Source organism: Medicago truncatula, chromosome 5 (genome assembly GCF_003473485.1).
Source record: "Medicago truncatula cultivar Jemalong A17 chromosome 5, MtrunA17r5.0-ANR, whole genome shotgun sequence".
NCBI lineage: Eukaryota > Viridiplantae > Streptophyta > Magnoliopsida > Fabales > Fabaceae > Medicago > Medicago truncatula.
Window position 1 is genome coordinate 29,163,937 of NC_053046.1, and position 123,636 is coordinate 29,287,572.

Sequence of the window (123,636 nt, forward strand, 5' to 3'; positions counted from 1 at the left end):
TTTTTTTTTTTATTTTTTTTTGTCGTTCCCGCCGTTTCATCTGGCGGGACTGATTATTTTATTATTTTTTTCGTTTTTTCTTTTTTACAATTAAATAATGATAAATAATAATAATAATGATAAATATTTAATAAAAAAACTACTTTCTCCGTGAAAACCAATTACGCCAATGTAAACTATGACCACCCGTAGCACATAATTTATCTTTTTTATTCCGTACGGGTCGTTGGTGTTGCTCTTCCTCTTCCTCTTCATCTTCCTCTTCCACATCCTCGTCAAGAATTTCAGCATCATCGTTAGTTTCCATAGCGACTTCATTTTGCACTTGTGAAGCTGAGTTGGTCCAGATTTCATTAACGAAGTCATCGTCGTTAAACCCTGCTGCCAGATTTTCTATGGTATTTGTTTGTGAATTTGGCCATTGAGGTGCATAGCTTGTTTGGGGATAGTTGACAAAGTGTGGAGGGGTTGGTAGGTTGAACGAGGAGTATTGTGATTGGTCTGGATAACTGGTTTGTGTGGTGTATTGAGTTGGATTGTAGTCATCAAATGAATAGTTTGATGTTCGAGAGCTTTCTCCATGATGACTTTGTTGAGAATAGCTTGGATATGGGATTGGGGTGTTATGTAAGATTTGGTTTGTGGGTTGTGGCGGTGATTGGTAAGTTTGGTTGTAGTTGTAGTTGGTGGATGGGTTAAAGGTTTGGTCAAAGTTAGTGGGTGGAGGTGTCATGAATTGGTTATAGGATGGAGGTGTATTTGACCACATATTTTCATCTGGCACCGTATAAGTTTGTGGGACTGCAGGATAGTCACGCGGCAATCCTGGTAAAATTGATACACATGCTTGCCTTGGGTTTGACAATAATACTGTTCTAGAAAGCCACAGATAATCTCCGAAAAATTCCCAATACCATGCAAAATATTGACGATTTGGATAAACCTCATGGTTATACCGAACGCCGTGAAGTGCTAATTGATGACGTTGGTTCCAGTTTTGGACTTGACGATGATGCTTATCTCCCCACGAGCCTTTAATTCTATCTTTTGACAAATTAATTTTGTGGAAATCTTTCAAATTTTCTGGTAAGGAAGGTGGGTGTTGCGGTAAGCCAAATTGAAGCCTTACTCTGTCTGTTTGATGTCTCTCGACAATCTGAAAACAGATGAGATATGTGTTTGCAGACCATATCTGGCTTTCTTCTTCGTTGCTGTAATTGAAGTTGACATAAGGCCTCCAGGAGAACTGTTTAAAAAGAATGAATATTAGTCTTCAATTGTTGACTAAAAAGCAATGACTAAAAGAAAGTGTAATACCTGATCATATGTCATGGTGTCGATTTTTAAACGCGTACATACGAGATTATGCCGAGGATTTTCCACGAATTTATTACCATGTTCTAGCCATCTAGTTAATTTTGAAAATGTTATAATTAGTAAAGTCTGGATAAATTTTTGAAAGTGTAATACCCAAGGAATGGTTGGCAAGCAACTGGTTCAGCTCATGTGTACTGCATTCGACACATTAAGCAAAATTTCATGAGGACAATCAAGGATGGAGATCTTAAGGATGTTGTCAATAATATGGGTAAGAATATTATGTTACAGTTTTTTTTATATCGTCTTATTATTAAATAGGTTCACTATCTAACTAATTGTTTTTTCTTAACATGCAGGATATGCCCTAAACGTACCCTTGTTCAATTACTATCGTGGTGTAATCCAGGAGGCAAATCAGCGTGCATTAGATTGGGTGGACAATATTCCGAAAGAAAAGTGGACTCAAGCATATGATGAGGGTCGACGATGGGGCCACATGACAAGCAACATCGTTGAGTCGTGGAACTCTGTGTTTAAGGGAACACGCAACCTACCAGTTACACCTATAGTTCAATCAACCTACTATAGGCTGGCATGTCTCTTTGCTGATAGGGCTCAAAAAGCGTTTGCAAGGGTAGGTTCCGGAGATTTGTTCAGTGAATATTGCCAAAATGCGATTCAGGATGACATTGTTAAGTCCAACACCCATCATGTCGAACAGTTTGACCGAGAAAGGTATACCTTCTCAGTCCGTGAGACCGTCAACTACAGGGAAGGAAGGCCAATGGGAACTTTCAAGGTGGACCTACGAGCGGGGTGGTGTGATTGTGGGAAATTTCAAGCTTTACATTTGCCATGTTCTCATGTCATAGCCGCGTATTCTTCATTTCACCATGACTACACAACCCTTATTCCACCTGTGTTCAAAAACGAGAGTGTTTACTCCATCTACAACACAGCCTTCAAAGTAGTCCACGACAAGAGTTATTGGCTTCCATACGACGGTCCCGTGCTTTGCCATAATCCAAACATGCGAAGACTAAAGAAAGGTCGACCCAATAGTACCCGCATAAGGACTGAAATGGACGAGGAGGTGGTGGAGAGGACTCCGACACCGAGACGGTGTGGGTTGTGTCGGCATACCGGTCATATTAGGAGAAATTGTCCGAGTTTAAATAATCGGTAGTTAATAACGTTATGTATTATGTGTTCAAATAAATTAATATATTTTTATCTATCATTATTATTTGTTGTGTTTTATTTTAAGTAAAAAAATGCTATTTGTTAAAAAAAAAAATGTAAAACAATGCTGCCAAAAAAATAAAAAGAAAAAACGAAAAAAAGATAAATTATGTGCTACGGGAGGTCATAGTTTACATTGGCGTAATTGGTTTCCGCGGAGAAAGTAGTTTTTTTATTAAATATTTATCATTATTATTATTTATCATTATTATTAATATTTATTATTATTTATCATTATTATTATCATCATTATTTATTGTAAAAAAAAACGAAAAAATAAAATAAAATAATCAGTTCCGCCAGATCAAACGGCGGGAACGGAAAAAAAAAATTATAAAAAAAAACCACCTGCCGTCATGATGCGACGGCTGACGCGACTGCAGTCTGACCGGCGGCCAGTCCCGCCATTTCAGATGGCGGGAACGCGCTAGAAGACAAAAAAAAAAAAAAAATTCAAAAGTGGGTCATTTCGGTATTTTTTTTTCAAAGGGGGTCATATCTGGATTTTTTTTGGCAAAAAGGGTTAGAAAAAAAAAAAATTCAATGCTCATAGCATCATATTGACTTTTGTTTGGTTATCGGTCCTATGCATTTTTTGGGGGGCGTTTCTGTTCTGATTCATCTTTAGAGACACAGTTGATTATGTCGTCTAATAGAGTTAACCATCATTTTAGTTCTCAATTCTAAGGATATATAATTTCGAAGGATTATGTGCACGTTAAAATCTACCCAGATTTATCATTTCATAAATTTAGAAAATCAGACTACCAAACCATAAAATTTTAAGGACTAGACTAGAATGATTATTCACTTAAGGGTCTTGCTGACCATTGCCCTCCAGGGCAATGATTAAGGAAGTCAAAATTAGCATGTTTGTATTGATTTCAACATTTTAATTTTTAAAAAGTTAAATTTATCACTTTTCACCATTTTCCAATACTATATTTCTATTTTTATCCCCTTATCCAATGCGCAATGGTTACATTGGATTTTGACCCAAAAAAAGAAAACTAGTTCGATAAGTTACAACTTTGGGTTAAAAACAACAGCCAAATATTTTGACTATAAATGTGAAATACTCTTCCAACAATCTTATTCCAAGATGATTTGACTATAAATGTGAAATACTCTTCCAAGAAGGATTCAAACCATGACACTGTTTTGATATATTATCCCGGAGAATCCAACCTTTGCTGGCACACTTAAACCAAGTGGTTTACTACTTTTCTAAACATTTACCTCTTGTAATCTAGGCCTCTTGTTCCTCACTCTTACCCAGCTCACCAACTCATCAGCAAAACGCAAGAAATAAAAGAATGTGCTACCAAACTAGATTTTCCATAAGATTTTTGCATAGGCACTACCAGATATTCTCATTTAAAAATAAAAGCTTTATAATAGGACTGAGTTATCTGTTTACAAGAAATATGACGCAATTCATCCCATATTGTAAGACCAACTGTGTATATGTAATAAATGATGAACAAACAACAATGTCATCTACACTTATAACTTGAATGTAGTTTATAAATAAAGAATACAAGTAAATAAAACAAAAGCACGGATAATAAAGAGCAAGGGGTTTCCTAATTGCATCATATCCGAGCTACGTAGGAATTTGCCTGTGTAACATATCTAACCCACCGATATGGCTCATGCGACCCAGATTTCTTTCCTATTTGCAAATATTTTACCTGTAACAAAGAGAAATGTTGATGAAACACAAAAAAGTTGACGTCATACAAAAAAAAACTCAGCATGACTGTGTCTCAAGGAGAGAGAGTAATATAAAAACAAAAACCGTAATTTTATACAGTGCCGATGTCAACTTAACGTTTCTGTTTAGGAAATGTATTAAGCACTTGGCATGTTCAAATGGCTCCTTCATTTTAGGGGGTCAGAATCTTTAAAGGGACTTCAGTTATACAATACTCAAAATGTAGATGGCAAAGTTTTTTGGCATCCATAAATTTAACTGGCCAAAAACACCTGTCTATTTCTCCAAACTGATTGAGAAAGAGAAAAAACAAGTGGGAGGAGGGGCCAGCTCAAAAGTATGGGTGGTTCAGCTGGCAGACAATGAAATGACAAGCAGCCAAGTTTAGTATTTAATTATCATAAAAAGGAATTATGTTCCATGACTAGCGCTAACTAAAAAACATCACTAGTTTGACCAGATTTACAAGACTGTTAAGTCACAGGCTCATAGCAAATATAAACCACATGACAAAATAGAGAATAAGAAAATAACACATCTAATATAATATGATGCACCAGGTTAGTATTCAATAAACAGATTAGAGAGTTCACGGAATGGGCACCATTGAATCTATCTAGTAGGGTAGTAGACAACGATATCTTTGATAGAGGGAAGGTTTTTGGTCAAATCAAAACTATAAGGAAAAAACAGCAAGTTGACATGTTGGTTTACCTGAAGCTGTGATACATTGTGCATTGGTATAGTAAATGTCATGCTAACAGGCCCGGATTCTTTCGTTATATTACCTGTTAAGAAATAAGTTTGCACAAATTTGACATATTAATCATTCAATCAAAGAAAAAAAATCTAATGCACTAACAAGAGTAATACCATGTGATTCCTGAGAAAAGGTTAGCTTTGCACGTAAAGTATGCTCAGATCCCCCATTAATCTGTTTCACCAAACTTGTCAGTCACTGTTATCTCCATAAAAAAGTTAATGATTTGAATTAAAACACTCGAAAAAATGATAAGAAATATTACCTTCTTTAAACTCCATTCTAGCTTCTTATTTGCCTCCCTAAAATCAGTTGTCTGTCCAGTAGCACCAGGCTCCAGTTCAAAACTAACTCTGCAACAATTCCATATGACTACTCACATCAGCGACTACAAGACCCCAGCTATCATTAATACAGTTTACATGTTTGATATGCAAAAAAATGTTGTTTTCCCAGTTTTTTTTTATTATCGGAAGTTATCCATAAAACAAATGTGCATGAAGCATGATATGCTAACTCACACAAAGGAGTGTTCAAAAAAACCACTGAACCGAACCGCAGTTAAATAAACCAAACCATTTCTGTAAGTTCATGAACCTAACCAGTTTTTTCTCAAACAGGTCGATAACTGGAACCGATCCGCAGTTAACCAAACCGAACCTTTCTGATATAAATTGATGTCGAAAAAATCAAGTGTCGTAATTAGAACCGTCTGATTTCTCCGTAGAGAGGTGAGAAGTAGCAAAGTTGGTGAAAACAACAGTATCGGTGTTCGGATCATCGGTAGTACCAGCTAGGACCATGAATCAGTCTTAGGAGAGAGAAAATGTGTCTAAACATGAGAGAGAATTGGCTGTGGCCCAAAACTTGAAAATGATGGCAGGTCTGGAACAAGGAGAGGAAGGAGAGTTGGACAGAGAAACACCCGGCAAGAAAACTGCCAGCAAATAGCCACGGGCGGTTGAGACAGTGGCCGGTGGTGAGACGTTGCCCGAAAGAGAAGGGGCGCGTGGGTGTCGAAAGCCTTCAGGGATGTGCTTCCGAGGGTGGGCTGGTCTGAAGGAGTCGATCCCAGTGGTGGGGTTGGTTGCCGTTAAAGACGCCAGAAAAAGTTATGAAATTGAGTGTTGGAATGGGTCAAGACAGTAAAGAAGGGGCAAACAGGAGTGGAACACGGATTGCCGGGAAAAAAATCACTGAAGTTGGTTAACAAGGCAAGTGTGGTCTAGAGTTATCCTCTCAATAGGCTCTAGATATCAATAAATACATGGATCCTAATCTTATTTTCAACAGTATCAAAACCTTCACGAACAAGGGTCAAGAGAACGGTACTTGCTGACTCAATTCTTCAAACAGGAAACAAAATTTAGCATAAGCAAAAGTAGTAACTCATAGTATTTGTACACACATCATGATCAAAGGGTCCTTGGATGTGTAAGCATGTTATGTGTAAAACCATTCATGGGCCATTACCTAATAGCACAATCTGTTAGAGGAGTTGGTAATACCTATAGTAAGACAAAACCACGACCCAAAATTTCAAAGACTTCAATTGTTGAATGCATTAAACAAGTTCTGTCAAAGTTTCTAACTAATATCTGTGAAACGTATTTTCTTTTCATTTATTAACTGATACGTAAGTACTATGTATAATAATAATACCTGGTGGTATATTTCGGTAGTGGCATCTGCACTTTAATAGTGTTTGCTGTTATACTTGAGGCAAACTCAGCACTTAATTTAAGAAATACTTCTGCCTGTAATATAAATTCAGAAGTGTTATTGAGTATGAAAGCAACTTTAAGATTTGAAAAATGGTTTATACAAAAACATGAAACATTGGAAATAGTATCGTTTTCTTTTTGTTGCCTAGGAGATATCCGACCTAAGAACCTATTTGGGAACAGTGACCTCACAAGGGAGGGGGAAAATTTATATGCAATATCGTTGTGATTAGCACATTTTGTTCCAATTAGATACATTGTAACACATCTATAAGCTTATCGAACAAATGTACCAGAAGAATTTATAAAAAGGAATTATGACAGTAATGTCTCAGCTATTGCTATTTTTCAAGGAAACAAAAAAAAGAATATAAATATTGAAAAGTAGATATCACCTTAAGGGACCCTGCCTCTTCAATCAAAGCATTGATGCGAAAAGGAGGCTTAAATGGCTGGGTCATACGGTAATTCATGACTGGAAATTCACCGTCTGGAGGTATCTAAAAATCGACAATCCAAGACAACGGTTAAAATAATAATCAAAAGAAAGAAATCTGAAGAAATAATACTGCTTATGTACTCACCAGGGATAGAGTTCTGTTTGTTTCAAAACTATCCAGACGAACAGATTCATGGAAATTGCAGTCATCTAATACCACTGCTCCTGAGCCAGAGGAACTCCTATAACCTGCTCTAGAAACATTTCAAAAATAAGTTTTATGGGTAGACCACTGGAGACAATTGTTTTGTAAAATGATGTAAAGCTGTATAAATTTTGTGTACGTAATGAAATCACACACCTTGTATTTATAATGATTTTTCAATGAACGAATTGAGTGCTTGCTTAATAAGTAAGCACTAGCCTAGGAAGTTGTATACTCTAGGTGTAAGAACAATCAATCTAGGAAGTTCTGTGAAAAAATTTGTGTCCGTAATGAGATCACACACCTTGTATTTATAATGGTTTTACAATAAACAAATTGAATGCTTGCTTAATAAGTAAGCACTAGCCTAGGAAGTTGTATACTCTAGGAGTTATAACAACCAATCTAGGAAGTTGTACAATTAAGGGAATATCCCCGAGTCACCACCGGATTGAGCGTCGATGGGAAGGAAAAGGCACCACCAATATGAACCATATGTGGGAAAGGAGTCATCAAACTACTAAAACCACCTCGTAATATGGAAGACGGTTTCTGAGACGGACATCACTGGAAGCTGGTGGCCAGAGAAGGCTGCACGCGCTTTCATGCACGAACCTAGAGGCGACGTGTGGGGCCACGTACGGAGAAGGTAGCTGCGCGTGTGGTAGCTGGTGGCATTGATAAAAGAACCACCATACTCGCTGGAGGATTCCTAAGCAATTGGTGGTGGTGCTTGGTGTTGGGTCACACCGGAAAAGTGGCAATTGGTATTTGCACAGCTAAAGAAAGGGTGTTAACTGCGAAGCATTAGTCTGAAGGTCACTGAAAGGGATAAGCATAGTGATAAACACCTCAATGGAAGCTGGTACTTGCACAGCAGAAAAGGGTGTGAAGGTCACTGGAAGGGATGAGCACAGTGATAAACACAACAGGAACGCGTGTGAAGGTCACTTCAAGGGATGAGCACGCTGATAAACACCTACTGAAACACTTCTAATAGGTGGTGCTGCCAGCGGTGGTGAAGCACAGAGAAAAGGTCACAGAATCGGAACTTGCTCTGATACAATGTAAAATTATGTAAAGATCTGTATAAATGTATGTATGTCCAAACTGAGAACACTATTTATAATGGTTTTACAATAAATGCATTGAATGCTTAATAAGAAAGCACTAGCCTAGGAAGTTGTATATTCTAGGAGTAATAACAATCAATCTAGGAAGTTGTACAATTAAGGGAATATCTAAAGATTCATAATTTTAACAGTACCAGGCCAGATATTTAAGCATGAATCTTCAATTGTGAAAATTAAAAACTAAAAGAACTGAAAAAAGATACCGGAGATTGGTCCCTCGCTTCTTCCAATGGAAAGGTCGTCATTAAGAGCTAAGCGAATTTCAGGATTGCCAGTAAGATAGCTCTTCATTTGTATGGTGCCATCAATCTCAGAAGTCAATATATATCCCTGAGCCATTAAGAATGACAAACAAAACATACGGGACATGAATAACTTGAAATACAACTAACAACAACCAAGCTTATCACACTAGGTAGCAGCACTTCAAAATGTGCATCAACAAGAATGAAAGCTGTTTCGTACTAGGTATCTACATATATTGAACAATGTCATTTTGTCAAATACTAAGTTTTTAGAAAGGTCTTCAGATCTACATCTGTTTTAGTGGCTTCTCGTAGTTTTACTTGGCCCTCCTCCACATCTATTTATTGGCCTATCTCCATCAAATAAACTTTTCATAGTATGGTATCTATGGACAATCCATTTTAGCGAGAGAGAGTCTGTTAATTTTAATTTCTTCATATACACCCAATCATTACCCCCGTCTTTTCTTGTATGCCCACTCACTCATCAACCACAATTATTTTCATTTTGCAACATTTACCACCTAACATTCGCTACCATAAAACATCACTAGTCCACTATTGTGAATCACAAAAATGCATCCAACAATTACGCATTATGTTTCATTAAATTAGTTTAGCCATTTAAGAAGAAAACGGTAACTAAATACACTTTTAATTGAACTCAATGGTTGTTTGCTCCGAATAAATTAGTTTCAAGTACAAAAGAGTCAGGAATTAAATATGATCTCTACTATTGCCCCCCGAGATATAATTTTGTGTTATCAGTTGAAATCCTGGAAACCGTAAGCAAAGGTACTGTACCCATGAGATGAAGCAAAAATAGGCCAATAAAAAATCCAAACAGATATTAAGTGTATTTACTCACACTAGAGCTAAAAGTGATGCTGATTTTCTCAATTATATCCACAAAGATTTCCTCCCTCCTTCTACCCCCAGGCTCTGTTGCAACAACAGACTTTGTAACAGCTATTCCCGGCATTCTTTTTGTCCCCTGCTGCATGAAACAAAAATGAAGAATTACTATATCATAAATACAATTCATAATCGCAAAAGATATTAAGTGTTTGAAATAAAAGATATTAGAAATCTTACAGAAAAGATTGCAGCAGGTCCAAGAGGTGACAGACGTGCTGCATCAATTACAAGTGGCTCATTGAAAATATAGGACTTCAACAATTCTGTAGATGTTGTTTGCACATAACCGAAATCCTGGTTCAAATAATGACATCAGGTCCCTCATGGGTAAAATTGGAAACATAATTAATTAAATATAAATCTTAGGTCAAAGCAGGAGTAAAACATTAAAAATCAAATAGGCATTTGTTGTTCTTTTTAGGGTTAATAGTGTTTTTCACCCCTGTAATATATGACATTTCCAGCTTTCGCCCCTATAAAATTTTCGGTTTGATTTGCACCCTCGTAAAATTTTTATTTTCCGAAAAACACCCTTAATAGGCCATTCAAAAACCAAAATTTCTTGAAAAAAAAAACCAAAAATGGCCTATTAGGGGTGTTTCCGGATTTTTTTTTTTTTTTTACGAGGGTGCAAATCAAACCGAAAATTTTATAGGGGCGAAAACCGAAAATGGCATATATTACAGGGGTGAAAAACACTATTAACCCTTCTTTTTATAAAGAAAAACAGAAGCATCATCCATCAGAAATTTAGTGTGGTTTTCATTTCCATTGTAATTCCATAAAAATATTAAGAGCATATCTGTCAAACCTATCAGATGCTATGCTACAGATATTCACTGTCCAAAAAACCACTTCATATTGATAGCAAAGACTCAATAGTGAGTATAAAGAGTAGATTTAAATACCAATAAAAGGGAATCAATTAGGAGAAAGTGGATAATTTAATTAAAAGAAGAAACAATACAGTTGAGAAAATATAAGACCGGTTATGTAGAAGAACTCACAATAACTTCATCGAGTAACTCGTACACCAGGACAAAGTTTTTTCGTAATGAGTCTTCATTGAGAATCCCAAGGTAATCTTTAATTACACGGGCAATTCTTTGTAAAAGCTCGAAGACGAAGGAAGGTGATATATTAACCCTTGTAGTTGCAACAAACAGTAAGCCAACAACTTTCACATGAAAGTAATTTACACCATCTACATTCTGTCAACAAACAAATAAAATAGAACATAAGAAATCAGTGTATTCTAGCAGAAGAGTTGCAAATGACATAACAAGAATAGACATTTACAGCTCCAATAAAATTCATTTTCTGAGATATAAACATATATTTCAGAAAAATCTATATTTGAAATATATAACCAGTCATATATTTTCTCAACTGTAATTTCAGATACTATAAGACCGGTTATGTTTATATCTATATTTTCTGAGAAAATATGACCAGTCATGCTAATCATAAGCGATCACAATAATAGGTTAGGTATTGATAACAGGGTATGGATCTAGTCTAGCATTTCTGCACCTGTTAAATAAATTGAAGGTAGGATATAGCAATATAAATAATTAGCATGACTGGTCAATCATCTACAAACTACAAAGTATTAAGCCTTTTCACATTTGCAACATTTCTGAAATTTCAACATTTCCAATTGTATTATGCAAAGTAACAGGGTGGGACAGTGGGTGTTCTAAGGTGGCTAATGTTCCAATGAAAATAACTACGTAAGTGATACAAAGGAAACATGACGATCCAATTATCCATTGTTACATACTCATTTCAAGCCTAAATCATGTTAATATATACTCTCTTCCTGATTCAAAAAGATAATACCTACAAAGACAGGTGGTGCCTCCTGCAATTCGCCATCTTCCCAAAACTTTACTTTGCGGAAAAATATCTCTGCACTTCCCCTTGGGACCTCACCACGATCTGCAATATAGAGAATTAAGTCAATATAGCCACTGAAGGTTTGACAGTAAAAAATTCAATTTCAAGCATTAAGATAGAATAAAAATATTAGTTCTTTTGATAATGTTATTCACCCCACTCCATTTACCATTCTCAAAATATTAGTGACTATATCATGTTTTCATTCCATTCGGTGGCAAAATTAACAGGTTTCAAATTCTTAAAGAATATAGATTTATTCCGAATTCCAATGCTTTTGAGCTCGTGGAACATGATTCAAACAGTGCATAAACCTCATCAAAACTTCAGCATTCACATAATACGAATCAATTAGCAACACAAAGTTCAGATTTCAAGATTGAATTAATTAGCACACGAACAAGATGCAATTAAATTAAGATCTGGATGCGTAAATTTGAATCGATAATTGATGCAAATATTGGATCAAGGAAATAGAATCAGATCCAAGAGTAAATCGGAATGGAAAATTGAAGTTGATAGAGAGAGAGAGAGAGAGAAGCTAACAGTCACGGAAAACGATGTTATCGCCACGCTGTGAAAGGACGAAGAACTGTGAGATCATGGTTCCGGTCGATGCTGCACTGCACTTTCTTCAGCTGTTCCTTCTGTGATGGCTGTTTTGCGAGCGAGCAATGAAGACGATAATTCAATACTCTTTGTGATTAACGGTATCTATATTTTTTTCGGTCAAGTGTAATAAATACCAATATATAAGTTATTTTTTCCCTTTATCCTTTAAAAAATATGTAACAAATTAGATTTTTTTTTTTTTTTAAGGGATGTAACAAATTAGATGAATATATCTAAACTTACTTTTCATCATCTCAATTATATCTTTAAACAATTTTTTTTTCATAATAAATATTGTTGTTCGTGTCATTAAAAAAATAAGAATTTAAATTATATTTTTTGTTATATTATTGATGTCATTGAAATAGATAATCATGATTAGTTTAATTTGTTATATTTGAAATCAAAAAGAATTTATATTTATAATTTTAATCAAAATTTCATAAAAAACATCATTTATAATTTTTAAATGTTGGCGCAATAAAAACACAGAATGACGAACACATGAGTGCCCGTCTTTTCAATGGTATATATTATAAGAATAGGATGCTAGATTTCGACAATTTATTACGTTAAATATATTTTTGAGTTTATAACCACAGTTGTCATTTCATTTTTTTTTTTTAAGAAACCGTTGTCATTTCATCCATCTTAACAAACAAAAAAACAATTAAGACCTCGAAAAACAATTAAGCTATTTTTGATCAAGTTAATTTAAATCTTTAAGACCTCTGGATAAAAAATTAATCCTTAAAAATATAGTTTATTTTTATTCATAATTAATTGTTCATAACACTTTTTAAAAACTGATATAAAGTAATTGCTCAATAAACTTTTAAGAAAAAATTACTAAGTAGAATTGTCTAAACGGATTATCTGACCTAGTTAGGGCAGATCCTAACATGCTTTGAATTTTCACTTTTAAAAATAGATTTTAAAAAATTCACATGAGTTCAACCCTATACAGATTGAAAGCTAAACGAGCCGGCATATATACTTTAAAAAACAATTGAAAAACAATATATAATTTGTTTGTACTAACAATATATTCCCTTTGTTTTTTCAGTTTCATCAGTGAAGTAAATAAGTAATGTATATAGACTATATTATATTTCAGAAACATCAATTATTGAATAAATTTAAAAAACAAAATTTACATATGAATACGATCCGAGGGAGTGTCATTTTTGGATTGTAATTTAAATATAGGGAAATGTTATCGAGTGCCCCCGGAAGACCCTTTAAGGACCACAAATAGTAAGTATTTATGAAAATGCATGTAATCAATGCATTGTAAATCGAAATATTTGACTTTTGTAAAGAATAATTGATTCATTTAAAATGCTTAATGAGTACTTTTGGAGACACTCGTTAACAAGACCCTTAATTTTATTTTTAATATAATTTATTTATTATAACAAATGAAATATTAATTAGAGTCCTAGAATTAATTAGTTCCATCACACGGGTACACAACTAGTTACCTTCAAAAAAGAAAAAGTTGTACTTATAACACGGTAAACTATATATATAGATATAGTGTTAGAATTAGAAATGCAGTATATATATAGCCCATTTTGACAGCTCCTTTCTAATTAGACTAGCCGGATTAATCCATTTTAACGGCTCTAGTTACGACCCGATCTGAACAATCATTTTTTATATGTTAGATATTCTTCTATTTATAATAAATTTTCAGAAAATAGAGAGAAAAATATTGGAGATAATGTACTTGTAAAAATTATAATACGTTGAATATCATTATTTTTTATGCAATACATTTTAGATTTATTTTTTTGAGGGGAATACATTTTATTCACCGTTAATCATAGCGTATATATCAGTCTGGACTCTAAAAATAATAACCATAAGAAGATCAATACTTAAAAAATATGTACTTCCCTCGTCCCTAATTATAAGATCATTTCTTTGAGAAAAAAATTGTTCCTTTTTATAAGATCATTTTGGTATTTCCAAATGCATTAATTATTTCTTTACCAACATACTCTCATTTATTTTTCATCTTTTTCTTCAATCAACAATAAATATTATGTTGAAAACATAAATTAACTCTCTCTCTTAATGATAAAATTGTAAAAACAATGATAATTATATACAAATTTAATACTACAACCAACTTTCTTAATCTACGTAATTTTTGCAAAAGATTCATATATTTAAGGATGGATGTAGTAGCTTTTATAGTGTCAAAAATGCTCTCTACCAATGTGAACAACTTGATAGAAGGAGTATTTTGACTTACGCTTTTTTTTTTACACGTTAGAAATGCTTTCCTTAAAATAAAAATAAAAAAGATAAAATATAGTTGTTCGTGTAATGATGAATCATTAAAAAAACTCGAGTATCAAGAATCATTAAAATGTCAGTAATAACAACTATTTTATGCAGTTTACCACTTTATCTACAAACGGAAAGTTGAATCATTTGAATAGTTTTTAGTTGAACAAATATATGACCATGTTTCCTAAATGGTATGTCTGGCTATCATTTGATGCAACACTCTTATTAACGTAGTTAGGGACCACATACTTACAATGTACTGCAGTTTAGATTGCACACAATAATGATTTATTTATAATTTCACATTAACTTCTTTACATAATATTCTTTTTTTTGGACTCAAGTTTTTTTACATAAAAGAATCATGACAAATCCGAGATCACAATCAGCATAAATCATTCCCTCAGCACCAAAATTCTTTTTCTTTGACAACATAACTGCTTCTTTCTTCATTAACATTGCATTCTTTAAAATCAAGGGTCCATTTCTCAAACGAGCACTTTGAGAAATCATAGTATCCTCCATGAATAGAAAGCAAATCCTTCCTTACTCTATCTTTTATCCATGGATAACTTAGCAAGTTTAATAATGATTGGTTAATAGATTCCTGTAACAAATCCAATGAACAAACTCTTGTTAGAGATTTCCAAAATAATTACACTTCCTAGATTTAACCTCTCAAGTTTGCGTAAAAAAAACCCTCTCGACAAGGTTTTAAATCGGTCCACATCGCAATCAAATACAATTGCGGCCACATAGCTTCTTTACATGGTAGTCCCAACTCCCAAGTGTCAACCAACCCAAGCTAGGGATTTAGGCTTCAAAATTTCAGGCAAACAAAAAACGCCTAATTTTTTTTTCAATTTTATTATAGATACATAATATGACAAACTAATTGTAAATGTTCTTCGGTTTAATTGGTTTGGATGAAGGCCTTATATCTTACTAGTCTTAGACTCAATAAAATGAATTCTATATTTATTTTAAAAGGTCTCGTTATAAAATTTGATTTAGGTCTTTAAACATATTAGATCGGCTCTGCGTCTTTAAAATCTATAGTTACATAGAACTATATATATTAAAGACAATTGATTATATATATGCAGCATGAGCAATAGATTTAAGTCTGTCTAAAAGTTCAAAACTGGAACTTCACATAGTATATATGATGAAATATGACGGATACCTTCTCACAGAATCTGCATTGTTGATCAAAGCAAAGATGAGATGTGGCAGCTTTTGTTTTCGATTTGGCAACTTTCCCATTGGCAACCCAATTGTGTATGTAGTTTCTGAAGGATGAATGAATTCAAATGAGAACTAAGGCCATAGCAATCATTTTAACCGTAAAATATTTTGAGCAAGAAATACCTTGGTTCTGTATCTTCTTGCATCTTCATCAGTGCTTCAATTCCAGCACAGCTACTATGACCAATGACTAATATATTTTCAACCTAAAAATTTCAGCAACCATTTGCATTCAATTTTGCAGTGCCAATGTTTGTAACAACTTCTACAATGCATATAGCTTTTTTAACAAGTATGTACCTGAAGAGTAGTTACTGCAAATTGAAGAGCAGCATTACACTCTGATGGTCCATTCTGCCCTCAAAAAGAAGAACAAATTTGGTGATAGGGAAATGTTAGAAATGGTTTGAACTCCTTTATGTGTTTAGAACCTACAATTTATTTGAATTTTGTTTTTAGTCTCTATACCAACCCTTCGGTCCTTAGGAAAGTGCATTCTGTTAGTTCGTAGGGACTAAAAATGTGTAGTTTTGTAGTTTATGGGACTAAAAAGTAGGTATAGAGACTAAAAAATATGTAATTTTATAGAGATTGAAAACATATTTAACCACAATTATGCAAATACCTTCATCATAGGCACAAGATTGGCAATGTTACGTATCATAAAGACTTCACCAGGTTGGAATCCTAATATGTTAGAGGGGCACACCCTTGAATCTGCACAAGCAATTACCATAAACTGTACTTGGATTTATTAGTTATTAGAACAATTAAAGTCTCAGTTTAATTAAAATATGGTACAACACAGCATAAAGGAACCATAGAAATTAAATCAAAATGTGTGTTGTGGAGATTATTTGTGAAGATGATTTGATAGTATAGGGAAAAAAATTGAATAAATGGACTTCTGAAATCTATTTGTTAATCACCTTTGGATATTGAGCTTCAGCAAGAGATTCATAATGGTCCAACTCTTTCCTGTCTAAAAGAAAATAGTTTATAAGATACTTGGCTAACAAAAAGGAACAAATTTTTGCAAAGTTGAAAATTGGAAAAATGTGCAACTTAAATCTTACATGTACTTTTGGTTCTTGAAATTTAAAAACCTTTGTTTCATCAAACCAAATAAATTTAGGTAGCCATCAATTTCAGTCATATTCCCTACATCAAGACCTTTATTTTCATTACCAATATCCTCTGGCTGTTTCTCCCTACAGTTAAAGAAGACAAATCATATAATTGTGATCAAATATTAGTTATAAATAGGTTAATAGTGCTTTATCACTTGTAAAATATTTTTTTTAAATAGCAAACAAATGCATGAAACTTTTCAAGTGAAGATATAATTTGGATTGATGTCATACCATATACCAATACCATATGCAACTTGCAAAATTTACTATATTATTTACCTTAAAGCAAATAAGTCATTTACACTGTTAATTTATTTTTTTTAGGAAAATTTTGATTTGCCTCCTCTAAAGTAAATCGAGTAAAGTGAAAAAACCAAATATAAATAATGTTTCATTATACTAACGATTTGTTATGCATGTGCATATAATATCAACTACGAATCCATTTATCAATAGTTAAGAGAGAAGTGTTATGAACACCATACAGTACACACCGTTCAAAAAGTAATTGATGAATAAGACATAAAAATTATAGCAAAGGAAAAATCTAAATATTTCATCAAACTTTAGGCACAAACTGAAGTGGTAGAAACAAACTCAAACTTACTTGAATGAAGGCAATGATGCTGCAGCTGATGCATGGCAACCATCTTTTCTTACCCAATTCATCTACAAATCCAACAAAATACTATCAAAACCAAGGATTGTGAGACATACAAAGCTAAATTATACTTTTAGACTCTTATATTTTTTTTTTGTTTAGAAATAGTCCCTTTTTTGTTAAGTTATATCAATATAGCGTAAAGGATCAAAAGTATACAGTAGCTTCTTCTTTTTTTGTGAAGAAAGCAATGCTTAATAAACAGCAACTAACAACAGATTAAAGGAAAAACTATATACATAAACAATGAAGAAACTCACAAATTTTGGGCATGGCCTTGTTATGGAGGAAACCAGAGAGTCTCCATGGACGTATGAAGCCACTAAAGGTGCCTTTGATCGGAGAACTGAACTAATAATTCTGGACCCTAAAAAGCAGAATTTGATTAGCTAGTGATTAAATTCAATTATTATTTTTATGACCTTACAAAAATTAAAGGTAAAAAAATCAAACTGAAAATTAAGTATAACTTACGAATTGGCCACACCATCACTTCTTGAATGCTGATTGGAAAATTAAGTTGTACAAAATACAAACTATCTTTGAATAGCAACGCATGCCTTTTATATATATCCTTGAAACTATATAATATAAAATCCTTATCATCATTTTATTAATTAATTGCTTTATGTTTGTGGGATGAGGAGAATCTCGTGGCTATTCATTGAAACAAGACATGGAAGACACGACTCAATTATTGTATTAGCTTATCCGGTTGTCACATTACACGTACCATGTAGTTATCCAATTTTGTGGGACTTTCTTGCTGCCTAGCTAACATTGACTGTATGTCTTATCTTTTCTATTTTGAGATGATAAACTACATGCCGTATCTATCTATATAATATATTGTCATGAGTTAAGTCATTTTCAATCTTAGCTACGCTATAATAACTATATAATTCATCAGCTTTTGTGCAGGTTTGATTTCGTTTAAAAATGAGTTGAATGTAAATGTTTGGATACATTTATTTAAAAGTGAATTGAACAATAATAATAAGTGTAAGAAACATATTTATATTTAAAAACTATAAATCTTAGCTTTAAGCTAGAATCACTTCTGAAGACAACATTGATTCTACTCGAAGCAAGCAACAAAAATGTCAAAATCAAATTTACGTATTTGAGAATCAATTTTGACTCCTCAAGGGGAACCAAACAAAGGCTTAAGAGTGGCAAATGCATATATATGGACTGGACAAAATTTAGTTTGGATCGTAATGGTACATCAAAACAATCATTTTAGTCATTTATAATAAATTAAAACTGTAATTAAAAAAATAAACCGACATAGTTCAATCTCGTGAAAGGAGTTGGACAACGTGACAAATCAATATTCAAATTATTAATGATAAGTTTAAATATCCATGACCTAGAGGCAGGCAAGACTATATGATGAATACACCCTAAATTTCAATAAGTAATGGTTCGGACCAACAAATTTAGAAGACCACCCAAATGGTCACACCTGCCCCTGAAGGATAATTGTCCATATAAAGGCTTGACAGTCAAAACCCTACTTATCCACTATATGTACCCATGCTTAGGATTGGGTCGGGTATCATCCTTAGGGTGCGTTTGATTTGTTAAAAAATGAAGGACATGACAGAACAACTCCAGTTGTCCAGTGTTTGATTTGTAAAACTGTTTCAGGTACATGACAAACTGAAGGCAATGGACAGGATAAAACATAAATTTTTGTCCCTCACCAAACCATAAAACAACTTTTTGTCTCATGTACAAGTTGTCTAAAATACCAAAATAGCCTTTTGTCCTCCAAAAATCGTATAATTTTTTTTATTTAATGTCATAAAAAATGGTCTTGTGCTATTCTGTCTTATGTTGTGTTGCTCTATCTTGTATCGTTCTGTCCAGTATTTTCTGTTTTTCAAACCAAACGCACCCTTACTATCCTATTTTCAACCGCACTCTGTCTCTTGAACCCCTCATTGACTTTGGCGTTGGAGCACATGCATGTACACCAACCCCCTCCGGTGGAGAAGGACTCAAGACGGCCCGTGGCGGACTACGAAATCTCAATCCCTCTACATAGCGGTTATCAACCCAACAAGACATCTTCATCCAACAACATTCATTGTTGAATCAGGAGTAGATACATGATGTTGGCGTTATTCCATCCATAGTGCAGTGCATTAATTGATTACTAGTCTTGTGAGATGAAGAAAGATACGTAGAGCATGTAGAAGCAGATGAATCCACCTACAAGAAAGCAGGTGTTGGGACACTAAATAATGGAAGATTGGGTCGCAATTCGGCCAACAATTGGATCCTCATATGATCCACTCAAATAACCCCACAAGTAGAACAAATAACATCAGACTAGTGAAGACCCAAAAGGGATTGGATGCGGATGCTACCCCATGCTTGCTTCAAATATTCTTTTTTAGTGTAGACCATATCAAAACTTTATCTTGCATAATATACAGAAAGTCCTTTTAATTTCTTATTTACATGACTAAAAATTCACAAACACTTATTTTTTATGATGATGTCATTATGTTATCACTTATGTGTCGATGTATTTTTTGTATAATAATATAGCCCCATATCTCGGAATTTCTAGATTCATACATAAAAACATTGGCGAAACTTCTAAACTAAATGACACCATTATAAGGTGTTTACTAATATGACTGTAATTTTTTACTATGATGGGACCAATTGGCCACTTCAGAAGAAATAAAAATTTTGATTTTTTGTGATATTGAAGAATGCCTTAGAATTTTATGTGTACCTCACTAATATAATAGACATTGTGATAGAACACACGTACTCTTTGACTTGGGTTTTATTAGGGATTTGACTAAGAGATTCACCGACATAAACACTAACAAAGTAACAATATTTCATAAATATTTTTATCATAATTTATTATAGGAACTTGTTTAACAAGTTTTAGTAATACATATTTTATTTATTAATCTTTTTATGATAATAGATCATCACATGTTTAACTCATTGCTTTTTTAATTTCAGTTGCCAGTGCATCATAAGCTACTTCCCAAGCAGTGCTAAGTTCTTCACTCCATTTGTCTCCTGCTGCTTCTTTTATTGTCTTGAGCAAAGCCTCTTTAACCACCTGTACGACACCAAAAACATTAACTTTGGATTAGTGATTTAACACTTATAAAATAGGTATGTTAATACAAATGGAAAGTATTTATTGAAAACTAATTAATTTTCAAATAAAAGAACTATTAATATATTTTTAGTATTATTTTTCTATTTTTACCTCCTTATTAATTGACAGAACACAGTCAATTGTAAATTTAAATAATTTTTTTTGTCATAACAAATATATAGATTAAATTATTGATATTTGTTTCAATATGGATCATTGGCTTTTAGTCTTGAAAAAGTAACAAATGTAGTTCCCGGAAGAAGAAGGAAAAAACAACAGACTGAAACATTTTTTAGATATAAAATTTGATAGACAGTAACTATTTATAATTTAAAATAAAAGTAATTATAAAACAGAGTAAATAATACTGAACAAAAACAACTAAATCACAAAAATCCACAATTCTTTTTAGAATTTTAGTAAATCCATTGAGTTTATATTATTATTTGAAGAAGCTAAATTAGCCCATCCAAATTAACACCAGAGAGAATCGAACCGGAGATCTCGAGGAGGAGCACACTTCCAGATAATAAAAAGTGGCATGAAATATTTACTTCCATATCATAATATAAAAAGTGGCATGAAATATGCTTATTTATCTTTGTATTATTGAATTAGGGGATGCAAAAAAATAAAATTAAAATACATCTACAAAAATATTTGACATGTTGTCATACCACAAAATGAGGATCAACAACTCCCTTCTGAATGTGGATAGCACCCAACGCAGCATCTCCCAAAACTACTCCCCCTGTTGCTCGAAGTTGAGAAGCTGAATCACGCACCTATAATTTAAAAGTTAAAAATATTTTTAGGTTGATAACTATGTTAATCAAGGAAAGTTGTTAAAAAATATACTAATCGAATTTAACATTATTCTTATTACTAGAACGGAAGTATCCTTAAAAAAAAACACAAGAAATAAAGTATTGGTTCTATTTATAATTTGAACTGAACAATTTTCCAACTAGTAAAAATATTTAACGAATATTAATCAAGTCTCTTCTTCCAATTGTGGAATTTTTGTCTTCTATATCTCAATTATGTTAATTGGGTCTCCTAGATATCACAAATTGCAACAATTAATATTGTGGCACTCCATCCATTAATCATCTAATATTTTAAGACAAGAGCAAACATGACTCTAAGTTGATGTTGATTTAAGCTACATATTAAAAGTATAACATAGACCAAATAAATATCTTAGCAACTTGATGAAAGTATTTGTGGGCATCTGCTATATAAATTATTAGGAATGAAAGACCTTATTTGACCACATTAACTTTTGAAGTTGGTGTTGATTTTTTTTTTTGCGGTGTTCGAGGTTCAAACTCTAAATCTTCCATATGTGCATTGTTCTTACGAGTTAAACTCATGGGATAGTTGATGCCAACTTTGATTGGTGATGTAGGCTCCTAGAGTTAAAAACGGTTGTAAAGAGTTTGATGTGGCGATTGAGATAGATGGAAGTTAAAAATGTTTGTTAAGAATTTGATGTAGGCATGTAGCGACTGAGATACTTGGAAGATTTAATTTGCAACAATAAAACATGAGGATCCAAAATTTTATGGAACTTTTTTTTTACACCTATTATATATACGTATTAAATAAATAATGATACACAAGTACTGCCATACGCATATAAGAAGTAACATTACCTAAAATAAATCTTAAACTAACTTGCAAATTCTCTTAATATAATTATATGGATCATGTTAATCAACTTAAAATTTTAAAGTAAGAAAATAAAAGTAAGTTTTCATAATTATGTAACCAAAAGAAAAAAAGATTTCATAATTATTAATGTCAAGAAAATCATTGACATTACTGAAGAATAAAAGGAAAAAAAATTAATTGATGTAAGATTATACTTACCAGTCCAAAAACTTTTTCAGCGTGAGCTTGGAGTTGAGGACTATCTTGTACTCCAGCTGAGTCCTTAAGAAAAGAGAACAAGCCTTTTGCCGCAGGTGCTTTCTCTAATATGCTATTTTAATAAAATAAAATAAAACATATTTTTGCTAATTAATTTACATTTACATTGTATCTTTCTTAAAAAGACAATAAACATAAAGGACAAAAACAAATAAAAAATCTCACGAGAGATAAAACTTACACAGTGTAGAAAAAAACACTATAACCAGAAAGGTTTTGTTTGAATGCCTCATATGAGCTATTGACTAAAGCCTCCTGTTTATCAGTGAAACTCATATTTCTCTCTTTTCTTGTTTTTGTTTTATTATTTGTATTTTGAATGCAATAAAGTTACATGCATCCTTTGTTTATATAGAAAGTTTGAGGTGCAAAGAGGTGTATTATTTTATTGTAATTCTATTTTTAAAGAATATAATGGCTTGTGGAGGTGACCATTGTAGTTATTAAGAGACAAAAAACTTTTCAAAAACTTAAGCAAATAAATTACAATTAAATAAAATAATACCCTTTTTCGGCTACAATAGAGGGGAGCTCGAAGATAGTAACTTTAAAATTTGGCAAAATTACATAATTAGTCCCTTAACTTAATTTTAGGTAACATTTTCGTCCTTTATCTTTTTTTTGTAACGATTTAGTCTTTTATGTTATAAAATGACAATATTTTATCATTTTTTATGAGATTTTTCCAATGAAATTTGATTTTCTAGGTTTGTATGATGAAGAGTTTGTATAGGAGGATGTGGCGAGGTGGAATCATCTTCCCACTTATTTTTACATTGTAATTTATTTGGCTCTGTTTGGAACTATATATATCGGTGGGTAGGTGTATCTGCGGTCATGCCCGCTAATGTGTTAGATCATTTTATTCAATTTAGTCATATTGGTGGTGTTACAAAAACGAAGCAGTCGATATTACAAGTTATCTAGTTTGCAACAACGTGGAAATTATGGAAAGAAAGAAACAACAGAATCTTTAATTCTATGGAAAGTCCTATTACACAAGTGGTGGACGAGATCAAGTCAGTAACCTTTAGGTGGTTGAAGGTGAAACTTGTTTCTCTTCTCTTCAATTATCATGGCTGGTAACTTAGTCCATTTACCATCCTTGATATAGGCCACTGACACTACTGTTTCTGTTTCTCTTGATGTTTCCTCCTAAGTACACCTTGTACTAGGAGGGCCAATTGTGTGGTATATAATTCATTTTAGCTTCTTAAAAAAAATAATAAAGTCCAACATTCATAGCTTTGAACTATGATATTTCACCATAAATAATATATATAAATATTACACTTGAAGAAGAACCATTTCAAGAAATATTGTAATTTTCCATATATTTATCGTAAAATTTGACGACAATTATTTTTAAGAAAGGGGGAGTTGTTACACCTATATTTTCCATATATTATAATTTTCACACAATAATTTTCTTATAAGTCAATAGATATTTTCTTTGGTGGAATACAAGTTAGTGACTCAATACATGTTATATTCCTCTCGTGAGAGATTCGCGTGGATTCAATCCCGATAAGTAGCATTTCCGATATAATAAGAAATAAGCGAGTACTACTAATACTATGCTTTAGCAGTAGTCCTTGTCTCTTTGTCACATTCTTTTCTTTGATTTGAAAAACTAACTGCTACATATTTGATATTTCTAGTTCTAGCACTTAGAAAAACACAAACCTAATTACGTGTTAGCAAAAGTCCTCATTCCTCAACAACAAGGAACATTCAACCTCACGAGCCCGTTTTCGGCCCAACAAAATCGGGCCCATCCCAGAATCCACAAAAGCCCGATTCTCTATAACAGCTTTCAAACCCCTTTCCAAAGCTTCAACCACCTTCTCCTCTCTTACATCATCACCACCTTCACCATTAGGCCACTCCACCACCACAACAGTCTTTGTCCTACCTCCAACCGTCATCATCTCAGCTCGAACCGGTTTCGCTAAAACAGACCGGATTGCTTGTGTTAGATCATGGTTCAGACCCGGACGCTCCTCACAACACACTGTCACTTTCATCCTCCGTGGTTCTCCTTCCTCTTTGCCGCAATAACTCACTGTCGCCTCATCTGATTCTCCTGGAAACGGCCATGTCTCAACTACCTCTGTAGAATTAACTGAACCAGGTTCTCCGCTGCACGAAGAAGAAGACTCTCCATCATTGTGACGATTCGCCATTTCATCAGCTTCCTTCTTCAACCGTTTCACGTGCTGCACCACTTCCGCCAGCAACGACGCCTTATCGGACTGCACATAAAATAACATGTTAATACCATTTGTTTCTTATAAAAAGGACCGAAATGAGTAGTATTTTTGCAAAAGAATGTGATGACCTTAGTGGTGTTAGGGAGGAGAGAGCGAAGAGTGTTGAGATGAGCGTTGATTCTTTGTCTGCGTCTCCTTTCAGCTTCTCTATGACTCTTGCATGCTTCTTTTGATTTTCTCTCCGATTTTGATTTGTCACAGTTGATTTCCTCTAACTCTTTATTATCCATCCAACTCTCAAACCCGTAGAATCTTCTTAAAGGAGGAAGCATCTTTCTTCTTCTTCTTCTTCTTCTTCTTGGTTTTATGAAAATGTGTTTAAAATTTCAATGTAGTAAAAGAACAAATATATTAGTGTCTTTCGTTGATGTACGGTAGGATCAATGATGATATGGTGGTACTTTGGGTGATAAAAATGAATAAAATAGGAAGAAGGAACAAAAGAGTTGTACTAGGTAGAAAAAGGAAGAGAAATACAGGTAGGAAATAGGGAGGTTAAATGCTTATGAGAGCTATATAGCTAGGGTCGGGAATAAGTTAGTACCTGTTATATTTGTACATATGTCTACCAAGAGGGACAAAAGAGACAGTTACTTATACACACTTTTGTTTTGCAGACAAAATAAGCATCAAAACTTTTGCTTGTTTTTTTTTGGAATCAAGGGATATAGCTTTATTTTAACCTTTGTTAACTAGCCATTTGCAAATACTTACTTGACTGTAATTACAGGGTGGTGGTTTTTTTTTTTTTGGATCAAGAGATGTTTCTTTTAACTAATATAAATTAAACTAACCATTTGAAAATAATTTGACTGTCATTTTATAAGGATGAATTATACTAGCATTGAGTAACAAAGTATATATCATATATGGCTGGAAGATCCATCCTAACAACATTTTTATTACAAACGACGGATAATAGATCAGACTTAAACATATATATTTTGAAATTGACCTTATGCTAACAACATTTTCATTACACATGCTATTTATGTGTAGCCTAATTCAGTGAGATTCATTTCTATTTTAACCGATTAAAGACCATGTAAAAAAAAAATCTATTAAATAAGTATATTCATATCAATTGACACGATATTGTTAGACTAAAATCTTACCCAAATTTAAACTTTATATTTCATAGTTTTATTTTAGAGAGAATGATAGTTTTATGTGTAAGTTTTTTGTTGTATTATGACACTTTGTCCAAGGAGAGAAAAAAAAGTGTATTCACGGTGGTTTGAATGATATGGAGTTTGTAACAAAAAAAAAATGATATGGAGTTTGGTGCCTGTATGTATATAGAAAAATGATATCTGTACAACTACTTCGTGACAACTTTGTTGTTCAAATTTCATTTCTCATATATATATAATATAAAAAATAAAACATTTACGATCCCACTCCTATAGAGGACCCCATATCCACCTTTTCATCTCAACAACAAAAATAACCTTGAAAAACAATCTTTAAAGCTTTATCTCCCAAGCCATCGATCCCTAACAAGATTTATTTACTTTTTAGTAAGTTCCTATTATTATGATGATGATAAAAATATCATGTTTTAATGTGTTATCCAACTATGAGTGCATATTGGTACAAAATCAACTAGATCTTGAATTTCTAATACAAACATACATATATGATATGAAAACAAAACTGAAAAGTAAGTATGATGTGGATGGTGTATTGAAATGAGATAGTCCCATTATAGTGTTAGTGGTGGTGTTTGGTGCAAAAAGGAAAGAAGGGGTCCGGGAAGCAATCACTATCAAAAACTGTTACTTAATAGTCTCATTCTTTCCTTTCTGGCCGGCGCCGACAGCTTTGGTTGAAGGAATCAAAACGATACAGATGGCCATGACCATGATATGCTGTGCTGCTCACCCGACAACCTCTTTTGCTTCTTGGATCACTTGCTCTGCCTGCACTATCGTCTTGTCTTGCTTTCATACAAAACAAACTCCATCTCTTTTTTCTCCTAATAATCCATTTCCATCTTCCAAAAAAACCATCACAATCACTATATTTTGTAGAGAATCTCGCTAACGAATGTTTTAAAGATTATGTCCTAAAATGTAACATCCAAACTAAATTTATCTAGAATATTTAGCGTAAGCATTAACTTAATTTTGAATACATTAAACTTACAATAATAATAATAATCAGATCCGTCGGAATAAATTATCAAAAAATATTAATCTCATATATCCATTAAATATGTGCAATTCAGTCAATGTGTACAAACTACATTCTTGTCTGAACATTTTTTTTCCATCTAATTAGTACACAAATACGCAACGACAACGTTAAACTGATATGAGATATAACTGCGTAACTCATCCAGCTTCTTCTGCTTGTCCTAATCATGAGCATCCTGCTTGTCTGAAAGAAAGAAATTTTTTTAAAGGATTAGGATAAAACATAATGTCTCAATGAATTCCACATATCTTAGGTTGTATGCAATATCGAAAAAACTTATGATTGACATCTATCTATACATAAACCTACTTAGGATTTATTGTTCTGTTCAGCATAACTTAACGATCAGAAAAAAAAAAAAAAGTAAAACAAAGGTAAAATAGTTTAAAACTTTATCTATATAGATCGTAAGTGTAATTTTTTTTTTTTACAGCAGTAATCAACTATAATCGTCATATCATAAAATAATTGTTTTTATTGTGACGAAAATGAATGATTGTGATTTATCAATAGTGTACAAAAATTAAACTCAACAATTTATATTTATATTTTTGTTCGATTAATTTTGTATATTTTGTACAATAATTAATTTTGTTTATTACTCACGTAAAAGTGAATTAAATAATAGATTGAAGATTAAACAATTCTATTCGAGAGCACCTAAATATGGTAATATCGATTAAATTTGTGTTTGATTTTATTGTGATAAAAATTGAATTTGACTTAATTGGTTTTGTAAAATTAGTTTTGTTAAAATTGATTTTAAATTAAAATCAATTATGGTTGGATAATTATATGGTACATTAAAAAAATTTACATTGTTTGAGAATCGAGCAATAAAGATAAAAAAAAATAAAAAATTAACATTGTTCAAATCATCGAGACATGTTTTTTTCAAAGGAAAAAATTGTGAGAGCTCATGCAAGATCTAAAACAATCAATATCTTGAAAATATGATGTTATGAACTTGAGGTTGGAACATATACTATCATGTAAAGTAATTAGAGTTTTTTGTCATAAAAAATGTAAAGTAATTAGAGTTAAAAGCTACAAATTTTATTTTAAATTAAAATCAATTCTAATCAACTTCGGTAACCAAAAAAATTCTAATAAACTTCAAATTAAAATCAATTATATAAACAAAATTCTCAAAATCACTTTTAACTTTACCAAAAATGGAGTGAATCACTTTTGATCTTATTAGGTTAATACATACCTCTAAATTCACTTCTGTCACTCTCAAATTAAATCCAAAGATGCATACACTTAACACTCTACTGATCAGCATGCAGCAAAGCTCTGCCCAAGAAAACCGTCTCTGTTAATTTGCTTGTTATTTACTTTTCATTGTTGATTGTTGATCCTTGAGAAGTAAAAGTAAGTAAATTACCAATTAAAGCAATACATCGCCGATCTGTATTTCTTCTGCATGCATGTCTTTCCATTCTAGTCATTCCGAGATGCTTAACTTTTTCTTTGGTTTTTTACTTGCCATCAACTAAATGTGTATATGCCATCTTCATTTTTTTTAATCCATAGTTTAGACTTTAGATTACATTGATTGATTCTATATATGTCGCCGTACCATGGTTTGTTTATTTACTTATTTATAATTTTCAAATATTTTACTTTTTATTATAGTGAATGTGATGGGGGGTATACATACTCTAACCAAAATATAAATTGCTAAGGGTGAGATAAATGTTTTATATTGATAGAACCCAAAAAAAAAAGTGATAAAGAATGCAATGGTTTACTTCACTCCATTATTGGCTGACACATTCTTTCTTCCCCCACCCATTGGTGGGTTTACCACACATTCTTTCTCAAATAAAATTAAAAATCTGAAAAATGTGCATGTGAAGATGTTGGGTGGACCCCATAATGGTAGGAAGGAAAAATCAACATCCCATGTCAGTGCTAGCTGCTGCTCGAGCAGCAAGAGCAGAAGACTTCAGATGGTATCACTCAATCCGCAGGAGGCAGAAGGCAGATACAGCCTGAAACATTACCAATCTATTTCAACTGCATCTTCTAATTAAACTCAAAATTAATTCTAGAGTAATGCTAAAAATCAATTCATAGTCATACCATACTCCAAAAGAATTGATAAATTAAGTTAATAATCATACCATTTGTTTCAAAAAAAGTTAATAATAATATCAGCCTAATATCAAATAATTTAGTTTCTTTATCATCTAATAGAATAAAAATATATTTAATTAATACTTTGTTTAAAGCATACCCAATTTAAGCATATCCATGCTTATTTTTATTCCATGCATACTATTCATTCGGTGCAACATACTTATGTTTCCACTTATCACTATGGAACCCTAAACCCTAAACATGGTTGAGGATTGAACTTTTCAATTATGTCACTTTAGGGAGGGTAATATGTATGCTGAATTTCTAGCGAAACTTACAACAAGGTCTACCGATGATCTATTGATTGTGCTTGATCCTTTAGTTGACCATCCTTAATTTGTTGTTTACGACAGACAATATGGATGTTGCTTATCATCGCGGCGAGTAACGTCTTTTTTTTTAACAAAACCAAATTAACTCATTTCATTCAATATCATACTCAATACAAGTTGACATATGATCATGATAATGTAGACTATGACGCCCTTGCTAACAACTATGCCCCATATTGTTTGCTTGTTGGATGTTGTCAACAACTTGCATACATCCAAGTTCTATGGACACCGTCATTAAGCCTCGATTGCCAAGCCAAATTATCGTCTCTTTTAGACTTCATGCTTTCGCTTCTTGCGGTAGCGGAATGCCTTGAAACCAAGCTTTTTTTACTGCTATATACTCACCATTAGCAATTTAGCATCCCTCAGACACATTCATATATCGTAGCACCTTTAATCCTTTAAAAATTATCATATCCATGTTGCACTTAACCTCACCCAAGACTGATTTTCTCCACCTGGTCTCGTTTTTACAATTTTGTGTTGTCCTAGTTTTGGCGTCCGAACCTAAAATGTTTGTCATACGTTGCTGGTTCGACCGCACTCGTTGCCATTGATGCAAATATTCATTCTCTTTCTCTCTTAATATTTAAACTAATTTTGGGTGTCAAGAAATCATTTATCTAAGGCTAAAATATGGTTTTAGTCCCTGTAAAAAAAATTTGTTTTTGGTCTCTGCAAAATTTTTTGTTTTTGAATTTAGTCCCTGGGGGAACTATTTTCAAAAACAAAATTTTGCAGGGACCTTTTTTAAAAACAAAATATTTTGCAGGGACCAAAAACTACAAAATTGGTTCAGTTATAATGTGCCACGTATGCAAACCATCACAAAAGTGGGGTCAGGGACTATTTTCAAAAATAAAAAATTTGCAGGGACCAAAAACAAAATTTTTTTTATAGGGACTAAAACCAAAACGAGACATATTTGCAGAGACTAAAATCATATTTTAGTCTTTATCTAAAAGAAACGAAATCGTATAAAACTATTTTGTTGGACATATTTTGATCTTCAAATAACATTTGTTTAATTTTTATCTTATCATTGTGGTAATGGTTGTAGTTTGGAATTTGGATTCTATATATATGATTTTGACATGTCCATAATACAATAAGCATGTCCCCCAGGGTCACTATTGGACCCTATCCCAAAATGCCTCATTGATATTAATTTGACCCCACCTTTGTACTATTGTTCAGTTTTCAGGTGAGCCCCCACAACCATTGTTCCATGCATTTTCGTCATGATAGACAAAAAGGAAAGGCTTAAATGCTCTTTTGGTCCCTTAACTATTTAATTGGTATCTCTTTGGTCCCTTAACTAAAAAAAAGATTGTTTAAGGATTTTAAGTTTTTTTTTAGTCTCGTTTTGGTCCCTTCCGTTAGGGTTTTAAAAAAAAGTTAACTCCTGGACACGTGTCACCTTGTCATTGGCTCTGAGTTTTTTTTTTTTTTTTTTTTTACAAAAAAATTATTATTTTTTAAAAAAAAAAGTCTTAGACCCAATGACAAGGTGACACGTGTCCACACTTAACGTTTTTTTATTAAAACTAACGAAAACCTAACAGAAGGACCAACACGAGACTAAAAAAGAACTTAAAATCCTCAAACAATCTTTTTTTTAGTTAAGGGACCAAAGCGATACCAATTAAATAGTTAAGGGACCAAAAGAGCATTTAAGCCAAAAGGAAAAGAGAGAAGCCTAATAGAAGTTGGGGGAGCTTATATTATATGGCCCTTAAGGGCGTGCCAATGTAGATGCTTTGTGGTTTGGGGACAAAATTTCTTCCTCATTATTCATGACTTCTCTGTTCTTTGATTGGATGGACATGATAAATGATGGTAATTTATTTTATCAGAGCTCATTTGTACAGCCTTTTCTCCAATTTTGATAGTGTTTCAATTTATTTTTTGAGATATGATATAGTGTTTCAATCAATTATTCTAGTCTTTTGAGCAATGTTTTATCGTCATCTTTATCTTCCTAAATTTATGATATTCTTTTGAATAGAAACAAATATCAGCATTAATAAATATCCAAAAAAGAATTTGGGTTAATCAAATCATGCTGGGCCATGTACGGACCGCCTCATTACTTTTTCTAATTATCTGCTTAAAAGAATTAAACGTTATCCAAAAGCATTTCTATGTATTTTTTTAATCATTCGATTTTTAGGGGAAAAAATCTTGGAAATCTGGAATTAGATCAAGAGACAAGTAATATCAAATCAAATTTTTGTTCGATGAAGCTCGTTAAACACTTGAGTTCAATTACGTCATTCATTATCTATGTTCTTATATTATTAAAATAAACAAATTTTTTTTTATTTTTTTATCTGTTGCACTTTAATATTTTACACAGATTAACAAAAACTAATAATTGATGATTTAACTCAATTATCCATATTTCCTTCAAAAAAAAAAAAAACTCAATTATCCATATTAAAATTGAAATATATCTATTATCATAAATGCATAATCGAAAATAATAATTTATGGGTGATGCATATAACATTTATTAGATCTTATAATTAAAAAATTAATAATAAGTCTTTTGGATGTTTAGTCTCTATGAAATTTGTCTTCGCCTCTTAGTCTCAACAATATTTTCTGTGAATAGTTTCAATCTCTGATATTAAAGTTAACTCATGTGCATTTGTAAAAAAAAAAAAAGGTCAACTCATGTGTATCTTTAGAATTTTTGAATGATTTTTTACAAACATATCTAAAACATTATAAATATATCCCCCACAAAAATTTATATCTTTTAACAATAAATGAATGTAAATTGTTATGTTAAGGGTGTTAGAAACCAAAAGAACATTGCTAAAAAAAAATAAAATCAAAAGAACAAAAAATCTGGATCTATAAATTTAATTTTCAACTCATTTTTTCTTGTTAAAAAAAAAATCAGCTCATTATTTTAACAAACAATTCTATAATGGATAGAGCATTGCACTATTTATTAGTAATGGACCTTCATAAAAAAATAGAATTCTGCTCTTTCGTGCTACAACACGGGTAGCGCAGCTTCGCCGTGCTGTATGGCCGCGGCTCCGCCGCGTGTTGCGTCTCGGCTACGTTTGGCATAGTGATTTTTTTTTTGTCCATAGTGAAAATATGTAAAGTATTTAAAGCATAATAATGTATATATTGATCGGTAGTAATGAAAAATTATAAAATAATTAATTATTTTTTTGGTCAAGTAGCTTAGTGGGTAGAGCTCACATAATTTAATTGTCGAGAAGTGGAGTGTCCGGGGTTCGAACCCCGGCCCTATATAAAATGTGATATCCCTACCAACTGAGCTAAACTCACGGGGATAAAATAATTAAATTTTAATATGAACAAATACATATTAAATTTTAGTATTGACGATATTAAAAAAGCTAATAAATAGTAACCAAAAAAAGCTAATAAATGAAAATAATCATAGTTTTTATTTACTAATATGTTTTAGTGTGAAAAATACTAATAAGCATTCCGTGAAAAATCATAATTAATGTATTATATAATATTGTTATCGTAAAATATATTTAATAAATAAGCATATGCTAACATATTCCCGTAAAAAAAATACAGTGAGATATATTTTTGTTAATATATAGTCCATACACTCATATATATTCTATCAATATAAAGAAGAATACACTAATATATTCCCGTAAAACAAACATATACTCATGTATATTTTTATTAATATATAGTCCATACACCAACGTATACTTTATTAATATATTAATAAAACTTAGACAGTCGCGATGTTTAAATAGAGATATTAAAAAATACTAATTTTTTTTTGAAAGATTAAAAAATATTAATTAAAACCGATCACTCGTTATAGTTACTAAAATGGGTCCCGTGTTACAATTGTACACTCCAACAGGTTTTTTATTGATATATTTAAAAAAACGGAAAAAATTGAAGTATGATTAATCATAGTATATTATAATTTTTTTTTTTGTTTTAGTATTGACGATATTAAAAAAAGTGAAAATACATTTCACAAATAAACATATACTAACATATTCCCGTATAAAAACATATAGTTAGATATATTTTTATTAATATATTGTCCATACAATATATATTTATCAATATATAGTTTCCATTAGATTTCAGAAATAAGAATATACTAATATATTCCCGTAAAACAAACATATACTCACATATATATTTTAATTAATATATAGTTCATACACCCGCATATATTTTTTGAATATATTAATAAAACTTAGGCAGTCGCGGTGTTTAAATAGAGATATTAAAAAAATACTAATTAAAACTGATAACTCGTTGTAGTTACTAAAATAGGTCTCGTATTACAATTGGACACTCCAATGGTTTTTTTAGTGATACGTTTAAAAAAAAACAACGGAAAAAATTGAAGTATGATTAATCATAATATATTATAATATTGTTCTTGTTTTAGTATTGACGATATTAAAAAAGCTAATAAATGAAAATACATTTCATAAATAAATATATACTAACATATTACCGTAAAAAAACATATAGTGAGATATATTTTTGTTAAAACATATAACATTTACTCATTTGTATTTTATCAATATATAGTTCCCATTAAACTTCAGAAATAAGAATATATTAATATATTCCCATAAAACAAACATATACTCATATATATTTTTATTAATATATAGTCCATACACTCACATATATTTTATTAATATATTAATAAAACTTAGGCAATCACGGTGTTTAATTAGAGATATTAAAAAAAATACTAAAAATTGATCACTCGTTGTAGTTACTAAAATGGGTCTCGTGTTTGAGTGTGAAAAATATTAATATGTGTCCCGTGAAAAAACATAATTAATGTATTATATAACAGTGTTATCTTAAAATACAAAATCATATTCTGCTATAACAACAACACTTGTTAGTTTCCTCTATAAAAAAAACTTGTTAGTAAAACCAAATTGAAAATTAGTAGAGAAAATGGATAAGAGATAAGAGAGGAGAGTGAGATTGAGAGAGAAAAATTTATTATTAAATAAATAAAGAAGAGAGAGAAAAATTTATTATTATAAATAAAGAAAGATGAGTGAGAAAAATTTATTTTTAAATAAAGAAAGGTGAGAAAGTGGGTTTTAGTAAAGTGGGTTTTGATAATGTATTTGACAAAGATAACCCTAAAGTTGTAAATGAAAAAGTTTGGAAGAAAATTAGGTTTGGATAGTTAAGTAATTTTGATAGTATCTTGTTTTCATATATTGTAAGTGATATGTGTTACCTTGACATTGCTCTCTTATTTGCAGGCTTCGTGTAATATGTGTTACTTTGACATCTGTCATATTTCGATCTTTTAATCATTCATTTGACTGAAACAAAACCTTGAATATTAGATAAACAAACAATGCTTTACTCATGTAAATTAAGAGCTCCAGACAAACTATCTCATGTAATAAATATGACCACTTTTGAGTTTTTAAGCAAGCGTGACTTAAGTCACGTGAAAATTTTTGGAAATTTATACTAGCGTGAGTTAACATGTGTAGGGATATTTCGATCATTTACTTTAAAATTTAGCGGAATTATTTGGGTAATAAGCATAATTCAAAAAATATAGCCCAATATATCCATCTGCCATAATGAACGTAGCCCAACCTCACATGGTCACGTGAGATGAGAGACATGTGACAACTTAAATTAAGACTAACAATTCTCAAAAGAGATATCGTCATTCATAAATGGAGGACTCCTCCATGAGAGGTCTCACCTTATTACAAGTGAGATCATCCATCATGGACTCGCTCACATACTCACCCACATTGGGTAAGAATGACATGCAACCACTGAGATGATTGCAAAATCCTTGACCAAGCGGATAGGAACGACGTAATGACCGCCCCTACTATCACTCCATGATCATATAACTCCTCCTTCATTTACTACCTCAAAAAGTAGAATAACTTGCCCACTACATTCATATAGGGAACTTTATAAATAGGAAGTAGCAAACATTCATAAACGGATCCCCACTTCACTAATTTAAGAGAGAACTATAACTATGTAGCTCTTATTCCCTAATCTACTTAAGGATAGGTAGGAGCAGGGATCCTCATTGTCAAGAATAAAATACCTCAATCGTTGGCTCAACACCGATGATGTCTCCATCAACCCAAAGAGTATCTCACTGTCGTTGCCATGGCATAGAGGGATCCAGGTGTTAATATTCGATTATGGACATTTGGCGTTCATCGAAGGATCACAATAAAACTTTTCCTCGGCCACACCTCCTCTCACGCAGAATCGCAGCCAATCCACCCATTCCTCATATTGTCATTCTTCTTCGCGGACGCCGCCAAAATCTTCTGAGTCATTCCTTGGACGATATTATCGCTCGTCAATGTGTTCTCCACCACCTAGCACCACATCGCCGATTAGATATTAGAATCAGACAGCTAATGTGTTAGGTTCAAGGTAAAGGGTGTTGTGATGTCATGCCAGGTTACATCTTTATGTCCGATAATCCTTAAGGTTTTAGATGGAGATGTGGTGTCTCCCTGTCTTAAGGTTCTGAATAGTTTGATTTCAGTCTTTCTCCGGTGACCCTGACTCCTTAACAAGTGGTATCAGAGCCTGATTCTGCTTGGTGAGTGAGAGTGGATCATGTGTTAGATCTTGTTATAGGATGTGGAGACTCACACTTATGGGGGAATATGGGGATATAAGTGTGAATGGTTAAATATGTGAGTGATTATGTCCCACGTTGCGTATGAATGGGTAAAATGTTGGATATATAAGAGAGGTGGCTCATATACCTAATGCCTTAAAGTTTTGGGTGGAGATCACTCTCTATTTTTTATAAAATATTTTAAAAATGCATATTTTTTAATTTTTTTCATAGCAACAAAAAACAATAATTATATTAATAATTAAAGATCTAATAAACTTTTTTCAAATGAGAAAAATAATTATAGTAAATATGTTTCTAAAGAGTAATAATATATTAAAATAGGTTGGTGCTTATGGAAATAAGATTATAAAATTTAATAAAGTAAATTTCAAAAAGCAGGTCCAGGGCGGGGTAAGCATCCCCCGACCGTGTACTAAAAATTCAGATTTCCCCCACAGTTGCATTCGCACCTAGTTAAATTATCTTTTCCCCGTTAAATTCAGGGCGGGGACGTGCGGGTCTGACGGGAGGGTTTTGTTGCCATATCTAGTTGAAAGCTAAACATAATAACTTAATTTTTTATTTTCATTATTGGTGGTTAAATCTTATTTGGTGCTCAGCCTAGTATCTTATCTCACATTTTGTTAATACCCTATATTTAGTTCTCTTGGTTTTTATTGGTGACTGATTTCCTTGTCAATACTTTTGACTCTCAGCCTGGCACGAGACTTGTGCAAATCGGAATCTCCTTGTAGTTTAATATATTTCATTTTGGTTTATTAATAAAAATCTTAACAACATGTAGGTTAACACAGGAAAAAAATTAACATGTTTACATCCGTAAAAAATAAATAATAATAATGATATTTATGGAACATCCATTTAGCGATTATAACTTATGAGTAGTAGTACTCTATTTTTTCATGATTTTTTCATGGCTGTGCAATGATGCAAACAATTGCAGCATAGGAGGTGAAAAAGGTGAGACAAAAGTGAGACTCAACTAGTAAAATGAGGTAACTGTTATAGGCAAGGAATTTGCCACAGAAACAAACCCTACGGATGGTCTCATTGTTGTCCCAATAAAGCTGCATCTGTATGTACACTCCCCCCTAATTCTTTGTCACTACATTAACCTAATAAGAATGTACTTCCCTCTATCATGTGATCATTTTCACTTTCACTAGTGAAATAGGAAATACACGTCCTTGTATCAATTTAATCTAATATATTATTGAAATTATAAAAATTTAATCATACTTGGTTGGTGTTTGCGGAGGCTATATGACATTAAATTAGTAATGTTAGAGACACATTTGAAACTGATCTATCCAATAAGAACGGGTGGTGGCAACGGTGATGGTACGGTGCTTTGGTGCGGTGACGATGCAATCTCATGGCGGGACGAAATGTGTATGCAGGTGACACACCTTAGTCTGGTGGATGTGTCAATGCGGGATTGACCTTATGACAAGTCCGGAAAAGAAACTAATAGCGTAGTATAAAAATACATTTGATAATAGATATGGAATGACAAACATAAGTAACACATGCTCATTTTAAAATATTGATATATGGAAGACTAGATTGATACAATTACATTAACCTAATCAGTATGCCATATCGTTTGTCAAGAACAAATCCATTAAACCAAAACTATATTTTTCTTTAAGGACATTACAGAGCATAGCAGGAGTAAAAAATAATTATTACGTAACACTTGTCCTTGATTCCTTGAATACCTAGATTCATGAATAATGTAGCTATATTTAATTATTATTGTTTTGTTCGGTTTTATAGATTATCTTGGGAAAGATAGATAATCTCATATTGATGATAGATTGATGAAGATGATGTTCCGCTGTCGAAGATCACCGAAATTCATGAAAGATACCATATTTTCGATGTGACGGAGGGGGGTTGCACATACACATGCGCTTCGACGCCCAAGTCACATAGAAAAGAAGGAAGATGAGAGGTTTGAGAAAAAGAATAAATTTATTAGCTCAAAGTTTCTTTGACTTGCCATGAACAATTTTTTAACGTCTCAAACAACTCTGATTAAACTTATTAGCTCAAACCACATCAATCAATAATCGTTTATCGTAAAAAGAAAAGACAAGACAATAATTTAAAAACCAAATGTTTCCCTTAAACCTGAAGTTCAAAGAGCAATTTATAGACCAAAGAAGAAATGCTTTGCACTTGACCGCTTTATCCACTTTATTGGATCATGAAATGACTCGTTATTCTTGCATGCATCAAGTGCTAACTAGGTTGTGTGCTCCTAATATAGGATAAGAGAGGGTTTGACCCAAAAATAAAAGGTTTAAATGTGTCATTGGTCCCTGCACTTTCATCAGATTTTGGCATTGGTCCCTGCACTTTTTTTTGTTAGGCATTGGTCCCTGCACTTTGTAAAAATATTGGTATTGGTCTCTCTATTAACTTTCTGTTAAAAAAAAAAACACAAAACCAATGGTGTGCCACGTGGCCCAATCATTTCACGCCACGTGGCACCAATATCAATATTTTTACAAAATGCAGGGACCAATACCAATATTTTTACAAAGTGCAGGGACCAATGCCAAACAAAAAAAGTGCAGGGACCAATACCAAAATCTGATGAAAATGCAGGGACCAATGACACATTTAAACCAAAATAAAAAGAGCTAGTGCAAAATGAGTGAATTTTTCAATATGAAATTTCATTAGTAATGTTTGACATGACTTCTGAAGTGTTTAACTTTTAAGGTGTCTCCCTCAAAAAAAAACTTTTAAGGTGTCTAATAACTACTGTGAATAGCTAATGTTGAACAATATTATATTATCAATGTAGTAGTGGTTCTAGCTAATGTAGTAATGTTGAACCATACTAGAGATCGAATTTGGTTTCGAAAAAGTATGACTAAAGAACATCTCAGGATCTCATTCAAACACAAGATTACGGTCTAAGTTGAAAAAACTATTGTCATCTCATTTAAGAATTTTTAGATTGTACATCATCGATCAATGTTAACAACCATATGCATATACAAAAAGAGAATTTTAAGAATAGTGGGTCATGCTAACATGTTTTTAAGACATATGTTAAATATTCAACAAATTGCATGGATTTATTGAGAAAAACTAATTTTCAAAATTTTGAGAGATAAATCAACACAACTTTCAATACATAATTTTTATCTTTGGTGTATTAACATGTGTGATGTGTCATTAGCATTTTCCTATATCTATACATAAAATAAACACATTAAATGCATTATCTAATTTTTTTTTTCATGTAAATGAAATCTTCAACGGTGATTACAAAAAGGAAAAAAAAAAAACCTAGTAACTATTTAAATGTTGATTAACCTACCCAGATTTTGAAATCATTGTGTCAGCAATCTTTTGCTGTTCATACAACTCGAGAAATTTAACTAGAGGACGCTGTTATTGTTTTTCTTGAAAAAATGTTTAGAATGAAATCGCCATTTTCTTGAACAATATTTATTTTTCTCTCTCCATTTAGAAGGGTGTGGAAGTTGTGTAACAAAAAAAAGGAGGGCGAGGAAGCATTGCAAACTTGAAGTGTTAATGTTGTCGTTCAATGGAGATGATAAACTTCATGTGAGAGACTCGTATAGAAACAAAGCCAGACGAAGGAGATCTTCGTTAGAGAAGGCATGAGGACAATTGGGTGATCAGCGATAGTCCGTTAGGGTATTTGAGGCTGTGCTAACATCACGGTTTGTTTACATGTTGTGGGTGGTGGTGATCTCTTGTAGGGTCTTGGTGGTGACACACACGGGAGACATGGTGGTTATAGATCTCACATAGTTGTGAAATGTTTTGCAGGTGAGGGAAGAGAGGAAAAGGTTGAAATTGATAGTTACCATTTATCATCAATAAATTTCAACAAACAGGAATAAATGGTAATCAAGTAATGAGTTGAGAAAATGGACGATGTTGCCAACCCTTGAGATTGTGTTAGAGATAAATTAAATCTACCAAAGAGCACCCACTTAAAGCCAAACAAACCCTCCATCCCATATTCAAGGTATGCTCACTCACTCTCACCTATGTTCTGAGTATTTTTCCTTATTACTTACGCATCAAAGAGGAACTGGAGAATTTATTCTCACTTCGAGCAGAGTCCAATCAAAAATCAACATGAGCCTTCTCGACCATTCAAGCTTGGTACATGGGGGTCAAAGTAACAGAGATATAGAGAATGAAAAAGAAACTGAAGTGAACCAAACTAATTCGCATTGCAGATGAATCGCACTGCAAACGTATTTACAGATGAATGGATCAGTAAATTCTCTCCTTATTCACACCGAGGTAGCAAATATCATTAAACACAAAGATTTGGGAAGAATATAATGGCAGAGGAACACTCGCTGTTATTATAGTTTTAGGTGCATAAAGGCCTAATTACGTCAGTAGTTCAAAAAGTGTGTACCTTTATATATCCATAACTATAGAAATTGCTCTCCTGATTTTTTTTTTTTTTTTTTTTTTTTTTTTTTGTAGAAATGGAGACGATTCCTAATTCCTATACACATAATGGCGGCCTGTGATCGATAACACTAGCAATACCAGTTCACAACAAGAAAGCCACGTACATGCGATTACTCATAAGCTTGCATTTGCGGCTTAAGAAAAGCCACGGCCACAACACAATGAGACACAAGAAACATCAAAGAAACAAATCCAAACAGCTTAACAGTCAGAAACAGAAAAAATGCTTTTAAAACCACTTGAAATGAGGATATTAGCCGTCAAGGCTCTGTGCATTCAATTTCAACCAGAATAAAAACAAGTGAGACATTGTTCTCCTTCTTACTAACTAGCAGAGGTGAATCAACCCTAATAGCATATGCTAAAGTAAATATACCAACCATAAGACAATTAAGTTGACTATATCTACAAAACTAAAATTATTAAACAACACAGCATCAACAGTACCTAGAGGCTAGATGGTGAATCAGCTGGTAACTAATATATTGTCAAAAAAACTAGTATGTAGTAAATAGCTCATAATTACCTTAACTACTAGCTAACTAACTGTCCGAAAACGAAACTCACTCATTGTCTTATAGAGGGACTTTGTATCTCCAAGGGTTATCACACTTATAACCCCAACTGCGTTATGCCAAGATCGCATCGGCAAGATCCTGGTAACTACCACTATGAAGGTAGATAATCACATGACTAATAATGCAATGACCAAAATCGAGCATATCCGATCAGTTTCAGGAGTGTAGGCCTATCAATTATGTGGCACTCATGATTCCCTCCACAACATTAATGACTCCCTGCCATTATAAGGGTGGATCCAAGACCGAAGAAGGGAATAAACCAAGACTCAAGTCAGTTTTTTGCTAGAATGAACACTTACAACCCAGGGTAACAAATATCATACACAAAGATTTTGGCAGAATTAAATGACAGAGTAGAGATGTTCACGATTGTAGTTTTAGGCGAATAAAGGCCTAATTATTTGACTAATTTTAAAAATGAGTGCCTACACAATTCAGCGCTCTATTTCTCTTTTGAGAAATGGAGACAATTCCTACATACATATAATGGTGTCTTGTGATCAATAACACTAGAAAATACCACAACAAGAAAGCCACTAACATGTGATTACTCAAAAGTTTGCATTTGCAACTTTAGAAAAGCCACAGCACAATAAGACGCAGGAAACATTAAGGAAACGCATATTGCAACAGCCTAACATTCAAGGTTGACACATTGTTCTCATTCTTACCAACTAGCAGAAATGGTGAATCGACCCTAATGGCAAATACTAAAGAGTAAAATATACCAACTTAAGTTAACTATATCTACAAAAACAAATTTATTAAACAATACAACATGAACAGTACCTACAAACTATCCAACCAAACCAGCTTCAGCCCTTAACTAAAACTATCAAATCGCTTACACATTCCAGCTCCGGAAAAAAACCGAACACAGCCGCAGTTTCTAACATTATTGTTTCTGGTCCACTACGATCTCAAGGAATTCCAAACACATTAATAATACTTCCTCGGCCTTCCACGCTTCTTCGGACCAGAAGCAACACCATTTGAAACACCACCAGTAACAGCACCTGACCTCGTAGTCACCCTCACCGGTGTAGTAACAGTAGCCGTCACCGACACTACATTATTCCCACCATTCTCCACCGGCACAGGCGCTGGCATCCAATTCGGAAGCGAAGACCCAGACACACCTTGAACCGATATTGGCACAGGAGCAGGTTCTTCCGGCTCCACCACAATCTCCGGCGCCAGCTCCGGCTCAGCCCGTTTCTCCTCAGCACCATCATTTCCAACCACAAACCCCATAGGAAAAAAACCCCAACAACAATAATAAGCCTCTTGCCCCGGAACTAACGGCGGCAAAGACGGAACATTAACACCATGAAATGATTTATCACAACTAGAATTAGGACATCTCAAACAAAACCCCTCATAAGCCTTTGGAAACTCATACAAACGGTAACAATAAGGACACGTCGTCCAAAAAGTCGCATTTCTCCGAACATCCGCAGCTACCTCCTCTCTAGCAGACGCCGCACTGTTCCGTGGACCGGGCCCATTAACAGGCCCAGGCCCGGTTCTACGAACCGGTAACTTATCTTGCTGAACCCAACCAGGAACCGATAAATCAACCCGAGCGAAAAAAGATAGATCTTTATCATAATGAGATTTCTTTACCGGATCGGAGAGAACAGCCCAAGCATCAGCAACGAGCTTGAAAGCATGATCGGCGAAATGAAAGCGGCTTTTGTCGGGATGAAGGAGAAGAGCGAGACGGCGGTATTGTTTCTTGATAAGGTCGAGGTCGTCGGATCGGCGATCGATTTGGAGGATGGAGTACCAATCAGGGTTGTTGTTGACGCGCTTTTCGGAAGCGATGAGAACGTCGATGATTGCTAAGATCTGATCGGAACCTTCAAGAAGGGGTTCGGTTTCTTGTGCTAGGATTGCGAATTCTTTGGAACCCATTAGATCTCGGTTTTGGAGAAGCTTTTCGGAGATTCCTAGTAACCGTTCAGCTTCTGCTCGAGTTGCGTTCATCATTTTTGTTGTTTGAGGAAGTGAAATGAAATGAAATGAAGTTGCAGAAATTGTTGCTCCCCAAATAATTATGTTTATCGGTTGTGAATTGATGGGGTTTGATGGAGGATGGGTTCACTTATTTTGATGCATGTACTGTAGTAGTAACAGTACTTTGGACTCAATTATGAATAAAATGCATAATTGTTCTTACTTCATTCATTCTAAAATACTCTCTCTCTCTCTCTCTCTCTCTCTCTCTCTCTCTCTCTCTCTCTCTCTCTCTCTCTCTCTCTCTTGTTACCACGAAACACAAGTCTCCCGAGGAATTTGAAATCCGGTTGCAGTTAACTGCCGAGGAAAACTGATTATGCAGATAGTGGGTTCTGCATAATTCTAAACATTTTCAAGCCATTTTTTCGGCCAGTTTTTACCTGTAATTAAACCAGAACATTTCCAAAGGCAAAATAATTCACACAAGATTGAAACTCGGACATAATCAAGATAAGTACAATATCTTTTACAATTGTTCATAATTAAATTAAACCGACATTTGGTTAAAATTAAACAAACGTTTGAAATTCATCAAAACATTACAAAGTGTCCATAATTAAACAACTCATTACACATCATTAAATTAAATCCCTACTTACATTCAACGCAATTGCAAATGGAACGAACATACATATATAATATATTATCTTCCACCATATTCCAAAACATAAATCCGACGTCGCTGTCGTCGCGAATAAGCAAAGGCATATAGCTTGCCGTTTTTCATGCGTATTCATCTCTATCTTCTCCTAGGTCTATGCATGGCATTTGACCAAACAAGTGACGTGTATATTGATTTTCACCAAGATGCTCAAAATAAGTGTTAAGTTGTGCCTTCAAATTGTCAAGAGAGTCCGTCGGCGTTATCATAACCTTAACCGTCTTTTTAAACGCAGAGTACCTAACACGCCCTTCAATTTGTGCAACCTCAGACATGTCTCACTTGAAAAAAGGTTTAAGAAAAGAATCATATATTAGAACAAAATTAAATGGAATGTAATAACGAATAAATCAAATGCGTAAACATTAATAAGCTATAAATAAGTATTGCATTAGTTTCACCACATAAAAGTCATATTATCATATATATATCAATATAAATTACATAATGTTAGTTATATATTGGCCACAAAAAATTGGCGTTACAATTTCGACCCCAAAATATACGTCGATGTAATTTCTACCAAAAAAAAAGAACTAACACCGACAAAAAAATCACTCATTAAAGACCAAGTGATTGGAGAAGATCAAGTGACATAGAATCTTCCTCATCTTCCGCAATAACCTCAAATTGTTGCTTTGGTTTTTCGGGAGTGTCCAACAAAATAGGCGCCGCTTTGTTTGACTCCTTTTGTGGTTTGGACGGTTTGTTTCCACTTTCAATAGCCATGAGCTTTCGGAACAACTCATGTTGATCCAAATACTCATCTTCCCAAGTCACCGCATCTTCTTTCTTGTGATTGTGCCACTCCGTAGATGATGGAGGTAGTGGACAACCATTCTTCAAGGAAATAAGCACGAAATGATTTGGAATTGCCCCAAGGCACAAGATGGGAGTTTTTTGATTACTCAGCGGTGGTGGTCCTCTTAGTGGGAAAAACGATTCCGAGTTTCCAACTTCAAGATTTGTCAACACGACCACACACATTTTGTAATAATTAGCAACAATGTGTCCCATGTCCGGAAAAGTCAACCACTTATCAACAAGATGTGCACAAGTTTTTGTATTTGCGGGAGGATGTAAGCCGTTTAAAATGTAGTTATAACGATCCTCACCCGCAAATACTTCAACATAATCATCTCTATGATCTATCAACTCTTGAATAAGATGTGTACGGATCATGAGATGATTTTTTCGGTCAAGCCCATGAACTCGGCTATAGCCCGGAATCCGCAATGTCCATCGCCGATAACATCCACCACTTTTTCAATAAATAGAAGCATGAAGTGTGGCATATAATCAATAGGACGCATAACCGGGATAGCCTTAGGCTTTGGATACCGAGTAGGTGGTGGAAGTGGGGAAAGTGATGTTTTACTAACACGAGCACCTTTTTTCCTTTTATACGATGATGTTGTTGGTGATGGTGACGGTTGACTATCCGGATTTTGGGAATCAACAACCTCCCAAGAAGAAGGGATCTGACTAGTCGATGTAATTTTTCCTTTAGACCTCGCAATGTCGACTTTTTTCTTTGCTCCCTTGGTTGGTACTTTTCGTGGTGGTGGAGACATCAAGGTGGTTTCAGGAAATGCCAACTGCCGCAAACCCTCTTTGACCTCAAGCTTCATTTGGAAAGGGAGTTTCTTTAGACATTCTACAATAGCCTTCAACTCAACCTCGACACAAAAAGCAACTTCGTTACTTTCTTTGCCCATAGATAACCTTAGCCAATGGTGGTATATCTCATCCAATAAAATTGGCTTCTCTTGAAGGAGCTTAGTAGCAATTTCACATGCACATGGTAGCCCGTAAGATGTCCTTTGAACACAACCACAAATGTCATTGTCCATGCACAATGTTTCCCTACAACGTGTCTCTTCCAAAGCAATGTTGTCCAAAGAATATCTAGACACATGACCACCTAACCCCGAGTACAAAGTGACATCTTTGAATCTATGTTCCAACACGCAAACGCTTTGACCAAAGGATGTTTGTATAGCAGTGAACTGAAGCAACAACATGTCATGTATTTTCTCCCAACAAGTACCCAAATCACCCACACTATTGTCCAAGTATTTCTTCAATAAAGCATGAGCCGATTTGACCCTGTTTGTGGTCCTGCAACTAAGATGCAACACATGGTCTGTCCATGCCCTCACAATTTTGTCCTTCACTTCATTCAAGGTGGTCATGGCATAATCTACAAAAATTGGGAAATCACTACATGAATCTTTGAACTCCACTAATGCATTTGCATATAACTGTTGAGTGGGCGATTCAACCATAGCTTTCCATGCCTTCATTATCTTCTTGACCACATCACGATTGCTCACCTCTTTCCCATCCTTTTTAAAACCCAAAGGATATTTACAATCTAAGACACACCTTTGTTTAACATTTGCTTGCACATGAAAGTAACAATTCATTGCATAACTTTCGGGAAAAACATGTGCAATCGCTTTCATCAAAGACATATCCCTATCGGTAACAATCACCTTAGGCATATTCATCTTTGACGAAAGAAGTTTACGCAACATTTTTAAAACCCAAACAAAGTTTTCCTCTTTCTCATGTGTCATAAATCCAAACCCAACCGAATATGTCAAATCGGTTGAAGTGACCCCAACCACCTCAAACATTGGCCTCCTATACATGTTGGTTTTGTAGGTGGAGTCCATAACCAAAACCGTTGGAAAATTGTTAAACAACTTAATGGATGTTGGATGAGCCCAAAAGATATCTTCAATTGTATTACTTTCACGTTGTGTTCTTGAGTAATAAGTATAGTTGTGCTCCTCCAACTTCGAGATTAGAAATTGCAAAGGTTTCTTGTCACCTCTATTTTCCTTCCATATTTGTTGACGTTCATTGTACACTTGCTTCACATTTGTCATGCAATGTGGTCTTTGGTTCTTCAAATGTATCAAAATATTTCTTGGAAGCATCTTGCTCTTGGTCAAGTCACGTACAATCTTCTTGTCGTCCTCCTTTAATCTACCGGCAAGAATGTGTCCTTCTAAAGCCGGCTCCATGGGATGGTTGTGAACTCCATTAAGAATGTTCAATCCTCATTCCTTTGTTTGCTTACTTTGATATCCACTAATCATGAACAAGCACCCACATTTTCTTGAGCCCGTTCTCGCATGCTTCGGTATTTTTTTTCGGCACTTTGTGAGTTCCACTCCTTTCACACACTAGCCGGAACATTGGATTGATCAAGCTTGATATTTGTGTTACAATTGTAAATCCCGTCATATTTGCTTGACGACGCACCCACTCAAGCAATTCATCTCCATCTTTCGTCTTAACGTCGTCTGAAAAAAACTTAGCCGTGTCGACCTCGTGGGGTTGAAGTGGGAGGACACCGGAGCCGCCAACATACTTTGAAGCTTCAACATGGACGGAAGCTCCATCAATGTTTGGTTTCGCTTCAACCTTAGGCGGTTTGACATCTCCGGAATTTTCGACAAAATTTTGTTTTGTCTCTCCCGGAACATCTTTCGCATTCTCTACCATTACTATAATTAAACAACACATAAATATGAATTAACAACTACGTAATGTATAAACATCAATGCCATAATGAATTAAAATAAAAAAAAACAAAAGAAAAAAAATTGAAAATCTGGCAGTAGCTGCCATTTTTTCGTTGTGAAAATTTTTCACCAAGAGTTCCTCGGCACCTTACTACCGAGGTTTTCCTCGGCACTACACTACCGAAGTTTCCCTCGGCAGTTAACTGCCGAGGATTCCCATGATAGGGTTCTACGTAACTGACGTAGATACCCATAAAACACCCAAAAAATCAATCGAATAAAATGCTCAATACCTGTTTTTTTACGTCAATAGTGTGTTGATACCTCCTATGCTTGATGCTTGAATGATTTTGGATCAAGAATTGATTAAAAAAAAATGGATTTTGGGATTGAATGGAGGTGGAAATGAAGGTGATGAAGAAAATAGTGTGTAGGGGGAGCAGGTGGTTGTTTCATCGGATGAAACATTTTCCTCGGCAGTAAACTGCAGCCGGAATTCAAATTCCTCGGCAGTTAACTGCCGAGGGGGTAAAATCGTATTTTACTAGTGTGGCACAGCCTTATCACATGTGGGAACAACAATTCTCATGCAATAAATAAGAGTATATTGGTAGAAAAAGGTAAAAAAATGATTTATTAGTACTATTACAAAAAACCACAAAATATTAAGGCTCCGTTTGAATTAGTAGTTTAAGATTGAATGGAATGGAATGGGATGGAATGAATTGATATTCCATTGTTTGGATTTTTTAAAAATGGATGGAATGGGATGGAATATGATCGGATCAATACCATTTCATTCCATCCTCTCCTCTTATGGCTCTGTTTGGTAAAAATAGCGGATAGCTGATTGTAACGCCCCAATTTTATTTAATCATTATTGGTTGATTTAAAGTCTTTTTATATATGATTTTTATATAATTATGTTGATTATGTGGTGTGTTATATTTTATTAAATGAGTTATTTTACTATTTAATAGAATAAGTGAGAATTAGTAATTATTAGAGTTGTGGGGTTAATTAATAATTAATAGAATTAATTGGGGAGTTAAATTGAAATAAGTGGGGAGTTAAGAAAAAGGGAGAAGTCAGAAAGAAACAGTTTTCACTTTTCACTTACATCAGTTTTGGGAGAAAGCAAGAGAAAACCAAGAGGAGAGCCAAGTGAAGAGAACCGGATTTTCTGTAGAGTTCTGTCCTTCATCTAAGGTAAGGGTGAGACTAACATTCAGTAATCATAGTGTATAAATTCTGAATTTGTGATTTAACATGTTGTTCTTAGGTTGGATAATTGGGATTAGGTTTTGATTATTGATTTTTGAATTGAAAAGTGTAGAAACCATCGAAATTGTGTTAAGAATTGATGTTCAGGTTGTAGAATAATCATAGGTTAAGTTTCCTATCAAATTTGGGGTTTGGGTGGATGAAAAATTGGGTTTTTGGCTGGAAACTGGTCTGTTCCCGTAGAGTTGTCTGTCGCAACTCGCCACAGCGAGTAAACTTACTCGCCTCGCGAGCTGCACAGTGACAGCATCACCTGTTTCACGTTCTTGCGTCTTTTTCACATGTTTCTGTTTTGAATTGGCATTTGGTGTGAACATGAAAGTTGTAGATAATTCTGTTAGCTTTCCAATGGCTTTGGTTTGACTCGAAAATGATATTTGGTTTTTGAGATATGATGAAAATACTCCAAGGAGGTCTTAGTGAAATCTTATGAAAATTCAGCACAAACATTTCTAAGTTAATCCAAAACTTATGGGATAATTCCAAGGCTCAAAACTAGAAGTACCATGAGTTCAATTAAGGTGTTTGAGAGTATTTAACCTATGTTGTGGGTAATGTTGGTTAATGTTGTGGGTAATGTTGGTTAATGTTGGGTGATGTTGGTTAATGTTGGTTAATGTGAAATATATGCATTATGTGGATTATATAACATGATTTAAGTTGATGAATCAAAAGTGGAAATAATTATATATCATGAAAGATGTTGATATGAGTTACACTTGTTGTATATGATGAATATGAATTACTGTTGACTTGCTGCTTATTGTTGTATGATGCTGCCTTGCTGGTGATGTATTAATGTCATTAAGATCCTAAGTTGGTCAAAGTTGTTAAATCGTTCGAGTCGATCAAGTCGTAAGGTGTTGATCCAAGTTATTGGAGTCATAAAGAGATGTCTAAGTCGTTAAGATGTTGAGGTGTAAGACATATTTAAATATGCACTGTTTGAGTAGTAGTTGTCGTTGTTCACGTTGTTGATGTTGTAGTTAAGTTGTATGTTGATATACACCAAGTCGAGTCTATTGTATACTCATAAACTGTTGAGGGCTTATGCCCTGGAATGCTTGTCATTCAACTGTTGAGGGCTCATGCCCTGGAATGCTTTATCATTCAACTGTTGAGGGCTCATGCCCTGGAATGTTATCATTCTAATTGTTGAGAGCTCATGCCCTGGAATGCCTTGTCATTCAAACTGTTGAGGACTCATGCCCTGAAATGTTATCATTCAAATTGTTGGGGGCTTATGCCCCGGAATGCTTAGTCATTCAACACGATGGAAATGGTGGTACCTTGATGTTGTTGTTGTCGTTGTTGTTGATGGAGAATTTGTCGTAGTTGATGTCGTTGTCGATTGATTGTGTTGTTGTAGATGGAGTTGTTGTAATTGTGGTTGTCGTTGAGTGAGTTATTGTTGTTGTTGTTGTCGTCGTTGGTTGATTTAGTAAGTGTTTTTAAAGATGAAGAAGTATGAATATTATTGTTGAATATATGATGCTAATTATGTTATTTAATTAAGTTGATGATTTATATATCTACTATTATTGTTTGTGAATCTCACCCCTTCTGCTTGGAATTGTTGCCCTTCGTATGGGTAACTTGCAGGTATTGAAGAATGTTAGAAGTGGTGGCTCAAGTGTCTTAGGGCTCTGATACGTAACGGGATGGGATATTGTTGTCATGTTTTCATTCCTTATGTATCATTATGAACTTGTTGAATGTGGATTTTTATCTTTAAAGATATTTTGTTGAGGCCATGTGCCAAGGGTTATTGGAAGTTGTTTTAACATTGAAAAATACTTTCCGCTGCAATGAACTGATATTTTATCAAAGTTGAATTTAATAAATAGTACTTTATTCTATTTATGGATTTTTGAAAAGCAGTGTAACATGCCCGTTAGGTGTTAAACTCTGATTTACTTTTATATTTATGTTGTTGGGAAAACGGGGTGGTACAGCTGATAAGCTAGCTTATAGCTTATAGCTGATGACTGATAGTTTATAGCTTATAGCTGATAGCTTATAGTTGATGACTGATAGCTTATAAGGTAACTGAAGTGTTTGGTAAAACTAGCTGATAAATGTATAATGACATAAAGGGCATTCTTAATTTATAATAAAATCATATCAAATAATATTTAAGTATTTGTAATTTCGTAATCTAAATTTTCTTTAAAAATACTTTAAAATAATTAAAGGTATAATTTCATTAAAATGTAACACAATTGATGGTATATTTTTTAAAGAATAATCAAAGAATAAAGAACATGTCCGTGAGCTTAAAAAAATAATAAAGAACATAATACTAAGGTATATTTTCATAGAAAATATAAATAAATAAAAACTGAAGGTATATTGTTGCGTTGCGTCAATTTTTTGTAAGGTATATTGTATAAAAAAAATAACAACGAAAGCCATAGAGTAAAAAAAATAACACTAATAGTATATTGTTCCTTCAAAAAAACTATTAGTATATTATTCTGTAAAAAAAAATGGTATATTGTACTATTCAATGGAACAAGTAATTTGTTCCATTCCATCGTATAATACCCAAACAATGGAATAAAATATTAATTCCATCACTATTATCAATAAAAATATTTTTTAGATTTATCGAATAATTTATGTATGTGGTCTATAATACTGAATAAATAAATTTCTTAAAAAAAATATTAAATAAATAAATTAAGTACTCAATGAATCTAATAAATGTTTTTTCTTATAACTATGATTGGGTGGAGTCCTAATTAAGAAAAATGTATAAATATAAAAAGAAAGAAAGAATAATATTTTAACTAAAACATCTTTACTATGAATTTGTATATTTATAGGTATCATAAGTAAAGTTGAAGATATTGAATTGTAAGAAATACAAATATTATTTATTAGAGGGTACACTCAAAAGAAGAAGAAAAAGTGATTAATGTTGTGTTGAAAGTTGAAAAGGTCAATTATTGTGGGATAAGGAGGGTATTGTAATGAGATGTATTCATTTAGAATTCTAAGACTTTTTCATGACATTCAAAGACTTTTGTTTAATTTAAGCTAAATTGATCGCTCATTCCCTTAACTTATATTTTTTTTGAAATAAGTTCTATAACTTGATATGTTGTCTTTATTTTCGCCAATCAATTTGATTATACTCTGTTAATTTTAACCTCAAATGTTTATGTTGAACTAACAATGAAGGTGATCTATCGTAGAACTTCTTATTATTTTATTTATTTATTTTAACTCTTTGATCTTTTCAAAAAAAAAAAAAAAAAAAGGTATGTTGGATATGCAAATATATTGTGTCTTACGGTGATCTACCAAGACTAATTTGTTTCTTTTTCTTCATCTTCTTCCCTCCTTTTCTTCACAATCATCCTCATCAACCTTAAACCTAGAAAAAACTTATAAATTCATTAACAACCATCATCATCATCATCACTACACCTCCTCCGCCATCCACAACAACACCTAATCTAATCACCATAAATACATCAACTCAAAAATAAAAAAAAAACTCTAAAAAAAATTCAAATTTCACTCTTAAAACGATTATCTAATATCAATTCACCTTTCACTCTTAAAATTCAAACACTTAATTGACTGTTTGGTCCCTTAACTTTTTTTTTTCTTCAGAATGGTCCAATAACTAAAAAAACCGTCTCAAAATGTTCCTTTATGAACTCTACTATTATCAAATTTGAGACGAAATGGACCAAAATAGATAACGACAAGATACATAAGGAACCAATTTTAGACGTTTTTTTAGTTATCGGACCATTCTGAAGAAGAAAAAAAATTAAGTTAAGGGATCATATGATCAATTAAGTCAATTTCTTAACTCTCCTAAAAAAAAATCATTCCTCTTCAATGGAAAATTCATCCATATTTTTAAAACTCGGCTCAGTCATCGACTCGGCAGGGGTACTTGGTTATTGATCAAACAACTGAGTCGTTGGTTGAACTGCATAAAAGAATCAGATGACTTGGTTATTTCACTCGGTCTCCACAATTTTTTTTATCTTTATATTAAATAAGATGACTCGAGTAAAAAAAAAAAGTTAACACTAATAAATGTTTTAAAAAATCACCAGATAAATTAAGATGATTTCTCAAATAGGTTCTTTAAATTCAAGGCCATCAACTTTAATATTATTATATGATCAAAACATAAATTAATTCTTTTATATATATATATATATATATATATATATATATATATATATATATATATATACACATATATGTGTGTGTGTGCATATATTAAATTCGAAACACTTTGAAAAAATAGAAAAGTATACTTGTACAATATATTATGATGATAAAATAAAAAATAAAAAGAGAATACATGTTTTTTTTTCTTCTAAGAAAGACAAAATACAAGTTATGAAAAAAAAGAGACAAAATACAAGTTAAAATGTGAATTGAAATGGTGTATTTTATTACTTCCACTGTCCCTAATTATAGGGTCATTTTGAAAAAATAACGGGAATTAAAATAGTGGATATTTGTATTAAATATGTTTGTAATTACTATTGTTTTTACAATTTTATCCTTTAAGAGAGAGGGTTGATTTATGTTTTCAACATGTTATTTATTGCTGATTGAAGAAAAAGATGTATAATAAATAAGGGCATGCATGTAAAGAAATAATTAATGTAGTTGGAAATAGGAAAAGGGTCTTATAAAAAGGGACAAAAAAAATTCTCAAAAGGGTCTTATAATTAGGGACGGAGATAGTATATGGTATTTTGAAATAATATATAGTTAATATGAATGAAACATTTATCACTATGAGTAGCAGTGGTGCAGTGGTGATGGTGCCTTTCATAAGTTTGAGTCTGCTTGTATGTCTGTTAAAAAAAATTGCAACCCGATTTGCTCATTAAATCGCCGATTCGCTGATTTTAACCGAGTTTTCCCGGTTCATGTTGGTTCGTCTGGATGGATTCATCTTATTCTCTTGCAACTCTACAACCCAACTCAGTCCCAAAACTAATTCAAAATCAACTTGATATAGTTGTTCAATAAAAAAAAAAATTGTAATCTGCTCATTAAACCGCCGGTTCGTCGATTTTAACCGAGTTTTCCTGGTTCATGTCGGTTCGTCCGGATGAATTCATCTTATTCTCTTGCAAACTCTACAACCCAACCCAGTCCCAAAACTAATTCAAAACCAACTAGATCCGCTTCTGCAACCCAATCCATGATCTCCTTTAAATATATCATCATCGCTTTGCACCGCCTTTAAAGGAAGATAAAGAAAATGAGTAATAAAACAAAAATTGGAGATGATGAAGAGAAAAATAAATTAGGAGAAGAAAGAGATGAGGAAAAAAGATTTTGTTGCATTTGAGAAAAATAATACGTGGGGTATTTTCTTATGCTCCCAATATACAACCCGAAAATTGAAATATTTTAAAAATCCCAATCGGTAATTATTATTCATTTTTATATCAATTTCTTTGTTGTTATCACATTCAATTTTCTATTTTGATTAAGTGATCCATGAATTTTGAAAACAATTACTATAATGCTTTAATGAATTTTTTATTACCGGTTAACAACAACCATCATATTGATCGGTGGAGGGAAAGAAAAATATCAGTGGAAACTGCAACAAAGATGAGAGAGAGAGAGAGAGAGAGAGAGAGAGAGAGCTTACACCCCCCTTTATTACCGGTTAACTTCTCACTCCCCTTTCTCACCATATTCTAACCTAAAATCACATCTTCATTATCACAACCACAACCCAGTCAACTTAAGGAGCTTACACCTATACCTGCATCATGTTAATATTCATAGCACTTATTAACTTATTTTGCAAGTAATCTAAGTAAAAATCCCCAAAATTAGTGCAAATACTTAAAATGTATTTTTATGCCAGTTCATCCACTATATGATCAATTTTCCATCCATTTTATAAGTTGTTGATATGAAATATCAATGAATAAAGAATTTGAATACAAGCCACTTAGTTAAGCGAGGTGAACATGAGCCAAGTCAAAAAGATCAAGTGTTTTTGGGTAAGGAGCTTCGTTGGGCGAGCAGAAAACGTTGAGTTCGAAGGGGAAAAGCTAGAGCAGTTCATTGGACGAGCAAACACTTCATCATCCAACAAAGTAAGGCGATGTTAATGACTTCCAAAGAATAGCTAATTTTTCCCTTCACTTGAAGCAACCTTGACTTGTTGGTGATTGTAACTTTTCCCAAAAAAATAGTAACTCTTTGTATAAATGAGATTCTACAAAGGGATATCACATACCAAGCCTTAAACCAGAGAAAAAGACATGAAGAAACAAGCTTGCACCATTTGAAGCCTTTTATATCTTGATTTCAAGCAATATGCGTGCTTTCTTTTTTATTCTTCTTTCTAGTAGGTATTCCACTCATGGATAACTAAATTTCTCTTTCTGTTGGGATTAGATTTAGATAACTAGGATTTTAATGTATTACTCTTGATCTAAATGGTTGTATACAATCTATTATTCAATATAATCTTTGATTTAGTTTCGTTCTTAATATTTTTTCCGACGTGCAATTGATCAATAGACTATATTGCTTAGCATTACAAGTTGATTAATGCTATAGATTTCGCCGTAGTTAGCCAAACATGGCAACATAATAGATGGAGTTATATTTTAATCTTATAAAGTATATAATCGATCAATAGGAACTATTGAATGAATAGATAGTGATGTTTAATCACAAGACAATCTTGTTGTTAATATTTTCACAAACAATTTCTCAAACAAATCTACTTTCGAACTTTGATTTAGAATAATGTAAAATAAGAAAGGTCAAAACAAAATGCAGTCTTTATGGATTCAATATTTTAACCTTTTTTAATTAAAATTGACATACTTACTACTATGCGAGCATATTAAAATCCTCTTTATCAAAATGACGATGTTGTCGTTGATTTCGTCCACATATTTTAGTCATTAAGCTTGCATTTAACCCATCTTAACTAGTCAAAGAAAATATTTATGTTAGTCATGTCCATTGCGAATTCTCTAGAGCAGATAAAACCATGTTTGACATTGGTTATAACAGCTTTTATACTTACCATGAATATCAAGCATATCACTAGTACCCTCAACATCCTCTTGAGGATCAAAGATTATAAAAAATAAAGGATGATTTGAACCTGTTCATGCATCAGTCCATGATCAATATGCAGAGAAATACGGAAAGAATTTATAATTTAGCATGTCTTATCGAACATATGAGTTCACAATTCATTTATACCAAAAAACACATGAAAATTTAATCAGACACTTAAACCTTTCTAGATGAACACGATGATATGATAAGTGATGAAGAGAAAAATGGGAAAAGTAATGATGATACGGAAGAAGACGAGGAACATGCAGTTGAGAATCATGGCATAGTCAGATTAATAGAAGAAATGAAGGTGCCATACACAATAGAACTTCTTCATGAATGGCCAATAAGAATGACAATGAACCGAACCAACTTGAACAAAGTTCGAGGTTTGACTCAACAATTGATTCATTGAACTTCGTTCATGAACCAATTCGTTAATTTAAAAAGTTGAACTTGAATTAAGATCTAATTATTGTAATTGTTAATGATAGAAAACAATTCTTTTTCTTCGAAAAAATAACTCGTTTCAATATGAATTTGATGATTTGGTGTACCGGTACTTTGAGTGTACCATAGAATTTGCCTATATATATATATATATATATATATATATATATATATATATATATATAATGATCTTTAATATATAAATTTATGAAGTAAATTTTTGAGGTGTACCGTAGAAGTTCTATATATATATATATATATATATATATATATATATATATATATATATATATATATATAATACTTTAAAAATATAAAATGATTAATTTTCATAATAAAATGATTTTGTTTGCAATCAATTAATTTGTTGATGATCTCAATCAAACAAATGAATTGAATTATTGTGATTTTCAGTATCTCAAGCTTGTCTATTTTGCAATTATTCTCATCGCTGTTTAATTTGTCATAATAAGTATATTCAATATGATAAACATATATAGATGACTTTCTGCAAAAGCGACTTTAACCTCAAATTTTTATTAGGGATATTTATTTACTCCAATTCAAGATACATACTCAACTAATAATATGATCTAACATAGAAGAAATGAAAACCAGCCATAGGGAATAGACTTGCAACTTAGGAAGAGCCCCAAAAAAAATGATTTGTCTAGCTAACATCATGATGGTGAAGAAATCTTGCCCCAAAGATCTACTCACCACCTAACATAGATGTTCTGGTAGTTGCCACATCGAGTTGCCACATCATGATGGTGAATCAATATGATGGTCTATTCTTGGATCGAATATTATGAATTTGAAAAACCTTATATTTCTTCTTTTTCGTAGCCCTAAACACCACCTTAATGAAGGGCTCTTCCGTGGCAGCATAACAGTTCTTCAAATATCTAATTGTGACATCTCTCTTAGATTAACTATTTGGTAATACCAAATAGTTAACTAGTTAATCTAACTCTATATTTTTATTTTTCATATTCTTGTAAATATATTTGTCTATATGACGATGTTGTGTACAAATTATATAGACATAATGTATAAAATTTAAAGTTATACCAATTGTGTAGTTGTTGAGTGACCATAAATAGCAAATATATTATTTACTACATTCATTATTTTCATAGTATTTTATTATGTAACCTCTCGCTTATTGCTCAAATTTTAAAGTTAACCAAACTCAATGTTTAAAAACATACATAAAAACAATTGCTCTATATTTTCACTGATACCTTCTAGTTATTTATATAAAATTTACATCACATTTTATACTTATGATAAATTTGAAAGTAGAATACATGATAATTTTCTATAAACATATAACACAAAAAAATAATAATAATTATACTTATTCTATATAGTCATACAACATTTTAAGAAATTGGAGATGACACCAAAATAAACAATCAACTAACACTTACATAATTATTCGCAATGGCTAACTATATTTTTTGGTGATGATCCAGTTTTTCATATATTTTAAAAGCAAACAAAAAATTTAATGTTATTAACAATTTAAAGTTAAATAAGTATAAATTGAAGCGTAAGAAAAATCACAAGTATAACAATATTATGACAAAAATAATTATATGTTTTGAAGTAACATAAAATGTATTTTTTTAGCTAAATTTTTAAAGATATTTTAGGGAAGGTGATGTTGAAAAGAAAATGTGATATGTCTTAATTGCAAATAATGTGTTGATACCTCCAAAAAGAAGAAGACAATCCAAATAATATTCTTTGTTGTCATATTCCATTTCATTACCATCAATATTAGAGTACAAAACCATAACTAGAATGTTTTATAGATTTGGAAAGTAAATATAAAACAGTTATTAGATGCGATCACAATAATTAGATAACAACTCTTCAATATTCTAGCAAAATATATTTTGTTTGGACATGTGAAAAAATTCTTTTTCCCCTCATGGCATTTGTGTATTCCCGTAGGTATGCTCCACTTATATTAGATAGTGTACACGTTCACAATTACATTCGTTCATACTACACCTCACAATAAAAGGAAATTTACACATAGCTATTTCACAATGTCTGTGTTCAGTACATCCAAAACTTTCTGTAAAGAAAAAAAAAAGTATAAGAATATGATTATTGATTGTGTACAAATTAAACACGAACTCTTAAAAATGACTGACCACCAATTTCCATTGCTACAAGAAATAGCGAAGCAAATAGGATCATAGCATAAAATAACTTGAGAATTTCAGTCATATTTTTTTCTCTTTGTATGTAACGAACATTATGATCTATTTATATTAGTTAAATATATGTAGCAAAGATCATGCTTTCTCCATCAATTATGTTTAAATGTCTCTTCACTACATCAATGTCTTGAATTTGTCTTTTTTAACACACTTAGGGTGTGTTTGGTTTGGAAGAGAAATTGTGAAGAGAGAAAGAGGTGAGAGAGAGTATGGGAAGAGAGAAATATGAGAGAAATAGAGTAGACTTGATGTATTGTTTGATATAAGAGAGATAGAAGAGAGATTGAAAAGAGAGAAGTTGGATGATTTTATGAGTTGACAAAAATGTCCCTATCTAAAAAATCATTTTGTACCCATTTTTTTAAAACAAAGTCAAAAAGTTGTTTGTTAATTGATTTTAAATTTTCTATTAAAATTAAAATAATTACTTAAATTACCATCTAATTATGTTACGTGTTTGTGACAATGTTTTTTAAAAGGATATTTTGAGGGAAAGATATTTGGCATGTTTTTCTTAGCAGTTTATTCATCATCACATAAATACTACAATATACTATTATTTTCATCAAAAATTGTACTTGTTCGTAAAAAAAAATTACCATTATTGTGTTAGTCTTGTTTAAACTTTTTGTTGCAATTCATACTTTTATTTTTTTCTTTCTCAGAGACGATTTTCATATACCAGTGGCTTAATTATGTTGTTAATTTACAAAAAGTGGACAAAGGGTATACATGGAAATACAGCAAAATAGCAGCCATCCATCCCATTTCTTCCCACAAGAGAGAAGATTGCAAAAAGCTGTGGGACCCGCAATATTTGGATCTCTCTCATATTTCTTTGCACACCAAACAAGAGAAGTACAACATCTCTCTTCAACTTCTCTCTTTGCTAACTCTCTCTTCACAATTTCTTTCCAACCAAACAAAGTGTTAGTAACAGGGTCACGTAAAATATTCTAATCATAAGAATTCAACCGCTTTTTACCAACTTTTTATAATTCTGGGTTAATAGCTCAAATTGTCTCTATCATTTCGGCGGTGTCATAAAATAGCCTTATAAGAAAAAGAAAAAAGGAAAAAAAAACAGATTCCACCTCTGTAATTTTTTTTCGAGAGGACATTTGTAATTGTAGATTTTTCATATTTTATCATCGTCTTGTTGAAAGAGTTATTAGTGGAAGTTTGAAAATAATGCCCAGAGTTAAAATATGAAGAATTCAAAATTACAGTAGTGAAATCTGTGGGTTTATTTTTTTTATAGGGGTTATTTTCAGAACTTGTCCAAATTACGGAAACTATTTGAGGCATTAACCCTATTATTTTTTAACCTTTCGTGATATAAAAAGGAAAAAAATCACAAAAGAGAAATAATATCATTGGACTAAATGGGATGTATTGGATTTGGATTTCAATAAACTAGTACAGTGACCCGTGCCAGCACGGGGAAATAAAAAACTTTTTTGATCAAATGTATAGATTTTAAATTCGATATGAAAAAAATATCATCTTAATTTTGTATATATTTTGAAATATCTAAAAATTCCATATAACGATAAAAATATTTTGGATTATTATACTTGTACTAATTATTTGTAGTATAAGATGCACTCATTGTTAAACTTAGCATATGTAACTTTCTTGCAAAAATACGCCGACGTACTGTGTAATAATATTTGTTGATAAAATATATTTTATTAATCATAAAAACTAAAAAATATGTATTTTTTTTTATATAATAGTCATTGTCACATGCATACACGTAGTCGGTAAATGCAAACGTTTAATTTTTTACGGGTGTGTATAAATATAGTTTGGGCTACAGAAACACCGATTGTTATTTGTTTTTAATTTTTACAAAACAAATGGTCTAATGTAAATATTGTATTTTAGGGTATCAACGATGTAAAAAAAAAGGTTTCGCGGATTGTTAAACATGAAAAGTGCATGAATTAATAGTCAATGGCAGGAGGATCTGCTTATATAGAAATTGCATGTCTATAATGACCAGTACGCCTTACAAAGAAATTAAAAATAAAACGACTTCCAAATAATAGGCAACTTTAGTTTTATAAATTATAGCAACAACAATTCTAAAACATAAGCAATGATCATACTTTTTGAAAAACTTCACGATACACAACATTTGTGGTCTCCTTACAAACATTATTATCTTCATCCAGGATGAGCAGCTTCAGACCTTTTCTTGAAGTTACTCGAGAGACAGCGACATAAGTTGTCCATGCGTAAACACAGGCTTAGGAAGATAAAACCCCACTCGAGATAAAGATTGACGCTGACTTTTATTTATTGTCATTGCAAAACAAAGCGTCAATGGAAATTGCATGCGCCTAAATTTGAAGGGTAGTCCTGGATCACTCGGAATAAGATTCATCCTGGGAATGAATACCCTAGTATCTGCCCTTTTTCCTGTAATTACGGTAGCAACTATCGTGCTCTTCCCTAGATGTGTAACTGTCAGCCTAGTACCATTACACAGTCCATTAGCCTGATCGATGTTTCTCATCAGCATAACTGGACATCCCACCTTTAGTTTCAACCTGTGATTTGGAATTCCAGAGCTCTTAATACCATTAAGAAATTCCAGTGTGAACCACTCGCTTTGGACATCATAATTTTCACCCGATCTACAAATAGAATCAGAGCTTAAATACTCTTTCTCTTCACTTGGAATCAGCGACATCATAAATTCGTTAACATGCTCAGCTGAATCAAGCGTTGGTGCGAGTATTCCCCTTTCTTGGAAAAATAGTTGGTCACCAAGGTTATCATTCAGATCGGGATACACAAAGTCTATAAGTGACATCAACGGATTTGTTGGGTCCGATATCAGCAAATCTTCAGGAGTTTCTACCTTTATTTCACCATTGTCATCCGAAGCATCGTTGCCGTCTCCAATTGAGAGTATCCACTTGCCAAAATTAGCAATTTCTACCTGCTCTGCATGTACCGAAGATGCACCCAATCTCATATTAACGGTAAGCCTCAACACATTACAATAAGCCCATATCTTTGATGAATTGACCGAGGCATCAACAATATCCGGCCTTGTTCCTCCTCGGACAACATGCAATATCTGCCTAAAATCACCACCTAAAACTACTGTCATTCCACCAAAAGGTTTAAGCGCGTTTAGGGGATCATTCTTGGACATGATATCACGCAATGATCGGTCAACTGCCTCAAAACACCATCGGTGCATCATTGGAGCCTCATCCCAAATTATCAACTTTGCAGCACGCATCAGGTTTGCCCTAGGACTATCCTTTTCCATCGTAAGCGATGACGCCTCATTAATCTCAATAGGGACTGTCGGCGTGGAGTGCGCGGTTCTTCCACCTGGTAATAGAAAAGCCGCTATACCATCGGATACAACATTCAATACAATTAACCCCTTCGATCTAACAGCAGCCGACAATCTTTTCCATATAAAGGTTTTTCCAGTACCACCGTAACCATATAAGAAAAAGAAACCACTGTCATCAGAACCAACAGACTCCATGATCTTGTCATGCACACATCTTTGTTCATCAGTCAGCATCAGTAACATATCAGCGTGTGTCTTTTCCAGTTCAACTTTGTTGTAATTTAGCTCATCAATGATAAGCTTGTTTGTTAAAGTTGGCATGTCTGCTGCGTTTGGCCTGAGCATAGATTTGAAGTCAGTAAGCGACGTCCGTTTTCCTGAAGCAGCATTTCAATTTCAATCAAACACATGTTCCTCAAGTCATCGCCACTGATACGCATATCTACATATTAAATGTAAAGTCACGAAATTAATATGAACACCTAAAGAAAAACGATAGTAAGAGAATATATGCAATGCAACAGAAAAAATGATATTAAAGTCACGACTCAATTCTTAATCGAAAAAGCTTTTTTCAGCTTAACTCAAACTAAAAAAATAAGCTTATTTGTAAAGGATTTCCCAAGCCATTATTTATTTAAAGCGAAAATAAATAGATATAGGAACTGCTACAAAATGATGTCATGAATGCTCACTAATCTAGATAACGTGAAAAGGTAATCAATTAAAAAACAAAAAATGTGAACAAATTAATCAAGATATACATAGTGGAAAGCTATATATGACAGTTTTGTGGCGTTGACAGTAGATAAATATATTTATTTAATAGTGTATAATCAAATTAACAGTGTATTTGTTTATTATTATTTTTGAAAGAATATTGTATTTGTTTATTATCACTACTTAAATAGATAAATATATTTATTGAGATAGGCATACAATACTTTGAACGGGACTATGTTAACCAATTTTCTAAAATGTGCCTTTTTAGACAGAGAAAAAAAATGCAAAAATTAGATCGTAAACAAAACAAAAAATGGTGCATAGATTTCGTAATAAGTACAATAAACATTACCTAGAATATTCAGACGCTTCCTACGTTCAAATAAGATATCATCGGACAGTAACTGCCATGCCGCATCCCATACTATATCAGGGCTCGTCATTGTCCTAGTGGTTAAGAGATGCACAAACAACCAACGCAATTGATGGCCCGAACCTAACTCACCATTTTCCGTGATACCATCTATAAACTCTCTGTCGCCATCAAGTAATCCTAAAGCAGAGCGTGCTTCCTGGAACGTGTCATAGGTATGTCCATTAATCGTTTTTATGCATCTATATCTCATGCAGCCCTTCTTAACGGTCAATAGTATCCTCATGTAGTACAACTCAACAGTCAATAGTATCCTCATGTACTACAACTCACATATACCAGGCGGCGTGTAATGAAGCCTTCCAATTTGATATCCTAGTTTACGTGGCTGCCACTGTTTGTCCTTCTTCTCATAAGTAAATCTTGTTGGAAATTCAGCATACATTAGATCGCGACCGCCTGCATACTGACGATTTGCTTCAAACCACGCGAGAAACATGGTATATGCTTCCTTGTTATACATCACCACGTCCTCGATGTCATGATCACCATCATATAGTACTGATTGTTCATTATGCGAGTGAAACGTTAGTTTGAGAACATGAGGCCATTTATGGTGTATATCAAAAGCAAATATCCTTCAAACAGCCTCGCAAGGTGAAACATAACGACAATCGTAATACTGCTTTATTTCATCAACCGGCTTGGACTTATCACGATTGTCACCGTCAACAGACAACTGCATCAATGCCTTATCAGGAACTTTGTTCACGTATTTGAAAAGGTACTTGACGGAGTTGGATTTGTTACAACATTCCACATTTACACAACCTCCGTATCTAATGAGAAGATGTGGATTGTATGGGACGACATAGCGATTATCCAATAGGACCCTCTGCTTGTCAACATGTATCCCAAAATCGTGACGTATGTACCTCGGGTAGCCCTCGTCTATCGCCGTAGTTCCTTTATAATCCTTCGGATAATATTTCGTACGTCTGCCCCTGTCCATGCAAGGAAAGAAGGGACGGGCACCACCACATGGCACGTGGCGCTGACGTGGCATGCCACATAATTTATTTTTTTTATTTTTTTTCAAAATTCTAAAAATTAATTTTTTAAATTGAAAAATCGGAAAATAAATATAAAAAATAAAAAAATCGGAAAAAGAAACTGAAAATTAAAATTTTCGATTTTTAATTAATTTTTTTTCTTCAAAATTCTGAAAATTAATTTTTTTTTAAATTAAAAAAATCAGAAAATTAAATTTTCGATTTTTAATTAAAAATATATATTTTTCAAAATTCTGAAAATTCATTTTTTTAAAATTTAAAAAACTGAAAATTAAATTTTCGAAAATTCATTTTTTTTAATTCTGAAAATTAAATGATATTTTCAAAAGTTATAAATTTTGAGATTATATAATTTTCAATTTTATTTTTCTTAAATTTATTTCTAAATTTTAAAAACACTAATTTTCAATTTTTTTCGTCATATTTCAAAATGAAAATTGGAATTTTTTATTATTTAATTTATTTTCAAATTTAACAAAAAAGAATAATGACATGGACTGCCACTCAGGGCCACGTGGCAAAAGTCGCATAGTCAACAACTGCCACGTGATCAAAGTCATCCCATGTCAGCAAAAAAGTGGGGCCAGGGACCTTTTTAAAACAATTTTTTTTAGAGGGATGTTTTTAATTTTTTTTATAAGGACGAAAATCAAAACGCGTCTAAATTACTGGGACGGATTGCATATTTAAGCCTAAAATACTACTAATATTACAGTGCATACCTGCATCAACTTTGCCAAACATTCTTTTTTCTTAAAATCATCCATCAATTTATCCAACTTCATTTTGAACACTCGACAAACAATATCAGGTCTATCAAATGCCTTTAAGTTTCGTTCTTTAAGAAAATCTTGAATTTCTCGCCAGTTTGTATTGCACGCGATTGTTACGAACAGATCGGGATATCCATATTTCTTACAAATTGACATTGCATCCTGACAATTATTAAACATGTAATGTTTGCCACCCACAAAGGACGGCTGTAACACTATCTTTCGTTCAACATTAGACGCATCAGTTTCACCCATATCCATTGCCTCGTGCAAACCATTCAGAATGTCGCACCTTATGGTCTTTTGATTTTTTCTAATGTACCTCAACCGTTGTGATTCAATCATAGTATAGCAATCAATAGATCTCCTCGACTTAACAACATTGCCATAATCAACGACCCTGTCTTGCATTCTATATGCAATCTATTCGTGTATGATGCAATCCATTTCCGCATGTCTTAAGTGTTTTCAATGAAGATGTTGGGTTTCTCTAACCCAAATATGATGATCCAACAAATTGTAGACTCCCTCAGAACTCCAAACGTTATGATGAAATATTTTGTTATTTTTAGGTGTTATTTTCTTACTTTTTTTTATATTAAATATAAAAAAAATTAAATTTTTTGTATTATTTTAAATTCCTTCACTTTTGATCTTTGGTGAAAACTAAGCATAGAAAAACATGAATGTGTTATGCTCAGTTGACAAAATGTATGTCTATTAAAATTTTTTATGATTGATGATTTAGGAGAATATTGTGATACGTGATAAGTGAGTCATATATGTATGAAGAAAAAAAAGCACAAACTTTGGTCTGCAATAGATGAAATATGTGAGAATGCAAATAAAGGAACTAATAGTTAAGGTTTCAGATTAGAAAGGCAAGAAAGTTTGCATCCTTATTTATTTTTCAATACATGTTGACATAGGGGTGTTCAAAACCGAACCAACCCAATAGAAAAACCGCAAACCGAAACCGCAAAAAACCGCACTTGGTTCGGATGAGTTCGGATGACTTTTAGACTGAACCGCGCGGTTCGGTTCGGTTTGCGGTTTGCATCTCAGCAACCGAACCAAACCAAACCAAACCGCAAAAATACTCAATGTTATTAAACTAAGTAAGTACTGTACTAGCCCAATACCAAAGTGAACCCAAGCCCAAGCCCAACACTATCCAGCAGAAACTACACAATATTCATTTTTTACTGCCATTCATTTTGGAGTTTAGAATTTTCTACATACAGTTGTTTATTATATGAATGATTGTTATTCATTTCTTAGTCTAGAATTTTCTATAGATTCGTGATCATCCTTGCAAGAAAAATTTTACATTTATGCAAAGAGGCAATATTTATATTGATAGTTTGCCGAATTTAGAATCATGATTTTTATTCACTAAATCATGATTTATATTGAGGCAATGTTTATGATTTTTGTTTTTTAACTTTAGATATGAGTATCAAGTTGTTATTATTTTGGAGTCATGATAATGTGTTACTTTGGAACTTCAAGTTGTTCTTTTTTGGTTCTTAAATATTATTTTGGTAATGTAATGTTATTTTAGATAAATAATTTTTATTGGTATTGTAATGCTATTTTGGAACTTCAAGTTCTTTTTTTGAATAATTAAAATTGCTTGGTACTGGTTGGCAATATTAGAGTTAATGTAATTTTTTTATTTATCTCGCGATTAACCGCATCAACTGAACCAATCCAAACCGCATTGGTTTGGTTTGGATGACTTTTTAAAAATCAACCGAACCAAACCAAACCGCATGCTTTTTTCTCTCGCGGTTTGGATGATTATTATGCTTGAAACCGAACCAAACCGCACCGCGAACACCCCTATGTTGACATATGTATATCTCTATATTGAAATTATTTGATTGTCATTGTTTTTGCTATAAATACAATAATGGATGGTTAATTGGTAATATAATTTCTATTAAAAATATTATACTGTAAAATTTACATTTATGGGTTAATGTAGTGATTGAGGGTAAATTTGAATTTTAAGTCAAGACAAATTTTAGATTCGTATAAAAACTAAGACCCAATTAGTGCTAAGAAAAAAAAACCTTTATGTTCAAAAAAATTAATTTGAAAATTTAATCTCTATCTCAATGTCCTCTTTTTTACTTATTATTTTTAATGAAGTAATTATACATTTTTTTATTATTATCAAGACATAATTGTATCTTTAATTATTGTGAATGATCAAAGTTTGGTTGTACAATCCATTAACAACACTAAGGCGAGGTAAGGGAAAACAGAAAATTTGCTTTATATTCTCAAATGATTTAAAGAACTCTGTGAGTTTCTTCTTTAAGATAGCCCTGATTGGAGCATTTCAAAATTTCAACAAATCATTTATAATTAGGACAATTAAAGTATGTGTTTAATTTTTGAAAGAACAAAATAGTATTTTTTTTATGCTTATTTAAAGGTAATTAATTGCTAACAATTTTTTATATCGTATTCACGCGGAAGTCACGATCCTTTACTATAAGCATACCCAAGTCTTTGGAATCAAATGTCGTGAAACAAAGAAAAAAATAGATAGCCTATTTAGAACGTTTATTTCAAATATTACAATATGATCACTTATTTAAAAAGTTTGTATCAAATTAATGACATCTAAAATATTGTTGATCCTTAGAGATATTTGTCTTAATTAAAAAATAATAATGTCTAGAATTTTCATGATTTATAAACATGAAAATATAAACTCCTTAATTATTTGGTCAAAGGTTTATTTCATGGCATTCTTAAATTTTTCTCGAAAAAAAGAGTTCTATCTACTCTTTTGTGAAAATGACTAAATAAGTTGTAACTATATTACTCAATTAATATATTTTTTTTATTAATTACCATTTACATTACAACATATATGGTGTTGTGATGGATAAATTAAATATGTTAATCAAGATTATTACTTCCCTCAACAACAAAAAAAATATTGCTATTGATTACCGTCCAATAAACAACTGGTCATAGCTTTCTTTGTCAACTACATAATGAAAAATAATTTTTTAAAGAAATTATTGAAATAAAATCATAACAAATTATAAACGAATATACAAATTATTAAAAGAGGACATGAGATTGCTGGTGAAACTTGAGTGTTGCCATTTGATAGTGTGTGCATGATGTTTATTTTTGATTTCGACTAAACTGACTTTAAATATGATAAACTCCATTATGAACTAATAGTAAAAAGCAGTAAAATGATAAGTAATTTATTAACTAATTTCATCAATATAATACTCCTTTGTTCCATTTTTCAGTCCGATTACATATAAATCATACCGAAAAATTACACAATCCTTCTTTGTATAAGAGACATAAAAGAGTGACTCATCATAGAAATTTTTTTATCTAGATTCTTTTCTAAAAACGACTAATTTCTTTGGAATCTCAAAGTTTGTCATAATGTCATCTTTTTTTTTCCCCTAGGCCCTCGTGTGAAGAATATGTTGTCTTGAACTCAACCATCATATAATCGGTTTCATCTATAAAATAATATCTCCATATTCTTATTTTTTGTGCTTGTTCGTGATTTCTTGATTCAATAACCTGTATGCATAGGAACCACAAAAGTAAAAAAAAAAAAAAAAAACTATAGTATTCATTTATAAACCATCCATAAATTTAAATAGAATAATAACGAAAACAAAAAAGCATAACAATGTCATAAAAGCATAAGGAAGAATAAAATAAGTCACATGAAAAAAAAATAAAGGAGAGATGAATAATTTTTTTATAGGAGAGACGAAGAAACTACTTTTTATGTGAACATTTGATTCATCAAAATCGCAGTATGAAGGAAATATTACTCATGGAACATTGACATCAATGAAAATAAATATGAAGAAAAAAGAATAAAAAAACTAAACAATCTTTGTCTGAACATTTGATTCATCAAAGTCACAACATAAAGGACATATAAATCTTGGAGCATTGATATCAAAGTTAAAAAAATAAGAAGAAGAACAAAGAATAAACGGGGGATAAGAGTTGTGAATTGTGACGTGAAATTATGCCAATCCATATTTCTAATTTATAGACTTGTTTCACACCGTAATTTGGTATAATAACCATTATTTTTTTAACATTCCTAAAAAATAATTGTTCTATGTAGGGTATTCATTTACAAAATTATTTGGTCATGAATCAATTTTAATGTCCATAAATTGTTTTAATAGCCATTAAAAGCGTATCATAAAAAAGTCTCATATTCTAAATTTTTTTTTTTTTTTAGGAAATCTCCTATGCTAACTTAGAGGTGATTTTGACATATATATGTAACATAATCATTTAAAATAGTGGTCATTTTTTTTTCTTCGGATTATGTGTTTTTTTATTATTATAATATATGTAATGATCCAAGCATAAACAATTAAAATTTTGGTCAGTGATAATAGTGAATATTTTCTCACTAAATATTTCATTAAAAAAATAATTTTTATTAATAGTTTGTTTTAATTATTGTTTTTAGATTATAGTGATATTTAAGTTTGACCCAATTTTTTAATAATATTACAACATATGAACTTCTTTATTTTTTTAACGAAAATACAACATATGCTATTTTTTAAGAACGAAAATACAAAATACAATGAAGTGTATCATTTGGTTTTGTTACTTTTAATTTCAAACACAAAATAATTTGGATATAAATAGATTCGTGTGTATATGTGTGTGAAAAGAAAAAATTCAATTAAAATAATTGTTAAGATATATTATATATTTAATATTCCATGAATAGCAACACATCAAATTAGAATAATTTTATAAAACTCAAATACAAATAAAATTAATAGCATTAAATGTCAAATTCATGAGAATGCTTGGTTTACTTCATAGTTCCACGTGTCATGAGCAAGCTTGAAAGATTTATAATGCCTTAGCATTATTTGGTGTGTTTTTTTTTTGAATAAACACTATTATGCGTTATTATTAATAAAAAACAAATTTGAATAATTCAATCAATTGTTTTATTTTAATCTTTGAATTCAAATATTTTAATTCAAACTATCTTTTTTGAAAGAATTTTAATTTAAACTATTTGATTATTAAAAAAAAATTATTTGATTCAAATTTGTACTTTTTGAATTCGAAATGTTTGATTTCTAATATAAATTCAAGTAATAGAATTTGATATTGTAAACAAAAATAAAAAGTAAGAAATGTCTAACATTATTTGATGTTTTTTTTTTGAATAAACACTATTATACGTTTTGGTGATTACACTATTATACGTTATTATTAATAAAAAACAAATTTGAATAATTCAATCAATTGTTTTATTTTAATCTTTGAATTCAAATATTTTAATTCAAACTATCTTTTTTGAAATAATTTTAATTTAAACTATTTGATTATTAAAAAAAAAATTATTTGATTTAAATTTATACTTTTTGAATTCGAAATGTTTGATTTCTAATATAAATTCAAGTAATAGAATTTGATATTGTAAAACTTCCTTTTATACATGAACATTAAATACAAATATGTGAGGATGATTGTGGTGAGAGCATTTTGTTAGGATCAATATGGTGAGAGCATTTGTAAAAAAGAAAGGGATATGTGGCAACACCAAAACAATAGCAATTCATTTCCATAAAAGTCTATGAAATGGGTCCTAAATTTATATTATATAGATTTTGAAAGACTTTTTTATGCCAAAAAAAGTGTGCTATTCTATCAATAATTTTAAAAAATATAAATTTGTGGTTTTTGATTAATTAAGACAAACAAGATTATTTTTTTAGGACAACAAAATTTGGTGGTAATTAATTGAGATTTTTCATAGCTTGTAAAATATCTTATGATATTCAAATATATGGGAAAGTACTAGAAGGAATCAAATTAAGATACCACAATAGATGAGATTTTTAACTATGTCTAATACCCGAGTAACATTTCCACCTGAAAAACATACATTGTTTTTGTAACATCTTCAATAAAGTTGGTCTTATTTAAAAAAAAAAACTCATCTTCTTTTGTCAGATGCATGATCCTATAGTGTGTTCCATGGATTTCGGAGAAATATATTCTTTTAAATCATGATTTTATCCATATTCACAACTTTCAAGTGTTTTCTGAAGAATCTCTCTATCCTGAGAATTTTTTAAACAATTTCACAAAGAGTTTGAGTTCTACGAATCCAAACAAGAAAATAATTCAAAACTTAGAAAATTAAGATAAATTAATTTTTTTTGTCTAATCGGGATTAAAAAATTAATAAATATAAAAATTAGGTCTTGGTCATGGCATCAAAAACTTGATAAATCCAAAAATGCACAATTTTATCGTGTAATAAAAAGTATCAATCCCACATAGACTAGTGTTGAGTACCAGCTCATTTCTCCAAGTTGACTAGCTTAAAGGATTGGATATTTGTAAGCTTTGGTATTTTGATTTTTTTTTAGAAAATATTCGATAAAAGAAATGTCCTATTCACCACAATAATAAAAAAACCCAATCTCGATCATTCTTATTGTTGTGGAAATAAAAGTCTAAGGTAATTTTTTTTTTGAAGAAACTAAATGAAATATAATAAAAACAATCAGTCCTTCAAGCATAAGGAGTGTCGAAGGGAGTTGAGAAGAGTTAATTACAACACATTAAGGCTAAAAACAGCCATAAATCAAAAATAAAACAGACATTACATGACAGTCCGTAAACAAAGTAATGGATTTTGTCTTCAAAAGGGATAGTCAAAAGCGAACGTGATGAAGTTTGCTTTCAACCACCAATAAGTTTGAAGTTTAACCCTTTCAAAAAGAGCTTTGAGATGTTCAATTTGGTTCTGAAAAATCCTCCTGTTGCGATCTTTCCAAATAACAAATAAGACCTAAATCCATATAATAGTAAAAGATGTCCTAGACTTCTTTGAGAACCCTCCAAGAGCACAAAACTGATTAGCATGTGAAAATATATTGCCATGAAACACCGTAACAATACCAAACCAATTCGATATCAAGAGCCATAATCGACCATAATGATCACATTGAAAAAACAAATGGTCCCTTTCCTCCTCCTTACCACACAAGGCCGCGCAAGACACATTGGAAACCTGAAGGACGTTCCTCTTGCGCAGGTTGTCCTTTGTTGCAAGTCTATTCAGAAAGAGATGCCAGACAAAAATATTAACCTTTAATGGAACCGCTTTAAGCCATAAAAATTGATTAAACTCTGCAGTGATGTTGAAATCCATTGTCGTTAAGTAAGAATAAGCTGAATGCACCGTGTAGATTTGAGTCGAGTGAAGTCTCCACACCCACCTATCAGTCATGTCTTCCTGCCAAACAAAGTTAGTCAATCTCTCGACACACTCCCCCACCAACTTTTCCTCCCACGCAAATAATCGCCGCCTCCACCTCCACCTCCACGCTCCCCCATCAACCCCCCGCCCTAACAAAAACATCTCCCTCACCGTGACCTCTTTAAATTCCGACAACGCAAAAAGTCTAGAAAAAGACACAGCTAACGGAACATCAAGCAGCCAAGGATCCTCCCAAAACATGGTGGTGCACCCATCTCCGACCTTCCTAACTATGTTATGAATCAACCACGTAGCATCTGCCAACCCCACACCTGATCTAATATGGTTTAAATGACGCCACCAAATCGACCCAACTCCCTCACAAAACCGCACCCTCCCTCCAACCTCTCCGTACTTCGCGCGCAACACCACATTCCACAAACTCTCCCTATCCTCCAACACCCTCCATACCCATTTCCCCAATAAAGAAATATTGAATTCCCGCAACCTTTTCACCCCCAAACCTCCATTCTCCTTTTTCAAACAAATATTGTCCCATTTGATCCAAGAAAGTCTAAGGTAAATTAACACAACTAATGTCCTCTTTCGAGGTTTCAAAAGCATGAAATTGGAAGATTTCCCTTTTTTTATCTTTGTGTTTGACAAGTTTCTTTTTGTTCTTTGTCTTGTTGTTCCATCTAGCTGTTATCTCGATTTTATAGTCGGAAAGAAGTTGATCATCTAGATTCTTACTTCGCATAAACAAAGAAAAGCAATAAACTATATCAATTCGTTAATAGATGATAACTAACCAAATAGTTGGTTATCACGTTGCACTTAACTCTAATAATGGACAAGAAATTGATTGATCGCATTGCCTAAGATATCTAATAAGTGTCTATTTAGTATTTTATAGATTTAAGTTGTTTTTAGTGTTATTAATCATTTTGAACTAGTAATGCTTGTTGTGTATGTTTGATGATGTAAGATAAGGAATGGCTATGAAGATACATGAAGTTGTAGCGTGGATGACGATTGCTTTGCTAAAGATTTGAAATGATGCAGCTCTCTAGATTGCTAGTCGGGTTGTACAACTAGTACGAACCTAGAGGACCACGTCTGACCATTGCTTAATGAGGAAGAATAATGAGCTGGCGCCAATGATTGGACTCCTAGAAATAAAAGAAGAATATGCTAGGAGTAGGTAGGATATGATAAGGACAACTCATGTGTAAAATGACCAAAGGGTACAAATTGCAGTGGTTGGCCTTGTATTATAAAAGGACAACCATGTGTTGGTACCAAGAGTCTGGAAATTTGTAATAGAATTGGAGAGGCCAAGTTCCATCTAGGGTTAGCAGCTTTAGAGTTCTCATTTCTTCTCATCTTCTACATAGTCTGCAACAAAACCCCAATATATATTTTGGGATCGGAGAACTTTCACCGGCGGCCACCGTGCCGAAACCGTTGCAACCGCGCCGGTGACCACCACTTAATTTTTGCAAAAACTCAACAATTTATGAACCAGAAGTGTACAATTACTCCATTCTTCCCTTCTTCTATTCTTCACACATGACAGACCGTGAACAGCAGAACTTGATCATAGAGAAAGAAAGTTGTTATTTTTGGGTCATTCACACATGACATATATGAGAAGAAGATGAAGATGGAGTTTTGTATTTTATTATTTCTGGGTTTTTTTATTTTTTAGATTAATGAATTGGAAGTGTGAAGAGACATTGATGAAAATTTTGATGTTAAGTTTGTTGTTGTTATTGTTGCTGCTGTTTTTAGAATTTATTGTTGTGGAAATTGAGTTTGAGATGTTTGTGGTTGTTGTTTTTGATGGTAATGAAGAAATTGTTGTTGTTTCTGTCAATGGAAATAGATTCATGGAGAAAGAAATTGTTGATGGTAATGAAGAATTTGTTGTTATCATATGTTGTGAGTCTATGGTATCTCATGTATGCTTTTTAAATCCAATCGTTGATCAAGAATCTTAACTGATACGTGGAATTGAGTTAACAAATTTTGCAAAATACTAACAGAAAAAAACCAAAATAGTAAACGACGGAAAATTTATGAGACCAAATTGAAACACTTTATAGTTAGGGGACCAAAGTGAAAACAAAAAATAAGTTAAGCGACCAAACGATGTATTAAGTCATTTTTAATCGATGTGAGACATAATCACTAACACTTGATTTCCAACGTTAACAAATACTACAAAAAAAAATCATAAAACTATTTTTAAGTAGAGTTAACTTTTGTCAAAAAAAAAAGTACGAGTTAACTTTCTCGTGATTTTATAAAAAACTACACTTTTTTTCTTTGATCGAAAAAACATATATATAAATATAGGTGGTTATTCCCACCGTTTCCAACCTGTCTCTCCTCTATCCCTAGGCCAAACTCCAACCAATTTGAATCTCAGTCCATCTCTGGGATTTTAGCCATCTTAAAGATCCATATCAGATTTAATCTTATCGTTGTGCTCTCAGAGTTCCAATATTACTTGAGGTTCTGATACTTGAAGACTATTTGGGTGAGTGATCCTTGATTCATTGTTGGTTTTGAATATTATTCCTTGATCCTTGATTCATTTTAGTGCAAACAATTTTATCACCACAGAGTTATGGCTGAATTTTTATTTACTTTGAAGCATGGTATAATTTATCCGTGCCTTCTCTAAATTACCTTCCCTCCATTGCACACATCTTTCCACCACATGGTGCTCTGCCAAGAGAACACTAGTCAAACTCAACAGACACTCCACACCCATATTAATTTTTTTTTTTGAACGGCCAATATAATAAACCAATGTCCTCTCAAGAAGAGAAAGACATGGCTGAAGCAGTACAAGGAGCCCTACCGAATCACCAACAAGGATGCAAGATAAACCACCTAAACAAGTAAGAAAAGCTAACAACCACCTACTCCTTAAACCAAAAAGGCAAGGCAAAATAAAACATAGGCCAACACACATACAATACAATGCCTATTATAACACGTCAAATCCCACCTTCGACACCCTACAAAAAAACTACCTACACAGACGCTCTCTCGGGTTTCAGCACCATTCGTAAAATAAGCATGATAGAACTTTTAGCCTATTCAAACTCCAATTCTACAAGAGAACCTTAATTTCATCAACATCCTTAACCTTGTTGTTAAAGATCCCGTCATTTCTCGATTTTCAAATAACCCAAATTACCGAATGCCAAATTAACCAAACCCCTTTCTTCAATTTCCTTAAACGCATCACCCCTGACCAACAACTGATGTGAATGAATAAATCCAGCGGAGTGATAACGTGGAATTGCAGCCACCGCATCACATCCAACCAAACTCTAGATATCACTCGACAATGTAAAAAGATATGCAATGTTTTTTTTTGAACAATCAAAAATGGAATTATATTAACCACCAAAAGCAACTCTTTTGGCACAAGGTGTGCCAAAAGATATGCAATGTTGTTTCATCTTCAAGTCCGCAAAACAAACACCTCTTAGAGTCTTTATCCGCCAAATGTCGTCTTCTCGTAAGATTAACCTTGGTTGAAATACGATCAAGAAGCTACACCATTGATGATGAAGCTCTTCCAAAGATTTCGAAACACCACCTCCTCCTATCCACTCAAACCCCCCTCTACTAGCCACAAATCTTGTAAGATTTTGTAGCAAGATTTCACGGAAAAAAGACCCCCCTCCTCCTGCTTCCACCACCAACAATCATCCACTCCACCCCTTCCAACCTTAAAAAAAGGCTTTGTAAAAGCTCATTTTCCAAAGCAAACAACTCTCTATATCATAATTAACTTCAAGAAACTTATTCCAAAGAGCAGTGTTACTTAAAGAATAAAAAATTGAGTTTTTTTTGATCTACTAACCTCCACCCCACTTTGTCAAAAGAGTGCTCTCTTCGGTCACTATTATAAACAAAAGTTCATTTTTTAGATTCATTTAATAAATGATGTATGTAGTCTATATATAGGTCACATACATCATTTATTAAATGAACCTAAAAAGTTAATTTTTGTTTGTAATAGTAACTGGAGGAGTAGAATTTAAGTATCTAACACCTAAACCACCTTCCCCATTCAGCCCCCACTCACCACCACACCTACTTTCATTGACATATTAAAGAAAGAAATGTAGAAGATAGAGAAATCATAAAGAATATAATTCACGATCATTTGTCTTTCAATGGTTAATCAGATAGAGGATATTGTTTCGTTAAAAGATAAATATGTATTTTATTAGGATTGTATATTTTCAACATCTTCTAAATATAAATTTGAAGAAAATTATAGCACATATATTTATATATATATAAACCATTATGTTTTCTGCTGATCAGTTATTTAGAACATAGTCCTTCAAAAAAAATTATTTAGAACAGTGTCTTTCAATCATCAATTAGTTTTTATTTTATTTTTACAAATGCCATAAATTAGTTAAAATATGGATATTCATTATATTAGCATTGTGGTATCTACGTAAAAAATTAAATAAATATATATCGTACATTAATTATAATTTACTGCATAAATCATACACGTAATAAATATTTTTTAGGGAAAATTTCCTGAATATGTGTTGACGGTGTTGCCGTTGCAGGAAGTGGTGGCCGAGGAAGTGGTGGCCGAGGAAGTGAGGTTGTGGTTTGTGTTTTGGTAAATAGAGATGAACTTGCAAACTGATTTAAATTTATCTGGGAAGAGGATGAGGGATAGAAAGAGGAAAACTAAAAGAGTTGCCAGATAAGAAGAATGAGAGAACCGGTTCTATACCATTATGTGACAATGGTACCTGATTTCCCATCGATTACATTTTCACTCCATTTTTAAGTTTTTTTTTTCACTCTTTTATATGTATTTTTTATATATTAGTTTTACACAACTATCTTTTTGCTAAATATCATTGGATGGACATAGAAGTGTAAATAATTTTTACATTAACATTGAATATTTATAAAACTCTAGATCATTTCCGATTTTCCCCCTATAAAATATATTTTTTGATTTACTCCCTGTAATTTTATTTTTTTTGGAATACCCCCTAACAGGTAATAATAAAACAATTGTTTTTTTTTTGCAGAAATTTTATGTTTTTTTTATGACAATAAATCAAGTATACACATAATATGTATTTAATGAAATAAAGTGTTTAGCAAAAGTTAGAGAAATAAATTGATCAAATTTTCAATACATAATTCTCATCTTTGATATTTTTACATGTACATTTCCGTAAAATTTAAAGCATATTATAATACACTAATTACAATTTAATGGATAAACTATACACAACACAAATATTTTTTACGAATCAATAAGTTTTTTTGTTGACAAGATGAATTAATGAGTTAGAAGATGTTTTTCACTAATCATATCCAACAATAATTTTTTTTTTGAAGAAGCTAAAATAGAATATATTTAAGATAAAAAAACCTACTCTTATATCAAACAATGAATCACTTCAAAATGAATTAGTTAAAAGGAAAGATCAAATTTATTGTTATTGTAGTACAAAAAAAAAAAAAAAAAGGAAAAAGAACGTGTGATAGTGTGACCTTGTTTAGATTTTTTGACTTATTGACTGGTGCTAGACTTTTTAGGTAAATGTCGTACAAAATTCTGAAGATATTTATTTAGTAACAAAGAAGGAAAGTCAGATTCTTTATTAGCTATATTTGGGAAGAAAGCTCCCCTTTCCTTTCTTGAAAATTCAGCCACACACACCATTCATTCTATTCTAATCAGGTTTGTTTTCTCTCTCTTTCTCCTTTCTCTCTCTCTCTTTCCGTACCTTCCTCTCATGTTTTCTTTCTATTATTGGCAACATCTTTCTTTAAAATCCACACTCACTCACTACTCAACAAAATCATAACCCTCCAAAACCCATAAAGCTAATTCCTTTTAGTTTAATTAATATTGTTTATGTTTTCTCCTACAAAATCTTCTATATTATTGGCCAGATCTGAAGCTAGGGTTTTGTTGACTTTAGGTTGATTAGTACCAAAAATTCAATTGAAACCCATTCTTTGTTATATAACGTATAAATCACATTTTCTTAGTACTATACTACATGATTTATGTGTATACTTTCATTTAATTATGTAGAGAAAGATTAATGGCGAGGCAGAAGATAAAGATAAAGAAAATAGACAATGCAACAGCAAGACAAGTAACGTTTTCGAAGAGAAGAAGAGGGATCTTCAAGAAAGCTGAGGAGCTTTCGATTTTGTGTGATGCTGAGGTTGGTCTTGTTATTTTCTCAACAACTGGGAAACTATATGAATATGCCAGTTCCAAGTACGTACGGCTTTAATAATTTAATTTTCACTATTTTTTAATCATGTTTGAACTTTGCTAAATATGTGCTTCTTGTCAGTGATATTTTTATGCTTCTTCATTTCTGGGTTGGAGGAAAATTTAAGATAATAAAGACAAAGATGTACCAGATATTAGGAACAATAACCCATTACCCCTGCCTTAAAAAAACACATTTCCTCAACAAAAATAAGGGAATTACAACTCACGTTTTTTTACTTCATTTATAGTTCATTGAAGCTTTTTTATTTTTGGAGCCTTAGAGGTGTAAGGGTGGTTATGATATGACATGCGGGAAAATAGGGCTAGCTAGCTGCGAAGATACACAGTTTTTACTATAGAAGATAGAATATTTACTATGTAGAAGATGGATTGGCTATATAGGAGGAGGTAGGTCTCTAGATTAATAACAAAATTTGATTGTAAAAAAATAATTTTTTTTTTTGAATTGATTCTAACTCAATAGTTAATAAATTTGAATGGTAATGAGTACCGACGATTTATAAATTCATTTTCAAATCATCATTCAAAAGTGATTCCTCATAATAATTCGTAATTAGCTATGAACTGGTCATTTTTTCTTCTAACACCTTGGAGGTTGAAGAGACTGTTGGCGGTGGTTTCTAGCTAGGAACAAAAAGGGGTCTTGTATGTATTGTGAATGACTTCGAAACCACTCTATGTATTTTAAAATGTTGTGATTTAGTTTGGACTTTTTTTTGGGTCGAGTACCCCTTGTACTGACTTATTAGTTAAATACTCTTTGTATTGTTCTTCCTTATCTTATAAAAATTTTCGCCGTAAAAAAAAGCTCTAGGAATTGAATATGATCTTCTTCTTGATACCTAACAAATATACCATTGAATTTGGGTTCGTTTGTTTAGTATTTTTTAAGAATTTTTTTATTAAAAAGACATCATTTTTGTCATTTTGGAATGTTTGTTTATGACATTTTTAAAAAACCATCTCATAAAAAAACCATTTTTTACTCTAAAATGAAAAGTTATTAGAATAGCTTTTCTCAAAATATATTTTATTAAAAGACAAGGAGCTAACATGAACTAGTTAATTTTTATTTATTTTACTAAGTGATATTTTTTTTTGAAGGATACTAAGTGATATTTATGGATAGTAAACAAACATAATTAACATTAATTTTTTTTAATAAATCCATAGAAAAAATCTTTAGATTTTTTTCAATAAAAAGTCTATTTTTAAAAAAAAAAATCTAAAACAAACGTGCGCTTTGTTGGACATTTTTTTTTAGTTTCATAACTTGAGACAACTACATTCTTTTAAACATTTTTTTATTTTTTTTATTTAAAATTAAATATCAAATTTAACACGAATTAAGAAAATCAACGTTTTCTTCTTTAAGACCTATTGCACATCTATGAAATCTTTGATACTAATTATTTTAGATCTAGCTTTGAAAGTTATTACAGATCTCGAAAATTGATAATCGAAGCACCAATTTTTTTTTTCTTTTTTCAGTATATAAAGGACAAATATCATATGAAATTTGGATCAAATGATAGACTGGTACGCCTAGTAAAAAATAAGCTATTGCATGTAAAAGTGATTGTTTGCTAGTACTGTAAATGTTAGTTCAAAACTGCTAGTGCAGGCAAGGGACCCTGGCCCCTACCTCTTCAATTATCAAGCAGCATCATACTATATATGAGTACATAAATATGAATGCTTAAAATAAAAGTATATAAATATGGAAAGGAGAGTCGTGCACGAAATATTTGTTTTAACTGAAGTCACGCACCATTTTGTTTATATTTAATATACAAAATAAATGGCAGTACATTTATCAGAGTAATAAAATAATGTTTGGTCTAATGAATAAATATATTTTTTTACCAAAAAAGAATAAATGTTAATAAAGGTTGATTTTTTTATTTATTTTAGGGAGGTTGATTTGTTTTTTGTCTATATTTAAAGGTTGATTTGTTTATTTTTGTTTATATTCAAGTCTTTTGAGTGCCGCTCATATAGTAGTTGTAAACTCATTTTTAGGCATGCAACAAAACCCATACCAGCGGGTACATGCCCGAACCAAATCCGTTATAATTGGGTTTGGATATAGGTTTGAGTTTTTCCCGATTTCAAAACATGGGTATGGGACGGGTAATGTGGATATAGGTACCCATCTCGAACCCATACCCAAATCCGCCCCGAATGTATAAAATCAATTTATTTCCTCTTTTATATAAATAGAAACTGAAACCCTAAATCATTTCAGTCACACATTCAGAATCAGTCTTTCAGATGACACTCACTTAATATAGTTCTCTCTTATCTCCTTACATATCTCATACTCTCGCCTCTTTCTTCTCCATCACCATAGTCATCGATCGTCATAATCTCTTTCTTGGATGATTCATTACAAACATTGCGCTCGGGGCTGAAAAATACTTAATTTTTATTAAAAAAAGTTATCGACCGCGGAGTATGGGTATGGGGCGGGTATACCCGAACCCGTCGGGGACGGGGATGGGATACGATTTCTCATCCCCGTTGGGTATGGGCAGGGGAATAGGTAAGTATGTGGAAGTAGGGTATGGGGACGGAAAATGTAAAATCCGTCCCCACCCCGCCCCATTGCCATGCCTACTCATTTCAGTATAATCGATAGTGTTGGTTTAAATCTTAAAGTATGTTTTTCTAATGATTTCATATTCGATTTTCAACGATGTCAATTTTGGTGGACACTTAAACAAAGTTTTGATTTGACTTTAAATAAGACGCTTGTAAGTAAACGGTGAAATTGAACCATTCAAACTAGTCGATCCAATATAGAATATCAAGTTTAAAAAAAAAATAGTTGCAAGAACATTTGATTTATTCAAACACAGTTCAAACATGTTATTATCCATTTCATAACATTTATTTTTTGAGGGAACACTTCACAACATTTAATGTGTGTTAGTTTCGTTGTTAGATTTTTTAGAAGTAAAAGAAAATGTTTTAAATTCCGATTTTGATCTTGTTACTATTTTATTTTATAAATACTCATTTGGATTTTAGAGTTTGTAAAAGAATATATAATGATAGACAGGGTATCCTTCATCAATTTAAATTCTCAAGTTCTATATGGTTTTGATAATTATTTAACACACAAAAAATAAATTATAAATTTTGGGCGTATGTCTTTGGAATTTATGCATCGGTCCCTTACTATTATGAGAAATGTTATTTAAACAATTTTTTTTGATAATTTATGTGACAACAAAAAATATATAAGATAAAGTGGTTTTCTAATTGTTTTTTAATTGCTTTGATTTTTTATTTTTGTGTCAATATTTCACCATTTCTTGATTGCTTTCCGGGATATGAGGAAAGTTTCTTTTTTCTTTTTTATTGTAAATACATTTAGGGAAGTTTACAAAATTTATTCTTAAGAACAACATTCTTTAGAATATAAAGATATGAATTTTATTCCCATATATCTAAAAAAGTGATGTTTAATTATCATTATAATATTCTCGAAAACCTTACTAATAAGGAGGTATGTAGCTTTTTTTTAGGGAAGGAGGTATGTAGTTACACATGAGTTTATTTACATCTCTATAAAAATTTTATTTTCATCTATTTATTTACATCGATATGCATATTTCTATCATTTTATTTTCTAAAACCTACCAATAAACTTAAAACAAAGCTTCAAACTCACCTATTTCATCAGCTACCACAGTCTCAATATTTTACAATGAAATAAAAGTTCCTTGAAGATTGATTATGTTGAGAAAATCAATTTGGATCAAGTTTGCTCTTTCATGTGCATATACTACAAGTAGCCTTGATTTTCTACGTGCACACGGTCAAGAGGACATGAAGTTATAGCAGCACTTAGGAGAGGAAAAACCGAGTAAAAAGGTGCAAAGATGAAGAAAATGGAACCAATATACTATATATTAACATGAACATGTGCTATTAAGTGGACTTTCTTTAGTCCTTTTGGGGAAACAATTTAAACAATTGCCTAACGTTAAATTGTATTATGAAAAACAAATACTTTTTTAATATTAAATGTTAGTATGTTAATTTTCTTTTTATTTGAATTTTAACTATAAACTTTTAACTCTTCAATTCTTTAAATTTACGGTTCAAATTAGTTGTGTTACCAAACTTTCTATAAAAAAAATATAATAAAAGACAAATGTACTTATCACTTATATGGTAATTGGTATTGTCTTATAATATGGATCCATCCTAAATATGTACTTTATCATTTATTGTAAATTTTAATAAAATATTGAATTCTTTTTTGAGGGAATAATAAAATATTGATTTTGTTATCCTTTTAAAATCATTTTTTTATCTTCTTCATTTCTTCATTTTTCTTAATATGTGTGAAATGAGTAAATTACTCACTTAATCCGAGACGGAGTGAATATTTTTACCTAAAAATAATAAAGGTTCATCTTTAAATATATTTTTAAGATCCATATATAATTTCCTTCAAAAATAATTAATAAAAACTCACGTGTTTTTAGTGTTTGAAGTGTAAGGGTAGTGATTGACATGCGGAAAGATAGGGCGCTAGCTGGTTCCGAAGATGCACAGTTTTTACTATGTAGATGGATTTGCCTTTCTAGGAGGTCTCTATACGCTATGATTTGTTTATTTTATAGAAAAATGTTAGGGATTGTAAGATGATGATTACATACATCTTATAAACTTATTTTCATATCATGTTCAATTATAGCGCTTAATTTTTGCTAAAGTTAAAAGAGTCTCATATATGATAATAAAAGACATGATAATGTATTTATAAGTGGGGTAATCGTTCTCGTGAGTTTAGTTCAGTTGGTATGAACAATGCATAATATATGCAAGGTTCGGGGTTCAAACTCCGACCACCATAAAAAGAATAAGTGGGGGTAATCATCACCTCATAAGTCAGGTTTGTATTGATGAGTTAGATCCAATATCTAAATCTAACATGGTACTTGAGCCTGATTTAAGATCCGCTTGGTCACCTGCTATCAAATTTACGCTATCGGATCACCCAATGTTTTCATCCATGCACCAAGCCCAATAGTGTTGGATGTGGGAGGGTGTGTTAAAGAGTCTCACATCCGATAAAATATGACATGAACATGTGTTTATAAGTGGGAACACTCAACATTTCACAAATCGATTTTATGTGTTTATAAGCGAGGACACTCAACATTTCACAAATCGGTTTTATGGGGTTGTTAAGACTCAATCACGATTTCTAAAAGTTAACAGAAATCTTATGGTGGGTGTTTCACCTATTTAGCACTACATTAAATAGGCACCCCATTGTGGAGTATAATACATGGGTGACTATGGAAATGGTGGATATGGAAGCATCATCTCTCTCTTCATTTTTCATGGGTCACATTTAATAAATATTAAAAAAATAATTAAATTTTGTTAAAATGTAATGATATAAAATTATTTGTGGGACCTATTTAATAACTTCTTTTTAGATGTTGGGTTTGAGAAAATTGGTGCTATGAATGAATGATGTGGACATATGAATTAAATTTAAGCATCCAATTTCGAATGCTATGTTGTGGATGGTCTTACATTAAGATGAGAGATAATTTGTTAGTTGTGAAAATCATAGATCCCCTTGATACCACTGAGTTTGTTAGGCTATTTTTAGAAAGAGGCCTCAAAACTCATATGCATAATTTATGAGAATCAAAGAGGCCTCAAAACTCAATTAAGAGTCGAGATGGTACAAAAGGTGGAAGATCCCACCATAGGGGCGGATATCCAATTGATAAGTCACAAAGACACCACAATTGGTTATGAAAGTTTCGGACGATAAGTTAGATATACTATTCTAAGAGTCAAAGATGGCGCCAAAATCACAGATATTGATAAGCTAAAAAGAATAACCACAATGGTAAGAATGTCATTAATAAGATTCAATAAATATGTTCGAACGGTCACAAACCATGTTAAATAACACACATTCTTAATCTACATGTCTTTGAAAATTAATCCAAACTACAGAAAATGATGCACACATTTTGTAGAAGAAACAGAAACCACACCCAACCAGTTGTACACCTTGTACAAAATTAGACCGATATATTTCAATGATGCATTAAATGATACAAGAGCTATTGAGTTTAAGTGGAATTTTTGGGCTGGATTTTTCCTCTATTTTTAATACATGTAATAAATAGATAAGAATAAATTTAAAGTTTAATAGCAATTTTCGCGCGATTTTGGTCCCCTAAGAAAAAAAATTATAAAACCGCCTCATAAGTTTTGCAACTGTAACAGTTTAGGCCCCCAAGGCAAAAAAAATAAAAATAAATAACACGTGGCACCTCACTTAGGGTGCCACGTCAGCGTAGACCGAGTCAAAATTGGTCTTGGGGGACAAAACTGCCACAAGTGCAAAACTTAGGGGGCGGTTTTGTAGTTTTTTTTCTTACGGGGCCAAAATCGCAACTTTGAAAAAGTTAGAGGGCTAAAACTGCTATTAAGCCTAAATATAAATATTAAAAAAATATAAAAAGTACGATATGATCATATATATATATATATATATATATATATATATATATATATATATATATATATATATATGTCTGATTTTTTTTTCTTTTTTCATTTAAAAAGTGTAACAAATTAGATGAGTATATTTGTATATATATTTTCATTATTCCAATTACACACTTAAACAACTTTTTATATAATAAAGATTATTGTTGGTATCGCTAAAAACAAGTATCCAATTTTTTTTTCTGTTATATTTTTCATGTCATTGAAATAGATAATCATGATTAGTTTGGTTTGTTATAACTTGAAAACAACAAACATTTATATTTTTAGTTTTAATCAAAATTAAAATTTCATAAAAAAACACCGCTCATAATTTTCAAACTTTAGCGCAAACCGTCTTTTCGCTAGTACAAATAAAAGTAATTAAATATATTACTATTTACACTATTATTTACAACACTCTCCCTCAAGCTCGTGAATAGATATCTATCATTCTTAATTTTCAAGTAAGTTGATTGTAAGTCTTTTGTTAATACATGTGTCAGTTGATGCCTAGAATTAATGTAGGTTGTAGTTATCAATCCACTATCCAACTTCTCTTTGTTGAAACGTCAAGCAACCTCAATGTGTTTTGCCATATATGCTGAACATGATTATATGCAGTTAGGGCTGGAAATGAGTCGAGTCGAACCGAACTTATCTGAGCTCGGCTCGACTTGATAAGAATTGGTTCGGCACGAAACTCGGCTCGAGTTCGACACGAACTATTTTTTCAGCCCGAATTCGGCTCGTTTAAAGTTCACGAACAGTTCGGTTCGGCTCGTTAGGTTCAGTTCGGTTGTTCAACTCATCCAAAAAAAAATTATAAAAAAAAATAATTTATAGATCTTTGATATTTTATATATATATATATATATATATATATATATATATATATATATATATAAATTAAATATTGAATTAAAATAAAAGTTCCCACAAACATGCATATAATAGACATAAATTATATAAAGTTAAAGATTGCATAAATACGAAGAAAAATATCTGATACAAGTAACAGAGACAAAAAAATCCAACAAAATTCAATTAGCTGTGAACAAAATTCATAATATTCTTTTACTTTTAAACTCCAACTGCTCTTCTCTTCAAGACAAAATTGTATTCAGCCACATTTGCCACATTTGAATTATTTTTTTTTTAAAAACTAACTCAAATTGATTTATATATATAATCAATAATCGAGCCATCTCATGAGCCTAACAAGTCGAACTATATGTAGCTCAAGTTCAGCTCATTTAATTAACGAACTTAATTTTCAGCTCAAGTCCAGCTCGTTAGGTTCATGAACCAAGTTCAACGGATTAGATATCGAGTCGAATGTCGAACTATAATCGAGTTGGTTCGGTTCATTGCCAGCCCTATATTTAGTGCTAATGGCTTATTTATTGTCAAAAAACAACTTCATAGAGCCTTCACATCGTATCTTCAAATCTTCTAGTACTAGTTTCATCCACAATAGTTCATAAACTTCCAGTGTCATATCTCTAAATTCTGCCTTAGTGTTTGATCGAGCAACTTCACTTTGCTTCTTAATCCTCCAAGCCACAAGTTTCCCACACAAGATAATATAACAACCTAAAGTCGTTCTTCCATCACTCAATGAACCTGCATAATCAACATTAGTGTAAGCCTCTATAGATAAACTTTAACCTCTTTTAAACAAGAGTCATCTCCTTGAAGTGGCTTTCAGATATTGCATAGCATGGTCTATAGGTTGAATGTGTCCCCCCCTCGGATCATGCATGAATTGAATCGCCACAAAATCCAGTCTAGTGTGTGCCAAATAAATCAGTTTTCCCGCTAATCTTTAATATTTACCGTTATAAACTTTGGCACTTTCCTCCTAAAACGAATTATGTGATTTTCCTCAATGGGAACACTTGCAGGTTTGCATCCAGATTTTCCTATTTCCTGTAAAAGCTCAAACACTTACTTCCTTTGAGAGAGAAAAATTTCTTGCTTTGAGTAGGCTACCTCAATTCCCAAGAAATACTCGAGTTGCTCAAGGTCCTTCATCTCAAACTCTAATGATGATTTCTCTTTGAGCAGTGTCTCCAAATCGTATAATCTCATGTATGAAAAACAAAGTGTGATCTCATTGGCTTTTCTTATAGCCCAATCACACCATTGCCTTTTTGAATCTTCCAAAACATAGACGAGACAACTGCTTTAGTACATATAAGACCTTCTTCAATTGACACACCTTGGCTCCAATTATGAGATTAAAGCTTACAATGGGGAACAAGAAAGATAAAAAAAAAAACCTAAAAATACTACTTCAATGCGATAAAGATATATCTCTACTTAGACGCTTCAACAAACCGAACGATGAAAAGGAAGACCTATGTGCTGCGAATCTTCTCTCTAAAAACCAGTCCTAGCCAATGGTTAACGAATTCAAAATCGCTAATTTAGTGGCAAAAACTTGAGAAAAATGAAATTGACTTTCACTCTTCTTTTCTCTCTTTTGGAGGATACTCTTCTCACCAAAAAGACACTCTTTTGAACCCTAACATGACATATCTACACTTATATAAGTGAGACATAATGGACTAACATCTTTTGGCTTTTCTCCACATAAGAAAGGAGCCCAATACCCAACAACAATGTGAAAGGCATAACAGATGTACACATTTGGAAGTTGAGATGAAGAAGACTCGGTTTGAGGTGGAGTCTTCCACTAGTGGGAATAGGTGGAGACAAATGGGGGAAGCACAATGGTACAACTAAGGAGACTTTTTATGTTATGCTCTGTTGGAGAGAAATTAATTCTTTAAGAGGATAAAGAGGCAAAATGCACAGCTTGAAGAAAATATGGTATGGCTTGTGGGATTACCTAAAAGACCAAAGTTAATTGGAAGCATTTAATCTCCACGAGGACGCAAATTGATTTCTCATGGAGCTGAAGAGGTTATTGTGAAACTTGTAAAGTTGTCAAGGTAGTTGGAGCCAAGTTCTTCAAGAAGGTGGAAGACATTATGAGTTTGAAGAAGTAAAGGTGGAATATTGTGGGACTACAAAATATAGTTGGATTCAAGGTCAAACAACAATGTGGTTCGTCAATAAATTGACATAGCCATCAATTTGAATGCAAGGTGGAGAATTATTGTATATGGCTTAAAATCTCGATTCTAAAAATGTTACAGTCCTGCTTATTACACGATGTGTCAGATGGTTGCGCGAGGTGCAGCTTGAAGGGTGGCAGAATGTCTAGCCACCGCCTATTACACGGGGTGTGGGAAGGCTATGTGAGGCGTAAGTACATGTTTTCTGTTTTCTCGGTCGCCAAGTTTTTAGAGCTGGATGAATACTATAATTAAGAAGCTGGGGTTGATAGTTTAAGTGAGTTTAAAAGACAAACCTATAGAAGAAGAAAAAAAGAGGGAACCTTTAGGGAATCAGTAGGCTAAAGGTTGAGGGTTTTTGGGATAGGTTCTAGGGTTTCAAAACACCATTCAAACATCTTGGATGTGAAATCATTGAGTCTCTTTGACATCGAAAGAGATTCGGAAAAATAGTAAAGATTAGGATTTGAAATTGATAATGAAGAATCAAACTTAAAACTTCGAAATATACATACTTTTAAAGTTTTAAACTAAGCATCACCGGAACAACTCAAGTGGATTTACGCACCATATTATATTTATTTGATACATGCATATCCTTTTCCTCTTTTATTCCTCATCCTTAATTATTTATTTCGGTTTGTTAAAGTATGAAGGACATAATTACAAGGTATGGTCAGCAGTCCCACCACATCACCAAATTGGATAAACCTCTGCAAGTGCAGGTAAAGTACCAAAAACAAGTATTAATATATTTCTTTTTAACTATTTATTAAATAACTGATTAGTTAATTAATTATGAATGTTCCTAATTTCAATTAAATTTCTTGTCTAATCTAAATTAATTTATATACTGAAGTCCAAATTGCAAAATGTTAACTATAAGTTGCTTTAATTTATTTTTGTTTGTCATATAATATATATTGTTTTAATTGATTGATAATTCTCCATTGTTAATTTCAGGTAGAAAAAAACATGCCAGCTGAATTGAATAAGGAAGTTGCTGATAGAACCCAACAACTAAGGTTTCTCAATTTTCTTAAAGTGAAAGAGTTAAAATTATAAAAAAAATAAAATAAAAAATGAAATTACAATATGTCTAAGGCTTGTGCATAAAATTTGGGATATGTTTTCACTAGGGGGATGAAGAGTGAGGATTTTGAAGGGTTAAACTTAGAGGGGTTGCAGCAATTGGAGAAAAGTCTTGAATCAGGACTCAAGCGTGTGATTGAGATGAAGGTATGCATGCACTATATGATCATTTGGTTAATTTGGACAAGTAATTCCCTATGTGTGATATTGATTTATATTATATATGATCCGGTGTTCACAGATATTTAATGTCGGTTTTTTTTATTGTGTTAACGCGTAATAGCTACATTTTTTTTTTTTTAAGAAACTAGTTTTTGTAAAAATAAATTGTTTTTGATTTTGATTAAAATTATAGATATAAATATTTTACACTTTTAAATTGTAACAAATCATAATTATCTTTTACAATAACATCAAATGTATAATATTCTTATAAACAAATTTGTTTAAGGTATAACTGAAACTGAAAGTACCACTCCAAAACCACTTCTAACTTTTTTATATATAGCATGGATAATTTTTTTTTTTTTAATCTTTTACATTCAGGAAAAGAAGATTCTTAATGAAATCAAGGCACTTCGAATGAAGGTTTGTTAATGTTGAACTTCATATAAAGTCTCGTATACATGTTATATATGTTGAATAGTTGTTGGAATTATGATTCAATATTGCTACAAATCAAAACGATCAAAGAGATAAATATTGTTCTCATATATTGAATGGTTGATTAAAAAGATTGTAAATAAGCATATAAAATATTTTATTTATAGAGCTTGTGAGAAATTAACAAACCTAATTAAATGAACAAAACTTTAACTAGCTTTATATTTCTAATAGCCCCACAAACTCTTCTTAACTTGAGTTTGGATTACAATAATAGACCAAAATTCAAAACAGAAAAACAAGTAACAAGGTCCAAAGAGAAAAATCTAACAACTCAGTGGAAAATTATTGTCGCTGTTAAATAGACTAACAAACCCAAACAATGTACAAAAAATGGCGCAGACCTAAAAAAAATTGTAGGAAACTGAAGCTCTTGGTACACATGAAATCTTCCGGAACGCCTTCGTGAGTTGGACGATGTCGATCTTGTTGAAGAATGTTGTAGTATGACTCAAAATTTGATGGATGGAGAATATTATTGCTAAAAATATAAAAGATTTGTTTCAAATATATTTTGTGCTGAAAATATATTTATGGACAATAAATATATTTTTGTATTGTATGAAGAACGATTTGATGCAAATATATTTTGAAAGGGAATATTATATTTTTGATGCAAATATTCTTTCACTGAAGGAGAAAAAAAAAAAGTATCTTCAGTGTGGTATTTGTTCCAAATTTATGAGTTATACTTTTACTATAAATATAGACCTTGTATCAGGTTAAACTTTGAGAGAGAGATAGCGGGGGCTGAAACAAGGTTTAAAAAGGCAACAACAAAACTAGGGTTTGTATAGAGTTTGTCTCTTTGGAACAAACACTAGGTTTTGAGGGTTGATTCACCTTGGGAAACACTATTAGGATTGAATCTCTTGGTTACGGGAAGAGGCTGTGACTTTGGGTAGAATTAGGCGGGAGACTTATTCTTGTAACCCATTGATTTCTCTTTTGTAACGATACTCATCATATAATGGAACGGAGAGCTGCTCTCTCCCCCAGATTAGGTCAATTTGGACCGAACTGGGTCAACAAATTCTTTTGTGTTCTTCTCGCCGTTGTTTTATACTTTTAGCTTGTATTTATAACTTCCATACACTTTATTTTGGTTGATTGATTATCCCTTGCTCCACACATCAAATTTGTTATTGGTGTGATTTTTCATCGAATTCACAACAATTGGCGCCCACCGTGGGGCAGGGTCAAAGGATAATTAAGTATCATGGGTTTAAAGTGGGATATTGAGAAGTTTACCGGAGATAACGATTTTGAGTTATGGAAGGTAAAGATGAAAGCGGTGTTAATACATCAAAAGTGTGAGAAAGCTTTGAAGGGTGAAGGTTCGTTACCGGTCACCATGTCACGAGCAGAGAAGACCGAGATGGTGGACAAGGCCAGGAGTGCCATTGTCTTGTGCCTCGGAGATAAAGTTTTGAGAGAAGTAGCAAAGGAATCAACTGCGGCATCGATGTGGTCAAAGTTCGAATATTTGTATATGACAAAGTCTTTGGCTCATCGGAAAGTCCTAAAGCAACAACTTTACTCATTCAAGATGGTAAAGTCAAAGGCTATCATGGAGCTACTTGTGGAGTTCAACAAAATCATTGGTGATTTGGAGAACATTAAGTTGCGTCTTGAGGATGCGGGTGCTCTGATGGTGTGGTGTTGTTTGGAGGATGAAGAAGGTGACGTGTCTCACCTTGGGATTGATGCCTAGTGGAGCGGTGGTCGTCTGGAGAGACGTTAAACACTCGACATCAGCCTGGAGAGGCGGTGGTAAGAATACTCATGATCAGTCTAGAGAGGCGGAGACAACAATACTCATGATCTACCTGTTGAGGTGGAGTTTCAAGGTTGAAGACATAGTGGGATGTACGCATTTGCTAGTTAAGGTAGAGTACGCTCAGCGTGAGGTGGAGTTGAACACACCGGTAATGGTACGACTATGGAGGACCTTGGGTGCTATGCTCTATGGTGAGCAAGGGATTTCTTCATGAAGACGGAAGGCATTCTGGAGGTTGAAGAATGTATAGCACGGCTTGCGGGATTACCCTAAAAAAAGGCCAAGGGTGATTGGATGCAAGGAGACCTTCAAGGAACTGGGAGATGTCCTGTGTTGAAGATGTTATGGTGAATGCTTGTGGAACTACCTAAAATTCCTAGTGTAGTTAGACTGCAAGGACCTTCGAGAAGGCGGAAGACATTCCGAGGGCTGAAGGGGTTAAGGTGTATACTTGTGGATTACTCTAAAAGCCAAGGGTGATTGGGCACAAGTAGATCTTCAAGGTAGTGGGAGATGTCTCGTATTGAAGAGGTTATGGTATAGTCTTGTAGAACTACCTGAAATTCCTAGCGTAGTTTGACTACAAGCATCTTCGAGAAGGCGGAAGACATTCCGATGGCTGAAGAGGTTAAGAGGTGTAAACTTGTGGAGCTACTTGGTGTAGTGGGAAGCAAGGGAAAGAGCAGCATAGGTGTTGATGTTAAATTGACATCATCACTAATTTAGAGTCAAGGTGGAGAATGTTGTAGTATGACTCAAAATTTGATGGATGGAGAATATTGTTGCTAAAAATATAAAAGATTTGTTTCAAATATATTTTGTGCTGAAAATATATTTATGGACAATAAATATATTTTTGTATCGTATGAAAAACGATTTGATGCAAATATATTTTGAAAGGGAATATTATATTTTTGATGCAAATATTCTTTCACTGAAGGAGAAAAAAAAAAACGTATCTTCAGTGTGATATTTGTTCCAAATTTATGAGTTATACTTTTACTATAAATATAGACCTTGTATCAGGCTAAACTTTGAGAGAGAGATAGAGGGTGCTGAAACAAGGGTTTAGAAAGGCAACAACAAAACTAGGGTTTGTATAGAGTTTGTCTCTTTGGAACAAATAATAGGTTTTGAGGGTTGATTCACCTTGGGAAACACTATTAGGATTGAGTCTCTTGGTTACGTGAAGAGGCTGAGACTTTGGGTAGAATTAGGCGGGAGACTTATTCTTGTAACCCATTGATTTCTCTTTTGTAACGATACTCATCATATAGTGGAACAGAGAACTGCTCTCTCCCCCAGACTAGGTCAATTTGGACCGAACTGGGTCAACAAATTCTTTTGTGTTCTTCTCTTCTTTGTGTTCTTCTCGCCGTTGTTTTCTACTTTTAGCTTGTATTTATAACTTCCATACACTTTGTTTTGGTTGCTTGATTATCCCTTACTCCACACATCAAGTTTGTTATTGGTGGGATTTTTCATCGAATTCACAATAAAGAAGATGGCGCCGTCATTGGTGGTGATGACCACCGTCATTGTTGAAGAACATGGCCCGTCATTGCTATCTCTAAAGCACAATCCTCCTCTATAAATTCTTGGAATGATGATGCTTTGATGCAGAGATACAAACGAGTGTTCTTCATCTTGGCTTAAACTTTTTCATCACATTAAGAAGCAAATTCCTCACCACTTTCATCTAAACACCATATTGCTTTGATAGCATGTTACAAATCACAAGATCAAACATATGAAGATTCATCTCATACGATGAGATAACAAAGATAGACGAGAAAAATTCTTAGAATTCATATTGAAAAATTGTTAAAAGAAAAAGATAATAAATGAGTATATGAGATTCTCTATATAGAGCGCCTGTGATGAATTAACAAATAAACTACCTACTTAAAAAAACAATTTAACTACATATTAACAAACGCTTATTAACTATCTTTATATTTTCAATAAATATTTCCGTTCTTATTTTACTTGACATTTACCTTTCCTCTTCAAATTATTTACACAAGGATAGAAGGCAAGCGGGCAACAAGCTGCGCCGCTAGGTTTGTTGGATGGTAAAACCATTCCTCGAAAAAAAAATTTGATGACTTTAATTATTTTGATTAATATATACTTTTTTGAAAGTAAGATAATGACGCCCTTGCTAACAAATGATCCACATTGTTTGCTTGTCGCCAGATGAAACTTATACTAAAGTTTGGTAAACTAGAGAGTGAAGCTTTACAATAATTTAGAACAACTCCTAATTCGGAACTGGTACCAATTTTGTTGGAGATGTCATCAACAACTTGCTTACAGTCAAGTTCTATGGACACCGCCATTAATTCTCGATTCCTAAGCCACATTATCGTCTCTTTTGGACCGCATGCTTCCGCTTCTTATGGTTATGGAATGCCTTGAAACCAAGTTGTTTTTGCTGCTATATACTCACCATTAGCATCCCTCTGACACATTCTTATACCGTAACCTTTGATCCTTAAAAATTGCCGCATCCACATTGCACTTAACCACCCAAAGCTAGTTTTCTCCACATGGTCTCATTGTTGTTACTGTTCTGTGATGTGCAAGTTCTGATACCTGAACCTAAAATGTTTGTCATACGTTGCTGATTTGAACGCACCTGTTGCGATTGAAGCAAAGATTCACGAGCCAGTCAAACTGATGTTGCGGCTCGGGTTTCAACGGCATCCCACAATATGCTTCCAAATGCACCAGATGGTCATAACAAACATGTGTAGGTTATCATGGGACAACAATTTGATCAATTGGAAAAAAAGATCGGCAAAACCATCAACTATTTCCAATTTATCATGGATAAAATTCCACAGTCTCGCTTCAGCCCATACCTCCTCCACCTTACTGCATCCAAAAAATACGGGCCAATCATTTTCATAATAAGATCCCTCACAATGAACACACCGATCCCTTCATTGAACTCCTCTAGTGTGAAGTCTTACCCTTGTGAGGAGACAACCTCATGCTACACGCCACAAGAACACTTTGACTTTTTGAGGAATTTTCATGTACCATATTTTAGATCATGATTATCCATTAAGCTTTCTGTCATATAGTGGTATGCCGACCTTAGGATGTACTCTCCATGTGATGTGAATTTCCTAGAACACTTATGTGAAATTGGCATAATCAAGATTTGATTTGCCACTTGAGGATTGAAGTAGAAATTAACCAGATCAACTATCCATTTTCCAGTGTCACTATCTATTAACTCTCCCGCCTTCATATCATCCACATCGTTTTGCAAAGTGCCTAGAATATAATTTTCCTCGTGGTCTCTAATCCATGTATCCTTCCACATTTTGATTTTTTTTACCATCACCTATTCTCCATCTGAGGCCTCCATTAACTACTACATGTGAAGCATGGATACTAAGCTAAATGAAAGTATGAAGTTGATGATTAAGATGAAGAAGAGGTGAAAGGAAGAAGATGAAGAAAGCAAAAAAAAAAATATAGTTGTTTATCCCCTGTGACGTGGCATAAGGTTCAGTCCACGTGGAGGTGCCACATGTACAGTTAACTAACACGTCATAAAGTTTAACAGCCAAAGTAAATAAAGGGGGTAATTGACTAACATTTGACAATTTAATGGATTTTTTTGAAGTTTCTTAAATGTCAGGGTTTTTTGACGAAAGTTATAATTTCTGATTTTTTTTTTTGCATATTCACTCATAAAATATCATATATTTGACCCAACCCCACTTATGTTATGTCATAGAATTGCTTAGCAAAAAATATCATCCCCCACATGAAAACCCGAAATTCTAGAGTTAGCATCATCTTATTTGTCCAAAGGTGTTATATTACAATGGTAAAATTTTGATATTGCAAATTCAAAGAATATAGTTCGAATTCCTCAAAGACGTTGTGAAATGATGTCACTCTAATTAATGATAATTTTTTGGGATGTCTTTACCCTCCACTACTATTGACCCAAGAGAATTTGCTTTTTGTCCATTGAGTATAGTAATGTGTTTGGTTAGTAGTAATGTGTGTGTTTGATTTTATAATGAACATTATCATGATATATCTATGTACATTGCAAAATTATGGAATATCATTAGAGCTTACACATGCTTTAGTTTTGGAATATCATTTGTTTTTTAGTTTTACATTCACTTCTGAACTTTTAGAATTTTACTATCTTTCTTTGCATGTTTTAACCATATGTTAAAAAGGAAATCATGTTGGAAGAGGAGAACAAGCATTTAAAGCAAAAGGTATGAGAACTAAGAATATCATTGTTTCATTTTATAATCTTATCTTAATATCATTATTTCATTTTCTTTTCATTGATTTTGACTTTACCATGCTAAAAAAAAGTGGTTAGCTTTCTCACAGATGGCTATGTTAAGTATGGGAAAAAGTCCAATCTTTGGGGACTCAGATATTACCATGCAAGAAAATGTCTCAGCAGAGTCCATGAATAATGTCAGCAGCTGTAATAGTGGCCCTTCTCTTGAAGATGATTCCTCTGACACATCTCTTAAGTTAGGGTAAGAATTCCAAAAACAGTTTTGATAGTTAAATTAGTTCAAATATATTGTCAACTTCGTTTAATTGATGATTAATGTATTGGCAGAGCCGGGATTATTATAAAGTTTGGGCAAAAATAATTTGCAACACATTTATAGGAGGTTTATATAAGAAATTGCAAACAAATAATAAAAAAATCTAATGAAATTGCTCAATTTATAGGAGTTTATATAAGAAATTCAGAGGAATTTACATAAGAAATTGCAAAAAATTTAGGCCGAAGCCCAGACAATTTCTCAGGCTTGCCGGGCCTTTGAACCGGCCCTAGATTAATGAATATAATAAGGTGTCACGAACCTTGTTACAATATTCACTAATCATTAACTGCACATGTTTAACTTTGTTAAAAAATAGTAATTGAATTATGTACCTTTGTTAATTGCTGAAAATTGTAATATATTTATTTTATGCTAAAATATGATCTTAGTTCCTGCAAATATGTTTCGTTTTGGTTTTAGTCCCTGTAAGAAAAAAGTTTTGTTTTTGGTCCCTGCAAAATTTTTTGTTTTTTAAAATAGTCCCTGACCCCATTTTTGTGATAATTTGCATACGTGACAGATGATGACTGAACCAATTTTGTAGTTTTTGGTCCCTGCAAAATATTTTCAAAAACAAAAAATTTTGCAGGGACCAAAATCAATTCTTTTTTTTTTTTACAGAGACTAAAACCAAAACGAGGCATATTTGCAGGGAATAAAACCATATTTTAACCTTTATTTTATTATGTGTTTTAAATTGGTCTGGTGTTTTCAGGTTACCATTTCCTAATTGAATTGGGATGATGGGGCAAGGAGTGATTCTAACTTCTCGTAAGTGGAATTTGGTTTTGTTTTTCCAAAATCACAACTATCTTATTTTGTAATGGTAATTGACCAAGTTGAAATTGTCTTTTTGCATTAGGTAGAAGCAATAACTTCTTATACGTGAAGCTGAAATAACTTTATATATATAAGTCGAATCAAATATAACTTGTTGTACCCAAAAAAGTTATATAACTTGATGTCGTATGTGTAACATTTAGAACATTTATAGGGGGGTTCATTGACCTAATGTTCTTTCTCATTTAGAACATCTTTAAATATCTATAATTTAAAGAACATTCCATAACTTGTGTAATATTGATGTCTTGGCATGGGGTTTAGCAATTGTGCTACTATCAAGTTCTGGCAATTAAATTGATGGCAACACTCTACCGTTGAATGCCGAAGGTTTTCTATGGACATCCAATGTGATATTGATACTTTTTTAATTGTGAAATTTTCAATTTTCTATGTGATTTGAATCATCCGATGTACTGCATGATGTATCTAGAGATGATTTAGTCTTTACATTCTCTGATTAAATATATGTGAGAAATCTTCTCTAGCAATGAATATGATTGTGGTCAAAGTATGTTTGAGAGATGTTCACTGAGATCCATATCTTTCTATGAAAATACAATTTTTTGTTATGTTAATGTTATGTTTAGTCACTTGCCGAAGGTTAATGTTATACTGAACGTTCAAACAATTTTTGTTAAATTTTAGAATGGAAGAAAATTCTTCTGTTGGGGTTTCTTCTAAACTTTGAGCACTATGTTGTTGTCCAACGTTGTTGCCTTGAATTATGTCGTCCTTTCGAGGATGAGTTTAAGAGAGCTGCGGTTTGGATTCGTATTCTAGGACCATATATTTAATTCTTGAGTAGAATTGGTAACACAATATGGCATACTATTAAAATAGATGAACACTTGTTGTGTTTCTCCTTCATGATATAGAAATAAAAATCTCTATAAGAGTAGATTTAATAATCCCCTAATATGATTTAAAAGGGAACAAGACATAGTCAAAATTATTCATCAAATATAACCAAGTTGTCATCTTATGATCCTTTCTTCGCAATAAGTCCATCCTAATAAAATTGACTTCTAAACTCGGGGTTTACGTTGTCAAAACAAAGGAGTGATGTCACTTATTTATAAATTCATTTTCAAGTTTTATCTTATCAAATGTGAAACTCTTAACAAATTTGTTAAAGTGGATTTCGGGTTAAAATTGAAATGAGTTCGACCAGCTGGCAACCAGGTCAACAGACAACTTATAATTGTAGCCTCTAAAATGATTTTAGAAAGAAAACAAAATGCTAATTCTGAACATTGATTTTTTACTTCTACCGTACAAGTCTTGACTGAAATAAATATTGTGATATATATGATGAAGACTGACGTCAAATCTTGATATCCTAAGAAGACACTTTCACAAAGATGTTTTGTATGAATGTTCCAAGTTGTGATGTGGTAAAAATATCTTTCAATAGCCTTGTTCAATGTCCTTCAACCTCAATTTAGAGTCACTGATCTGGACAGCCAGAATCCATTTAGGTTCAAGTTGTATCTCTCACTTAAATACAAATCATGTAAAACTTCTTTTCATAACTCTTTGCCACTCAGACTTACTTTGCAACCAAAGTTCAAATTCAAATCCAAAAAACAGAAACAATTCAGCAGAATGAGTGATCTACAGATTCAACAAGAATCCATGTTAATGCTTGATCATCATCACACTCACAACAACTCTGTCAAACGCAGTTCACCATCATCATCTTCTGCTCACCAACTATCATCCAAGAAGCATTCTTCTGGCGCAAGCAATCTCACCCGTAATGGCTTCTCCGCCATTACACTTCCTTTCAGTCTCCGTGGCAACGCTCTTCACTGCTGTGTATCCGATCCATGCACTTTGCCAGATCAATCCATTCCGGTTAAAGGGTCGTCGACTGCTTTGCCGCCTCTCCCTCCGATCAGGAGATGTATATCTGAAGTTATTGATCCTTCTGAGGTTAAAGAAGCAGTTTCTTGTTATTTGAACTCTGCTGAAAAAACCACCCCTGAATCTGATTCAATGGTGTGTGTTGAAACTTGTGTTTCTTGCTAAAAAAGTAATCTATTTTTTTTTATTTGGAATCATGGTTTTTCTTTGATTTTCGTAGAGGCTTAAAAGGATGAAGGATCGGTTAAAAGAAATGAAAAAAGTGTGGGATGAAGTTATGGAAGACGAGGAAGAAAATGAAAAAGAACAAGAACAAGAGCCCTCTCCTGATGCCGAAGATGAAAAAGATGAAAAAGAACAAGAACAAGAACAAGAACACTCTCTTGACTCTTTTATTACTGAAGATGAAAAAGTCATATCTCAGGTACATGTCTTGAATCTTCGACTGTGATTGACTTTTCTATTGTAATCTTCAATGTATTTGGTTCTTGAATTGGTTCTTACAAGTTATGCTCATAAAACATGCTAAATTGCATTCAATTCAATTCTTTGCTAAATGAATTCTGCCTGCATATACAGAAGCAAGTAAGTCAGAAAAAAGAGAGACAAGCAAATAAGTCAGAGGAGGAGAGGAAACAAGCAAGTGAAACAATGAGGTGCTTTTTTAATTTAGGATGTAAAGAAATTCTAAAGAGCTGCAAACTATACTTTTTAAAAAGTGCTTAAATCGTGTACTGAAATGGAAAGTACTTGCTACTTTTATGCAAATATTCTTTCCTTCCGGAACTTCATTTTCTCGGGTTTTTATCTTGTGATTTTTAAGTTGCAAGATGCTTTAGCCTATGCTGAAGGTACTGATGCAATGAAAGTGGCATAGAAATAAATAAACAATAAAAAGAAGATCGCAAAACATTTTATTTCTAAAATAACTACACTTGGAAACGTGCCATTGATTAAAACACGATCCAAATTTTCTCTAGGAATTCCAATCATCCCTTGAATCGTATTCCGTAGACAACCAAAATGGGGGATCAAATTTTGTCACAAAGATATTCGATGTTATAAATGGATATCTTCACTAAGGTTCCCCATATTGATAATACAATGCATTTGTCCGTCAATACAACAGCACAGTACATGCAACACCGAACAGCTAAATTCCAACCTCCCTTCAGCACTCACCGATCCACTACTGTGATGATAGGTCGATGCCCATGTCTCCCATTCGAACATTCGTTGCTAAGAACATTCCACCTTGTCGTATCTCCACTGCATTCGCGTTATGGGATGTAGTTTCCACTGTGTTGTGCTCCTCTTCCTGTGCAGTACTCGGTTGTCATTGCTCATCTGAAAGTGTTAGGGAAATGTAAAATAAAAAACAAAAGAATAAAAGTGAATAGAAGTATCAATTTCCATTCTTTCCACAATTGAATAAAAAGAATGGGATTCGGATACATGTCACCGTAATTTATCCGAGATCAACTTTTCCATACCGCTCTCACCTTCTCCCAATCTTGCAAATTTACCCCAATAGTAATTAAACAAAAAAGAGACTGAGGAAAATAAGACAACGTAGGTTTAATACTTTTTAAGCATTTCCTTGATCTTGTTGTAAGTGCATCCTTCTCAAACTTCATGTAATCAACAAATATGGCAAAGAAGTTTTCTACATTGGCGCCACTTGTTTCTTCTCCAACAGGTGCATCCTTCATTATTCAAGATTTCTCCGATTCAGACACAGTTCAAGAAAATATTCCATGCAATGATTGAGATTTGTGTTGTGAAGAAGATGATGATCCACAAATCATTGCTGGTTTCTTCAACACATTCAGAAAATACATAATTCAAGTAATGCTGACAAATTTTCTGTAATCTTAGAATCTTCAACAACAAAGGAACATTTACAAATCCAGTGAAGTGAGGCAACTTTGAGATAACCGTAATTAGGGAAGTGACATGCCTAATGTTCGGTAAAAAGCTACCCGAATAAGAAAGTAACTAAGATAATGGTTTTAACCATCTGAATTAGGGAAAGTGTAATAACAACGATAAATAAATCTAGGAACTAACATAATAATTTTACTCTTCTTACATCCTTGGGTAAGGTAGATGAGATAGGGCTGCCCGTTTGTAGAACTGCTGAGAGGGAGAATATGCTGATGTACTTCTAAGATTCATAGATGAGGGAACCTTTAGGACCATTGAAAATTTAAGAACTCTAGTTTAAATCTAAGCTTCAATTAGCTCTGACTTTGAGAGAGTAAGAACCCCACATAAATCTACGTATGAAGGTGCGTCTCCCTATATAATTGACGACCCTATGCATTGACGCGCATAGAAACTTCGGTGTAATAGTTGCAACTCGACAGTTGGAGGGGAGTAAAACCCCATGATCTCATCACTTAAATGGGAAACATTTAACCAATCCATGAATAACGTACTGTTACTTAACTCCAACAAATAAATAAAGGGGATTCGAAGAATCCTAACCTCTGCTAACATTCTGCAATCAAAACCAGGTTACTTCTAAACTCTCGTTCTGAGCAAACAAATCAAACTGCACAAACTCCCCCATTTACTTTATTTAATTGTGTTTTGTTTTTAAATAAGTAACGTGAATTGCCTAGTTGAAACAACAACCCATGTATATACGATACACTACTTACACTTTATTACTTGACAAACAATTTGTACACTTGCCTAAATCTGACCATCAAGTTCTAAGCAAGTCTACTTAAGTCTTTGAAAAAATCGTAAGACTTGTGAATTTTTTTCCACAAATTCATATCTACTTGCACATTACCAAATCCAAGTTCATATCAGTAACAAATTCATATCTACTTGCACATTACCAAATCCAAGTTCATATCAGTTTGTATATAGAAAAAAATACAAATCTATGTCCGTTTACACATACTAAACACACCCATTTTTGAATAAAATCACACTAATACATCAAGTCACAAATGTGTAATCTCTCCACATTGCATAATCTATAATATTTCTAAAAATCTCTCTTAAACGAGTGTTTTCTTTATTCACATTATCATAGCATCTATCAGCTACTTATGTAATTATAGTTTTAAGTATGCATGTTCTTAAATTGAAGGTATGCTCTTCATTATCTTATTGTAAATCCTCTCTTTCTCGAAAGCCAAACTACGATCAAATGTCTCCCGTCGAGAACGAGTTTTAACTATGTATTAATAAATTACAAGGCATGCAATCTGAATAGGGGTTATTCAAACTCCTTATCTCCATCTAATCAAACAGAGGAGAAATTGAATGTTTCTTTCATCATCCATTTGGAAAATTATAACCTATACAAAGAGACAAGACTCCACTGCTCTGCTTCGCCGGACGAGCAACTTGATATGCTTCTTTTAAGCTCTTGCGTATCTTAGAAATAAAGTAAAATTACATGAAACAAACATAGACTTGGCTTTATATCATTCACAAGAGTTTAGGTTTATTTTACTTAGTTTCTTGCAAAAATAATTTAATAAATGCTTTGAATTACATAGGTCAATTAACTTTGATTTGCAACTTATAAACTCTCTCCAACTTATAATTTTGTTTGTTCTCAAACAAAAGTCCTACAAAAATTAGGTTTAAGGTACAAACCTAAAAAATTCCATAGTGCATCTATCCATAGGCTTGTGATAAATCAAAACATTTTAAATCCACTCTTCAAAGCCTTGCATGATTCATAAAAATGAAAGCTAGAAATCAAATCTCAGATATGCTTGTGGTGTACATGGATGATATGATTTTTACATTTGGAGAAAAAACAGACTACATCGGACACCTATATTTAGTGTTTTTTGAAGTGCGCAAGCACAATATGCGACTTAACTCAGAAAAATGCATACCTTCAAGGTCTAAGAGGGAAAAAATTTGGGGGTTCTATATCACCAAGCAGGGAGTAGAAGCAAGCCCTGATAAGTGTCGAACAAACATCACCATGGACATCCCACCGGAAAGAAGAGACTCCAAACAGTCAATGGAGTGATCACAACTCTCTCACATGTTTCATCTTTAACCCGACACATTACACCCTACCATTCTATTGTTTCTTACGAAAGGAGACGCACTTCAAGCGGACCGACGAGTGTGAGACCACATTCTCTTGGTTAAAGAAAGTTCAATCTCAACCCCCGATAATTTCAAGACTGGACCCCATAGAGAAACAATTTGTTTATATAGTTGTTTCAAAAAAGGAAGCCAGTGTTGTCCTAACCAGGGAGGACGATGAAACCCAACACTAGGTATACTTTATGAACAAAGTACTCAAAGGGACCGAGGTAAGACAAAAAATCGAAAAGGTTGCCTTAGCCCTGATGATACCTACAAGAAAGCTTTGTCGAGACTTCATGGCCTACCCTACTGTGGTGTGGATTAACCAACCCATTAAACACATGTTGTTCATACCAGATTTTGCCTAGCAAATGACAAAATGGGCACTGGAACTCTCCAAATTCGAAATTACATTTGAATGCCTCAAAACTCTTGTAAGCTAAGTATTATCTAACTTTATGGAAGAAATGATGCCCTTCATAGAAGAAACCTCCAAAAAATGGATTGTTTTAATGGAAAAATTATCCAATACTAAAAGGAGTCGTAAGGCATAATGGTCGAAGACGAGGGAGGTATTGTGGTCAAATTATCTCTCACCTTCTCCTTCCCTACATACACCAACCAAGCCGAGTAGGAAGCTTGCTTGGCGGTGTTGAGGTTGGCTCGATAGTTAGGAGCAGAAATGGTCAGCCTAAGATCTCATTATCAGCTCATCGCATCCCAAATAAATGGGATTACAGATCACGTAATCCCCCTCATGCAAGAATACTTGGAATTGGTTGAAGAAGAACTGAAAGAATTCTGCCAAGTGGAAGTCATACACATTCCCCAAGAGCAGAACACAAGGGAAGATATACTTTTAAAGCTAGCTAGCACAACAAGGAAAACATAGATGAACCCGAAAATCATCTACGAGATACTCAGGTTCCCCAACGCAGTGACTTCAAATATGATATCCTCCATTCAAAAGGGCATCACCCCTAGATGGACGGACCCCATCATCTGTTACAGGCCCGTCCCTGAGGGGGTGCAAACAGCTCAACAGAGCTGGACCTCCCTCAGTCATGGGCCTCAATTTTTTTTTAATACCCACTAGTACTACTGCCCTCCAATTTTTTTTTAATATCCCCAACCATTTTCTGTCTCCTTGTTTTAGTCTTTTAGGCCTATTAGAATTAGGTCCTTTTGCTTTTGGTGTTAGGCGGGCGTTCCTCATGTATACGGTAGTCATTTTTACCTTTGGATGTACCGCATATATACGGCACCTTATATTTATCTTTTAAAAAATATAAATAGGTCATTGCTTTTTTTTAAAAAAATACGTTTTGATTTTATCACTGGCCTCTTTTCATTCTCAGAGTCGAGCCCCCGAATTCTTAGAAACGGCCCTGATCTGTTATATAGAAAACAGATTGCTCCCAAGTAACCCCTAGAAGCGGCTAAGGTTAGAAAAATGGTGTGTTTCTATTCCCTAATTGAAGGGGTACTATACCAATGAGATTCTCCACTTCTCTACTTAAATGCCTAACACTCTATTATTGGCCTACTGTGATTGTTAACATCATTATTGCCTTTTGCTTGGTGGGACATGGATATGTTGGCACATTTACCCAAAGCATGGGGACAACTCAAATACTTGGTGGTAGTTTTTGACTGCTTCACTAAGCGGGTTGAAATTCAAGCCCTAGCAAAAATTACAGGAGAAAACATCCTAAGTTCTTAAAAAGGGACACCATATCAAAGTTCAGTGTACCCCAAATCGTGATCATAGACAACACAACTTAATTTATGGATGCACACTTTCGAAACTTCCAACAAGATCTCTAGATCATAAAATCCTATATGTCAACGGAACACCTCTGAACGAAATTGGATAATCTGAGTTCTTCAACAGGGTAATACTCTTGGGTCTGCGAAGACCGCTAGTTGTTAGTTGAATTGGTACCACATATTAGTCGATACTTAAATTGGATACCGAAATTTAATAATAAATAAATAATTAGGATTTACTTAATTGCATTATTTGAAATAATAAACTTGAGATTTTATTTTATAGAATGAGACGGATTATATTTTGATTTTTGTAAAGGAGGAATTACTAAATATGAAAATATAATATATCTGTTAAACAATAAAAAAATGCGATAAGAATATAATAATGAGATAATAACTTTTTTTAATCATACCCTAGATATTTTTTGTTTCAGTTAAATTATTTGTTTTATCCATTCTACTAAATATTTTATTTGGATAAAATTATTTGCTAGGAAGCCCGGATACTCCAAAACAGAGACGTACTCGTATCGGATACGTATCAGATACCGATCCTCCACTGATATTCGCGGATATGTACCTATGAAGTATCGGAGTTAATTATTTTAATTTAAAAAAATATATTTTACATGATACTTAAATGATACTGCACAGATACACAAGGATACTTACATGATACTTCATAGATACTCCCTCCGTCCCTTTATGTAGGCACCCATTGCTTTTTTCACATTTCTTAAGAAATGTAGTACTAATTAGGGATATGTTTAGAAAAAAAATAATAAATGCATCTAGTAATTTGAAAAGGGATTTACATTTAGGGACAAAAATAAAGTCAAATGGGGGCTTAGATACAGGGACGGAGGGAGTACACAAGGACACTTACAAGATACTTCACATATACGTATCCTAGAAAAGATGAAGTGTAAAAAAATGAGACAATGTTGTAGAAATTCAGCAGAGATATCTATGATTCAATTTTAGATATTCATCAGTAGAATTGTTTCTCGATGAACCACTTAAATGAAGGTGACGAGAGAGATGATTCAATTAATCAACATTAGATAAAATTTGTGTTGAATGCTTCTCTTGATATCCCAACAAATGAAAATATAATATGGTTAACAAGAAAACTTTACATACACATAATAATGAAGGGTAGTCAATGCTTATTTTTTTCAAGTATTTTACATACATATAAGTTTTATTGTAAAAAATTTGTTAACGTATCTTAGCAGTGTCGTATTCTCAATTTAAAAAATTCCGTGTATCCGCGTACCCGTATCATATCATACATGTATCTGTATCCGACTTCATAGATTATTTGTTTTATTCATTCTACTAAATATTTTATTTGGATAAATAGCTACATACGAGATATTTTTATGAAATGAAGCCAAAATCAGATTTGGCGCGTTGAAGTGAAGATATTTTTGTATCTACCAGCAAGCCGTACCATATTATATAAGGACCGTTGAAGTGAAGCCAAAATCAAAACACTTTGAAACGAAACCTTTTTGGCGCGCACAAGTTATATAACCCATTCACCTCTCTTCTCATAACAACGATGATGAACCAGTTTCCTCCTTCTAGGGTTTTGGAATCTCTCCATTCCAATGATATTGCCTCTTCAAATTCTCAATCCCACGAGTTTCTCAGTTCCGGTAAAACTATTTTCTATTCATTCTTTCCATTGCTCAAAAATTTACACAGTTAAGATCTAAGAGCCTGATGATCCTATTGTTGATTTAATTTACTGATGTTGAAATTCTGTGTAATTAAGATCAATGTTTTCAATCATGGATGGAAAAGCTCGATTCGATGGATGATGTATTCGATAAAGTGTTTGCAAATTATCAGTTGCAGGAGTCTCCCAGTTTTGGTAAGATGAATTTTCACACAAATTTCCATTGCCCAAAAATTTTATTTTTTGTTTTGTTCTTGATTCCGTGTTAGTTTTTGAATTTTTTTTCTTCTCTTTTTTTGTAATGATCAACGTAGCATAAAGTTTAGATCGAGAAGATAAAGTTTTTGCTGTCAATTTTAAATTTTTATATCAATCTAGAATTCAAAATGTGTCTGAGTTGATAAAATTTAATGGATCCTTGAAAAAATTGTGAGCTTGATGAAGATTCAAATAAGAGGAATTGAGAGTTAATTAGAATGAAACCCCTAGCATTGTATTTATTTGGAATCATCATTAAAAAGAATCGATTGGAATTTGATGGATATTTTTAAATTTTAAAGTATGGATTTTTTAAAACCCTAAGCAAGAGATGTCAATGTAACATTAGATTTGGATCCATGAAAACAAAAGTGAGCTTGGCGGAGATGTAAGAGGAATTGTGTTTGGAATCATTAAAATAATTGATTGGACAAGATTTGTGTTGATTTCTTTATATAATTAACTAAAATCAGAAGGATTTCAAAGCCAAATCAATTTGTCATTTTTAACTTTCCTAATTGAAGATTTCAGTTTGAAAAGAAATGAATTAGTGACTAGTGGTTGATATCTTTCAACATATAGAAATCTATCTCTTAACAAAATCAAATGTGATTTCATGTGTGGATACAAAAATAAATGCACATTCAATTCTCAGTTTGAGTGTCCACTTGATATTTATTGTCGAGGATATACTTCAGATTTGTCATGTAGACGTAGTCCACGTTTTAGTACTTCCAATTCATTGTGCAATTGTTTTCTTGTCATGCAGACAAGGTCGTTGATGTTGATGGTGTTGGTGGTAACTTCAATTTGGAGACCAATCTGGACACGTTGGGAAGCACCACCATTGATTTCAAAAAGATTTTTGAAGAGTTGGAAGCTGTGAAACAAGATACCAGTGGTGGTGTATCTTCACTACAGTCAAGTCAAGTATATTATCCGAAGGTAAACTTTATTTGTAAGTTTACATCCTAAGGTAGAGATTTAGTTGTATTGTAGGACTAATCTATGTCGTTTTTGTCTTTCTTATTGCAGACGGAATCAGTTGACATTAATTCATCAAGGTTGGAGTCTGATGTTGCAGAAAATGTATTCACTCATAGTATGGATGTGGAAGGCAGCACAACTTTTTCACCTAGACTAACAAGCTACTTCCAAGAGTAAGTACAAAATAAATATTTATAAATCCTCTAATATTTTTGGTCTTCGTAAATTACTTTCATCACGGTTAGAGGTGGATGTGAAATCAATAAATACCTTGTGCATAACATTATGGTTCTACAGAGTTCTCTTTTTGGAACATAGGTGTATGGTGACTAATTCTGGCATTTCATGTCTGAAACAGTTTTCAGGAGCCTTTTCACGAACTTGTCTATCCAAAAGGGGATCCAGATGCTGTTACGCTAAGTAAGAGAGATGTTGATCAATTACAACCAAATACATACATCAATGACACGATTATCGATTTTTACATTTTGTAAGTTCGTTCGTGCATGTTTTCTTTTTGGAAGTTAACATTCATCTTTTCTCTTTTGCTGTCTGATGATGTCTCCTTTATTTTATTAACAGTTGATGCATTCATAAAACTTTATAAATGAACTTTAGAGATTATAATTTATAACCTCATGGTGGTGCACTTATATAGAAAAAGATAAAATAGGACTTTCAATATCAGAATAATAATGTTAAACATGTAGCAAATATAAGCAACAGATATATGGACTCTGATATACATTATAACTACTGAAAAATGGGTGTAATGTAATGTGACTGTTTAAAAATCTCAATTTCTACAGATATCTGAAGAATAAGATACAAGAGAAGGAAAGGGCTAGGTTCCACTTTTTCAATAGTTGTTTCTTTCGAAAGCTGGCTGATATGGACAAAAATCCCCACCCTGCCTGTGACGGCAAATCTGCATTTCAACGTGTTTGTAAATGGACAAGAAAAGTTAATTTATTTGAAAAAGATTTTGTTTTCATGCCTGTGAACTTCAAGTAAGTAACTATCAAACTTTTACTTCTTTGTTTATATCTGTATTGATGTTTTGATTGGAATTCAATTTTGGCCATGTTGGCAGACATCACTGGAGCTTAATAGTAATTTGTAATCCTGGCGAAGCGGTTAATATTATTGGTGAGTTTTTTCGCATGTGATATTCAAATACTTTCTTTTAAACATATTTATTCTCAGATATTATGTTATGATGCATATTTCAGACAAAGAGCCGGAAAAGTCACTTAGGCTACCATGTATGTTGCATATGGATTCTATCAAGGGACATCATAATGGTCTGAAAGACCTTGTGCAAAGGTATTTTTGAGCTTCTGAATGACACTTGCCTGCATTAAATTTCCTTCTCTTCTTTAACTTATCAGTGTCCATTTTGTCAACTGTTACTTTGCTACTCCTTAAATGTGTTTGTATTATTACTTTGCTCCATTTTGTCAGTGAGTTATATAACCAACCATCTTCTGAAATTGACAGTTATTTGTCTGAAGAATGGAAAGATAGGAAGAAGGATACATATGGAGAAGACCTCTCATCAAGATTCTTGAATATGCCTTTTCTCCCCGTTGAGGTATGTTTTGCTTACATTTTAACAGCATGCTGATTAATATCAGAGACAATTATTCTTTCTTTAAACATTTATTTTTGCTCAATTGTTTTCTTTTTGCAAGTCCCGTTATTTGGCCTAAACTTTGTCGCTTTTTGAATTTATTTCTCGCCTATCTCTGGCTGATGATTAGTTGAGTTATCATCGAACAACTTTCTATTTTCTCCAATTCATTGTGTTTTTACTAATGTTGTGATTGAATGTCCTTGACAGATACCACAGCAGGAAAACTCATTTGATTGTGGCCTCTTTTTGCTTCATTATCTGGAGCTCTTCGTGGCTCAAGTTCCATTTGATTTCAACCCTTTTACACCAACCAAGTTGTCCAACTTTGTAAGTGGTTTTCATGGTCGAATTTTTTCCAATTATTTTATTCCTCACCATATATATTTTTTAAGTTATATTATTTCAATTGGTAGTAACTCCCTAGTGATTCATATAGTTGCTTATATGGATTTAACATGACATATGTTGAATTTTTCTAGCTCAATGTGGATTGGTTTCCACCTGCGGATGCTTATCTCAAGCGAACACGTATCCATAAGTTAATATTTGAACTGGTGGAAAACCATGGTTCACATGAAGGCTTTTCCCCTGACGATGGTGATAACCAGCACTGCTCAGAATATATTGACAACAGCAGTATTGGTGGTCAGTGTCATTTATTCAACGGGGAGGCATCGACTTCCCATCCTGGCCAGAGAATAGAAATGTTTCCATCTTACAATACATCTAATATGGTTCTTAAGCAGCATTTTGAACCAGGAGCTGCATCGGGAACGTCACTGAGACATTGTCAATCTTTTGACCAGCGATCATTATCATCATCTAATCATTTGTTCAACAGGATTGGTGGTCAATCTCATTTATTCAACGGGGAGGCATCGACTTCCCATTCTGGCCAGGGAATAGAAATGTTTCCATCTTACAATACATCTAACATGGTTCTTAAGCAGCATTTTGAACCAGGAGCTGCATCGCGAACTTCACTGAGACATTGCCAATCTTTTGACCAGCAATCATTATCATCATCTAATTATTTGTTCGACAGGATTGGTGGTCAGCGTCATTTATTCAACAGGGAGGCATCGACTTCCCATTCTGGCCAGGGAATAGAAATGTTTCCATCTTACAATACAACTAATATGGTTCTTAAGCAGCATTTTGAACCAGGAGCTGCATCGGGAACTTCACTGAGACATTGTCAATCTTTTGACCAGCGATCATTATCATCATCTAATCATTTGTTCAACAGGATTGGTGGTCAATCTCATTTATTCAACGAGGAGGCATCGACTTCCCATCCTGGCCAGGGAATAGAAATGTTTCCATCTTACAATACATCTAATATGGTTCTTAAGCAGCATTTTGAACCAGGAGCTGCATCGGGAACTTCACTGAGACATTGTCAATCTTTTGACCAGCGATCATTATCATCATCTAATCATTTGTTCAACAGGATTGGTGGTCAATCTCATTTATTCAACGAGGAGGCATTGACTTCCCATCCTGGCCAGGGAATAGAAATGTTTCCATCTTACAATACATCTAATATGGTTCTTAAGCAGCATTTTGAACCAGGAGCTGCATCGGGAACTTCACTGAGACATTGTCAATCTTTTGACCAACGATCATTATCATCATCTAATCATTTGTTCAACAGGATTGGTGGTCAATCTCATTTATTCAACGAGGAGGCATCGACTTCCCATTCTGGCCAGGGAATAGAAATGTTTCCATCTTACAATACTTCTAATATGGTTCTTAAGGAGCATTTTGAACTAGGAGCAACATTGGGAACTTCACTGAGATATTGCCAATCTTTTGACCAACGATCATTATCATCATCTAATCATTTGTTCAACAGTTCAATATATACAATGGAGCGACCTCGAAAGAAGAGGCGGCTTATGCCTCCTTGGATGGAAGTCATGGAATCCTGACTTATTTTATCTTCATATGATTTTGAATAATATCTATTGGTTTTTCTTTTGCAACATGTAAAATGGTGACAAGTAATAGTGACTACTTATATAATATATGTCTTAGTTAGTTAGTTTGTCAATAATTTATGGTTTCTTTGAGATAGAAGACACCGTATTTGGAATAGAAGTGAATTTTCAATTGAGAAATAAAATTTGTACAATTATTTTATGATAATTTTTGGAATAAATCTCTCATACTCTCATTATGTATTCTCTCCCCCCCTCTCTCTCTCTATATATATATATTGTTTTTATCCCAAAAAAAAAGACTGTCAGAAAATTGTTGCATAAATATCGTTGCTCTAATAGAGTCGAATACATTTCAATAGCAAAAATCACCCACTAGTTATTTATTTGAACTCCTTTAAAAAAAAAAAAAAAAAAGTTATTTTTTTGAATAAGATCTGCTAAATATTTTTTTAAGCGCCTACCAGATCGTTTTTTGATCTAATATTTTTTTTATCTAAACCTTAAATATTTATTTTACCCTACCTATATAAAGACATTCAAAACCTATTCAATACAACACAATTCCTTTTCGCGCGCCCGATTCACTGAGTTTCCCATCATCTCTCACAAACCCTTGATGTGAACAACGATGAAGAAGTTTCATCTTTCTAGGGTTTCGGAATCTCTCGATTCCATGGATGCCTTCTATGATTCCTCTTCATATCATCAATCGCACAAGTCTCTCGGTTTATGTAATACGATCTTATCTTATCTTTTTTTTCTGAAAAATTTGAATTATGTCTAGATTCTGAGATTTTTTTTGTATTGATCAAATTAATTGTTTGTTAGTTTTTTGTTTGGTTATTCTGGTTGCGATCATATACTTTTTGTTGATTTATTCAAGTTGAAATTGTTTGTGTAAGAAGCAATGTTTCAAATCGTTGTCGAATTGCGATGATGGATGTTGCGGATAATCATCATCAAATGTTTTAACTACAATCGTGTTTTGAAGCTCGGATACGGACACGACACGGACACCAGACACGACACGGACACAAGACACAAGACACGACACTGACACGCCACGCCGACACCGCTAATAATTTGAGAAAATTACATAATTCAGTGTAATTACAAATCTTGGTGTCGGACACGACACGTGTCGGACACCAGGACACGCCTAATTCGAGGAGTGTTTGTGCTTCATAGGACAGAGTCGAGGCCAAAATTGTGAATGTGGATTTTTTAAAAACCCTAATTAAGACATCAAAAAGTTTTTGCTACTATTTGAAGTTATTTATTATATGAATATGCTACTTTTTTCCCATTTAAGATTTGAATCGAGAGTTAGAATGAAACCCTAGAACTGTGTTTGGAATCATTAAAAGAATTGATTTGAATTTAATGTGGAGATAGATTCTACTCAAATTGAACAAGATTTGTGTTGATTACTTTATTTAATTAACTAAAATCAGAAGAGTTTCAAAGTCAAATCAATTTGTTGCTTTTAACTTTCCAAAAGATTTTGTTTTGAAAGGATATGAATTCCGGATTAATATCTTTCGACTTCTTGGAAATCTATCTCTCGACACAATCAAGTTCAGCTATGCTTGAGTCAGGCCATGTGCCACTTATATTCAACTTCCCGGTTTGAGTGTCCTGATTTGTCTCCAATAAAAAATTAACATTTTAATTCTGTTATGGTTTCCATGATAACTGTTTTTCTCTAAGCCAACTAACTTAATATATTTACAGTTTCCTCTGTAGACAAAGTCAAGGCAAAGGATTTTGCTAGTATTCCTTTCATTAATGTTGATGAAGTTGGTGGCAACACGCTGAGAAACTCGTTTGTTAAACTTCATACACATGAGAATTCTGTTGAACCTGAGACAAAGGATACCAGTGGTGATGTATATTTGTCGCTGTCACGTCAGGTAGATCATGTCCCTTTAGGGTTTCAATCCAGTGTATTGTAACCTCTATTTGTGAGTTTATATCCTAAGGCAGGGATTTAATTGCAGGACTAATCTATGTTCAACTTTTTTTGCAGAATGGATCAGTTGGCATTAATTTAGAGGGTGATGAATGTGTGAAAAAAAGTACTACATCAAGAATTCTATTAACAAGCTACTTCCCAGCGTAAGTACAAAAATTATTTCTTCATTTTGTAATAGTTAGGCATAGATAACTCTCGATGCAAAACCATTGGCTTTGATATTAATCTCTGCTTTGTACTTTATGATTCTCTTTGATGCGTGGTTCTGAGATGTTTGGCTTCAGATTTCTTGGTCTAATTGTTGGAAATGTGTTTTTGAATCTGTCAATCCCATGCAATAGTATTTCACTTTTCCAAGATGCATTACAGTAGAAAAATACAGGGTCTATATTATCACTCTGGGTACAATTTTAAGCATAAATCCTGTAGTACTTTTGGTTTTCTTAAATTTTTGTCATCGTGGTTAGAATGGACGTAGAATCACTTGATATCTTGTGCATAACTTTATAATGCGACTGAGTTCACTTGGACTAGTCAATAGTCATAATCTTTTTTTTCGGGACAGATGTGTTTCCAAATTGCAAACGCTGTCTGATGGCTAATTCTGGCATAACAGTTTTCCGAAGCATTTTGACGAATTATATTATCCCAAAGGGGACCTGGATGCTGTTTCCCTAAGTAAGAGTGATGTTAATCTATTACGACCAGATACATGTATGAATGACACAATCATCGATTTTTACCTTCTGTAAGTTTGTGTATGCATGTTTTCCTTTTGGAAGTTGCATTTTTTACCTTCTGTAATTTTGCTCTAAATTTTTGTCGTCACTTTGTTAAGAATGTCTTTTAAACCGTTCTGTCTTCTTTAGTTGCATTTAGTTCTTATATTTTATTATGAACCTTGGAACATTCATCTTTTCCCTTTTGTTGTTTGATTATTTTTCTTTTATTTATTTTATTAAAAGTAGATGCATTCATATGATGTTATAAATGAATTTTAGAGATGAAAATTTATAACCATATGTGGTGCACTTATAAAGAAAATGATAAAAAGGACTTTCAACATCAAGATAATGTTAAACATGTGGCAAATAGAAATAAAAAACAATCTGGATTCTGACATACATTGTAACTCGTAAGACATGGGTGTAACTGTTTCAAAAATCTCAATTTCTACAGATATATGAAGAATAAGATACAAGAGAAGGAAAGGGCTAGGTTCCACTTTTTCAATAGTTTTTTCTTTCGAAAGCTGGCTGATTTGGACAAAAATCCCCACAAAGCTTGTGATGGCAAATCTGCATTTCAACGTGTTCGTAAATGGACAAGAAAAGTTAATTTATTTGAAAAAGATTTTGTTTTCATGCCTGTGAACTTCAAGTAAGTAACTATCAAACTTTTACTTCTTTGTTTATATATGTATTGATGTTTTGATTGGAATTCAATTTTGGCCATGTTGGCAGACACCACTGGAGCTTAATAGTAATTTGTTATCCTGGCGAAGTGGTTAATATTAATGGTTAGTTTTTGTCTTTTTCAAATCAAATCCTTTCTTTTAAACATATTTATTCTCAGAGACTATGTTATGATGCATATTTCAGACAAAGTGCCGGAAAAGTCACTTAGGCTACCCTGTATACTGCATATGGATTCTATCAAGGGATATCATAGTGGTCTGAAAGATCTTGTGCAAAGGTATTTTGAGCTTCTCAATGACACTTCCATGCCTTAAATTTGCTTCACTTTCTCTAATCAGTGTCCATTGTGTCAACTATTACTTTGCTACTCCGTAAATTTATTTGTATTATCACTTTAAAAGAATAAGTCAGTGAGCTATTTATTGACTTATCATCTGAAATTTACAGTTATTTGTGTGAAGAATGGAAAGAGAGGAAGATGGGTACATGTGGAGAAGACCTCTCATCAAGATTCTTGAATATGCGTTTTCTCCAAGCTGCGGTATTACTTGCTTACATTTTCACAGCATGCTGATTAAAACCAGAGACAAATATTCTTTCGTTTAACATTTCTTTTTGTTGAATGAAACAAATTTCAGTTTTATTTGCCAGAAAATAGATTCTACGTCATTTGGTAAACCACTACAAAAGTGGCCGGTTTCTATTGCAAAATTGTTTTCAATAGTTATTGATGAATGTTAGTCTTTTCATTCTCTGTTAAATTGAGGCCTAATGATTTTTGAATTTATTCCTCTCCTATCTCTGGCTGATGATTAGTTGAGTTATCATCGAACAACTTTCTATTTTCTCCATTTGATTGTGCTTTTACTAATGTTGTGACTGAATGTCCTTGACAGGTACCACAGCAGGAAAACAAATTTGATTGTGGCCTCTTTTTACTTCATTATCTAGAGCGCTTCCTAGATGAAATTCCATCTGATTTCAACCCTTTGATACTAATCAAGTTCTCCAACTTTGTAAGTGGTTTTCATGGTTGACTTTTTTTTCTTTCAAAATTATTTAAACTTCATCTGAATCTTTTTCATATTGCCAATTTACGTGGCATCTGTCCCAATTATTTTGTTCCTCGCCTTATAACATTTCAATAAGTAGTAACTCCCTAGTCATTCATATAGTTTCTTATATTTGACCTAACATATTTTGTATTTTTCTAGCTCAATGTGGACTGGTTTCCACCTGCGGAGGCGTATTTCAAACGAACACTTATCCATAGGTTAATAGTTGAGCTGGTGAAAAACCATGACAATGAAGGCTTTTCCCATGACAATGTTGATGACCGCCACTCCTCAGAATATAAGGACAACAAGATTGGTGGCCAGTGTCATTTAATCAACGGGGAGGCATCAACATCCCATGCTGGCCGGGGAATAGAAATGGCTCCATCTTTTGATACTTCTAGTATGGCTCTTAAAGATCATTTTGAACCAGAAGCTACATTGGGAACTTCACTGAGACATTGCCAATCTTTTGAGCGGCGATCATCTAATCACTGTTTCAATGGTTCAATATTTAAAATGGAGGTACGTACCATGTTTTTGTCTGCTGTACACACTTAAAGATGTTTTTATTTATTTTATTCTCAAACATTTATCGAGTTGCATGATTTCATCTGAACATATTTACTTGTGATGCTAGAGATTGTTTGAACATTTCTCGTTTGGACTAAACAGACAAGGGAATTTTTGTTAATAGAACTGATCACAGGGGGGATGTGGTTATAAAAACAACAAAAAGGGGCAAAGTGACAAAGTCTAAACACATAATGGCTTCACTAATTTTCGTGTTTTTTTTTTCCTTATATTTTCACAGGAAGATATGGATCTCAATGCACATCTACAAGCAGAGCATGTAAAGGCTGAGTCATCTCTAGATACATCAAGTCGTACATCAGATGATTCAGATGACGTAGAGATAATTGAAAATCTCCCAGTTAAAAAAGAATCAAGATCAAATTGGATGTTCTTAGAAAACCTTCGGCCTTTACAAGATACGAATAATTCTACTGCTACTTCCACTTTGCCAGATTTGAATGATCCAGTAGAGTCCATGGAAACTCCCCAAGTTGAAAACGAATCAAGATCATCGCATGAAGATGGACGTAGAGAAAAAAAATGCAAGTCCATAGAAAAGCTTGAGTATTTGCCGGATATGAATGATTCTGTTGATTCTGCTACTACTCTCAATTTGCCTGTTAAAAAAGAATCATCGTATTGGATGTCCATAGAAAATATTCGGCATTTACTACAAAAATGGCATTTGTATCATGTTTCGGATGCAGTACATAACAAGGTCATTGATGATGATGATGTTCAGATTATTGACAACCTAAATCTTGGTTTTTTGAAGGAGCGACCTCCAAAGAAGAGGCGGCGTATGTCTCCTTGGGTGGAAGTCATGGAATCCTGACTTATTTTATCTTCATATGATTTTGAATAGGCTTAAATATGTATTTCATCCTTGCAATTAGGGGTGATTTAAATTGGTCTCTATATTCGCTAATCCTTGCAAACTAGCCTTGCAATCATTAATCATTTAAAATTTCGTCATTTGACCAACTTAATCACTGCAACACATGAAATTCCAATTTTGCCCTTAAGAAGAGGACAAAATATTGAAGAAAGAATTGAAAACCCAGGGGTAAAATTGGAATTTCATGTGTGATAGTGATTGCCACGTCATCAAATTAGTGACGTGGCAGTGATTTAGTGGGGAGAGGGACAAAATTTTAGGGTAAATTGCCGGGATTAACGATTACGGATCAATTTTTAAACGACCCATAATTGCAAGGATGAAATACATATTTAACCCTTTTGAATAATATCTATTGCTTTTACTTTTGCAACATGTAAATGGTGACAAGCAGTAGTGATTACTTATATATTGCCTTGCTCTTAGTTAGTTTATGGTACCCTGCGTTTGGAATAGATGAAAACATGATTTTATATTTTATTTTAGGTTAATTTTATCTTATGTGTAGCGTTATCAATGAATTCTGAGTTTTTCTTCTATACTTTTCAACAAACTAGTATTGTAAGAGATATTTTTAGTTGAAATTCATTCCACAGTTCCATCCAAACCCTTGAGATTTTCTGTCTTTCTTATCATGCCACATTTGTTTGTTTTGTTCGTACTTCGTAGGATTCTCTATTTTTTCTCAATATGATAAAATTCAATGTTAAACGACTTCCTATTATTATTAACCAAAAACGTTAATTTTTTCCTGAATTCTTATTCTCTGTTTTTATTCTACTCCTATTCATATATTCAATTTGTTCCTATTCATTTGTTATTGATTCAATAAATTCTTAAAGCACAATCTTCAAAAGTGAAAAAAGAAAGAAAAAAAAAGTACATTGAAACTAAAAACTCTCAATTAACAACATTAAAAATCTATTGCTATTATCTCAAACAATCCTAAGAAACTCTCAATTAATAACATTAAAAATCTATTGCTATTATCTCAAACAATCCTAAGAAACTAATTGATTGCTGTCCTAAGCTACAAAAAAGAAAATGCAAAGTAAATTGTCACATACAACCTGTGAAAACTCCGATACTTCAAAATGGATGACGTATTGTATCTCATGCGTATCATGCACCGATACATGCTCGATATGTGTCAGTATCAGAAGAGTATCCGAAGATTAAATTTTATTTTTTTAAAAAATAATTATCCGATACTTCCCAATACGTATCAGGAGAGTATCCGATAATTATCCTACACCAATATCTACCCTAATACTTCTCAATTAATATTAATTAAAATAACTTAACTCTTAAGTATAGTGCTTCTTTTTTGGATCGATATAGTGTAGCACTAACAGTGTTCCTTTTGGATATAGTATAGCACGTATGGTGCTCTTTTTGGGATATATTGTGTATGTAATTGACTAATTATCACTCTCTTAATCGTCACTATTATTTATATTTATGTTGATATGCTACGAGCCTATGACTGGTTTATTTTGTTTGTTAATATATTTGTATATTAAAAAAATGGTTATAATTATATTGTACATTAAATTTTATAATTTTTTTATTAACGTATCTCAGCCGTATCGTATCTTGATTTTTAAAATTTTCCCGTATCGACGTATCGGTGCAGTATCGTATCCGTATTGTATCTCGTATCCGGACTTCATAGCATACAACTCTACTACTATAGTTTTATGCATATATAAAGACATATTAATATTAACGTTTCTTTGTTATAAAAGTGTGCATCAAGACTATAGCAATAGAGATCTATATAGAAAAGACCACTACTCTCAAAAAAGGTTTTTTCTAGATTATTTTTGAAGAATGGTGGGTAATTTACCCACCAACCAATGAAAATGAGCAATTTGTTGGTGGGGTCAAGATAGTTCATGGATACCACTTAAAAATGTGCTTATGTGGTTAATGTGTATTGGTTGGGGTAAATTACCCACCATTCTTCCATGGGTTACCCTAGTTGTCACCCTCAAAAAAATATTATCATCATTCAGAAGTTGCTCCTTTTGATTTTGACCCAGAAATCCAGGCCAACCACCTTGAAGCAACTCCCTCACGTTGTCTCTCTTGTTCTTCTCGACCACCACCACGTTCTCTTTCCCTTCCTATCTCCCTACTCAAAAACTTACTCATTCCTGCCATATCCGAGACGGTCCTCAAATTCCTTTCACCCCTCCCACCACCAAAACCATTCTCCATCTCATCATCAAGAACATCGCGATTACGCTCCACCATTGTTCTCCTTCCCCTATGTGTGATGTTCAACTGTGAAGAGGAACCCTCACTAATGATCCCATCAAATGTTAAGTAAAGCATATCACACGATTTAGAATTGATCGATCGTTGGTGGACCCTACTATGTGAATTATAAGTAGGGGACAAAATTATTTGGTGATCTAACCTATGTTCTCCAATGACACCCTCACTCCTTGCATTTCTAGAATTATTACTATCGAAAGATCTCCTAGATGACGACACTTCATTATTCTCCAAAGCATTAATTTGTGACAAACCACTATCTCGCTTTTCCATTGAAGACACTTGTTGTGGACCTACATTTTCATTTTCATGTTGTGGCCCATTGTCGTTAACATTATTACCTCGTTCAATGTTTGATGACAACAATTCTTCCTCAGTATTTTGTCGTTGAGGAAGAACAATATCATCAGGGTTCACCTTATAGCGACACAGTGGGCACGAGGAATGTTCATCAAGCCACATGTCAACACATTCCATGTGGAAAGCATGTTTGCATTTTGGCAATAACCTAAGTACATCGGGATCCTCAAACCCATTGAGACAAACTGCACATTCAAGTCCATTTTTTTTGCCACTCAATGACCCAAACTTAAAAACCGGCAATGATTCCACAACCGCGCGTTCGATTCCAGAGTTTTTCCTCTTATGCAAATTTGATTCTCCATTGGGATTCGGGTTGCTAGCAACGGGCATATCTGCACGGTTGCAGTGTCTGGCGTAGAGAAGGAGTAGCAACACAAGGAAAAATGTGGTTGTTAAAACACCTACTATCACTGCAGTGCTAGGTTTGAAGGCATCAGAGCTCCTCTCCCTATCATTGGAGCTCTCACTTGATGATACCGGTGGTGGTGGGGATGACGTGGTGGCACCATTGTCATCTTCGAGACTTGGAATTGCTCCATTTTCTTTTGGATTGTGATCTTCGGCACTTGCGATTAGAATGAGCGTGGTGGTGACGGTGACGACGATGATGGGGTGGAAGGAAAAAAATGTGACGCTGCATGGATTGAAAGAAGGTGCACCACCCATGTCATGTGCAAAGTGATGCTTCTTTTTCTGTTTTTGGAGTTTGTCATTGGAACGCTAAAGAGACGAGGAAGGCGTGGTTGTTGTTTTGAACGAGGATACCGTGTAGAAAGTGGCTATATTGGGAAACATTCTATGGTAGCAATTCACGGCAAAAACGTACATATATATAAAGAGTAAGACACAAAATTACAAGTATCTACATAAATTATGCCAAATATTTTAACTGCAGATAGATAAATTTTATTAAAAATATAACCTCAATAATCAAGTCACTTTCCATTAAGATTCAATCAAATACTTGAATCAAATCAGTCTAGAATTGTTTTGGTCCATCAAGAAAACAATTAGACTCTCATGATATAATAAGAGAAATGATAATATGTACGCCTCATATAGATTACATCCAAAGGAAGGAACTTTGAAAAACCAGATAAATATAACCTATAGTTGAATTTAAAATTTCATTCTAGCTAATATCTTTTTTCTTTTTAAATCATTCTACCTCTAATTAAACTATTGAGCTATTCTTTATCTTTTTTTCTTTTTAAATCATTCTACCTCTAATTAAACTATTGAACTGTTCTCTAACTGATTACCTTTTAATATCGGTGGGTCTTCTCCAGTCCGCATATGTCAAAAAACGTCAAGGTTCAGTTTGAGTTCGGGGGAGTGGAGTGGAGAGCTTTAAGGATGAGAGTGGATGAAAAAATATAAAAATCTTTCAAAAAATTTAAAGAGTTTTTTTTTTATAATGATAAATAAAAATTTATAATTAACATATTTTTAATTTGACTTAGTAATATATATGACTTGCCATTTCTTTTCTTTTTTTTTAAGAAAAAGGAGGTGCAGATGGAGAACCAACTCCAACACCCTAAACATATATATAGATAAAAAGAAACAACAACAAAAGGAGAAGGGGGACATAAACCAAAACCTTATCAAAACAAGAAAAAAGCAAAACATAAAACAAAGCAAGAAAGAAAAAGAAAAAAAAAACAGAAAATAAGAGATAACAAGGAAAGAAACGAAACCCACAGATAAAACTCAAATCAATGCGGAGGTCTGCCCTTAGAACGAGTGTTATGAATCTGAAAACCTTTCTGCACAATCTTTTTCTTAGACTTAGAAACCTCAATAAAAGGTTCTTCCTTAATAGCAAAATGATTCTTCAAGTAGTTGATAGCTAACTCTCTTTCTTCCTCATCTGTATAAACCTGAGGCTCACTAGCACAAGCATTATTGTCTTTCAAATACGGCCACAAAATCTCCAAATCATTAGCGATGTTAGGATTTAAAACATCCTTAGAAACCATGACATTGGAAGAACTTAACTCATACCAAGGCTGAGGATCTTGATTATAATCTAAGTCCGTCACAGCGTCACTCCACAGACCAACGATGTGCATATCTGGAAGTTTATTGCTTTGTTGGTCATCACTTTGTGTTTCAGTCATCACTACCACATGTGGTGGTTGAACCTGAGCTGCCCCAACGGAAGTGGTAGAATATAGTTATTCCTCAAAGTTTATAACATCCCTCACCTACACATATGTTGTTCCTTACTTGCCATTTGTAAGTCAGTACACATATTGCACATTGTTTATAATAACAAGATTTATCTCTCCCTTTTTTTTGTAGACTATTTTCATCGGAGTTATCCTAATTGATGATTGAATGAACGATAATATTGATTATCACAAAGTGAAGTATTTATACACAAAGTTTTAGTTACTTCATATATATTTGCACTAATTTCAGTCAAGTTTTAATTACATAACTCAACACTTCTCAAGCAGAAATTTAACTTTAATTTGTCACGTATTAGAAATAAAGAATTTGAAGGTGTGTTTGATTTGCTGAAAAATAAAGAACTTAATTAGCAGTATAACGATATATGTATTTTCTTTAATTATAAAAAATATTCATGAGATTCGACAAAATTCATGATATAGGGTTCCATATCCCCCGAAGCTGTATTAACTGTAGTAGGATAATCATCATGGGTAAGCCAACAAGCTTGGAAGTGAAAGGGGCGAAAGGCCCTCTTAGACCATTTACAATGGTAAAATACATTCAACAACCTTCAACACCCACTTTTTCAATCCCCAACACTCCACATCATTTTCTCTCTCTTAATTCAACACCCATTCAATTTTTACCTCTCCAATGGTTTTTTCATTCAACACCCTACCCCACCACCTTTTATTTCTTATTCTTATTTAATTTTATATTTTTGTTTTTATAATTACATAAAATTACAATTATCGATTATAATTAAATTAAAATGAAGAAACACTTAACAATTTTTTTTTTTTTGTAAAAACAAAATTTATTTAAATAATTTATTTTTATTTTCTTAACATAAATAAAATGCAATACAACAAACTAAGTACGGGTCACACAAATAGCTTAAAATGCAAGACAACAAACAAGCACACAACACACAAGTAATTTACTTAGTTCGATACAAATCATCTTCAATCGTGAAACATTCCAAACTTTGTCCATATGTGCTTCACTAGATCTGCTTGCAATTCGTGATGAACATTTGGATCACGCAACTCGGATCTAGCACGCACATGATTTGCAAAAGTGGGTAACACCTCGGTCGAGTATGGTTGTGCTGTACTAGATCCACTTCCCTCAGATTGCTCAAAATCGGTCCAACGTTGAGCATATGTATCTCGTTCATCCTCAACAATCATATTATGCAGTATGATGCATGACCTCATGATGATACCCAAATCGGCTATGTCCCACAAGCGAGCTGGTTCACGGATGATTTTAAATCGAGCTTGAAGCACTCCAAAAGCACGTTCGATGTCCTTCCGACAGCTCTCCTGATGTTTTGCGAATAACTTATCAGGTTCACTTTGAGGAAGTCTAATTGATTTGACGAAAGTTGGATAAGAAGGGTAGATACCATCAGCTAGATAGTATGCCATATTATAGGGACGTTGATTCACAAAGAAATTCACCCGTGGAGCCTTTCCCTGTTCCACATCATCAAACACCGGTGACCGGTCTAGAACATTGATATCGTTCAACGTTCCTGGACATCCAAAAAAGGC

General features: G+C 32.9%; 9 protein-coding genes across 15 annotated transcripts; 2 read left to right on the forward strand and 7 right to left on the reverse strand.

The window, feature by feature from the left end:
* Positions 1 to 3,916: 3,916 nt before the first annotated feature.
* Positions 3,917 to 12,323, reverse strand: LOC11437134 (AP-4 complex subunit mu). 2 transcript variants are annotated; one of them, XM_013598632.2, is made up of 13 exons: positions 12,149 to 12,323; positions 11,550 to 11,644; positions 10,711 to 10,914; positions 9,881 to 9,997; positions 9,654 to 9,779; positions 8,744 to 8,870; positions 7,348 to 7,451; positions 7,159 to 7,263; positions 6,702 to 6,796; positions 5,305 to 5,392; positions 5,153 to 5,213; positions 4,994 to 5,067; positions 3,917 to 4,256 (listed from the first exon to the last, which is right to left on the reverse strand). In XM_013598632.2, the coding sequence occupies exons 1-13, from the start codon at positions 12,204 to 12,206 to the stop codon at positions 4,158 to 4,160; spliced, it is 1,353 nt and encodes a 450-aa protein (XP_013454086.1). In that variant the 5' UTR covers positions 12,207 to 12,323; the 3' UTR covers positions 3,917 to 4,157. The 2 variants fall into 2 exon arrangements, with proteins under 2 accessions (XP_013454086.1, XP_003615276.1); XM_003615228.3 differs by having other exon boundaries at positions 9,654 to 9,782.
* Positions 12,324 to 14,786: 2,463 nt separating this feature from the next.
* LOC11435508 (beta carbonic anhydrase 5, chloroplastic) lies at positions 14,787 to 18,212 on the reverse strand. Of its 2 annotated transcripts, none has more exons than NM_001424919.1 (10): positions 18,032 to 18,116; positions 17,818 to 17,924; positions 17,504 to 17,565; positions 16,840 to 16,974; positions 16,693 to 16,741; positions 16,389 to 16,502; positions 16,064 to 16,117; positions 15,887 to 15,969; positions 15,702 to 15,807; positions 14,787 to 15,122 (listed from the first exon to the last, which is right to left on the reverse strand). In NM_001424919.1, the coding sequence occupies exons 1-10, from the start codon at positions 18,045 to 18,047 to the stop codon at positions 14,919 to 14,921; spliced, it is 930 nt and encodes a 309-aa protein (NP_001411848.1). In that variant the 5' UTR covers positions 18,048 to 18,116; the 3' UTR covers positions 14,787 to 14,918. The 2 variants fall into 2 exon arrangements, with proteins under 2 accessions (NP_001411848.1, XP_024639045.1); XM_024783277.2 differs by having other exon boundaries at positions 14,919 to 15,122; positions 17,818 to 17,917; positions 18,032 to 18,212.
* Positions 18,213 to 20,342: 2,130 nt separating this feature from the next.
* LB6 (leghemoglobin 1-like) lies at positions 20,343 to 22,955 on the reverse strand. The gene is made up of 4 exons (NM_001424918.1): positions 22,816 to 22,955; positions 22,575 to 22,686; positions 21,377 to 21,484; positions 20,343 to 20,657 (listed from the first exon to the last, which is right to left on the reverse strand). Exons 1-4 carry the CDS (start codon positions 22,908 to 22,910, stop codon positions 20,529 to 20,531), a joined length of 444 nt encoding a protein of 147 aa, NP_001411847.1. The 5' UTR covers positions 22,911 to 22,955; the 3' UTR covers positions 20,343 to 20,528.
* Positions 22,956 to 24,151: 1,196 nt separating this feature from the next.
* On the reverse strand, positions 24,152 to 25,477 carry LOC11442521 (transcription factor bHLH30). Its single transcript, XM_003615234.3, has 2 exons — positions 24,976 to 25,477; positions 24,152 to 24,889 (listed from the first exon to the last, which is right to left on the reverse strand). Exons 1-2 carry the CDS (start codon positions 25,177 to 25,179, stop codon positions 24,332 to 24,334), a joined length of 762 nt encoding a protein of 253 aa, XP_003615282.1. The 5' UTR covers positions 25,180 to 25,477; the 3' UTR covers positions 24,152 to 24,331.
* Positions 25,478 to 41,833: 16,356 nt separating this feature from the next.
* LOC11437135 (uncharacterized) lies at positions 41,834 to 43,505 on the reverse strand. Its single transcript, XM_003615236.4, has one exon. It carries the CDS (start codon positions 43,306 to 43,308, stop codon positions 42,256 to 42,258), a length of 1,053 nt encoding a protein of 350 aa, XP_003615284.1. The 5' UTR covers positions 43,309 to 43,505; the 3' UTR covers positions 41,834 to 42,255.
* Positions 43,506 to 58,420: 14,915 nt separating this feature from the next.
* LOC112422137 (ATP-dependent DNA helicase PIF1-like) lies at positions 58,421 to 63,347 on the reverse strand. The gene is made up of 3 exons (XM_039834714.1): positions 63,008 to 63,347; positions 61,015 to 62,309; positions 58,421 to 58,459 (listed from the first exon to the last, which is right to left on the reverse strand). The coding sequence occupies exons 1-3, from the start codon at positions 63,345 to 63,347 to the stop codon at positions 58,421 to 58,423; spliced, it is 1,674 nt and encodes a 557-aa protein (XP_039690648.1).
* A 14,400-nt stretch (positions 63,348 to 77,747) lies between these two features.
* Positions 77,748 to 97,485, forward strand: LOC11437402 (MADS-box protein AGL24). Of its 5 annotated transcripts, none has more exons than XM_024783623.2 (10): positions 77,748 to 77,905; positions 78,266 to 78,457; positions 88,754 to 88,829; positions 89,068 to 89,129; positions 89,244 to 89,343; positions 89,743 to 89,784; positions 95,857 to 95,898; positions 96,002 to 96,174; positions 96,968 to 97,023; positions 97,119 to 97,485. In XM_024783623.2, the coding sequence occupies exons 2-9, from the start codon at positions 78,276 to 78,278 to the stop codon at positions 96,984 to 96,986; spliced, it is 696 nt and encodes a 231-aa protein (XP_024639391.1). In that variant the 5' UTR covers positions 77,748 to 77,905; positions 78,266 to 78,275; the 3' UTR covers positions 96,987 to 97,023; positions 97,119 to 97,485. The 5 variants fall into 5 exon arrangements, with proteins under 5 accessions (XP_024639391.1, XP_039690522.1, XP_024639388.1 ...); XM_024783620.2 differs by having other exon boundaries at positions 77,749 to 77,905; positions 97,115 to 97,485; XM_003615241.4 differs by having other exon boundaries at positions 77,749 to 77,905; positions 96,020 to 96,174; positions 97,115 to 97,485.
* A 14,471-nt stretch (positions 97,486 to 111,956) lies between these two features.
* On the forward strand, positions 111,957 to 117,187 carry LOC11436687 (probable ubiquitin-like-specific protease 2B). Its single transcript, XM_003615246.1, has 11 exons — positions 111,957 to 112,059; positions 113,063 to 113,241; positions 113,358 to 113,446; positions 113,920 to 114,051; positions 114,483 to 114,683; positions 114,767 to 114,822; positions 114,905 to 114,998; positions 115,169 to 115,262; positions 115,618 to 115,737; positions 115,936 to 116,301; positions 116,591 to 117,187. Exons 1-11 carry the CDS (start codon positions 111,957 to 111,959, stop codon positions 117,185 to 117,187), a joined length of 2,031 nt encoding a protein of 676 aa, XP_003615294.1.
* Positions 117,188 to 119,260: 2,073 nt separating this feature from the next.
* LOC11437137 (RING-H2 finger protein ATL43) lies at positions 119,261 to 120,562 on the reverse strand. Its single transcript, XM_003615247.1, has one exon. The coding sequence runs from the start codon at positions 120,560 to 120,562 to the stop codon at positions 119,261 to 119,263; it is 1,302 nt and encodes a 433-aa protein (XP_003615295.1).
* Between the last annotated feature and the right edge of the window lie 3,074 nt (positions 120,563 to 123,636).

Excerpts from the sequence above, each read along its gene's own strand:
- LOC11437134 (XM_003615228.3), bottom strand. The coding sequence starts at position 12,206 with ATGATCTCACAGTTCTTCGTCCTTTCACAGCGTGGCGATAACATCGTT. Across the intron at positions 10,915-11,549 it reads AGGAGGCACCACCTGTCTTT|AATGTAGATGGTGTAAATTA; the intron begins GTAGGTATTATC and ends GTTTGTTGACAG. Across the intron at positions 9,998-10,710 it reads AGTTACTCGATGAAGTTATT|GATTTCGGTTATGTGCAAAC; the intron begins GTGAGTTCTTCT and ends TATTTGAACCAG.
- LOC11435508 (NM_001424919.1), bottom strand. Across the intron at positions 16,742-16,839 it reads TTCAAGAACCAAAAGTACAT|GAAAGAGTTGGACCATTATG; the intron begins GTAAGATTTAAG and ends TCTTTTAGACAG. Across the intron at positions 15,123-15,701 it reads AATGCAGATTCTGTGAGAAG|GAATCTATTAACCAATCATT; the intron begins GTATCCGTCATA and ends GATTTGTTACAG.
- LB6 (NM_001424918.1), bottom strand. The coding sequence starts at position 22,910 with ATGAGTTTCACTGATAAACAGGAGGCTTTAGTCAATAGCTCATATGAG. Across the intron at positions 22,687-22,815 it reads AGTGTTTTTTTCTACACTGT|CATATTAGAGAAAGCACCTG; the intron begins GTAAGTTTTATC and ends TTATTAAAATAG. Across the intron at positions 20,658-21,376 it reads TTGTTGATCCTCATTTTGTG|GTGGTTAAAGAGGCTTTGCT; the intron begins GTATGACAACAT and ends GGTGTCGTACAG.
- LOC11442521 (XM_003615234.3), bottom strand. The coding sequence starts at position 25,179 with ATGCTTCCTCCTTTAAGAAGATTCTACGGGTTTGAGAGTTGGATGGAT. Across the intron at positions 24,890-24,975 it reads TCCTCCCTAACACCACTAAG|TCCGATAAGGCGTCGTTGCT; the intron begins GTCATCACATTC and ends TTTTATGTGCAG.
- LOC11437135 (XM_003615236.4), bottom strand. The coding sequence starts at position 43,308 with ATGATGAACGCAACTCGAGCAGAAGCTGAACGGTTACTAGGAATCTCC.
- LOC112422137 (XM_039834714.1), bottom strand. The coding sequence starts at position 63,347 with ATGAGGATACTATTGACTGTTGAGTTGTACTACATGAGGATACTATTG. Across the intron at positions 62,310-63,007 it reads GAAGCGTCTGAATATTCTAG|GAAAACGGACGTCGCTTACT; the intron begins GTAATGTTTATT and ends ATGCTGCTTCAG. Across the intron at positions 58,460-61,014 it reads GAAAAAGGGCAGATACTAGG|AAAGTTTTGGATGTACTGAA; the intron begins GTATTCATTCCC and ends TTTTCTTTACAG.
- LOC11437402 (XM_024783623.2), top strand. The coding sequence starts at position 78,276 with ATGGCGAGGCAGAAGATAAAGATAAAGAAAATAGACAATGCAACAGCA. Across the intron at positions 89,130-89,243 it reads GATAGAACCCAACAACTAAG|GGGGATGAAGAGTGAGGATT; the intron begins GTTTCTCAATTT and ends TGTTTTCACTAG. Across the intron at positions 95,899-96,001 it reads ACAAGCATTTAAAGCAAAAG|TGGTTAGCTTTCTCACAGAT; the intron begins GTATGAGAACTA and ends GCTAAAAAAAAG.
- LOC11436687 (XM_003615246.1), top strand. The coding sequence starts at position 111,957 with ATGAAGAAGTTTCATCTTTCTAGGGTTTCGGAATCTCTCGATTCCATG. Across the intron at positions 114,684-114,766 it reads TTCATGCCTGTGAACTTCAA|ACACCACTGGAGCTTAATAG; the intron begins GTAAGTAACTAT and ends CCATGTTGGCAG. Across the intron at positions 115,738-115,935 it reads TAATCAAGTTCTCCAACTTT|CTCAATGTGGACTGGTTTCC; the intron begins GTAAGTGGTTTT and ends GTATTTTTCTAG.
- LOC11437137 (XM_003615247.1), bottom strand. The coding sequence starts at position 120,562 with ATGGGTGGTGCACCTTCTTTCAATCCATGCAGCGTCACATTTTTTTCC.